At 42.1% G+C, this 122,015-nt stretch overlaps 3 protein-coding genes and 1 long non-coding RNA gene across 9 annotated transcripts; 1 reads left to right on the top strand and 3 right to left on the bottom strand.

The window, feature by feature from the left end:
- Positions 1–10,842: 10,842 nt before the first annotated feature.
- SDR16C5 (short chain dehydrogenase/reductase family 16C member 5) lies at positions 10,843–50,513 on the bottom strand. 6 transcript variants are annotated; one of them, XM_083518039.1, is made up of 7 exons: positions 50,491–50,513; positions 26,008–26,356; positions 24,069–24,200; positions 18,511–18,610; positions 16,934–17,078; positions 14,812–14,937; positions 10,843–11,333 (listed from the first exon to the last, which is right to left on the bottom strand). In XM_083518039.1, exons 2-7 carry the CDS (start codon positions 26,326–26,328, stop codon positions 11,222–11,224), a joined length of 936 nt encoding a protein of 311 aa, XP_083374165.1. In that variant the 5' UTR covers positions 26,329–26,356; positions 50,491–50,513; the 3' UTR covers positions 10,843–11,221. The 6 variants fall into 6 exon arrangements, with proteins under 6 accessions (XP_083374165.1, XP_083374163.1, XP_083374162.1 ...); XM_083518037.1 differs by lacking the exon at positions 50,491–50,513 and adding an exon at positions 29,465–29,593 and having other exon boundaries at positions 26,008–26,360; XM_083518036.1 differs by lacking the exon at positions 50,491–50,513 and adding an exon at positions 29,465–29,593.
- LOC310713627 lies at positions 19,142–23,930 on the bottom strand. The gene is made up of 3 exons (XR_014529360.1): positions 22,154–23,930; positions 19,980–22,098; positions 19,142–19,588 (listed from the first exon to the last, which is right to left on the bottom strand). It is a non-coding gene; the product is annotated as an uncharacterized lncRNA (long non-coding RNA).
- Positions 35,485–94,573, top strand: LOC310713619 (uncharacterized protein). The gene is made up of 5 exons (XM_083518083.1): positions 35,485–37,645; positions 38,222–38,292; positions 38,482–38,706; positions 89,116–89,263; positions 94,478–94,573. The coding sequence occupies exons 1-5, from the start codon at positions 37,615–37,617 to the stop codon at positions 94,510–94,512; spliced, it is 510 nt and encodes a 169-aa protein (XP_083374209.1). The 5' UTR covers positions 35,485–37,614; the 3' UTR covers positions 94,513–94,573.
- Positions 59,351–67,276, bottom strand: PENK (proenkephalin). The gene is made up of 4 exons (XM_083518215.1): positions 67,145–67,276; positions 66,918–67,034; positions 65,723–65,863; positions 59,351–60,305 (listed from the first exon to the last, which is right to left on the bottom strand). Exons 3-4 carry the CDS (start codon positions 65,858–65,860, stop codon positions 59,643–59,645), a joined length of 801 nt encoding a protein of 266 aa, XP_083374341.1. The 5' UTR covers positions 65,861–65,863; positions 66,918–67,034; positions 67,145–67,276; the 3' UTR covers positions 59,351–59,642.
- Positions 94,574–122,015: the final 27,442 nt, after the last annotated feature.

Genomic DNA, 122,015 nt, shown 5'->3' with positions numbered 1-122,015 from the left:
CTCTCATCGACCCTGACAACTGGCTAGGGTTGATGATAGTTGTAGTTCAACAATATCTGGAGGGCTGGAGGTTAGCCATTCGGACTCTAAACAGTGCAGAAACCAGAATGTTATGAAGTTACTGCAACACATTGTAAGAAAACAAAGAGACATTTTCAGCTGCCAAAGACTGAACTGACACAAAATCTTTGGAGTGCAACATTGCAACAAGTTCAAAGAAAACCTGATACAACATGGCCTAGCTACTTCTACACTTTTACAATTCCTAATATGCCTACTTTTGCCTGCCTGTACATGTTGCATCCTACAGTACTTCTGTTTCTGTTCAGCTGCTAGCTTTATTTTTCATTTCATTTCTCTATTGCTTTATATTTTTAGGGGGGAGCGGGCGGAATCTCAAAAGTGGTTTACAACCTACATTAAAATATCAAATACAGCAATCAAGAATAAAACATCACTAACTAAAATCAAGTGTACATTCCAAGCAACATAATGAACAGGAAACTAAGATATTATCTTAAACGATTTCAAAATATTACAAAGGAGGTCAACTATAGAATGCGCATTTAATGCAGCAAAGTGAACCAAAAATATATCTTAAACATTTCAAAAAGAACATTACTAAAGGAAGTCAAATATAAAATGCACATTTAAAACAGCACATTTAAATTAGCAATAAAATAAAAACATAATGCTGCAAATGCTGCCAGTAGTGGATGGTGGCTGTGGAAGCTCTGGTTGGGTCTCTACTGAAAGAGAGGCAAGGTGTTCTCTGGCCTATTCAGCTGCTTCTGCTTTTGTAGCTGAAATAGCTGAAGTGAATCGGGGCCCCACCTTCGTATGCTAGGGGGAAAAGGCCTTGTAACAATGGGGAAACGTAACCTGGAGGTCCAATGTATAAGGGTAATTAGGAATGCATAAGGGAATTCCCCAATGTATAAGGGGATTAGGAAAGGAAGAATCCAGTGTGTTAGACCTAATATGTCAGAGTAGTAAACCTCCCTTCAGGGAATGTTGTGAGTTCCAAATTCCTCCATAGGTGACTTACTCACAAATAGTCTGGCTTCCTCCTAGTGTTCCTTTAGCTGCTAAGCTAAGCATGATTTGATTTGAGTGCCTTTATTTCTTGAATGCTTGTTAACTGATTTGGTCTACATCAATGGGCACAGATTTCATACAATGTTTTTGTGCAAAAATAAATATTTCCTCTGGAAACATCAGCTGAGTTAATAATAATTCGTTGCTTGTGAACAGTGGAACATAGAAAGTAAAGGATAACATTAGGAATCAGCAGATTTATGAGACATATTAGTCATTTGTTGCACAGAGGTCTTCAAACAACTTACAACGTATTTAAAAAAGCACATTGTACGCGTATTATACAAATATATGAATATTTATATATCACATACAAAAACAGGTGCAAGTCATAAAAATATATAACACCCTCCATAACAGCCTCAGGAAGCTTTGGAGCACAAAAGCAGCAAAAACATCTTAGTCCATCCAAAACTTGGTGGGAAAGGTAAGTTTTTACCGGATACCAAAAAGAAATTTGTGAATGCAGCAGGTGGAGAGCGTTTCACACATGAGAGCCATAATGGAAAAGACCCTTTCCCTTGTCATCAACTTCAAATAAGGAACCTGAAAAACATATGTACTGTGGGTGGTACATTTCCACTGAGGCTTTTTGCCTTCATTCTTGGGATGAACTGCTGCATTTTCTAACTTTGCTGGGAATCATTAGTGCAATGGTGTGACTAGTCAGCTCTGGCAGTGTGTAGGCTGTTTGCTGACCGCTGTGACTGGTTGTATTTTTTTTAATAGTGTTTAATTAGCCTTCCTCCAGCTTTATCCCTAACACAGCCACTCTTTGTGCCAGAAGCCACAACCCACCAGAAAACCTTTACCTGTAACTGAGCATCCAGGGGTTCTGTTTCTTAATTATTCAGTAGGCTGGTCCATGCTCTGCTTTTTCTTAAGCCTGCTTGACCTTCTCATGTCTGCAGGAGCAATTCTCTTTAGCCTTGGCTAGATCCCATCTGCTTGCCTCCCGTATAACCTTGCCCCTTAGCAATAATTTTTCTATGGTTAGCCAGGAGCCCTCCATCTATTTCTGTCTCTATCGTACAAACAAACTAAGTGTGAATCTATAGGTAAATTCAGCAATATATGTTTGAGTAGCCAGGTTATTGTTACAACTGATTACCTTGTAACAACTAGCCAACTTGCTATTCTGTATCGCTGCAACTGCTGCTAATATATTTTACTCACTGTCTCCCATTTGGGCAAAAATTTAGAAATTTATTGACTTTTCTAATTCCTCCAAGTATGCAATAATATTTTGACTTTGGTAAACTGGTATGGACAATAGTAGCTGCTTTGTGCGGTGAAATGGAACATAACCAGAACTGCTTCCATGAGCACACAAGAAACAAACAAGTTCATATATAAGTATAAACTGAGAAAACTGGAAGCCTGGGAGGCACTGAGCAAACAATAAAGGGCAAAATCATGGTCTTCATGTTAATTAGGCGACACACGATAGAAAACCTCAATAGGAGTCAAACTCTGTAGCATTATCGGATGGCTGGAAGGCATATAACACTCTCGCCTCAAATATTGCTTCTTCACATGGTGGTCTGCCATTTTCCTCTCGTTTCAGGATCTCCCCTGTATGATTAAAGTTAGTATTCTCCAACACACACAGACACACACACACAAGAGGGAGAGAGAAAGTATAGGCCCATGAAAGGGGAAAATACTGAGTGGGGAATTTATATAAAATATAGGAGTGATATAGAATATGAATCACAATATTAAAATAGTTAAAACAAATTACAATTGGAAGAATGGTGTGGAATATAGGGTACTCATGCTATATGCACCTGTCTGGGGAAGGGATTCCACAGAAAAAGACATGTCCCAGGCCACCATTCCTTGTACAGTGGTACCTCGGGTTAAGTACTTAATTCGTTCTGGAGGTCCGTACTTAACCTGAAACTGTTCTTAACCTGAAGCACCTCTTTAGCTAATGGGACCTCCTGCTGCCACTGTGCCACCGGAGCATGATTTCTGTTCTCATCCTGAAGCAAAGTTCTTAACCTGAAGCACTATTTCTGGGTTAGCAGAATCTGTAACCTGAAGCGTATGTAACCTGAGGTACCACTGTACTTCTGATTATACTGGAACTACCAAAAGGCGCCCTCTCTGTTTATCTTAACAGCTGAAAGGGCATGTAGGTTTCAGCTGTTTGTGGCCTGTTTATGGCTTTAAACACCAACAGGAGCACCTTTAATTGGATAGGTTAACAGGTTATTTGAGTCCTAAATGGAACCCTGGCCAGCAACCTGAACACTGTATGTTGGAATGGTTTAAGTTTCAGTAGCCTTCAAGGGCAGTCCCATACAGAGCGCAAGGCAATCCAGATGTTGCATGGAATACAGTGGCCAAGCCATCTCTGTGTAATAGGGTCTGAAGCTGGAAACAGGCACTCCAAAGCCACCAAGGCCAACATTGGCTCCAGGAATATACCCATGACGCAGACTTTTTTCTTGCAGAAGAGTGCAAGGCTGTTCAGAACAGCCTCTCGACTCACTTATCAGACAAACAAAAATGTCACAAAATGGTATTTTCTATAACATCTTGCCTGATGGGGGAATTCTGCAAAACTCAAAAGCTTGTTCACTATTTCATGACATTTTAATTGGTCTTAATATTTCCTTAATATGGCTTATAATTGTCACTTTCTGAATCCACAATGGTACCTCGGTTTATGAACTTAATCCATTCCGGGAGTCCGCTCTTAAACTGAAACCATTCTTAAACTGAGGTGTGCTTTCCCTAATGAGGCTTCCCGCCGCCGGTGCCCTTCCACCATTCGGTTTCCGTTCATAGACTGAGGTAAAGTTCGCTAACCGGAACACTACTTCCAGTTTTGTGGTGTTCGTATACTGCATAGTTCGTAAACAGGGCTGTTCTTAAACCAAGGTACCACTGTACCTTGTACAGTGGTACCTTGGGTTACAGACGCCTTAGGTTACAGATGCTTCAGGTTACAGATTCTGCTAACCCAGAAGTAGTACCTTGGGTTAAGAACTTTGCTTCAGGATGAGAACATAAATCGTGCTCTGGCGGCCCAGCCACAGCGGGAAGCCCCATTAGCTAAAGTGGTACCTCAGGTTAAGAACAGTTTCAGGTTAAGAACGGACCTCTGGAACGAATTAAGTACAGTACTTAACCCGAGGTACCACTGTACAGGTTTTCCTAAGATGCACATTGGTCTATGCAATTCATCCAAATATACACATAGTGGCAAAGCATTCCCCCCTAATATATTGTATTTTTTTGTATTGTACTTTCTTTAATATATGCATTTATATTCACATTTATATGCATTTTTTTACACTTTACACATTACTTGGCTGGAGAACTGCATTGCAAAATTCAGAGAAGTGTGAATGTCAAAGGGTGGCTTTGGTTTCAGGAATGCTTTGAAATGCGAACTGAATAAAATTTTCTCTTCCTGCAATGGAAGCTCATGTGTCACACCAGTATAGAGTGGCTTTGAACCCAGGACATGCAAGTATGCAGGAAGCGCACTTGCCTTTTTTGGGTACTGTATTTGTAATATCTGATTTGAAACTTGAAGTTTAAAGTGTAAGCTTTCTCCACCTTTTGGAGCTTGTAAATCTTGTATATGTTCCATGTGAAACCTCTAGAGGGCTCTGGCTTACCTGAGCGATCATAACGCTGCACCACTGTGCATCCATCCCAGTTTTACCACCAGTATTAAGTACGGATTCTGGCAACAGACACTGACGCAGCTCCGAGGAAACTGGCCGCTTGGCAGGCAGACATGTTGCTTGCTTAGAAGGATTGAGCAAGTTATTTAGGAAAGCAAACTGGTGCCCTCTAGAGGCTTGTCTTAAAACGTACAAAACACTTCTCCACAGAGAAAGATGAGCTGTACAAGTTCAGCATCGCATGTCAAAGAGAACAAGCCTACGAGCCAGACTGGCACCATCATCTCAATCTTGACAAAATGTGAAGCAGCCTGTATTCCAAATAAGCTTCTCATTGAATTCAACCAACCTTTGCTAACCTGGTGTCTTTTGATCTATTTGTTTAGGAAAAACACACCCTATAAACCACTACATAAAAGAATAAGCAGTGTACGAAAAATAATGATCAGCAATGCACAGCTAAGACCAGCAAGATATAAATGACAAGTAAATCATATATACACTTGCTGGGGAAAAAAAAGTTTTTTTAGGAGAAGTCTAAAACAGTGGGACTGGGGAATCTGCAGCTCATAGAACAAATTTGTCCCATCAGGGCTTCCCCATGAGGCCATTTCCCCCAAACCCCATATAACTGCCTATAAAAAATGGTAAAGGACCCCTGACAGTTAAGACCAGTCGCAAACGACTCTGGGGTTGCAGCGCTCATCTCACTTTACTGGCCGAGGGAGCCGACGTTTGTCCGTAGACAGTTTTTCCAGTCATGTGGCCAGCATGACTAAGCTGCTGCTGGCGAAACCAGAACTGCGCACGGAAACGCCGTTTACCTTCCCACCGGAGTGGTACCTATTTATCTACTTGCATTTTGACGTGCTTTTGAACTGCTAGGTTGGCAGGAGCTGGGACTGAGCAATGGGAGCTCATCATGCCGTGGGGATTCAAACCGCCGATCTTCTGATCGGCACGCCCAAGGCTCAGTGGTTTATATATAAACCACTGAGGACACCACCCGTGTCCTATACCTGGCATTATATGTGGCATCAGGTGTGCAGCAAGGGGAGATGCAGCTGCCAATCCCTGCAGAAAGCAGGAGTGAACCCTCTGTACACTAGCTGATGTGCTTGGGGTTTCACTGCAAACCCCTTTGTGATCAGAAAGGGGTTTTGCATTAAATCCCTTGCTAAAGTGAAGGTGTTCCCTCTATTTGAGCAAAAGTGAAGGTGTTCCCTCTATTTGAGCAAGAGTTTCAACTGCTCCTCCAAGAACCACACACGTCCCCTCACCGTCTGCCTTCTGCCAGGAAAGGGAAGAGGTTTTCCTTGAAACTGTCATTAACATGGAAGAAGAAAACTGCTCCACGCTCTTGGAGAAAACCCCCTATCAGAAAACAGGCTTGTGTTCTCCCACCCCTTGGTTGATGGTGGGAGAGCCAAGCCTGCTTTCTGATAGGTGGTGAGCCTTGCTGTGTGTGAGGTGCTTTGAAATCTTGACTTTCAGACTTCAAAGCACCAAAGCACCTGACACTATTGTGACATCAAGTGATTGGTTGGAGGACGCCCCTACCCACCTGTCAAACTGGGCCTTCAAAGCCAAGCCTACTAAGAATCTGGCCCATGGAGCCAAAAAGGTCCCCGCAGTGCAGTATGGATGCCTGCCTAATATGGAAAGACAAGGATTTCCAAAGTGTAGGTGATGCTACAATTCTCACCACCACCCCAGCCAGCATGGCAGCATACCAATCAGCTTGGCAAAGGCTGGCTTAAATCTTCATGAACTTAGGGAGCAAATCCTCAGTTCCCACACAGCCTGGCAGGGCTACCACCCCATTTGCAGCCCTGCCACACACAGCAGCCTGGAGTTTGTGCAGCAGTTGAGTTTCATGGCATCAAGCGATGGCAGTAGGGCTAAGTTGGGATTCAATGGGTCCTAGGCTGACTCAGCCCCATCCTGAACCTTCCTGCCAATGGGACTTCCACCCCTGCACATTTGGTGGGTGGAAGGGGAATCCACCGCAGAAATGGAGTGATGGACATAGCTTGACAGACAGCAGACATTGGGAAAAAACACAACACACAGAGTGCACAAAGAGGGCCAGGATTGCTCTGCTAGATGATTCATAGCTGAAGCAAACATATCACAAAGCACAACTTGCCACACATGTTCAAGACAAGTAAATACGCAATGTTCATGTGCAAGTCTAGCGCCAAACAAGATCTGGGGCCACCCGATACTAAGAAATAACTCAAATGTATATCCTTGCTAACTGTCTGGGATTGATTGGAAAGATAACTTTCCTATTTTCATTGTTTCTTCGAGTAGTGTCTTTCGGTGAACTGTTTTAGATAAAAATAGAAAACACTGTTCAAAAGACGGTTTTGCTACAGCACCGTCTGCTAAACATTTAGCCCTGTCTTCAGATATTACCATATCAAGATGAAGAGACCAGCTTTTATATAAAACACAAACCAGACTTCCCCACAATGAAAATAAAGAAGCAACTCCTATTTTGGAAGTAAATCTCTGTAACTAATATGTGGCAAACAGGGGCGGGAGGGTGGAGGCTGAAAGGTTCGCACAGTCTCTGGATAAATATAAAACAAATGTATACATCAGACAGCACATATGATAATACGGGGCGCCATGTGGTGCTTGTTTCTCAGTGGGAAGCCATACTTGCGCATTGGCACACAACATGGATCTAGGGATCTTTCTCTCTGCTTTAACACATCAACAGTCATAAGAAACAGCCTGAGAAAATTTCCTAACTCCCCTGTCAAGCTACAGCCATCACATAGTGATATGTGTTTGAAAACAAGACACGTTTTGTCTTTTTTACTGAAAAAATAATGGATCATATCCATCTAAATCCTACTCAGAGTAGAAACATTAAAATCCATGGGCATTGAGTTCACTGGCTCTACTCCAAGCGGGACTAGCATGGGATGCAGCCCAATGTTTTGCATAAGGAGCAGAAATTAATTTTAGCAACTAGATCCTATGCTTTCTTACTTAGAAGCAAGTCCCACTTAAATTTAACGGTGCCTAAATTTAAGTGTGCTCAGGGTTTTAGCTTTTTAGGGGAATATCTTGTGCTTGAATTACAGCTCCCTTCATCCCTGGACACTGGGCATGAACATTGAGGCTGATGGGAGTTAGTTCCCCATCTTTGCAGAAAGCAGAGAGAGAGAATATTCTCCAGACTGGTCAAATTTTTAAACTAGCCCAGAAAGCCCAACTGAAAAGGGCAATATCAGGCATGCTGCTGCCCATTTACTAAACCATCTTACCGGTGCTTAAGCAAAACTAGTGAGCCTTTCATAGCCAATGCAGGTGAGTGTTGTAAAATGATACTTCACACCTCACAAAAAATTGGTTACAGGCAAGTGAAGTTAACTTAATTTTCTTATCCTAGCTATCATCACCCTAGCACACTAATTGGAGGTAACTCAAAAAAGCTTGAGGTTTCCATATGGAAACACAGACATATGCATTCATCTGCCAGAGTTGCCTGACAGTAGTTGCTGTCTTTGGATTAAGTGGTTTGGGATTTTGACTCAAACATTCAGTGTGGATTTAACCATCTATATTTGCCATTCACATGAGGCAATTCAGTGTGAGATTTTGATACATCAGCACCTTGTAAGCGATTCCTTCCTTAGTAGCACTCTATGAAGTTTACCTCGTCTCTCCTGACCTTTTGTGTGCACTCCTCGTATTAAGACCCTATAAAAAAGGGCTTTGAGATTTTCGCTCAAAAAACATTGCTTCCCAAACCTTCTCCCCCATGAACTTAGGATTTTTCTTCTTCCTGTTACAGCAATTGTAACACACTGTGCTGGATGCTGTATGATTTTTTAATCATCATTTCTTATATTGTATTTTAGGACAATGGCAATTCTGTGCAAGTGTTCTTCACAGACATGCCACGGACCACCTCAACAAAACTTGTGGACCAGTTTGGGAATACCTGCTCTGTAAGAAACTGACTTTAAAAATACATTACTTCTAAAAGTGACTCATCTGCAGCAAATCAAAGTTTGTATTGATGGGTTCCCCAGCAGAAAAAACCAACCCCCTGTACATAGGTAGAGCACAATGGTGTTTCTGTACTGATTGTATCATCTGCCACAGCCATAGGTGGGGCTTGAATGAAAAAAGAAAAGAAAAAAGAAAAAAAGGAGGAGGAATAGAAGATGTACTCCCTTTAATAAACCGTTTAGCCTAACTTTTATTTAGACTCTGGCCCATTTACAAGATCAATTTGCAAACACTACCATCAGCTACTATTAAGAACTCATATAAAGATGAACTAGGCAGCACCAGCGCTGTGTACTGTTTTTCCACAGAGAGGGATGTGAACACATCATTCGCTCAGAGACTGTTTTCGAGTTCGTAGTGCAGTTCATTGTCTTTAAACGGCATGAGACTTGCCAGGGCCTCACCCCACACAATCCTGACATTTTGATCTAGGCAGTCGTGCTTATAAATACCAGTTGCTGGAAACCACAGGAGGAGGGGAGATTGCTCTTGGGCCCAGGGCTCCCTGCTTGTGGGTTCACTGCAGGCAACTGGCCAGCCACTGTGAGAACAGGATGCTGGACTAGATGGGTCATTGGCCTGATCCAGCTGGCTCTTCTTATGCCTTATCCAGTGCTCCCTTGCCCAAGTGCAGGGTTGGGTGTGGAGCAGCGTCTTGTTACAGGATGCACAGCTGGCCCTGACATTTAGATGCTCGGTGAAAAATGGTACCATTGTGTCACACATTCAGGATGGATCTCTTGATTCCTTGCCCAGTTTTGCTATAGTTGCTATTGAGGCAGTTTTACAATAAGGGCAACCAAGGCACGGCTTTGAAAGAATTGTGTGTCCCATCTTCTGTCCTCCACATTGCACCACTTTCCATTTGGATTGTGAGGAGTGGCAGGATGCTTTGTATAGTAACTGCATTCTGTTTTACTTTGCTTTTTCCACAGATGATTATACTGAGTAAGGATCTTTGGAATACATTTTTAACAGATTTCTGCTGTTGCTACTTGGAAGTAATCAATTCAGTATTAAAAGACTTTTAGCTGACCAAGTTTTACAGAAATCAAGGATATAGTAGATATCCTAGTCTAACCATATCCTCAACTTTGCTGTCCATCTTCACCAATTAGAATGATCTTACTTGTAAACCTCATATAATTTATTTGCTTGATGCCACACTATTAACCATTGCCCAGGATGGAGGACAAACTCTTTCCCCCTTGACACCTTGTTTAAGGTGGTCTTATCACAATATCCCAAAAACTCACTCATTCTATGCAGCTACATGGTGGTCATTCACAGCTTATGTCAAAAGACAAAATTAAGGCTTTAAAGTTTCTGCAAAGTATAATTTTATCTGGATTATATTATATTCCAGGACTTACTATTGATCATTCTGTTGTGCTTCCACAGAATCGTGATCTTATTATTCACAGCATTGTTTTTAACTCTCTGCAATAACAATTCTGCATCATTTTTTTCCCCTTAAGCTGTGGAACAGATGATGTCAAACAGGCAAGTCATTGTTATTTTTGTATCTCTGAAACATTTGCATTGTTAAATGTAAGAAAGTAAATTAATTAAAAAGAAAAATAATTGTAGCTGTTACTTGTACATAAACAATGTAAAGTAAAAACATACCATCAACTCTTAATATTAGATAGTACAGACAGCAACCATTTTGCACAGGTGTTTTGTTCCTGATTCCTGCACGTGTTGGTGGAGTGTGCATAAGCTTGCCCCACCCCCCGTTCTGCCCTCTCTGAGGTCCAAAAGGACCCACACATTGGTGGTCACATGTCACTTGGACGTGTGCTAAATGGTCTCTGCCTGTATGTAATGGGCAGAGAGGAGAGTTGGTTCACAGAAGGCTCAAGATAAAGTTCTTCTTCATCACGAAGCTCACTAAGTGGCTCCTGCCAACTGAACCTCACAAAGCTGGAAGACAAAATTCGATACACAAATGGGTACATCAATATTACACTATTCTGTTACCAAAATTACTGTTCTTCCCATTTCACCCATATTAAAAGTGGTAGGCCAGACACACAAAAATACACAGGATAAATATGACTTCAGGAGTTAGAGAAATCATTTATTAAGAAAAACAGTTTTTAAAATTATTGCTGCTGTTTAATTTGTACGTGAAAAAGTAAAGCTCAAAAGCCTTAATATATACAAATTTGTTCCAAGGTTTAATATTTTATTGCAATAAAAATCACTTAATTCACAAGCTACATACAACGACATAGCAGCAGTTCTAAAAAGAGTTGTAATTAAAAATCATTCATATTCCACCATCAGTGAAATTTAGTTCAAAAATAATTTTATTTCTTACTAACAAGTCATGCTATCTTTGATGTTTCAGGCACACACATTAAGTAATGGCATTATAGGAGTTCCACATGTCTGACACTCAGGAGGTAAGTCAAAGTTGGAATTTTTGTTGCTGTTTACTGAGATTTATTGTCTTCAATCTTATTTGCACGACCTGTGAATGTCTCCATAAAATGGAAATACCCCATATAGTCTCCGAGAAGCATACCAATTTTTGTAGGTATTAAACTGGGGAAAAAGAAAGAAAGAACACAGGCATGATGAGTGTCAAACTTTGAGATTCTCTTCTGCTTTGGCACCATTGTTTTATTTCCTTTCCCACCTTTCCACTTGCACATAATGCTCAAGGTGTCCAACAAAAAGTTCATTAAAGCAAACTAAAAACACACAGACATGCCACAGAACTGGAAAATCAAAAGGTAGGTGATTAAAAAGGCAAGCATCCATACATAACCTGGACAGGTTAATAATAACAACACAAAACCATCTGGAACCAGATGAGCCAAAATAAGTTGAGGGAGCAGAGGGCCTTCCTGTGGAAGAGCTCCACAACTAAGACATGCCCTCAGCCTTTTATGTGTGTACCAGCCTGTGCAGGGCCTGAGGAACTTTCCCAACAGAGCACAGGCAGGGTGGCATGGCAGTCTCTTAAGTATCCTGGACCCCTGCCATGTAGGGATTAATAACCAGCACATCCGAATGCTCCTTGGAAACTTAACAGTAATCAGTGCAGGTGTTCAGGAAGGGCAACAATATGCTCTGAAAACCCTGGCTGCTGCATTCTCAACACTTTCTGGAGATGCTTCAAAGGCATCACTGTCATGTTAATCCAATCCTGATGTAACCAAGACACATGTTACTGGGGCTAAGTAAGATCGTCCCAGACTAAGGTGCAGAGAAATCACCAACCAGAGTGAGCCAAAGGCTTTCTTGGCTACAGCTGCCCTGGGCGTCCAGAAGCAGGAAAAAGAAAGAAAGCTGTACCTGTCACACATTTCTCTTCCACAACCACACCCTCCACAAACCATAAGAACTACCTAGCTCATGGGTAGGCAAACTAAGGCCCAGGGGCCAGATCCAGCCCAAACGCCTTCTAAATCCGGCCCGTGGATGAGTGGAATGTGTCCTTTTATTTAAAATGCATCTATGGGTTATTTGTGGGGCATAGGAATTCATTCATTTTTTCCCTTCAAAATATAGTCTGTCCCCACAAGGTCTGAGGAACAGTGGACCAGCCCTCTGCGGAAAAATTTGCTAACCCCTGACCTAACTTCTCCCTCTGCTGTTCATTTTATACAGCCCTTATTTATCATGTCTCCCTTTTTTTGCACCTCAGGACCAAAACACATGTGGCATAGAAGATTAGAGCTCCTGAAATAGTATATTTTACTCAAATGCCATGCATTTAGCTCATCACCTCCACACAACTCCCTTGATCCAGCTCCTGCCCATACATCGAAAGGTCCTGTTACACTTTGTGGGAAAAGTAATAATACAGACATCTATTTCTCTCTTCCAGGGATATAAAGCAGCTATTATGAGAAGCATAACTGTCAAAAATTAAGGACAGAAGCATATTTATTCTGTCTGCAGAGTGAGTTAATTATAATAGGGCAAAGTAATTGTATCAGGATATTTATTCAACAGATAATTTCCTCTGCTTATGTATTTGTTTATTAATGAAATCCTGTTTTTTATGTCATAGCTCTGTTTCTAGGAGTCTTATCATTTTTATGTTGGTATTTTTGTGTACCACTCAGGCATTTAAAAATACTGAGTAGTTTAGAAATGCTTCTAAACAAATAAATAAAAAGAAATAAAGGCTGCTTCTCCTGCTCATTTCTAAAAGTTGTGTGATTTTGAAGAGACAGGAATCCTACAGGAAAGCAGGCATTCAGACATATGTAAAAATAATGCAATAATAATAATAATAATAATAATAATAATAATAATAATAATAATAATAATACTTTTCTATTCCTTACATTTATCTCATGTCAGTACCTGCATATTTTCTTCCCCTCCCACAAAAGGCACTTGAATCTTTTCCAGATAATAAATTCAGTGCAACATTTCACAATCCAGAGGTATTCACTTGCAGCAGGAAGCTGCCAGACCATGTGGTCTATCTAGCATGCTTCTCCCCATCCTGCTTTTCTAGAACTTAAGGTCCTCCTCAACTCAAGTTGCTTGCATTCTCACAAGGGGGGTGGGGGAAGGATTCAGACACCTATGCATCATCCCACCCCCTTCAAGGTCACACAGCATTGTTAGGAAAGACAGAGGATTTAGAGACTGATGTGGCGCTGTGGGTTAAACCACAGAGCCTAGGACTCTGGTTGGCGGTTCGAATCCCCGTGACGGGGTGAACTCCCGTTGCTCGGTCCCTGCTCCTGCCCGTCTAGCAGTTCAAAAGCACGTCGAAGTGCAAATAGATAAATAGGTACCACTCCGGCGGGGAGGTAAACGGCGTTTCCGTGCACTGATCTGGTTCGCCAGAAGCAGCTTAGTCATGCCGGCCACATGACCAGGAAGCTGTATGCTGGCTCCCTCAGCCAATAAAGCAAGATGAGTGCTGCAACCCCAGAGTCGGCCACGACTGGACCTAATGGTTCCCTTTACCTAGCAAAGAATGGGGAATGCGGGTTGCGTCAACTGTCCCTGCAGCTTTGCCCAAGCAAACTGACGTCTTCCACATCTACTGAGTAAAGTGTTTGGAGTCCTAATCATTTTTATATAGCTTGGTCCTGAAGTCACTCCTCCTGCCTTCTTTGGGGCCTGTGGACAAGGCCAGGGAAGGTAGTTTGTCACACCAAGATTTTAAGAGTATAAATTGCCAGACGAGTTTTTGCCTTAACACCTGCCTTTCTTTTAGATTTCTACTGACACTTGTTCAAAACTCCTGTTTTGAAACCAAATTCTTGTGAAAGTAAGTCATTTCCACCCATATCTGTCCCAAGTCACCTTGCTGTCCGAAGCAGCTGCATCATACTGTTACAAAACTGGGGGAGGGCGGGGTTCCCCTTAAACACTGAAATTAATAAGTGTTAGGATTTTGGGTTATTTGTAATACAAGGGGAGAATATAAACTGTGAAAGGAATTCCTGGGTAGCCTGGCCAAACTAGGGCCCTTAATGTTAAGTTGTGGGTGAACATATCAGATGACACAGTGATTCTTCAAACAGCTCTTGTTTATTCACAGGCCAGAACAGGACTGAACTGAAGGGTTCAGCCAGCCTGCTTATATAGAGCTCCACTAGAACGCAACAGTAACCATTTTCTGTAACTATCCAATCACTGAACGTCACTTTCAATCCCTTATTTGCATATGTGGACCTGAACTATCTACAGTATCCCCCTGCTGGCCCAGGGTGAGAACTTTAGTACATAACACCTAAGAAAGCCATTGTGGGTTGTTAACAAGACAATAGAACTTATTGCCCCAGGTGTGACCAGAGATTGGAGATTTGGAACAATAGAGAAATGAATATACCAAAAACTCTCTGAAAGAATTGGGAGATCCTGGCACTCATTTGCCTCTAAACACAATGCTTAGATTTCCCCATATCACTGAGAAGACACCCTTTTCAATCTGCTAATATTTTAAATATTTTTATGCCCTAACAGTTCTCTTGCCTGCTGCCAGGCTTCAGAGCAAGAAAGAAATGTACAAAAAATAGATGCAAAAGGAAAATGACATTCTTACCCTTTCAGTGCAACCAAAAGGGTTATGCTACGTGGGATGTAGACATACACCTGATTTCGCAGAATACCAGAGATAATTCTTTCAGCTGCATAGTCTGGATCCATAACAGGCAGGAACCGTGGCCACCTGAAGAGATAAAGCAGGTAAGAGAACTTCTCAATGGTCAGGAGTTCCCCACAGTTACCACCTGTGCCAATGAGTTTCAGATATGAAGACTGCTGCCTAGTACAGCACCATTCCGAACAGGGGGAAAATAATTTATTCTTTCTTCAATATGATTTCCCCTCATTACTTTCAAAGGGCATTTTTTTCAGGGCAAATATTTGAGAAGACCTGTCATCTGAATAAATAATAATAATAATAATAATAATAATAATAATAATAATAATAAATTTTATTTATATCCCGCCCTCCCCAGCCGAAGCCGGGCTCTGGGCGGCTAACAACAATAAAATAATCAAACAATCAAATAATCCAACATTCTAAAAACATTTCAATTATAAAAATTAATTAAAATCAAATTGATGGCAACCGTTAAGTAAAATTCTGTGCATTTCTCTATCATTAGGAGTGAGGGTTGAGACTGAATACAGGTGGAGAAAAACCATATCCTCATAGAAGAGAGTGGGAGACTCGACGTATATAGCCCCTTCTTAAACACTCCCCAGTAGCCAAGTTGATCTGTCCTATCTGATGGTATTGTTTTGAAACATCGGGTCAGCCCACAAAAACTCCACAACTTGGCCAGGAGGCCAGTCCTTCTGGGATCTGGGTTTGTACATGATGTTGGGCTACCGAGGCAGGACAGGGATCTTGTGGGTGCTCCCATCCACCCCACTGCCCAACCATCTTCAGGACCGAGCTGGTGGAGACAGTATGGTGTTAAAGAATCCCAGCCCACGAGTCTTGGGTCTCTTCAATATCCATGCTGAGTACCCTTTGCTTGGGTCCACTCAGGACTTCATGGCTGCCATGACCATCAGGTCAACACTTTGAACAGCTGACACACATTGCAGGTCATACCCTGGATCTGGTATTTGCTACAGAGGATACTGGGAAAGAACTAGTGATTGTGTGACAGACGGGGGGGGGGGGGAGAGATTGAGATCATCACGCTGCCGTCATGAACAGATCATTCTGTGGTGAAGTCTGGATTGCCTGTGATTGATCCTTACTGTAGAGGAGGGGGGAACAGTTAGATTTGTCCAACTCCGGAGACAGGAGGATCTTCTAGGCTGCACATTTTTAGATATAGAACCACAGGAGTGTAAAGTTGGAAGGGACCACAAGCGTCATCTAATTCAACCCCCTGCAATGAAGGATTTTTTTTGCCCACTATGGGGCTTAAACTCATGACCCTGAGATTAAGAGTCTCATGCTCTATCAACAGAGCTATCCCTCTCGTTTAAATGTTTAAAAGTTGTTTAATAGTTTAAATAGTTTAAATGGTTTTAAATACAGTCCTACCTTGGTTTTTGAAGAGTTTAGTTCTTGAACGTTTTGGCTCCCTAACGCTGCAAACCTGTTCTGGTTTGCGAACTATTTTTGGAAGCCGAATGTCCGATGGGGCTACCGTGGCTTCTGATTGGCTGCAGGAGCTTCCTGCAGCCAATCAGAAGCCGCACTTTGGTTTCTGAATGTTTTGGAAGTCGAACAGACTTCCGGAATGGATTCCGTTCAACTTCCAAGGTACGACTGTAGTATACTTTTATACTGCATATTGTTTATATTATTTTATTGTTTTGCTGTGTGCTGCCCTGGAAGGTAGGGTTGGATAGAAACTTAATAAATAAAATGCCATCCTCAACAGTTATCCGTCAAATGCAGAGTGACACAATAGGCACAAATTCAAGAAGTGCCACTTCTCTCAGCGCATATATGTTACTGTGGCAAACCTGCTGTTTAATTTATGTATATCATGCAGATTTGAGCATACAGGAACCCAGGAAGCAGCCTTATAATAGGGCAGATTATTTTTGGGGGCCCCTTGTTGTCTACTCTAAATGACAGCGGCTCTCCAAGGCCTTAGGTTATGTTTCAATCAATCTTCACCATTTCAGCATTTCTCTTATACAATTATTTTAACATTATATGGACACAAATATATAAACAGTTAACTCACTTGGTTTGACAGCCATCAAACATTCCCGTGTTTATGAAAAATGGACAGACAATTGTGGATTTAACACCAGTCTTTCCCAATGCCAACATCTCTATAGCTAGAGACTCAGCGAAGCCAACTACTGCAAATTTACTTGCACAGTAATCTGTGAAACGAGAGGAAAGATCTAGAAACATTGCAGCAGAACAATATCTGGGTAAAGCAGTGTATTAAAGATGGGACCTTTTGTGACATGGCCCACATGCAAAATAGTCGGCAATCCTGGTTTAATGGTTTCAACAGTCTCATGCAATTATAGGTGGCATTTAAAAAAACCAACTGATTACAGAGTAATGTCAAATGAACTCAGAACAACTCTATGAGGATGGTTACATCAACAGAGATTGACTAGCCCAGTGACACATGATCAGCTTCATGGCTAAGTAAGGATATGAATTCAGGGCTCCCTGGTTTAAGTCTGATTTTCTACAGACCTTTCTACAAAACTAGGACTAACACACAGATTACTGAGAGTGAGTTTGAAAATTATGAACACATTGAAAGCCACCTGTGCCATTGATTGGCTCTTTGCTTGCATGTACAGTGGATGCTCGGGTTCAAACGTGATCCGTGCGGGATGCACGTTCGCAACCCACAGCGTCCGCAACCCGCAGCTGTGTGTCTGCGCAAATGCGGGTTGCGATTTGGCGCTTCTGCGCATGTGTGACCGCCGAAACCCGGAAGTAACCTGTTCCGCTACTTCCAGGTTTCGGCAGTCTGTAACCTGAAAAAATGCAACCTGAAGCATCTGTAACCTGAGGTATGACTGTACACCATTTTCTCTATGCAAGATCCTTTCCTGCACAAGCATCTATGGCCCAATGCACAAGTGACAACACAGGTGCTGGCAATGCTTATTTGTTATGTTCTAACATTTCTCCACAATCATCATTCAAAAGCTTCTAGCTTTCTTCAGACTGAAAGCACATTCCTCAGTTATTTACTGCAGCCTTGTCAGTGCATGCATTTAGGGGATAGGGGAACCTGTGGTCCGACAGATGTTGCTGGACTGCAGCTCCCCATCATTCTTGACCATTAGCTATGCTGGGTGGAGCAGATGGGAGTTAACATCAGGGGAGCAACATGTTCCCCATCCTCTGAGTTACACTCTTCCTTGTCCTTTTTTGGTAAAGTATTTCCTTTGTTGGTTCCCACCTCCCAGTTAACTACTATTCCTGCCAAAGCTACCCATCGTAGCTTAACGCTAACATACGACAATTAATCTGAAGACTCAGTGTTCAGAGGCCTATCTGCACCTATAACCTGGCATGCTAGCCTTAGCAGGAATGTTTAATGAAACTGCTTCTGCTACCAACTTCTCTGCACCTACAATCTAATCTATCATTACTGGTGTCTTCTACAAGAGCAGCTCATTCTTGGCTCTCCCCAGCTGCTTCCATATAGCTGTGTGAGACTTCTATTTCTACATCAGAGAAGCCCCTGTTTATCCACCTGTTGGACCACACGTCTAAAATAGATGAAAGGATCTGTGGTTTGTGTCTTTTGTTTGTTCATCAGTGCATCTGATGTGTACTAACCTGCCAGTCCTGTAACGCCAACTAAGCCAGCTGCACTTGAAATAGTTACCACATGTCCATGATTAGAAGCTACCATGGCTGGAACAAATGCTTTGACAGTCTAGAGAACAAACAAACAACGATAACCGATCATACAATAACAAATAAATATACAAGGATGCATGTGCTAGCGTGGTGAACAAACTCCCTCTAGCAATTTCACCCCAGCCAGGACCTTCCTGGGCGATCTTGGGCACAGGACTTCTGCTGTTGCTACTTTAGAATCAGTTAGTACTACTTGTTATTTACCTGAGACATCTACAACCAGCTTTTCAGTCAAGAGTCCCAGGGTGATAAAATTAACAAATTTTGAAACAGGTAGCAAAAGCAATAAATTATCCATGCAGTGAGTTTTTATCAGCCATCTTATTGAAAATTATCAAGAGGCATGTTGCATGCCGGAGGGGAGGCTATTCCTGTAGGCCGTACAGGGTCAATGTTTATAGAAATAGCATTTATGTGGGAAAAGGCAAGATGTTCTACTCTTTTCTTCTTCTTCTTCTTCTTCATCATCATCATCGTAGTAGTAGTTTACATTTCATAGTACAGTCATACCTTGGGTTACAGACGCTTCTGGTTGCTCGTTTTTGGGTTGCGCACTGAACCCGGAAATACCGGAACAGGTTACTTCTGGGTTTTGGCGCTCACGCATGCGCAGAAACACTAAATCGTGCTTTGTGCATGTGCGGAAGTGCCAAATCGCAACCCACACATGTGCAGATGCGGCACTGTGGGTTGTGAACGCTGCAGGTTGCGAACGTGCCTCCCACACAGATCACGTTCGCAACCAGAGCGTTCACTGTAATACATTACAAAAACCAAGCACAAGTAAGTACAGTGGTATCTTGGGTTAAGAACTTAATTTGTTCCAGAGATCCATTCTTAACCCGAGGCACGCTTTCACTAATGGGGCCTCCTGCTGCCGCTGCGGCACTGGTGCGCGATTTCCGTTCTTATCCTGGGGCAAAGTTCTTAACCTGGAGCAACCACTTCTTGGTTAGCGGAGTTTGTAACCCAAAGTGTCTGTAACCCAAAGTGTCTGTAACCCGAAGTAAAGGTAAAGGTAAAGGTACCCCTGCCCGTACGGGCCAGTCTTGCCCGACTCTAGGGTTGTGCGCCCATCTCACTCAAGAGGCCGGGGGCCAGCGCTGTCCGGAGACACTTCCGGGTCACATGGCCAGCGTGACATCGCTGCTCTGGTGAGCCAGAGCCGCACACGGAAACGCCGTTTGCCTTCCCGCTTGTAAGCGGTCCCTATTTATCTACTTGCACCCGGGGGTGCTTTCGAACTGCTAGGTTGGCAGGCGCTGGGACCGAACGACGGGAGCGCACCCCGCCGCAGGGATTCGAACCGCCGACCTTTCGATCGGCAAGCCCTAGGCGCTGAGGCTTTTACCCACAGCGCCACCTGCGTCCCTAACCCGAAGTACCGTACAGTAAACTTATGCTACTTTCCTACATCCACAGCTTCGCAAGGGTAGGGAATAATTTAAAAAAAGGAGAATGCGGGAAACTCGCCATTCCCCACTATCCATTTATTTATTTCCCCCACCCAGTGGATTTTCCTTGCTTACTGGGCTTTCAGAAGGTAGCACAAGGGCTCTGGCAGTGTGACACCTCATCCCCAAAGCCTGGTAAGTGAGGCACCAGTGTACGGAGAATGAGGCGCGAGGGCCCCAGGATGCTGCCAAAGTCCTCACACCTCTTACAACAATATCAGGCCTCCATCTTGTGGGGTGGTGGCGGTGGTTCCAGAGATTGCTGATTATGTGGTTTTGGCTTTGCACCCCTGGAACATAACCCTTACTTAACCTTGGCAGGCCCACTATCTTATTTCAACACTGTAACTCATCTTCTAATGCTCATAGAAGACTACCATAGAATTGGAAGCTTACCTTCCTTATCGCCAACCCTGCTGACATTTGAACAACATGCCATACATTTTGTAATCCAACCTTTAAAATGTGGAGTTTTAGTAGTTCATTAGTTTCTGGCAGTGACAGTCTTTGCTGCTGTTCAGTTTCATTACCTTTATTAGATTAAATATTTCTATTTTTTCTAATCTAAGAAGCTAAATACTGCAAGTTTATTTGTTATTTCATGCTCAGAAATACCATAGTTTAGTCTATGGATTTCACACCTGCAAGAAATTCTTCTTCTTCAAAAGTTTCACATCTAAACTACAGACTTACCATTTAATCAAAACAAAAAAAAACTTGCTAGTAGTACTAGATGCCTGATTTTTATTTTTTTTTACAAACAGATTGTTCTGCTGAAAAACTTACCACAGTTTAGTCCCATTTCCAATTATAGCAAGTAGATACATAAATACAGATTTTATACAGAACTCTTTTAATTTCTACTATTGCAAACACAAAACACTTTTCAGACAACATCATGTTGAAGTGCACCACTCCTCTACATGCATATTACATCCATTTTCCATTGCTCACCAATCCTACTGGGCCTTTTAAGCACTTGTTTGCACCACTGAAATCAGAACTTCTTCCAGTTTCTAGTAAAAAATCGATAGCATCATACCCCCAGAACAAATTCCAACTTCTGATTTCTTCTGTAGTTAAGAAGACAGAAGCAAAGTGTGAAAATGGGGTGACATTCCCAGCATGGTGTACATGGTTTGAAAACTGATGTTAAAAGTTACAGTAAAAATACAACACCAAAACAACACTCTCTAAATTGTTGTGCTAGAGGGAGCCAGTGCAAGGATCTCTGCTAGCAACCTAGGCCTTCTCCTCCCCCTGTGTGTACCCCGCATCCCTTCCCATATCTGCTCCAGAGGGTTGGGAGAACCCTCAGAACAGCACACAGAGAGAGGGCATTATACCGTTGAGCAAGCAGAAATGGAACCATCTCTTTAGTGCAATGCTGAATATAGCCCTCTGTCCTGAAAAACAAATGCCCCACGGTGCAGGGAATATAAGTTCCACCATACTTTTGAATGTGTGTCTGTCTTCACCCTGACATTCAAAAGTCACCCTGTCTGATCAGGCTTGAGGTCTACAGGTGCTCCCAGGTCTCAATGATATGCAACAGCCCCATTGGTTATACCTTTATTCAGTATTTTAAAATAAATGTTTAAAAGGGTGGGGTGAGGGTGGGGAATGCTGGATTCAAATTATAACACTTCCAAACGTCCAACTAATTATACAAACTAGGATTGCAAAACTGTGCACACACTTGCATGGGACAAAGTTCCATTGAACTTAGTGTGGCCTATCAGTATGAACAATCAGGCTTAGCGGGAACAATCATGGCTGCAGCACACCTTGAGCATGTTCATGCTCTCCTGCCAATAATGTAAATGTTACATGTCTGATGGCAAGCTAGATGACCTTACTCTCAGTTTCAAAATGCTTGCTCATTCTGCAAGAGGTTTTACACAGTACTAGAAATCCTATCAAGGAGAAAGAGAGATTTAATACAACCTGGCTCTGATTCAAGTCTTAAATTTACTCACTCTGTTTTAGCTTGCATCTCACAGGCAACAGTTTCAAATCCAAGGATTAAAAAGGCTTGGCTAAGTCTGACCTGTGACTCACAGATCAAAAAAATAAAATCTAATGTTGCCTGCACAAGCCTGAACACCCGGCTCTCCTTTTGGTTTTAGTTATATAAAGGGGACACACACACACACACAAAAAGCATGCTTAACGCTGTCACTTTTGAGGGAAAAGGCACGCTACGAAAGAGCAAAAAGCAAATCACTGTTTCCTTTTCCCAGAAGAGTTGGAGAAGGAGGGCTGTCCCCTGAAACACCCTACCTCCTCATCAGCCCCATCTCCACTGAGCTCTGCCACTTCCAGGGAGGGAGCCATGCAAGTAAGAAGGGGGCCATGGTGCTGCCCAGAGAAAAATAACAAGCAGCTGCCTTCACCTGCTCTCTAATCCTTCCTCTTTCAGTGTCAAGGCATAGGGAGTCAGCGCTGGAAAGATCAGGCACACCCTCCTCTTACTTGCTCACCTGAGCACAGCAGACAGGGCCCCACTCCACTGCCCAGTAAGGGGGCATGTGGGAAGATGGGGGTGGATACTCCTTGCTTCTCTCTCAGCTGCAAAGAACAGGGAAGTAAATGATCGCCACTGCCTTTTGCCCTCTTTCTCTGAAAGGCTCCACCCATCCCCTTTCCCCTTCTTGGGCCAGTATAGTGATAAGCCCACTGGGACCACCCAGAGGGTGAGAGCAAGTAAAAGGCAGCCTTGGCTGCTCTTCTAAGGAATTTCTACTTGTCCACTTGGCTACTTTTCCTTCAAAGTTCTTTCAAATTACACAGAGCAGCATTAAGCATGCTTTTATAGAACGTGCACTTTGATCCTGAGTCCCTGCTTGGTAAAGATTTGCACACTCCCAAGTGTGCTTGGCTACCTGCATCTCCAGACCTTTAGACTCTGTGCCAATAATTAAAAGCCTGTGCAAGCAAGCCTTATCAGTTCATCCACTTGTCTGAGGAAGAAGTGGATGCTTGCCAGGGCAAAGAGGGGCTATTGCTATGGCATCCTTCTCGAGTGCTTCTGTGGATAACTGCAGTTTATACTGACACCCAATCATGTTTTATTTCCTTTCCACCTAGTTCTTCATTGCCGTGAACAACTGTTTCATGTGTAAGCATGACCACCTTACTGCTCATTCCCTAATCTAGATTATTAAGCAATAAGCTAAATAGTACTGGTCTGCTCTATATCTTGAGGTGCCCTCACTGCTTAGCTCCTTCCACTGAGAAAAAGAAACTGTCCATTTATTCCTATTCTCAGCTACCTGTTCTTTAAACTCAGTTTTCAATCCAAAATGATTATATCTATGGTGCTCAGTGACCAGGAGAGCATGACGAGTGCTAGACAAAAACAACAAAATATTTAACTGACATAACTGGGTTTTCTATTAAAACTGTGACTAAATTTACTCCAGAGCCTTGGTCAAGGGACTTAGTCATTTGGGTTTTATTGAAATCTAAATACTTTTAAAAAAAAAGTGAGGCAGAACTTCCCTTTGCCAAGGCCATGTTTATCCTCATGTAAGATGTGTTTAAACATTACTAACCTTAATCATATTTACTACCAGTTACTTGGGACAGAAGTTAGGATGTCAGGTGTGCACTTTCCCAAATCCCCTGGATCCCATCGATGCGGCTACTCTCCGATCCTTTGTAAGGAGATGGGATTTAATCAGGGTGCTTTTCCTCCCTCTGAACTCACAGATTTCATTTACAGAGAAAATGACTTCTAGTCCAGGTGATTTGTTAAACTAGATGGACTACAGCTCATGCCAAGCTTGCAGGCATCTTGTTGGCCACTGAGAAAAGGATGCTGGACTAGAGGGGCCCTGGGCCTGATCCACCAGGCCTGTATGACGTAGGAGAGCGCTCATTTTACATTCTGATAAACGTAGATGGAGCATCTGTTAACACAACTGCAAGCCTGCATTTTACTAATCAAAGCCCAATCCAAGTGCAAATATACTTTCATAGTTAAAATCACAAATCTTAAATCACAAATGCTATTACCCAGAAGTGTGCCATTGTGTTCACTTCCATAGACTTCTGTATCATTGCGTCTGGAGAGTCCAAGAATTTCTTTCCCGTCACAATGCCAGCATTGTTAATCAGGATGCTAACATCACCGACTTCTTTTTTCACCTAGGACAACAACATCTTATCAGAGGATGTTTCAAACTATGACAAATTTTAATAGTTAAAAAGAGAAAACCAATGTCTGTACATGACTCTGCATATAAAGGGATTTGCATGATTCTTCATATTGTCAAGATGTTGTTCTCTTGGTTTAACAGTTTTTGTAACAAAGCCTCAGTGTTCTCAGGCTGGTTTTTCTAAACCATTTTTGCATGCCAGTTCTTTTAACATATTGTTTAAAAAAAGAAGCCAGAATCAAATGCTTCTTACAATTAAAAACTCCTACCCCTTCAGAATTAGAAGCACTATAGTTCCTTTATGTTAAGGTATAAAACTGTCTTACCATTTTTCAAGTAAATATTTTGCAAAATGAAGCTAGATTTTGGGTCACTGTAAGAACTGGTATTGGGCAGTGGTTTGAACTAGAGGTGGATGTTGAAACCCCACCCCCTTCCTCTTTCCCCTAGCAGGGCATCCTCTGACTTCACAGATCCCAAGAAAGAGAAAGCAGGGGATTGAGAGAGGAAAGAAGGGTCCACTGAAAACACATTCACAGCTACCATTTCTCCACTTTAAATTGTACCCTCAAACCACTTTGGTAGATTTTCAGAGTGACAATGGATTCTACATCTATAAGGATTCTTTCACAGTTAACATAAGCAAAGCAAAGAAAACCATTTTCATGACTGCAGTTTCAAGAGACATCACTTAGGGAGGGCATGGGCTTTGCATGCAGAAGTTCCCACACATTTATTTATTGCACAATGTCTAGACTGCCTTCCTGGGCACAATCCCTTTGTCTAGGCCATGTACAAGGTTCAACTCTAAACAGTCAACACAATTTTTATCTCCCCTTTAAATATTGGCAAATGGAATAGGGCCCCATATAGTTTGTGCCTATGTATATAGAACTGCACTGTAAAATTGCCAGTCCTTGATGCCTCCACTGAGAGGTTCAGGTAGCTAATGAAGCAACATACTTCTACTGGAGATTAAAAAGCTGCTCTCAGATTAGACACCAGGATACGAGACTTTCTGGCCCTGTGCATACATATCCAAACCAGAGAAATTGATGTGGGCAACTTCTCACTTTTGATTATTCATCAGGGTGTGTGAAATAAAAAACAATCCCATTAGTACTCTTGAAAAAGCAACAAGCCAATCTCTCCCACACATTCCTTGAAGAGCTCTCTCTCTCTCTTCACTTGTAAATGCCTGTTTATGTGTTTCTATGTAATCCCCAGGTGGGGCAAGGACCTCCCAATGGAATGATGCTAATCAGTGTGGTTCTAAATATGAAGCAGTCATGGAATTGGAAAAACAGTAATTCACCCTATGGATGTAGAATATCCACAACAAATGTAACAGAAGCCTTGAGTTGCCTGTGGTGAGAGAAGGTGTCTAATAGCAGCAACTCCTATACCACACGGGTGATTATTACACCCAAGAGATCAAAACATTGGTTGCATTATGATGTATTAAAAAAACCAACAACAGCCAAACATAATTATGAATGAAGGTACGTTTGTTCTGGTTTGCCTCATTACTGTTTACCTTCAGGGTCACTATTAAGCTGCTCCAACTCTTTCAAAGGACTGAAGAAGTGAATAGTTGGAGCAGCTATGAAGAATAAACCAAAGGGTTGGTAGTATCAGGTTGATATGGTGGCTTCCTACAAATGCAGCTAAGCACAGTGAAGCTGTGTTTATGGTTGTATCTTGCAACACATGAACATGCTGTAAGAACATATGTGAAACTGAGGACTAGATAAAACGTTATGCAAAATAAAACTCCACTTGCAAAACAAAGTTACCTGATCTGCTACTTGATAGACCTCCTGCCTTTTGCTACAGTCACAAGTGTAGTTGTGCACTCTCGCAGCTCCATTTTTCCTTGCCAGTCTGGCTGTCTCTTTGTTGCCTTCTACACTGATATCCCAGAGTACCAATGTAGCTCCAAGACGAGCAAACTTCAGAGCCATCAGCCTTCCGATTCCGCTTCCAGCTCCCGTGATAAGCACTATTTCACCAGTCACATTCTTCTTCCGCACAGGGATGAATAATAAGACGAAACTCTCCAGTGTAAAATATACTGACAGTCCAATGACTCTGAGTGTTTCCATGAAGAAGTTCATCTTGGACAATATATATGTATATTTCAAACTAGCTGTTCAGTGATTAAAAAGATGAGTTAGATTCAACTGCTGTGAATAAATGTCAAGTTTTTGAGTGTGTGCTGTCTAGGGAAGCTGGAAAAGAAGTAAATTGAAACATTCATGATCATCAGGAATACAAATGTAGGAAAAGAGTCCATAAAGAAAACAAGGACCTAAGGAAAAGAGAGGAAACTGAGGAAATCAGCACACTGTGCAATGGGGTGGTGTGGGGTGGGCTCACACAGAACCACAGGAGCAGAAGTTGTTGTTGGCAGGAACAGCAAAAGGCAGGACAGAAGTGTGATGGACTTGAAGATACTGCTTGAAGAGGTAGCAATGTCAGCAACCAATACTTTTCCCAGCATAGAAAAGTAGAGAAAAGCTGAAGCTGCTGTTTTCCTGACTGTCATGCAGTTTTTAAAAGCTTGGGAAAAGAGAGGTGGTAGCCCTAGGTTCCAGGAACACACAAGGATTGTGATCTGCTCTTCTTAATAAGAACTGCATTGCAAACTGCACAAACACAAGATCTAATAAACTAAGTGGCAGAAAGCCTGTGCCTTCAGTTTTTAACAGTAAATTTTTAGCCCTTATGACTGAAGGGGGCCACATAAGGATTTGAGCAACACAGATCAAAGAACCCAAAAAGGATTCAAGCATGGGCGTAGCGCCAAGGGGGCGCAGCTTCCCCCCTAGATCAAGTAAAACAATAGAAATACTTAACTAACTTACCAATCACTTTGGTTCTGCACCCCCCGAAACAAAAGCCCTGCCCTTTCCAATAAAAATCCTGGCTATGCCCATGGATCCAGGTGAAACTTCCCACCACAAAGCATCTCCAAAAGGTCAACAGAATTATGTCCATTAATATATCTTTTGATAACTGACTATGAACAGATTAGCAACTCAGCAGCTCTAGTTTTTGATCCAGTCTTCTTTCATTACAGTGGACTCTCGGGTTACGTACCTCTCTGGAGACATAACCTTCGGGTTGCGAAAGCGGCAAACCTGGAAGTATTTTTCCGGGTTTCACTGCTTTCTCATGGGCAGAAGTGCTCCGCGTGCTGCTTACAGATTTTTTGGACCCCCGGAACGAATGAAATCCATATCCAGAGGGTCTACTGTATATTCTTTCATTCTTTCACTTAATTATATTTTGATTAGCTTGCGAGATATGGCCAACCAGAGGCTCATGCATCTTGGCCTCAGTTCAATGTGTGCTCATGTAGCCCTGAATACACCTACTAACCACAAATTAAAATGTCCTAGGTTTCAGCAGTAAGTGCTTCCAAGCTGTCTAAATGTTTACTGATATACTGCCTGCTGTCTCAATTATTACAAGAACCTTCTCACTTTTCCTCAGACTGCAAAACGGCTTTTCAAGTTCTGCTACTTTTAGAGACACAGTAGAGTGACAAAGACGTGGGTGTGTTTTACAGAAATCCATTTGAATCTTTGCAATCTACCACCATGTATAAATTATGGGTGTTATTTGGTTTACTACTCATGCTTTCTGGAGGGACCAACTTGGTTCAATCCAGTCAAAATTATGCACTTTTGATCAACTCAAGAAACTTGAGCAAGTGCAATCGTACACACAGTTTTTTGGATGTGAGGTCTTAGTAGACTGTTTTGGTCATTGTTGATGTCTACAATATGCCAAAAGCTGAGAAACTGACACTACATGATATAGCTTCCAGCTACCCACAGCCTGCTTCCCTTTCAGGACATACATGCGTACCACCATCTGCGTAAGTAATCCACCCCCCCCCCGCATTAAAAGAAGAAATTGCTACACAACTGAAGTCAAAGGAACCAACAAAGTATTTCACTTTAACTGTATCCCAGCCAAGAATCCTTGGTTTGTCAAATAAAGCCTACTTTTGCGCAAAGACCTCTTTGGACTGAGCCTGGAATAGATAAGCTCTACCTCATAAAAAGCGATTTCCCAAGGGTTGAACAATCCCTTGCTAGAAGCATCTTAACATTAAGTTTGTGAAACATGGATCACTTATAAATGCCATCTCCAACTCCTCGAAAGATTCCATCAATGGGGGTCTCCAAAAATGTTTACATAACACTTGGGAAGACAGGCGAACTAATACTAGTGTATTGGAAGAAGCAAAGATCACCAGTGTTGAAGCAATGATTCTTCAACATCAACTTCGTAGGACTGGTCATGTTGTGCAGATGCCTGATGACTGTCTTCCAAAGCAACTACTCTATTCCGAACTTAAAAATGGAAAGTAATGCTGGTGATCAACATAAGAAGTTTAAAGACTGTCTTAGGCAAGTTTTTAAAAATGTAGTATAAACACCAACAACTGGGAAACACTTGCCTGCGAGCTCTCCAGTTGGAGAACAGCCTTTATTAAAGGTGTCATGGGCTTGAAGACACTCGAACTCAGGACGCAAGGGAGAAACGTGCTAGGAGGAAGGCACGCTTGGCAAATCCACACGTGATCTACTCCCACCCAGAAACCAATGTCCCCACTGTGGAAGGACGTGTGAATCCAGAATTGGCCTCCACAGTCACTTACGGACTCATTGTTAAAACTGTGTTTATGGAAGACAATTTTACTCAGCTACGAGTGATCGCCAAAGAAGAAGAAAGAAGATGATAGCGACGTTACGAAACGCCCACCTTGACGTCTGCTCTAGAATTCGGCCTCACGGAGGTGCTCGCGACTAGCTGTCACGCAAGTCGGTTTGCATCCTACGGAGAGGAGTTCCCCCGCTGCCACCCTTTCCGGAACCGCGGCAACGCCAGGACCCGTTTTGCCACCATTTCGGCCGAGCGCAGCTGCGCTTCGGCGACGAGGAAGCGGTGACGTCAAGGGAGCCGGCGCTTCCAAGAGCTGCCCGACGGCCGTGCAAGTCCCCGGCCTATAGCGCGCGCTGCAGCCCAGCAGGGGACCCTCGTCCGAGCGTCGCATTTCCCCAGCCACCCCTCCGCGGCCCCGGTCAGCCAGAAGGACCCCCGAGGCGGCGCTCCTCCCTATGCTGCTTGCGGCCAAATGCGTCAAGGGCCAAGTTCTGCCCGTGTTCTCTCTCTCTCTCTCTCTCTCTCCGAGTCGCCCGAGCCGCGCGCGCGCCTGCATGAAGCCTCTCGCCTTACCGCAGGCGACGCTCCTCCGGCTGCGCAGACGACCTCGCCCCACAACAAGCTGCAGTCCCGCGCTATAAAGCACTTGGCCAGCGCACGCGCCCCGGGAAGGTCCCACCCACTCCCCCGCCGCTGCTCCCGTCTCCTCCCCTCCGGCCAAGGACCGCGGTTGTTAAAGAGGCAACGATTTCCTGGGCTGTGTGCAGCCTCCGCCTCCGCCCTCCTTAGTCGGCTACCGGCCAATCTCAGCTGCCTCCGAGGCGGCCAGGAGAGCCGGCGCTGCTACTGTGCCGCCTCCCTACACATTGGCTACATCTTCTCCCGTATTTTGTCGCTTGTGAAGAAGAAACCTCAGACTCTACACATGCAAACGTAGGAGCAGAGGGTCGGCTGGGTTGCAGCAGTGCGCTCTATGTGGGGCTTCCCTTGCCCTTGGTCTGGATGCTGCAGCTAGTCTGGAAAGCCGTAATGCTGCAGCACAGTTGCTGACAGGAGTGAGGCTTTGCCAGCATGCATTGAGCCCAGGCTCATAGAGCTAAATTGCTGGGGTGGTATTCGAAGTTTTGCAGTTACATTTTGAGCTAAGTAAGTGAATCCAAAGGGACACGGGTGATGCTGTTGGTTAAACCACAGAGCCTAGGACTTGCCAATCAGAAGGTCGCCAGTTCAAATCCCTGCGACAGGGTGAGCTCCCGTTACTCGGTCCCTGCTCCTGCCAACCTAGCAGTTCGAAAGCACGTCAAAGTGCAAGTAGATAAATAGGTACCACTCCGGCGGGAAGGTAGACGGCGTTTCCGTGCGCTGCTCTGGTTCGCCAGAAGCGGCTTAATCCTGCTGGCCACATGACCTGGAAGCTGTATGCTGGCTCCTTCGGCCAGTAAAGCGAGATGAGTGCCGCAAACCCCTGTTCTCACAGTGGCCACCCAGATGCCTGTGGGACAGGGCTGGCCCACCCATGAGGTAAGGTGAGGATTCACAGGGGCAACAGATCTAGCCTCCAAAGAATGCATTGGCTGATGCTGCTGTGCCACGATGGCAGTGACAGCTGCAGTGCTGGAAAAAACTGGGCATAATTTGAAAAGAAAATAGCCAGGAGCCAATGCAACTAGTTTCATGTGGTTTCATGTGCTCAAGATGATATGTATTCCCTGATATGTATCTGTGTGCGCAACAGAAGCGTCAGCAAAGTAATTAAGATCACCAACATGAAACAATTGTTTTTAAGCAGAGGTGTTTTACTTGGCATGCACAAAACACTCTGTATTTACACATGATAATACAGGTTACATGAAGGCTTTTCTCTCTTTGGTTCTTGTTGAACAAAGTCCACATGCAAGTTCTAAGTCTGTTTGCATAGAGCCCTGCAACAGATTGGAGCTCTCTTGTCCTGAAGTCTGTCAGTTCTCCAAGCAGGGTGGATAAAAATCAATGATTTTTAAAAATAATAATTAAAAAATTGGATCTTTAAATTTTAAATTGGATTTTTAAAATAAAATGCTTTTGGAGGAAAAATCTTTCTAAAGATAGCTTTCTATTTAAGTTACATTAGAGTCCAAAGGCTATTCATCAGGAAATAAGGATTTGTTTTAAGTTTTTCATGTGTGCTAAAACTCAGTCTAAGTTGTTTTTTTTAAAACCATTTAACCACATCAGTTAACAAACATGGATACATATGCTATAATGTTATTGTTTTAATTAAATAAATTGTTTAAATTGTTATTAAGGAAATGATTATTTTTCTCCTTCCAATAAAGTATAACAGAAAAGTTGTCCAAATATAAACAGTTAACTTATTAAACCTCACAATAATTTCATAATTATCTCTCTATGTATTTCTAATAGTATAATCAAATCAGTAATTTTTGATGTAACTGTAAAAACTACTCTGAAAATTTATTATTCCAAAAATGAAACCTTCATCTGGTTGTAAAATATTAAGATTATACCAGCAAGAATGAGTCTTTCTGTAAAAATGATTTAAATCAAGTCTTACTGACTAGTGATTTAAAATCAAGTCTTACTGACTAGTAATTTAAATCAAGTCTTACTGAGTAGTGATTTAAATCAAATCCACCCTGTCTTCAAGTTTTCTTCTCAGACAAGCTCTTTGCATCAGATAACTCCACAGTTCTGCTATGGTCCACCACCATAATCTGAGCCAAATTATACACAGATATACATGGAAACACTGATAAGGAAGTCAGGAGATTCCAGCAGGAGCATCTCAAAAATGACTCAGAAGGAGCCAACTCTTTCCTTACCCATTCACATTCCTTAATACTAACATTAACATTCCTTAACATTCTCATGCCATGTGGTGAATCATTTCTGAAATTAAGGAGAGTTTCAAAAACAGGTTCAAAGAAAAAAGAAATCCCAGTAGATTTGCCCCTGACCATCCCTTTGGATCTTGAGTTGTGGACACAATCTTGAGATCGCCTACCATAAGTGGAAAAGAGAGAGGTCAGTGGCAGTGATAGATAAATAGATATGCTTATGTGACATGGAATTTATTTATTTTTTTAGGGGGGAAAAGCAGTTTGGCTGTTTGAAAAATGTGATATCCCTATGACAAACTGATTTGGGGTTTTATTACAATCAAAGATCTTGTGAAATAATATTGAAAGATTATTGAGCTGCATTAAAAATCTCTACACAAATAGCAAAAGGAAACAAGACCTCTGATGTTAGATTGGAACTCACTTTCCCCTTCTATCTATCTATTGATTTGATTTAATTTATATACTGGCCTATACCTCGAGGTCTCAGGGCGGTTCACGGAACAATTTTTAAAAAGCATTTCAAATGACATATGAAAAGTTGCTATTGAATATTCATTTGAAAATGGCTTCCTATCGAGGCAATCCCCCATTTATGCTGGGATTATATTCCGAGGTACCACATGCATCAATAAAATTGCATATATTTGAAATATCATTGGAAAATCCTGCAAACATCCTGTTCTGTCCCTGCCACACCTGCCCCTTTTATGACGGTTCTGTGACATTTTGGGGCCCTTGCCAGGTTCGGTTTGATGCACATATATGTGGTTGTGCACATATTGAATGCGTGTAAATGGGAGTGTGTGGCCTGTACTTAAGTAAGGGTCAACCTAGATGTTGCAAATAATGCTTCATTAGCAACTGTGTCAGCGTCTTAGAAAGTACAGTGGTGCCTCAGGTTACAGACACTTCAGGTTACAGACTCAGCTAACCCAGAAATATTACCTCGGGTTAAGAACTTTGCTTCAGGATGAGAACAGAAATCGTGCTCCGCTGGCACAGCGGCAGCAGGAGGCCCCATTGGCTAAAGTGGTGCTTCAGGTTAAGAACAGTTTCAGGTTAAGAACAGACCTCCAGAACGAATTAAGTTCTTAACCCGAGGTACCACTGTAATACCAAAAGAAACAGGGCCATTTTTGACAAGACTGTAGTGCATGGGAAGGTTTACATTTTGTTCCCCTGGCCACCATGTCAACAAAAACCATCCTTTTTAGCCGCAGGCAGAGAAGTTCCCATAGCAGAAAAGCCATGGGAGCCTTTCGCTAAGGCTAAAGCAGTGTGGAGATGATTTTTGTTTGGATCACAGCAGGGGACTGGGGATTGATTCCCATCAAAAGATTATCCAGCCAGTTCAGTCATTCTCAGAAAAGCCCTTGCAAGGGGGGAATTTGGGATGTATCTGCATTAGTTTGTGTGGAAGGGCATGTAGATTACATGGAGTTGTCTTGCGGTACAGGGCTATATAGATATTGGAAGTATGTATTCTGCATTTCTTTTTCTATCCAATATTAAGAATGATTCTCTTCTAAAGTTTAGGATTTAAATAGAGCTCATTTCCGAATCAGAATCCCTTAGTACAGCTTTCCAGCATTGCTGGGGCTGATAGGAATTGTAGTTCAAAACAGCTGCATGGCACCACGTTGGTGAAGGCTGCCTTAGTAACAGGATGCTTAAACACACACACACACATTTTGACAAATTATGCTTCGCCTCAACAAATTATTATACTGCCATAATCCATTGGAGGGTGCTAGAAGCCAGTTTATACAGAAAATGCTTTTGTTTAGCTATTTCTGCAGTTATAATATTAGGTTATAAACCATGGAATTGTTAATCCTTCATATCTTCAGGACAATTAAATGTTTCTGAATATGATTTTAACTGATAACAAAGATTCATACTGGAAAGCCTCACTAGAGGATCAAATCTTTTATTGTAAGTATATGATGTCCCAGTTTTCAATAGGCTGAAATAAGCCACAATCTTTTTCCATCTTCACAGCAACTTGGTGTAATAAAATTACAGAAAAAGAAAAGCATTGCCAACCCCCTCCCTTTGAAAAAAATCTATAAGCGAGCTTTCTAGAACTAACAATATACCGTATTTTTCATCCTGTAGGGCACACCGGCCCATAGGACGCACCTCGTTTTTTTGAGGGGGAAATGAATAAAACAAATTATTCCCCCCCCCAGCCACGGCTGCCGCCCCAAGCCTTGTCCACACCTCCGGAGGGCTCCCTGTGCTTCGGGCTGCAGGCTGCCGCCCCAAGCCTCGCGCGCCCGGCGGGACCTCCTGCCGGGCGCGCAAGTCTTGCGGACACTCTCCCGAAGCATGGGACATGTGTCAACGGGAATGAGCCCGTTCATAGCCAATTATGGGTGTCACCCCAGGGCCTTCCCGGGGAGTGGGGAGGAAGGTTGGAGTGTACCGGCAGCAGAGCAGTTTGTGGAAGAAATGGAAGCCCTGCACCAGCAACTTAAGATGAACTTGGAGTGGGCCAAGGAAATTTACAAGAGGCAGGCAGACAAGCGCTGTAGGGAAGGGGAGACCATACGGGTGGGAGATCGGGTGTGGTTGTCAACCCAAGGGTTACCTTTTAAGGGGGGGGGTGCAAGAAGTTGCAACCCAGGCGGCTGGGACCGTTTGAGGTAACACAGCAGGTGAACCCCGTGGCATTCAAGCTCAAATTGCCAGACAGCATGAAGATACACCCGGTGTTCCATAGGTCCCTACTCTCACCGTACAGGGAAGTAAGGGGATTCCCGGGGCGAGAGGGAGAAGTCACCACACACCCGCAGGTAGAAGAGAGGGAGCACCACAACTTGGTCACGGAAATACTTGATTCAAGGTGGCGAGGGCGCCAGGTGGAGTACTTGGTGGCTTGGGAGGGAGAACCTGGGTCGGAAATTCCACCGCCTGTTCCCGGACAAACCCAAACCACTAGTGAGATTCTGGGAGCAGCAATTTGGAACCACAGACGATGAAGAGGATTTTGTGGGGGTTTTTGTCTCCGAAGGGGAGGGAGAAGAGGTTTCGGAGGAAGAAGAATCAGACTGGGAGGCCCACCCCGTGGGAAGGGATCAGAGCGGGTGGGAAGCAGGTTTTGAATCCTCAGAGGATGGCGACAGCTCCTTCCGGGGGTTCCCCGCATCGTCGGCCGAAGAAAGGGACAAAGTTGGGTCAACAGGTCGGGCCAGGGGTGGAGGGGGTCCTGGGGGGGGGGAGGTGGATGTCAGGGAACTGACATCGGAGCTAGAGGCGGAGGGAAGGCTCTCAAATGATGCTGGAGAAGGGCCCAGCAGGGGGAGAGGCAGCTCCGCAGATGGGGAAGCAAATCAGCGCAACACCAGGGATATAGAGGGGCTGATGGGGGAATCGGCGAGAGGGCTCCAGGACTCTTCACCGGACACAAGCGGGGAGAGCACGGTTCCTCCGCTACCCACGCCCACCCTGCGCAGAAGACTTCCGTGCAGAGAGAGTAGGAGGAGACTGGGTGTCAAACAACTTTTATGTTGGAAAAGATTTAAGAAACGCCCACTGACGGCTACTGCTAGCGACTGAGGCAGCCACAAAGTGAAGGGCTGCCCAGACTGAAAGGTTTAGCAAGGCAACAAAGCCTGGAGAGGCGGCAACTTACGCACAAGCAACCCATACACATTACAGTGACGGATGTCAGAAATCAAGCCTTTATCAGGAGAAACTGGCAACTCTCCCCGGCACCCGGCTTGGTTTCCTGTTGACCTCCCTGTCTGCTTTCCCGGCAAGATCCAGGCAGAGGTCGCGATAGGCGATCCTTCTCAGTGTGAGAAGAACACACCCCTCTTTCCTGCCCCCCCCCCGGCAGGGGAAAGAGATAGACAGAAAACGTATTTTCATGCCTTTATTTCTGTCTTTGCAGTGTTACAAAAAACATGACTGCTCTCTTCAAACTCCAGCAGTAGAGAGACACAAACACTTCCTGTACAGCTCATATTACACTCTGAGCTAATTCCGGTGCCCTCTGTTTCCCATGGACAGTCCCAACATCATGTGATGTTTTCAAGCTAGCAGCAGCTTGCAGCTGCATTGCTTCTATATCGTAACAGGTTGGTCTTGATTTATATCATGGGTCCCTTGTAGGGTTGTTTAGAAAATAGTAGGAGAGACTTCTGAATCAGCCAAACCATTTCCTTTGTTAAGCCAATGGCCTTGGTTGGCCAGTTAAGCACTGCTGGAAGCTGGAGACACAGAGACATGTCTTGCTCTGTGCTAGATCTTTGCTGTGGCATCCCTGGAAATGTAACGGGAAGCAAGATCTGCTGGGGTGTTAGTGCTGTGAGCCATTCCATCCTATGCTCAGGTTGTATGTTTGTGGGGGGGGGGGAACCCTATAGTATCCTAAAGACGCCACATTCTCCATTGCCCTTTATTCCAAAGAAACTAAACTCTAGACAAGACACCCCTTTCGTCTTTCACCACTTGGAGATTGGGTTGCATGCCATAATATTTTAACTCATCTGCAGTGAAGATTTTATTTTTCAGGGACCCTGCTATAATCAAGTAATAAACTCTCTAGGCAACTTATAAATGATTAAACAACTAGTTACATCAGGTTACATATGCTTCAGGTTACAGACTCCGCTAACCCAGAAATAGTGCTTCAGGTTAAGAACTTTGCTTCAGGATGAGAACAGAAATCGTGCTCCGGCGGCGCGGCAGCAGTGGGAGGCCTCATTAGCTAAAGTGGTGCTTCAGGTTAAGAACAGTTTCAGGTTAAGAATGGACCTCTGGAACGAATTAAGTACTTAACCCAAGGTACCACTGTATACAGCAAAAACAAGAAACACGCTAGAAAGAAAGAAAAGCCACCAGAAACAATCCTTAAGACAAGTCTAAACCATCAGCCATAGCAAAACTGGTTTGAAATAGCTACCTCAACATTAGCAACAGCAAAATTCACAAGCTTTCTGAATAGAATGAAAACCCACCCTGGTGGTGTTCCTCAGGAATTGAATAACACAGAGGAAGTGTTTATGATCATTACAGATGAATGTATTTAAAACAGAGTCTCTTCTGGCATTTAATTGGCATTTAACAACAACACCTACCTTGAAAACATAAAGGCAACCAAGTACAACAAAGCATAAAAACAATACAAAATAATTAAAATGCCTGGCTAATCAAGAAAATCTAAACAGTAACTTCTTATGCACCTTCGCCAGGAATATTTATGGCTGGGAGGGAATTATAATTACTGTATTCTTCTGTGTATAAGACGACCCCTATTTTGGGGGACTCAAAATAAAAAAAAATGCACTATGCACTATCCGTGTATAAGACGACCCCTTATTTTAAACTTCAAAAATTTAGGAAAAATTATAGTCTTATACATGGAAAAATATGTTATACCCTGGGTCCAGAAAGCACCACCTCTTTCAAGGTAACCAGCACCTTCCCTTTCTATAAGGAAGCATTCACCACCTCCTGATACCATCCGGTCAACTCCCATCAACTAGCTCTCACCTAATATTCCTGATTTATTTCAGCATTCATATTAGTGATCCTATTGTCTCACTATCCTCTAATTGCTACCTTACACCTGTCACATACAGTATTGCCTTTGGCATTTCCTTGAAATGCCATCCCTTTACAGGTGTGGTTGGCACTCTATACATTTGGGCGCTATGCCAATGGAAAGCCAGAAAGCAGGATTTGAGCACACTCCTTAGGTTTCCAGTAACTGGTATTATTCAGAAGCATGCTGACTCTGATCAGGGAGGCACAGCATAGCAATCATGCACACACACATCACCACAACCTTGAATTGGCTGGACAAGGTGTGAGCAGAGGCGTAATGGGGCAGAGGTGGCTTACACACACTGATGAGTGTGGGGGTCAGGAATGCAACCCCCATGCAAAACAGTCATTGCCTGTAAGTTAGGTATTTTTGTGTTTTTATATTGTAAACTGCCTTGTGATCCTTGGATGAAGGGTGGTATAGAAACTATTATCATTATCATTATTATCATTATTATTTAGCCAGTATCTATTGATAGCCTTGTCCACCATGAATTTCTCTAATACTCTTTTAAAGTCATGCATGTTAGTGGCCTTCACTGCCACTTGTGGGCATGATTTAATGCACTTTGTGAATTAGTAATTTCTTTTGTCCCTTTGAAACTTGCAACATTCAGTGTCATTGGATGTCCACAAGTTCTTATTTCTCTGCCCACATCCTTTTAGACCATGCACAATTGCCTACACTTGTATGCTTTGGGTTACAATACAAAGTGCTAGCCATAACTTTGAAATTCCTGAGATCTTCTCTTCCTGTACTAACCTGCCTGAACTCTAAGATCACAATGAGAAACTTTTGTCTGCATTCCATCTAGAGTGGAGGCACGGCTGATGACAACTAATAGTGTGGGACATCTTGCTATGTGAGATGTGGGTGGCTTACTCTATGGCTGTCTTTCACTGTGTAATGAATACATGTTTATTTCAACAGTTTTGCCTGCTAAGTACCTGACATCAATACCTGCTGAGTCAGGGCTTTCCCCCCAGCAGGAGCTCTCTCAGGTGGGTGCCATTGCCATTTCAAGACAAGAAGCGAGAAGTTTGTGCTGAGTTCCGGCACCTTTTTTTCTAGAAAAATAACACTGTGCTAAGTACACCTGCAGGGCCATAGGTCCCCCACCCCTGTATTACAAGGTCTGTAAATGGAGAGGGAAGGTAGGTTGCAATAATATTGCCTTGTTTCCATCCTAGGCATTCCCTGCAAAAACCTGCTCTTTAAAGCTGAAGCACAACAAATGGCAATTGGGGTTTTCTGTGGATTGCCATTTACTCCGATTCAGCTTTAAAGTGCAATTTTTTGTGGGGAAAGCTCTGGAGAAGAAAGAAAGAAAGAAAGAAAGAAAGAAAGAAAGAAAGAAAGAAAGAAGGCACTTGGACATGGAATGCAGACCACGCCTAGAAAATGTAGAGGAAAAGGTAAGTGTGGATAAGCCCTCAGTTGGCTGAAGAAAATGGAAGTCCTGGGTATATGTGTCTTCAAATGTAGTATGAACTATAGGGATGAGGTTTCTACAGTGGCAGGTCAGGTAACACTCATCACTATGGTTACATGCTATTGGCTATGATTGGTAATTTTAATATAATAGATTTGTGTGAAGAAGCGAGCATTTGGAACTGGTACATTCAGGCAAATGCGATCAAATTACTCCAATCTGATGAAAAGCTACTGAAATGTGCTCTGAAATATCTGGGTTTATAATAGTTGCTGAGGCTACATGTACACTATTTTTAAAGAACATCCAAAGTGCATTCTCTCCCTCAAAGAATTCTGGGTACTGTAGTTTGTTAAGGGTTGCTGGAAATGGTAAATCTGTGAAGGGTAAATTATTCTTTGAGGGGAATTATGTGCTTTAAAAGGGACGCGGGTGGCGCTGTGGGTAAAACCTCAGCACCTAGGGCTTGCCGATCGCATGGTCGGCGGTTTGAATCCCTGCGGCGGGGTGAGCTCCCGTCTTTCGGTCCCAGCTCCTGCCCACCTAGCAGTTTGAAAGCACCCCTAAGTGCAAGTAGATAAATAGGTACCGCTTTCTAGCGGGAAGGTAAACAGCGTTTCCGTGTGCTGCGCTGGTGCTGGCTCGCCAGAGCAGCTTCGTCAAGCTGGCCACGTAACCCAGAAGTGTCTCCGTACAGCGCTGGCCCCTGGCCTCTTAAGTGAGATGGGTGCACAACCCTAGAGTTGGACACGACTGGCCTGAATGGGCAGGGGTACCTTTAGAAGAAGAAGAAGAAGAGTTTGGATTTGATATCCTGCCTTTCACTCCCTTTAAGGAGTCTCAAAGCGGCTAACATTCTCCTTTCCCTTCCTCCCCCACAACAAACACTCTGTGAGGTGAGTGGGGCTGAGAGACTTCAGAGAAGTGTGACTGGCCCAAGGTCACCCAGCAGCTGCATGTGGAGGAGTGAAGACGCGAACCCGGTTCCCCAGATTACGAGACTACCGCTCTTAACCACTACACCACACTGGCTCCTTTACCTTTACCTTTTATGTGCTTTAAAGGTATAGTATAGTATAGCTTGAGTACTGTCAGTTTTCCTGGACATGAGTATAGCAACTTCACACCAGATGGATGGTAAACACGTTGTTGCATGCCCCCCTCCAAAAATCTCCGAGTGGTGCGAGATTCCAGGGGTTCCAGGTGCTTAGGTGCTGAGCCTGTGCTGGATATGCACACAATATGGAACTGTTTAGATGTATCATTTACTTTTTTTGGTTATGTTTTAAAGAGAGTTCTGCAAGTAAAAGTTTGAACAATATCTAATGGGTCTGGACTATGCTTCATCCCAAAAGGACTCAGTTTTTATGTACCCAGCCACATCAAACTGAGCAATATTAATAGTTGCAATAAACCATGTTAGGTTAGCCTGAGAGACAGCGACTGGCCCAGGGTCACCCAGTGAGCTTCATGGCTGCATCAGGATTTGAACCCTGGTCTCCCAGGACCTATTCCAACACTCTAACCCAGAGGTTTTCAAACTTTTTGAGTCCATGGCTCCCTTGACGAATCACTGCACATTCTTTCTACAGCACCCTTGTGGGGCTCAGGAGCCCAGTTATGTCACCCCTTGCTTGCAGAGCCTTTGGGAAGCAGAGATGAAGAGGGCATCAGAGGACAGAGGGAAGGAATAGGCACAGAGGCCAGAGTTGTCCCCAGGATGCTATGGCACACTGGTTGAAAACCACTGTTCTAACCACTCGACCACTGGTTAGAAAGACCTGCACATAATTAAGAGCAAAGGAGAAAGGAGAACATTGTAATCTCTACATAGTTAACATTATTGTTCAGTCTAAATCCTTAACTAAGAACGTTTGAGCTAGCTGCAGTATACTTTTTCAGCCAGGGGAAACAGCAACTTCTATAGGCAGGAAAGTGAAAAAGCCCAGTACTAAGTAAAGGTAAAGGACCCCTGGACAGTTAAGGCCAGTCAAATTATACTATGGGGTGTGGTGCTTATCTCCGGTTTCAGCTGAGGGAGCTGACGTTTGTCCACAGACAGCTTTCTGGGTCATGAGGCCAGCACGACCAAACTGCTTCTGGCACAACGGAACACCGTGATGGAAGTCAGAGCGCATGGAAATGCTGTTTACCTTCCCACCACAGTGGTACCTATTTATCTACTCATGCTGGTATGCTTTTGAACTGCTAGGTTGGCAGGAGCTGGGACAAAGCGACAGGAGCTCACCTCGTTGTGTGGATTTGAACTGCTGGCATTACAAACTCAAGAGGCTTGATGGTTTAGGCCACAGCACCACCCATCTCTCTCTCTCTCTCTCTCTCTCTCTCTCTCTCTCTCTCTCTCTCTTTCTCTCTCTCTCTGTCTGTCTCTCTCTCTCTCTCGGTGTGTGTGTGTGTAACAAAATCAAAAGAAAGCCACAACTTCCACACTGGAAAAAACAAAACCCAATTGAAAAGAAATAGATAGCTAAAGCCATTGGCCAAAATCTACATGACAGGGGGAAATGAAATGTTAAGCAAGGCAGAAGTAAAGTTAATTTTTTTTACTAAAAAGGTAATAATTCAACCAAGTATAACAAAGAGAGCTGGGCTAAAGAAGAAGCCAGATGGACAACTCTTGCAGATGCCTTTGGAAGAGCTTTGACCTTTAAAGGATTCTGTGTTCTTGAAGGTGGCTTACAGGGCAGCAGAACTCATAGGTCAAGATTTGAATTTGAATGATATTCCAGGCCTTTCCTTTGTTAGCGATTAGATCACAATCTGGAGATTAAAAAAGTGAAATTAATAATATTGAATATTTTGCTAACATATGGTGCTAACATATGTAAATTTTAAAAGTTTCCTACAATTGTGTTGTTATGAAATGGCATAGTACAACTTTCAACCCTGTACCAGACACCCCCCCCCTATATAATCACACAAACAAAAATAATGCTAAGCACTCTGGACAACTGAAGACAAATATGACCAAAGGAACATTTGCTTGCTTTAATAGGGATATCTAAATGACTAATTATTTGTCTATATTAAGTGAAAGGTATAGAAAACTTGATCCAAAAGAATTAAGAAAAAGAAGAAGCTATTGATGCAGCAAACCTAAAATAATTATCTAGTAGGACATGGTATGCTAGTCATAGGTTTTCTCCCTTCTTCTAATTTGACTTTTGAAGTAATCTAGGTTATTGCTGGATCAGGCCAAAGGCCCATCTAGTTGAGCATCCTGTTATCACCATGGCCAACCAGATGAGACCCATGAGAAGCCTTTAAGCAGAGTCTGAGTGCAACATCACTCTCCATACATGTGATGACCAGCAACTTGTATGCAGCCTTTGACACTGGAGGTTGAACCACCATGGCTAGTAGCCATTCGGTAGTGACACACAATATATGGAATTCCCTGTCTTGGGAAACCAGCTTGTCCCCTTTGTGTTCTGTCATTGTTTGAAAGCCTTTCTTTTCCAGAAGTCTTTGATTTCCCTGCTGTCTGATTATCATATTAGTTTTTGTTTCTGCTGGTTATTCAGGAATGAGTGCTTGATTTTTCAGATTATCTAACTACTGCCTGAGAAAGTAAACTATTATCTGGTCTAAGCACCATATAAGCATTTTACAAGTCTGAGTGTAATTGAATAGCCATTTCAAACGTTTAGGCTAAGGATTCAATAGATTGGAATAATGTAACATGCCATTTTAAAAGTTTTAACATAATTGCTGCTGTTCTGGGGTATATTTAAGTTAATCTTTAGTAGTACATGACAGTGTCTATCTATCTATCTATCATCTATCTATCTATCATCTATCTATCTATCTATCATCTATCTATCTATCTATCTATCTATCTATCTATCTATCTATCATCTACCTACCTATCATCTTCATCTATCTATTTCTACAGTCAAACCTCAGTTCTCAAACGTAATCTGTTCTGGAAGACCGATTGACTTCTGAAATGTTCGACAACCGAGGCGTGGAGTGGAAGCCATGTCGGACATTCAGGTTCCAAAAAACGTTTGAAAACCGGAGCATTTACTTCCAGGTTTTTGGCATTCAGGAGCCAAAATGTACAATAATGGAGGCATTCGGGAACTGAGGTTTGACTCTATCTATCTATCATCTATCTCCAAAGACTTTCTTTTCACAGTTATGATGGCTGCAGTTGTGGGAGATGAATTCAAACATCTGTTTCTCACCCCTGCCTTAGTCAAATTAGAAGACAAGAAGATAAGAAGTCTGGTTGGCCAAAGACAGCCATGAGTTGATGTTCTTCTTGCAAACGTTCCTTGCCCTGACTGTCATATTACCTTGACAAACTGGAATTTGGGAACTGCTTTGAGAATTTTTAAAAACAGCAGTGAACAGAAATAATAATTATTATAACCAACGTTTGCTGACAAAAATATCTTGCCTTTTGACTGTAACTTCAGTCACATTGTACAAAAATATATTCTATGGTAATCAATTAACATTGCTTCTACAGAATCAATTCACAATGTTGTTGTTAAGCAGTTTGAACTCACTAGTTTACACATAGGTCTAGCCAGAGTATAAATGACTGAAGCAGAAGCAGAAAGCCAGTTTTGTCCAAACCAATTTTTATCACAGTTCCTGCACTGTGAAATTCTGGGTCTCTGGAGTTTTGAACCGACTATATTTTGAACTCTGTGGCACTTTCCCCTTGTTTCTGAGTGTATTACTTGACAGGTTTCATTTATTTCAATGGGAATGTACTTCTACATAGACATGATTGTAGTCACCTCTGGCCTGCCAGTATTTTGCAGGTGTAATTCAGTTGCATGCTGGAAATGTAGGTTGCAATTATATGTGGATTTAAATTGGAGTAAAGTAATTGTGTAAGGCGGGTCTTTTGTGGTGAGGAAAGTGATGACAAAATGCACAGAGAGGTGTGGGATAATCAGTTGATTAATGGGTAGACCAAATCAGGAGGAATGCTTGTTGTGTAACTGCCCTGTAAACAAAGCCTAATAAAGACCAGATTTAATCCAACTTCTGCATAAGCTTTGCGCAAGCTAAACAGGATAAATGCGTAATAAACAGGTCACCATAAGGAGTCCAAAGATTGTAGCTGGACTGCTTTCAGCATTATACAGTATAGTATTAAAAAGAGGCATGCAACTATGCCCTCGTTTAAAAAGCTTAATCTGTTTAAAAGTGTATCATTATAGCCTGTCCAATATGCTTCATACCACAGAGGTGTTTTACAGATATTAGTTCCAGATAGCCAACAAAAATATGAGCCTTGTTCATGGGGTGAATTTTTTTTCTGATATGCACATAAACACATAGTTGCCTGGCAACATGCCCAGTTGCTGGGTTTCCCCAGCCACACTGGGCAGCTTCCAATAAAATATTAAAATACAATAGTCTGTCAAACATTAAAAGCTTCCCTAAACAGAGCTGCCTTCAGAGGTCTTCTAAAAGTCTGGTAGTTGTTTTTCTCTTTGACATCTGGTAGGAGGGCATTCCACAGGGTGGGTGCTACTACCGAGAAGGCCCTCTGCCTGGTTTCCTGTAACTTGGCTTCTCACAGCGAGAGAACCACCAGAAGGCCCTCGGCGCTGGACCTCAGTGTCCGGACAGAACGATGGGGGTGGAGACGATCCTTCAGGTATACTGGACCGAGGCTGTTTTAGGCTTTCAAGGTCAGCACCAACACCTTGAATTGTGCTTGGAAACATACTGGGAGCCAATGTAGGTCTTTCAAGACCAGTGTTATGTGGACTTGACAGCCACTCCCAGTCACCAGTCTAGTTGCTGCATTCTGGATTAGTTGTAGTTTCCAGGTCACCTTCAAAGGTAGCCCCACATAGAGCGCATTGCAGTAGTCCAAGTGAGAGATAACTAGAGCATGCACCACTCTGGTGAGACAGTCCATGGGCAGATAGGTTCCCAGCCTGCGTATACCAGATGGAGCTGGTAAACAGCTGCCCTGGACACAGAATTGACCTGTGCCTCCATGGACAGCTGCGAGTCCAAAATGACTCCCAGGCTGCACACCTGGTCCTTCAGGACCAGGGAGTCCTCCACACCTGCTCACCTCCTGTCCCCCCAAAACAGTACTTCTGTCTTGTCAGGATTCAACCTCAATCTGTTAGCCGTCATCCATCCTCCAACTGCCTCCAGACACTCACAAGATAATGAGATGTTCATTTTTGTAAATGTGCTTCACCTGGATTAGAAGAAACAATGACCTGTAATTTAGTAATCCGTCATAGGTTTCTATGCTTCCTTGTCAAGTATGGTATAGAAAAAGGTGCTCTGTGCTATATAGCGACAAATGGGCTGTAGCTCAGTGGCAGAGCAGCTGGCTTCATGCAGAAGAGCCCAGGTTCATTCCCCAGAATCTCTAGGTAGGGCTGGAGACCAACTTTCCTCAAACCCTGAAGAAGCCACTACCAATCATTATAGCCTAGCCTTTCTTAACCGTGGCTCCCCAGATGTTGTTGAGCTACAGCTTCCATCATCTGACCACTGGGGACCCAAGGCTGAGAAAGGCTGGTATAGACAATACAATATAGTATAGTCAATATGCCCATTCTCCTCAACTTAGTTATAATTTACATAAATTTAACCAATTTACAGACCAAAGGAGAATTCATCACACAATAAGGGTTGAAAGTATGTGTAGGTACCAAGGTGATAGGTTGAAGAGATAAGCGTTTAGCAACATCATGATTCCAATTACAGAAAGTAAAATAAATATAATTCATAAGAGTATCTGAATACATTTGTAAAGATGGAATTGTGTTTCTAAAAGCGAACACTGCTGTTGCCAAGAGGCAACAACTGTTTCCTGCCAGGCAGCCCAATCCTCAGCCCAGTTAATATGTCAGAAAACTGACATAAGAGAGAAACTTTGACATCACTTCCTGAAGAAGAAGAAGAAGAAGAAGAAGAAGAAGAAGAAGAAGAAGAGGAGGAGGAGTTTGGATTTGATATCCCGCTTTATCACTACCCGAAGGAGTCTCTAACGGCTAACATTCTCCTTTCCCTTCCTCCCCCACAACAAACACTTTGTGAGGTGAGTGAGGCTGAGAGACTTCAGAGAAGTGTGACTAGCCCAAGGTCACCCAGCAGCTGCATGTGGAGGAGCGGGGAAGCGAACCCGGTTCACCAGATTACGACTCCACCGCTCTTAACCACTACACCATGCTGGCCTCCTGGTGTTCCTAGAGTGCTTGGTGTGTTTTTTAAAAAAATAAAAAGGTACCAAAATGCATTAAAATGTGTATTTTTAAAAATGTATACATAAAAAGAAAAAGACATGTATGCATTGTGATAAAATATGTACGGTATTTGTGACAAAACCTATTTCAATATGAAATTTTGCATAGTTTTTTAAAAAAGCAGATTGATGTAGAAATGGGACAGAATGGACTTATAAATGAAAATGTGAAATTAACATAAACTAGATTTATCTATCCACTCTCATGGGTTGGATAAGGGTTGACTAACCCAAGGCTGCAGACTATATACTGTCAGCCAAGAGGTACTGGGTAACCTGAAGAAATCCCAAAGGATTCTATGGAAATTCTGTGGCTTGATTCTTTTTGTAAAGAAATCAGTTTTACTGAGATGTATATAGTGTATAAGTAGCAATTAATTAGCTGCTACTATGAGATAAATGATAGGCAGTATAACTGGAGAAGCTCCACCTCCAGTTTATACATTAGTAAGCTGTTGGCATTTCTGCTGTGCATGTGTTTAGCTTTTGCATGTTAGAAATAATCATATTTATAATAAAGTAGTGACCTGTCATTAGAAGCTTATTATACACAACCAAGATTGAAATCATTATGGGCATTTTGAAATCAAGAACTGAACTTACAACAGGTATAAAATGTTGGCAGACATTTAAAGCAATATAAATGGGTACTTGTTTTCTTACTCAGGGAGTAAACAATGCCTCTGATTATGTAGTAGGCTGGCTTGCAATGCAGGTTAGAAAGAAGTTTTTAAATATATATATATTAGGTTGCAGCAGCACATTTATTGTGTTGCCCATGTTCTTTTTTTTAGAACCAGGAAATATATTTATTGTAATTACTAAGGATATTAAGAATAAAATATTGCAAAGTACTAATTACCAAATGCTACATGTGAACACCCACCCCCATTATAAAAACATTTTAATGCAGTAAACGAATTACAGTTTTACATTTTTTATGACTTCTGCATTTTCCACTGCTGGATAATCATTAAAGCGGAGGAAAAAGAAGAGGAAAAAGACAATTGTAACAACAAAAAGGGAAGGGACCTCAAAATGAGACACATCAAAATAACATTGCCAGTTAAACAATACCCTCTTCCTCTATCTCTGTGCTACCTTTCCAAACCAAGGATGATACAAAAAATTCCCTTATAACATTACAGCTATAAACCACTTAGTTTCTATCCAACATAATTCTAACATTCATTAATTTTACAATATTTCTGTAAATAGTCTTTAAACTTTTTCCAATCTTCTTCCACCAACTCTTCTCCCTGGTCTCGGATTCTGCCCGTCATTTCTGCCAGTTCCATGTAGTCCATCACCTTCATCTGCCATTCTTCCAAGGTGGGTAGATCTTGTGTCTTCCAATACTTTGCGATAAGTATTCTTGCTGCTGTTGTGGCATACATAAAGAAAGTTCTATCCTTCTTTGGCACCAATTGGCCGACCATGCCCAGGAGAAAGGCCTCTGGTTTCTTCAAGAAGGTATATTTAAATACCTTTTCCATTTCATTATATATCATCTCCCAGAAAGCCTTAATCCTTGGGCACGTCCACCAAAGGTGAAAGAATGTACCTTCAGTTTCTTTACATTTCCAACATTTATTATCGGGCAAGTGATAGATTTTTGCAAGCTTGACTGGTGTCATGTACCACCTGTATATCATTTTCATAATATTCTCTCTTAGGGCATTACATGCCGTAAATTTCATACCTGTGGTCCACAACTGTTCCCAGTCAGCAAACATAATGTTATGTCCAACGTCTTGTGCCCATTTAATCATAGCAGATTTCACCGTTTCATCCTGAGTATTCCATTTCAACAGCAAGCTATACATCTTTGACAAAATCTTAGTTTTAGGTTCTAACAGTTCTGTTTCTAATTTTGATTTTTCCACCTGGAAGCCAATTTTCTTATCCAAATTATATGCCTCCATTATCTGATAATAATGAAGCCAGTCTCGCACTTTATCTTTTAATTTCTCAAAACTCTGCAGTTTCAATTTGTCTCCTTCTTGTTCCAAAATTTACCAATATTTCGGCCATTTGGCCTCCATATTGAGCTTTTTCTGAGCCTTTGCTTCCATCGGTGACAACCACCTTGGGGTTTTATTTTCAAGTAAGTCTTTATCTCTTGTCCAGACATTAAACAATGCTCTTCTGACAATATGGTTTTTAAATGCTTTATGTGCTTTAACCTTGTCATACCACAAATATGCATGCCACCCAAAAACGTTATAAAAACCTTCTAAATCCAAAATGTCTGTGTTCTCAAGAAGCAGCCATTCTTTCAGCCAGCAAAATGCCGCTGATTCATAATAGAGTTTAAGGTCTGGCAGGGCAAATCCACCTCTGTCCTTTGCATCAGTTAATATTTTAAATTTTATTCTGGGCTTCTTGCCCTGCCAGACAAATCTAGAAATGTCTCTCTGCCACTTCTTGAAACAGTCCATTTTGTCCAAGATTTGCAATGATTGAAACAAAAATAACATTCTTGGCAATGCATTCATCTTTATAACAGCAATTCGACCTAACAAGGAAAGCTTCAAGTTTGACCATATCTCTAGGTCCTTTTTCACTTCTGACCAACATTTCTCATAATTGTCTTTAAATAGGTTTAAGTTCTTAGCGGTCATATTAACCCCCAGGTATTTTACTTTCTTAACCAATGTTAAACCTGTCTCCTTCTGAAACCTCTCTTTCTCAATCGGTGTCAAATTTTTCTCAAGCACCTTAGTTTTTAACTTGTTCAACTTAAATCCTGCCACATGACCAAATTCCTGAATCAATTCTAATACTCTTTTAGTACTAGATTCTGGCTCCTGTAACATCAATACTAAATCATCTGCAAAAGCTTTCAATTTGTACTGTTTGGCTCTGACCTGTTAACCTGAAACTGTTCTTAACCTGAGGCACCACTTTAGCTAATGGGGCCTCCCGCTGCTGCGCACCACTGGAGCACAATTTCTATTCTCATCCTGAAGCAAAGTTCTTAACCCGAGGTACTATTTCTGGGTTAGCGGAGTCTGTAACCTGAAGCGTATGTAACCTGAAGCGTATGTAACCCGAGGTACTACTGTATATTGTTGTGCATAGAAAATGTAATACAATATACTGTATATACTTGAGTATAAGCCGGTTCACCACACCATAAACCTCCTGGTGGGCCAGAGTGTGTGTGTGCACGCATGCGCACACGGCAAAGGGGGCTTCTCTCTCCCCCTCAGCCCCTCCCGTCCCCCTGCCTACCTAGGGTGCTAGGTAGAGGCTGGTGGCAGCAGTGGCGGAGGAAGAATACACAGCCCGAAAGGGCTCGTTCCTCCTCTGCTGCCACCGACAGTGGCAAAGAGGACCCTCACTTGAGTATAAGCCGAGGGAGGTTTTTTCAGAATTAAAAAATGTGCTGAAAAAGTTAGCTTATACACGAGTATATACGGTAATAAATGAAATATAGTTAGAAATCAATATGAATATTTAATGGGAGGGATGTGCCATCTCCTGTCTTCAACCACGAATCCACAGACACTGCAGACCACATGACTAAAGCTCATCTGCGGACCACAGTTTGAGAACCCCTGAGATAAACCAGATGTCAGGGAATGGTCTGGATCTGAAAATGGGGGAATGCAGTTGCAGGCAGATCAGCTTCTCTCAGAAGAGGGGCGGGGGAAGTATTTGCCCCCCCCCTGCCTCCAGCATTTTCAGAAGCAGAGAGACAGGCAGACACAGACACAGAAGCTGAACAGATTAGAGAGGAGCTACCCAGCTACAAGGTAATGTCACGGGGACCAGAAGGGAGGGGACAGCTAGGAGAGATGTCAATCAAGAGTATGGGGGACCTCCCCTTCTCCCCAGACTCGGAGGTCTGAACGTATCAGGGAGCAAAGGAGGCAGAGGGAGGGAGGAACTTCCCATTGGTGCGTTTCTTGCTGCGGAAGTCGGAAGTAGGGGTTAGAGTAGGCAACTGCCCTCCTTGCCAGGAGCTGCGTATTTTGTGACCGCAACATGAAGCTGTAATAAAATCCACCGACTGCTTGTTAATTCTTATCTGTGAAGTTATGAAAGGAAGGGGAGGACTCTCCAAGCTTGACACCAATAAGGAGTGGGAGACGTTGCACCATAGCATTCCTTGCCTTATATTGCAAGAACTCCCTAATGGCTCCCATTCCTACTCTCATTGTTGCTTTCCTTCCACTGAGTCAATAGTACATCACTTAGGACTGCCAGTTCCCATAATTTAATAAGCCACTATTTAAAGCAAGGGGCTTATTTTCTTTCCCGTTTATATATCAAAAAGCAAAAATGGCACTATATAACAAAATTATTTCTCCATTTCTCCCACCCCCCAAATGCTGCATCTTTTAAATAAGTTAATAAATAACTTTTGGGATTTAAAGCAGGGGTTTTCAGCTCTAGGGTTGCATATCTTCATGGGCAACCTTAATGGGAAGCCATATGTCTGGGCTGGGCAGGTTCAGAAGCAAAAGTGGATGGAGTAGCAGGTGGGACACTTACCTTTTGACAGTCAGAGTAAGAAGTTTTCAAACACACCCCTCTCTGGTTCTAAGAAAGCAAGAGGCATGATTAGTGATCAAGGACTCATCCCAGACAGGGCACAGTAGACAAAGAGAGGGCAGGGCAGGGCCATTGTGGAATGTATTCTCGGAGTGTAGCCTGGGAGTGTGGCTTGGCAAGGCATGTGACCCGGCTTCTCTTTCCACACTTCCAGGAATGATCATTACAATTTCTCTAGGTATTTGGCAGTCTTAAGTGGAGTCACGTACCATAGTCTCACTAATTTAGAGTTCCATATTTCAAGAGGTAAAAATCCAGACACAGTTGCTGAGCTTTCTTGGGGCGACCATCCAAAAAGTTACAGTGGTACCTCGGGTTACATACGCTTCAGGTTACATATGCTTCAGGTTACACACTCCCCTAACCCAGAAATACTGCTTCAGGTTAAGAACTTTGCTTCAGGATAAGAACAGAAATTGGGCTCTGGCGGTGTGGCAGCAGCGGGAGGCCCCATTAGCTAAAGTGGTGCTTCAGGTTAAGAACAGTTTCAGGTTAAGAATGGACCTCCGGAACGAATTAATTACTTAACCTGAGGTACCACTGTATTGAGCTTTCTTGGAGAGATCGTCCAAAGTTGTTGAGCTTTTTGTGGGCGACCGGCAGCAGTGGATAGCAGGGTGGCAGGCAGGTCTTCTGGGAGGCAACAACAAAGTGACCTCTTCTCAGTGCTTCTGCTTCTGTGGGGGAACAGAAAAAAATCCCAGACATAAATTAGAAAATCCCCCCAGGTGGCCATGTTAGCTACCGCCCCCTGGGCACCACCAGAAGTTTCTGGTTTATATGGGAACCCTATGCATTATGAGTGTGTAATTTTTTGCTGTTACATATATTAATTTGGTGTTATCTATAATACGATAAAGCGGCTTTACTTGGTTGCCAGATCAAGGGAAGTAATAGTGCCACTGTATTCTGCTCTGGTCAGACCTCACCTGGAGTCCTGTGTCCAGTTCTGGGCACCACAGTTCAAGAAGGACACTGACAAACTGGAACGTGTCCAGAGGAGGGCAACCAAAATGGTCAAAGGTCTGGAAACGATGCCTTATGAGGAACGGCTAAAAGAGCTGGGCATGTTTAGCCTGGAGAAGAGGAGGTTAAGGGGTGATATGATAGCCATGTTCAAATATATAAAAGGATGTCATATAGAGGAGGGAGAAAGGTTGTTTTCTGCTGCTCCAGAGAAGCGGACACGGAGCAGTGGATCCAAACTGCAAGAAAGAAGATTCCACCTAAACATTAGGAAGAACTTCCTTACAGTAAGAGCTGTTTGACAGTGGAATTTGCTGCCAAGGAGTGTGGTGGAGTCTCCTTCTTTGGAGGTCTTTAAGCAGAGGCTTGACAACCATATGTCAGGAGTGCTCTATGATTCTATGATTCTGACATGTTAAGAATTATGATGAGTGGGCAATTATTTGCTGTTATATATATTAATTTGGTGTTATGTGTAATAAGATAAAGCGGCTTTACTTGGTTGCCAGCTCTGACATGTTAAGAATAATTAAACTGATCCTTAAAATGGCAAGAGGCCAGTTGTGTGGCGTAGCAGATGTTTAACTCAAGCAGAGGTAGAAACAGTAAATTGTGTTAACATGCAATAAATAAATTATCTTGAAACACTATAAATGTATCTGGCTGTGCTGGGCCTGGGGGTTAACCCGACCAACATGGTCCAGGTCCGGTCCCGAATCCAAGGATTCCACGAGGAGTCAGTCCAACAGGGCCAAGGCAGGAAACCAGGCTAGGTCAGGCACAGGGTAACAGGCAGGTTCCAGTAAGCAGCAATGTTGCTCCCGCAACCTGGGGCAGGGTCCAGCAGCCTTTTATCTCTGTCAGGGTAATGGCCGGTCCTGATCCCCTGGTGACTTGCATCCCTGTCTTGCCCAAGGGTGCGCACTCCTCTTGTGAATACTCAGGTCTCTCCTTCTCTCAGTCCTCAGTCTCTGCAGCTCAGGATATGTTGGTGGGTTACTATACCCAGAGGCTGCCTCAGCCTCTCCTGACCCAACTGGTAATGGAGCAGCTGCACGTGATTGCCCAGCAGAGGGCAACGAGGTAATCCCCGCATCTGGAGCCTGGTCAGGCTCAGGCCTCTGACTCAGCTCAGCTGGTGCTTGTTGCAGGGGAACCTGTGCAGACTGGGGCTCTTCAGAATCAGGCCCCATACTCGGTTCAGATGCCGCCTGAGGCAGAGGATCCGGTGCAGACCGAGACTACTCTGGTTCCGAGTCCGAGCCCAAATCCCAGGCCATCACACTGGCACTGCCTTAGTGGTTGTTTAAGCTTCATCAAGTACTGCTTAATACAGTGTGGTGCAGTGGCCAGAGTGCTGGATTAGGACCTAGGAGACTGGGATTCAGATCTCGACGCAGTCAAAAAAACTCACTGGACGGCCTCAACCAAGTCAGCATCCCTCAGTCTAGTCTACCTCATAGGGTTGAGCAACTTTGAGAAAAGGGGAGATTTCACAAATGAAATTTAATAGACCACCTTCAACCTAAGCTGTTGAAATGATCTGCGGAAAGTCATTAGAATTTGAAAAGAAAAATAGAAAAAAGCAGGGGGGCAGAATTCCATTTCAGCTTCACCTGGGTGCATTGCACAAACTTTGTATTTCCAGAATTGTAGAACTTTTCTTTGTATAAGAGAGAGAGAATATGAGTCTATGATTCTATTCCAGGATATATTTATGAATTTGGCTGAGCAGCTGTTCTGATCATGCAGAGCCTCTAAATGTGAGCAGATGATGATGATGATGATGATGATGATGATTATACCGCACTATACCCAGGGGTCTCAGGGTGGTTCACAGACCAAAATCAAGATATAAAACCACAAAATACCTAATAAAAATAAAAACAACAACCCAGTAGTCCCCCCCCAACACCCCCCCCATTTTAAAAGAGCATAGGATGTAAATTGGATCAATCAAAAGCCTGGTTAAAAAGGAATGTTAAAAAGGTGTATAATGAAGGCGCCAGGTGAACTCCCCACAGACGGGGAGCCACTGCAGAGAATGCTCATTCTCGTGTTGCCACCCTCCAAACCTCTCAAGGAGGGGGCACATGAATGAGGGCATCAGAAGATGATCTCAAGGTCTGGGTAGGTTCATATGAAAAGAGGCAGTCCTTGTTACTATTTCTCTGTTGTTGCAAAAAGATGAGCAGGGGTGGGCCTAAAAGTGAAGCTCTGCCTTGCATGTTTGGGTATGCTTCACAGGTGAGCAAGGTGTGAATAGGGCCAAGGTAATAGAAACACATGCAGCCATGGCTCACAAGGGGGTGCTTGTGTACTGGACTTCACTTCCTATAGAGAAGCCCTACTTGTGCCTCACTAAAGTCATGACTTTGGAATAGACTCAGGCTTTTAGGTCCATCTTAGCATTGGGTCCCACTGCACTTTGCCAGCAGTCATCTGACGTGAATCCAGTAGGTGAGCAGGGCACCTGGCTGAGCATATACCACGATTGCCCAGAACCTGTATACATGAGCAGGCCTAGGAGCTCGTGTGTTTGACTTCTGTCTGGCAGCCTTGGGAAATTCATGATTCTCTAAGGAAGGTGATGCAATATTGGAGGTGAAGCTAAATTAATAGTGTGACTCCTGCTTTATGTAAGCTCTGTAACACCGTCCATGGGAATTACTTGTGAGGATGACTAGATGCCAGCTGCGTTGGGGCTTAAAGGTTAAACAGGTATGAAGGAGGAATACACAGGCACACCCTACTATTGAGAGCTTAGAATGCTTGAAGGAAACTTTTAAGCACTTTCCACTAAATGAGTTTAGAAACTCGCCCAGATTTTGTAAACCTTGTTTCACCAGGATTTCAGCGGGATGACAAAATGCTGAGGATGTGCCCAAGAGCTTAAAATGCTATTCGTGTCCAATCCCGGGAAGATATGATGAGCCTCACTCTGATGGCAAGAAAGAATGTTAAAAAGAGAAAGGGAAAGAAACACGATTCCGCTCCATTCTGCACTCCCTACGTGTTTTTGATGAGCTGTATTTCTCTTTGTTCTGGGGATTTGAAGAATTCACATTGTGTACATTGTGGGGGCTGTATTCCAAAATCACAGCACGAAAATGTCTTTTATAAAGTTACTTATTTCTAGTTATTATACACATAATTTCCCCCATCTATGGAGAAGTCATCAAACTGCTCGATTGGAAGAACAACAACACAAACTCTCTTCGGGTGAGTTATTTTGTTCTTTGTTCTGGAGCTGAGTAACAGGCCATGTCTGATGATTTCTGGTGTTTGGTAAAAGAATTCAATAAACATATCCATTAAGACTAAACTAATGTTTCTTAAAAATTGTATCCCCTTCATTTAGTACTATTATTTATTGAATTCATTAGTCATTTGTGGGTTGGTTTGTTTTTAAAGAAAAGGTAACTCAGAGTGACTTATGAAAAAATCACGTACTCCTCCAGGAAGGAATGGAGCCACAAACCCACCACAAAAAAGAAAGCTTAGTATAGTTGCCAATGCACTTGGGTGCTAGTCCTACTCAGAGTAGACCCATTAAAGTTAGGTTCATTCATTTCAATTGGTCTAGTCATGGTGAGTAACACAGTCTGGAGCGTCATATGTAGAATCCTTACAATGTCATCCTACACATGTCTATTCAAAAATAAGTCCCACTGGAGTCAGTTGGGCTTATTCCCATAGGATTGCAGCTTAACCATATTAAAATTTGTTCCAAACAAAGTAGACTTTTTTGTATCTAAGTTTCCTAAAGAGAATGCTCTGATTTTCCATGACTACTCTCTTCAAACTCTTCTTTGACATCCTCATAGCAACTGCAAATTGTCTAATGTAAAACGGACTGGGGTATTTTCAAGAGCATATGAGTATAGGAAAACACACGAGAATGGTACACAGCAGCTTTTTTCCTTTTCCTTTTTATAATTATAGTGACCAGAAACATTTTACTACAATGCCTGCTTGCCATTATAGTTGTATCTGTATGTAGCCTTTTAAAAATGGAAATTTAGAACTTTCCAGTGGTATGTGATCCTAATTCACAACCCAAAAGCACACAGCTGCCACACATTTGTGCATTTTTCTAATATGTTTTTTCTTGCTTCGAAAGCCTTTATACAAGGATGGCCCATCCTGTTTTGCCTTCTGAGGCGAAGTGGGAAGATGCTGCTCTGTGTGCAAGGTTTCCACCCCCTTGCCAAAGAGGTTCCCTCTTGTGAGATCTCACTAGAACCAGGAAGCCACCACAGCCCCTTGGATTCCACCACCTGAGGCGGCTGTCTCAGTCTGCCTCATGGTTAGGCTGGCCCTATCTTTATAGAATCGGAGTTGCTCAGGGAACTGAATGTTCCTCCAATTGTCTGCAAGGGAAACATTCAAGAATACCATCAAGAGTGTGGATATCCTACTACTGTCCCGGTAACTACATAAAAATCCATTTTATTGCTGCTAGCATGGGATGGAATGCTGGGCACTGGCTTAAATTTAAGTGTGATTTTGGTTTCATTTTATCCTTGGAGAAAACAACAGGAAGTGCTCATTAAATGATCATCATCTGTTTATTTGTATGCCGTTTTTCCATGATAAGCCATGCTGCAAACGGCTCACAATATCAGAAAAGTTTACATTAAATAGCAACGCTTCCAGATAATTCGCTAACAAATACAAGACATAGCAAAAATGGAAGTTCTCATACTAATATTTAAAGGCTACTCACATCTCATATTAACAAATATACGCTACAATCAAACAATTCACTAGTAATTCATACGGAGGCCTAACCATAGAAATACAAGAAGAGAATCCAAATAGGAGCAAAAACAATACATTTCCTCCACAACTAAAAGTTGCTTCCAGGAGTAACCCCTAAACAAGACACCACCCTGATTGCTCTCTAGGCACTGTGAGCAGCAGGAGCAGTCGGAATCCTTCCCTTTCAGGCCAGGTGAAAATGAGCAGAACCGGGATGAGTCTTGCAGAACTCACAGCAAGCTTGTCTCATAATTCCCTCCTATGCATTCTGATTGAGAGCAGAGGTCTTTGGGAGAAAGGACACCTTCAGTTTAGAAAAGGAGGTGGGGAACATGCAGCCCTCCAGGTGTTGCTGGACCACAGCTGTCAACTTTTCCCTTTTCTGGTGAGGAATCCTATTCGGAATAAGGGAATTTCCCTTTAAAAAAGGGAAACGTTGACAGCTATGTGCTGGACTGGAATGACTCTCACCACCACTGGCCTTTGCCATGCTGGCTGTAGCTGTTGATAGTTGAAGCCCAACAATTCCAGAGGGCCACAAGTTCCCTAGCCCTTCATTAGAATCCTAACTGCCCCAGACCTCGTAACTGCCAATGTTATCATCATGATCACGATCATCTTATTTGTATGCTATTTGGCAAAGATGTGGTTGTGCCAGGAAGCGCTGATAATCAGCAACCCATCCATAATCAGCGACCTTGTTCCAGCAGATGTGGAGGTTTTATTGATTGCTGTTTCAATGTGGATATTATTGTTCTACTGATTCTTTTATGCTGTGTTTAATTCTGTAATGTCAGCTACCTTGAGTTTTCTTCTAAAACAAAGATGCATTTTTTTAAAAAAAGTTAAAAATATGAGGAGAGGAAAAATTGATTGTTTTCTAACCCTTTAAAGTAGTAGTAGTAGTAGTAGTAGTAGCAGTAGCAGTAGTAGTAGTAGTAGTAGTAGTAGTAATAATAATAATAATAATAATAATAATAATAATAATAATAATAATTTATTATACCCCGCCCATCTGGCTGGGTTTCCCCAGCCACTCTGGGTGGCTTCCAGCAAAATATTAAAATACAATAATTCATCAAATATTAAAAGCTTCCCTAAAATAACTATGATTTATACACTTTAAATATTTTTCCTAATGTCTTCAAATGAATATAGACTACATGCAACCTTTCCACAACTGCTGCCACATTCACTTAGAGATGCCTCCTTTTGTCTGACACCATGTTAATCCTCTATTACAAGATGTTCCCCTTAAAATATTATAAACTGTATTGTCAAACATATGGAAAAAGCTGTGATTTTTGCCCTTTGTGAAAGGAAGAAACGAGATAAGATCTGACAGTTCAAAGGGCTGGGTAGGGAAAAGAGAGATGCACAAAAAGTTTATGCAGCAGATGCCCTGCAGCTGGAGAAAAGCTTGAAAAGAAACTGGAGGAAAACAACTAAGCAAGAGAAGTCTTCATTGTGTAGGAAAAGAGGGAGCTTGGGATGCTGTAAGGCAGGCAAGAGGAATCCAGATTTTCCTAGGCTGCAACTCCCATCATCCATGGCTTTTGGCTGATGGTAGCTGAGGCTGATGGGAGTTGGAGCCCAACACCTGCAGGGTCACAGGATCCTCATCCCTGCTGAAAGCGAATGGAGTCTATGTAGTGGAATGATCTGAGTGTTGGGCTTAGGCTGGGAAGACCCAGGTTCAAATTCTTTGATCAGTGAGGCTCACCCAGTGATTCTCCACTCATCACAGTCTCTCAGTCAAGTCTACCTGACCCGATTGTGAGGATAAAATTAGGGGTAGCTACACCTTGTGCTTGGGCCAATCTCATAAGGAATCATAGTGTAAATTACACCATTTGCTGTGCACTACAGAGACCCTGAACTACTACTTTCCGAAACAAATTCTAATATGTTTTACTGCTATTTGATTGCCATGCGGGTGTATGAAACAAAATTAGGATGGCAACAATGACAGTCCTTTAGTGAGTGACCAGGTTAGCTTGACCTTCATCCTTACAGAATTTAGTCCATTGTTTGAAGCAACATAATCCTGTGAGATAGACTCACAGATATTTATATATGAGGTGAACATGTATGGAGAAAGTAGTTAGAAAACCAAAGAAAACCAAAGAGAAGCAAATCTTGAAATGCCAGTGCAAAGTGTAGATCCATTTTGGGATTGTTCTTGAGAGATATTGAGCTTCCTATGAGTTCCTATAATTCTGACAAAAGGCTAATTCAGCTCCAAGAAGGTGAAACAATGTTCCGTTTTAACCAGGCCTCGAGCTGATTAACATCCTATACCTTTTTAAATTTGTGTGAGAGCAGGTGGGAGAGACGAGGTATTGGTTAGTTTTGTTCTTGGTCTTATTTTTATTATGTGTTTTGTGTTTTTATCTTGTATTTTTATGCTGTGAACTGCCCTGAGATCTATGGATGAAGGGCAGTATACAAATTTAATAAATAGTAATAGTAATCAGCTGCAACCTGAGCTCAACATCCAGCAGAGCCATTTCTGTACATATACAATATGGGAAGATCCCAAACTAATGCAGTTTGGTGTCATTTTTATTAATTTAAACACTATTGAATTATACAGTTTGGAATTCTGTTAAAAGTTGTTAAATTTGAGAAATAGCAAGTCCTCAGAAATTCTGAGACTATAATTTCTTTCTTAAAATGGGGATGTGTACTGTTAATTCAGTTTGCAAACAAGGTGTACAAATTATTATATACTGACCATCCTCTAGAGCTTTAATGTGTATGTGTGGCATAGATGGTTGTAGTGCAGGCATAGGCAACCTTCAGCCCTCCAGATGTTTTGGCCTACAACTCCCATGATCCCTAGCTAACAGGACCAGTGGTCAGGGATGACGGGAATTGTAGTCCAAAACATCTGGAGGGCCAAAGGTTGCCTATGCCTGTTGTAGTGACTATTCACTTCAAGTTTCCTAAAATAAATTTGAAAAATTAAAATGAAAGAGAAAGGAGAGGGAAATAAATTCAATTTCACATGTGCAGAAAGAAATGAATTGTAGTGATTGCTGGGGAAAAAATACTTCAGGATATAGTATGCAGTTAGGATGAACAATTTATTGTATATACAACTAAGCAGTTGCACTGTTTTAAAGAAATGGCTGTGGTAATTAAAATAGTTTTAGCATGAAAAGTACAACAGACAAATTAGAAGTCGTTACAGAAGTTATTTGTTGACTTAAAAGAGCACAGAACTTGAAATAACAGACAGCAGGTTGCATTATAAACTAGGACAGTAAAAAACTGTACAGTACAAGCAACACATGACAATAAATTATGATCAATGAGGCAGTCTTTGATTTGGGACAAAAAGGACAAATGGAAGGTAATTAAAATCTCATAAATCCACCATATCTTTTTTCCATCTCTGGAACCTCTTTGGAATAACTTTCTCCATCTTCATCTGAAGGAAGGAGAGAATCGGCAAAACGCTTAAGAAATCCACCATATCGTTTCTGGTAGTCCAGCCACCACTCTGGCCTCCCCACTCTTCTCATGAAGCCACCATATCTCTTTTGCAGCTCTTTGGCATCATCTTCTGATTCAGGACTGCGCTTGATGCTCCTCATGAAGCCACCGTACCTCTTGATGATTTCACCATCATTCAGATCCTGATAATGCCCAGTTTCAGCATTTTCCCCTGTTCCAAGAAGCTCCTTCAGCAGATCAGAAGAATTAGCCAAGGCATCATCTTCAGCATCCTTCTTCATAAAGCCTCCATACCTTTTAGCAAGGATTTCTCCTCCATTAGGTTCCTCCTCTGGTTCTATATGGTAGAGCTCATCCATCTTCTTCATGAAGCCACCATATCTTTTCATGAAGCCACCATATTTTTTGGCTAGCAAATGACTCTCATCCTGTTCTTTTGGGTTGTCCCCTAGGGCACCAATGCCTTCCTGGGAAAGATCCAGTTTACTCAGTTGCAGAAGGTCTTTGCAGGTTTCCCAGGCCTTGGCAGAAGGCAACTTTCCTTCACATTCTAGTGTACATGCCTGAAAAATAGTTTGATTTACAAAGTAAGAACATATTTGTGACTTCTTTTTGCCTTGTTAAAAGCAGCAATACTAGAAATCCATATGTTAGAATATAAAACCAAGTTCTTTATAATTGGGTGATGGGGGGGGGGCAATGTCACAACGATCTATTTTTATCTTTCTCTGAAATACTTAGCTCACTGGGAACCATTAACCTGTGTTGGCTTAGCATTGCTTTGAGATTTGTGGTGGGATTTACATTGACAAGAAGAGATGCATCATCACATTTTCCCCAAAATGCATTTCTTTATTAAAGATGAAATGTATTACACGGCACAGAGCCAGAAGGGAAGCCCGGCAAACCTAATGAGAGCAGATAGCAAATGTGAGTGGACTACATGCAGTCTAAGTCCTTAACCCTTTTCTTACATTTGTTGATGGAACTACAGCTGTCTGTGGGCTGCACACACAGAGACTGGCTATCTGCATCTTAATGTATGGGAGGGCGTTCCACAGGGCAGATGCCACTACCGAGAAGGCCCTCTTTCTGGTTCCCTGTAACCTCACTTCTTGCAATGAGGGAACCACCAGAAGGCCCCCACGCTGGATCTCAGTGTCTGGGCTGAATGATGGAGGTGGAGATACTCCTTCAGGTATACAGGACTAAGGCCGTTTAGGGATTTAAAGGTCAGCACGAACACTTTGAATTGTGCTCGGAAACATACTGGGAGCCAATGCAGATCTCTCAGGACCGGTGTTATATGGTCCCGGCGGCCACTCCCAGTCACCAGTCTAGCTGCCGCATTCAGGATTAATTGCAGTTTCCGGGTCACCTTCAAAGGTAGCCCCACGTAGAGCGCATTGCAGTAGTCCAAGCAGGAGATAACTAGAGCATGCACCACTCTGGTAAGAAAGTCTGCGGGCAGGTACAGTCTCAACCAACATCTGCCAACAACAAAGCAGGTAACACATGACCTTGGGGGTGGGGGCTGCTGAGCATGTGGCCGGCTCAAGGCACTGATGTGAAGGGATTGGCTTTTGAAGCAGCACTTCCACACAGCGGCCCTACACCACTTCATTTGCTGAAATTTAAGTTGCTGTAAATGCACGCATCATTGTGCTGGCATGCATGGCCCTCCCTGGGCAATTCTGGCTGTCTGCTCACATAGGATGGGGATCACAGGGTTGCTGTACCAGCTAGTTAATACAACCCTATTGGAAGCAAGCATCTTTTCAACAGAACCATAGATTATTCATTCAAAGGAAGGATTATTTTTTGTTTTATTTTGCATATTTAGACCACACAGTTTAGTATAACTTCCTCACAGAAGGCCTTCCAAAATTTTAAACAGGGATACATCATAGAAAGAAATAAAATCATTGTAGCACAAAAATAAATAGCCCAATACACCAAAAAGTCTTCTTAAAAACCATGCCAGCACATCCATATTAAAGTTAAACAACAACAAAAATGTCTAATACTGATAACAAATTTCAGAATCCCCATTTATTATATCTAACATGATGGTTGGAACACCTAGCTCATTGCTTGAGAAGTGACAGCAGTGGTTTGCAAAATGTTGTTTGAAATGTTAGTCAATATATGCTTGTGGTGTAAATTATCCAATGTATTGTCTATAGTATGACAATTTGGATAGTTTGTGCTGGTAATGAATATCTCAGAGGGTTCTGATTAAAATTGTTGGTTGGATTGAAAATGGAATCCAGAGGAAAGGAGGACCCCAGACTGAGGTTTTACACCCTTCCAAAAAAAATTATAGCAGGCACTGTGTAAGGGCTGCCTGTGGCTCAGTTCTGATACAGGGGTAGTTAATATTCAGCCGCCGCCCACCCCCCCCCATCTGCAAAATAGAAGCTGTTCATGCTTGAATAGGAATATCTGGAATAAAGTAGGTGTCCTAACAGTGACTGTAAACATCTCTTTCAGTGGGTGGGAGGATGGGGTGGGTAGGTTAGTGGTTTGTTTTGGTTTTGATTATGTATTTTGTGTTTTTTTAACTGGATTTTTATGTGATGAACTGTCTTGAGATCTATGGATGAAGGATGGTATGCAAATGTTAATCATTATGAACACGATCTTCATCTACTATTGTTCCCAATAGAGCTGTCATTTGCATGTATAAATGAACAATCTGGAAAACAGATAGCCACTACAAAATCTATTCCCTTTCAAAGAGTTACAGTGGTACCTTGGGTTAAGTACTTAATTCGTTCTGGAGGTCCGTTCTTAACCTGAAACTGTTCTTAACCTGAAGCACCACTTTAGCTAATGGGGCCTCCTGCTGCTGCCGCACCGCTGGAGCACGATTTCTGTTCTCATCCTGAAGCAAAGTTCTTAACCTGAAGCACTATTTCTGGGTTAGCGGAGTCTGTAACCTGAAGCGTATGTTACCTGAAGCATATGTAACCCGAGGTACCGCTGTGCAACATATTTATATGTAGTAATTCTAGGTACCTTTTTACCTTATGCTGTCTAACTTCCTTGGGTCCCCCCCCTCTTTTTTTTCTTTCAGGCAAGACAGAACAGTTATACAATGGTTATAAACAACATAGGTTCAAATACACACTAAAATAAAGAGCCACTTAACTTCCTCCCAAATTCAAGCACATCCCATTAATTTCGACGTGAAAATTAAACACAAGGAATATATCATTCCGTATTAACGTTTCTATTTCCTTAGTCTAGTCTTAATGAAGGTGATTTATAGTGGATTATATAATAAGGGTGATGGTATCAAACACTATAGCAGAAAGAAATGTTAAAACCAATTCTATTCATGTACAAAGTACTTCATCTAATGCCAGCTCAAACATTTTGTCAAAATATGTCATCTGTTAACAGCTTAAAATGGAAACAAATTTAGAACATGGCGTATTTAATTTGCAGTACAGCCCACCAGTTTATGGATAATGTGCTCTGAAACATTGTTAAGAGTTGCCAGTGAGTACTAAAACAAGTGATCTGATGTGACCATACCTTTTTTACATGGATCTTTAATGTTCTAGTATGCAGTCTAGTATGTTCTAGTACTCAGTCAGAAGTAAATCGCACTGTATGCAATGGGACTTATTCCCGGGGTACAGGATTTCAACTTTATATAGTCAAAATAACAAGAGTCCTGAACTTAAATAAACACTTTTAGTTGCAAGTTCCTATGTTTCTGGACCCTTGTTACAATCCTGCAATATATGCAGTTATGAAGAAAATAATAAAGCACAACAATAAAAGCCTAACAAAATTACAGGAACCCTCTTGAACCTCTTGAATTGCATGTCTGACTGAAAATTTGAACAACCTCCATTCCCTTTGATGTACATGGAGATGAAGCAACATGGTACTTCATATTTTTTCCCCATGGGGTTGTTAAAGGTCAGTTCCCTGGTGATGCCTAATTTCCACATTCAAAAACAGTTCTGCATCTCCACTGTCTCTAGCACCCTCAGCAAAAAGATGGTGAAGGAAATTTTGGACAGGTGTGGAATATGGGTATTATAAACAAATGTCTGCTATTCTTTTGCCCCAGGCTTGCAAATGCCAGCAAGACCGAGTGCAGAGGCAGAAGCATGTTTCCCTCTATGACTCTCCCACAGATTCCCATCTAGCAGATTTGGCTAGAAAGCAAGAGTTCACTTAGGGGAGTTGAAGGACTTTTGTGAACCCCATGGGACTTCTAAAAATATTACTTTTGAAGACCAGAACCTCTGAAACATGCCAGATCAAAAGCTCCCTTTGAAGCTCATCTCATTTTGGGCTGTTGCAAGGCTTGGAAACCAGGTTCAAATTTTCAATCAGTCATGCAATTCACTCAATGACCCTTTACTACCTAACCTATCCTAACCTAACCTAACCTAACCCAACCCAACCCAGCTCAACCCAACCCCCAGGGCTGTTGTGGGGTAAAATTGAGATGGGATGAAAAAGTTATGCATGCCACCTTAGGCTACTTGGAGAAAAGGTGGGGTGTACATTTAATACCTAATTAAATAATACATTTCAAAACTGGCTTGCCATTTGGCATGGATTGCAGTTTGAGCCACCGAAGTTCAAATGCCTCATGAGCAAATGGAACTAGTTGTGCATTATTATGGATCTGAGCATTAGAGTTGGAAGAGCCAAATGCCAATATGAGTTCACATGAACCCATGCAGACTGATTACGCCAAACAATCTGTACCACTGAGGATCTCAAGCAGACAACACATAAACCTTCGGATATTCAGGCAAGCAATATTTGATAGAGAAGGCATACATTCTCCAGCAAAATCAAAGGCAAAGTTGAAATGGGCTCAAAAAGGAAACCATCCATTTTTGAACTGTGCCTGCTGTATTTTCCTGAATCATGTTTATATGCACCTTGGCCAATTAGTTCATTGATGGTGCCTAAAGACTTACAGCAGATCAAAATAACCAGCTCCAGGAACAGGCTACAAAACCCAAGAATAGTATTAATTATGCCACCACCATAACTCTGGGATAAGTATTGTACAGGGAAACAGTAATGAACAATGGAATTGAAGTCTTCAGAGTTCATGAAACAATAGGTTTCATATATAATTTTAGGGATGCAAACACCCAATTTACATACTTTACGTAAGCAAAAATAATCCTATTCCTTCTGCCTCATTTCCTATGCTCATCAGTTCCATGATTACATAACCAAGCTAGATCTAGTATTTGAACAGTGAGAAATGTGGGAGTTCTCCAAGGTGCTGAACTAGCTGAACTAGCTGGTAGTGAAGTACAGAAGTGTAGCATAAGCCAATATGACAAGTTTTGTGATTATTTATTATTAATTTATCAAAGAAGCATAGATAATTTAACTCTAAATATTAAGTATTCAATATGATCTTCAGTTACACTAAGATCAGGTTTCAGGCAATCTTCTGCTAGTGGGTGAAGAAGCACATATTTAAGTTCCTTGGAGGAAAGGTATATGTCTCTGAGGGCATATAGAATTACATGCTGGTATTGTGCATTGTTAATCCAGAATAACTCATTCTCTCTGATGCTGTACTCAGGTTCATTTATACATATTGGAAGCAACACATTATACACAAACATATGTAAAAAACAACATTGCAATATTATTTAACAGCCCTTCAAGAATGGCTAAAGTGCATTAGGGGGTGGCTAATCTGTGTTAGAGACACACAATTTTGAGTTTTGTAATCTGATTGCACTAGCAGAGCTTTTCATGGTAATTCATCATTTCTATTTTATATTGGTTTTTCAAAATTCATATACTGTTTTTTGTGTTGTTTTAAAGTATTTTAAAGTTGTTGTTATTTATTACATATTGTACATTATTGTAACCACCTTGCGATAGGTAGAGATGGAATGTGAGTAATAATAGGCTTCTTAAATGGCTAATAAATTAACTGGGTTCTTCAGAAACAAGCCTAAATTCTGCTTACCAGGGGGTTGATGTCTGCATGATATGCCAATCGGTGGGTGCAAGATGCACAGTCTTTGCTGCATTCTGCCTGAACTGTAAGGATGAGGCATGTGTTAAGAGCGAAGAGCAAGAAATAACATCTCAGAAGAAATGTCATGGTCTGCAAAAAGAAAAAAAATATAATTGAACTTAATCACTTGCTTCCTTGTTCAAGGCACATACATTGCGTTCCAAATTGATATGCACAAGGAAGTTTGGTGAAAGAGCACTAACCATCATACACCAATGACACCCTCTACAACCATGGATTTGAACAAATTTGCTCATAATCAAGCAGATGCTTCAAAGAAAGAACACTGAAGACCAAAGCATTAAAATCTATCCAAGCTCTTATAAATCTAATGTGTTAATGTTGCACATCAGAAAGTTAGAGTGCCTATCTCTCATTCCTTAGTCCAGAGACCACGTTCCTGATTTATAATTGTGCTGCTTCATTTGAACATGTAGGGTCCTGAAAGTTACCAATGAACAAAGAAGCATTTAAAAGAACTATGAGTTGAATCCCTTCATTTTTGCCTTCCTCCAAAAATTAATTAACCTGGAATAATTACCACTCATTGGTTCTGTATACATGGTTCCTCATGCTGTTTAGAATGACATTTGACATACCTTGGTTGGGAGGGCAAATGTTGATCCTCTCTGCTACTCTTTAATCACACTGATGGCTATATCACAAGAGCACAAGTAAAGTGGGTTTATTAAATAGGTATCTAAACTGAGACACCTTGTCTAGGAGTTTGGAAGAACAGATATTGACTAGCATTGGTCTTGGCCACCAGGTCAAGAGAAGGCAAGAAGACGGTGGTGTTAGTCCCATAAGGAAAGGGAGCACATCACTGGTGACAGGACAGAGTTTGATCCACGTTCATGGCAAAGCTTGCAGCACCAGCAAAAACATGCAACCCATTCCCATGGATTTACATAGGAAGCTGCCTCATACTGTTCCATCCAGCTCAGTGTTGCCAACCTGGCTGGTAGAAGCTAGCCAGGATTTCATGCAGGAGCCCTTTCCAGCCCTACCTGGAAACACCGGGGGTGGAAACCTGAGACCTTCTGCACTAAGTAGAAACGAGAGTGTCCATTGGGCTGCTGGAAAGAGGCTGAGGAGGAATCCCCTCCCGTCCCTCGACGCCCATCTCCCTCCGTCCCCTTACCTCTTCTCGAGCCGTTCTTCTGAAGTGAGCAGCTGCTCCGTTGAAGTTTAGAGTATCTCGCTCGGTGGTTTTTCCTTCTTCTTTTAAAAGAAGAGCGCAGGTGCGGCTGTCGAGGAGCTGCGGGGAGAAAGAGAGAAAACAAAACAAGCGAGTCAAGGCATGGACGAGAGTTTAACGCCGCGCTGCGGACAGCTCCCTCGAGGCTGGCCGGCTCCAGCAGAGCTTACATGGTCGAGAAGCGAACTTCGAGGACGAGCCGCTCCTTGCCTGCCTCCTTTCCCTTTCCCGAGGCTGGTCTGTTCCGTGGGCTCGGGAGCTCTCCAGCAAAGTCAGCACCCGGGGAAGTGGAGCGAGCGACTTTATAATTAGTCAAAAAAGAGAAACGCCGAGCCTTCCCCAATCGCTTCCAGCCTCCATGTGACGCAGCACCGACGACATCCAGTAGGAGCTCCTGGCACTCTGGGGAGGGGGAGGAAGGGGGCTCTCGCACGCTGCCCGAGGCCAACAGACGACGCACGACTCTCTTGTTCCCCGGCGTGGGTGGGCAGATGCACTACTCACCGGCCGTCCCCCCATCTCCCCACCCCACTCAGGGATCCATTTCACCCCGAGGTAGCTTTCCCCCCGTAAAAAATGGATGGCGCTGGGAAGGGACAGGACACGAGTACTTCCAGTCTGCCACTTGGGACGGGTGCACCCTTCCCCCGTGTTGAGGTCATATTTTTCTCCCCTCTAGCTGTGAGGAGTGGATGTTGGCAGGATAGATCTCTTCCCGCTTTCGAAGGCTCTGACCCTGAGTCGTCCAGCGTCGAGGGAGGATGTTGGACGTGAATCAGTTCCTCAGATCATAGTGAAGGGATGCCATTGGGAACGTCACTCTGGTGCTCAACAGTTTGCCAAGCCATATTTATATGTTCATTAAAGTTATATAGCTGCCCGTCAATTAGTTCATCAGTTATGTCCTAGTTATACAGCTGCTCATCGATAGCTATGAATAAATATTCCCTGGGTTAAGCTTAGAAGCAAAGCCAAGCTTACAGAGGAAGCAATATTAAAAATACAACACGCAGGGATTGAAACCAACAAGGAACAGTAAAAGACAGGAGCACGATCCACCAAAAAACCACCCAGAGAGACAACATAAAACAATTGACATAAAAGCATAAAGCAATATACAGCCTGAATTTAAAACACAATTTTAAATCCTGGGTGATGCAGAAGGATTTGGGGTGCAAGGTGAGTCTGTATGGGGAGACCACTACATAGCTGAGGTGCCACTCTGAAAAAGACCCCGCTAAAAAGCTTGTATCCGATATATATTTCCACCACCTGTCCTCAAAGTTCTGTGAGTGACTCCACCCTGCATCTTGCCACCTGTGCTGTGGGAGAAGAGGGCTGGATGGCCTCAGGCTTTCAGCATTGTTTCCCAGCTGCTGCCACCTATGTGGCATGCCCTCCCCATACATATCCACCCCTCTTTCCCTCGGAGAGTGATTTGGGCTTTGCCTCCCAAATTCAGAGCTTTTGAACATACCTGCCACTCACAATGTACTTGAGGACCAGAACAACCCCTGTGTGGATCCGAGATAGTCCAAACTACAGCAGAGGCACTTGTCCAAAAGGCTGTCAAGTATTTGCCTGCGACATACTTGAGAACTATCCCACCCTGCTTCTGATTTAGCACTCTGGTGTAAAAACAGCCATGGTGGGGACCATCCCAATTTCACAGCTGCTTCTTGAATGGTGCATGGACACTAAAACCATCTAGTATGACACAGCTTTGCATCCCCTTCAGTCCTAGCATAAATGCTTATGCCAGGCACCCATTTTATGCCAGAGCTGTGTGTATAATTTTTACATTCTCAGGGTGAGGGTGTATGGGTGAGGAGGATGCCCAGTTCCCTATGTGAGCCCCATCCATACATTTACTGCACCTCCAAGAAACACAGGAACTGTAGTTTGTTAAGGGTGCTGGGAATTGTAGCTCTGTGAGGGGCAAACTAGAGTACTCAAAATTCTATGGGAGGGGTGTGCATGCTTTAAATGTGCTGTAAAAGGTATGGTTTGTACACAGCCTTAGGAAAAGACACAAACGTTTTCTGCTACAGAGAGACAAAATTGTTTGATGGGTGGGGGGTGGGGAGGGGTTTCCAAACAAGGGAGCATCAGGAGGACAGTTGACTGGCTTTGAACAATTTGGTGAGTTAATTAACAGCGACGTGTGTGTGTGTGTGTGTGTGTGTGTGTGTGTGTGTGTAGGGCATAGAATATATCAGATTTTCATGTGGCCCAGCATCTTCCAAAATTCTCTCTGTCTGGGTTAACAAATTTTATGTGGATTTTTGTATGCTACAAGGTGAGAGAATAGGATCAAGGTCCAAGAATAGGACTTTCAACCAAGGTGAAAACATTTGCAGGTAAGGAGTAACTGATTTTAATAAACTTCTAACACACCTGGCTTTTCACTGTTAGAAGACAGGTTTTGTTGTTATTTAAACAGACTCCTAGGAATATGAACAACTCCCAGAGCACTTGCAGAGGCCCTTAAAAAGACAACCTGAAAAGCAAGCAAGCAAGCCAACCAACCAACCAACCAACCAACCAACCAACCAACCAACCACCATCATAAATATAAAGTGTTTGAGAGCTATGAGATGTGAGCTGATCCATGGACTGAAAGACGTTTCACACATTACAGAGTAACAAAACAAAGCAAAGGTGTTATTCTCTGTATGAAACAGATTTGCACATTACATTTTTAGGAGTACACCTAAAAAGGTATGTTGTTAAAAGATCCTGAAACAATTTTCAGATCAGTTATTAGTGGGAAGCAAATAAACTCAGTGCTCAGGCCGAAGCAGGATAATCCCATGAAAATATTCTTTTCAATGTTTGTAGCAATGCAATCCCCAACAAGCAGAAGAGGTGCTTAGGGAAGACAGCATGCCCTCTCTCTTGTGTTTTAGACCACAGGTGCTTATTATTCACCATGGGTTGTCTAATATCCCAGCCAGCTCAGAATTTCTATAACCTGAGTGTTATAAACAATTAAATGGATCTTTGCACATGGCATAGTTGCTGAAAGTACAAATCCATTTGCTTAAAATAAAGCCTGTGAACATCACTATAGTTCTTATGAAGTCTTTTAAAAGATAAGGAAATGGTCTTTAGAAAAGAGAGACAATGAGATATAATTGTTGGAGTGTCAGTCTTGGTCCTAAAGGTCTCAGGTTCACATCCTCAATGCAGCCATGGAGCTCACCTGGGGACCTTGAGAAAGTCACTTTCTCTCATCTTACCTATCTCACAGGGTTCTTGTGAGGATGAAATGAGGGAGTGCAGAAGAGAACCAACCATGGATGCTGCCTTGAGTCCCCTGGAGGAAAGGCAGGAAATAAGTGTAATGAACAATCAAACAAATGAATAACTAAACAGAAACACACCAATTTCTTGCAATTTACTTTGGAATGTCTTTGACAGCATCATTTTGGTCTTTGTCCCCTCTCCTGCACTGAAATGCCTTGTCCTAGACTTCTGAAATGACTCAATGTCAACAAATCTGTTAAAAGTGGCAGGACAGATATGCTAGGTCAGCTGAAAATGGGCTCCAATATTGTTATAACACCACTGTAATGACTTTTATTGTGAATGGTCATTATCTCATATATTTCTGAGCTTTGCATAGACAAACCAGAGACTTGAAGTATCGTGGCCTTTTGGCCTCACTGTTTTCATCCCACCCACCATCCATATTCATGTATCAACCAACCCGAGACCACATTTCACACCTCTGATGAAGTGGGCTTCAGTTGCAAGAAAGCTTATGCCACAATAAATCTCTTAACTTTTCAAGTCCTCTGTATACATTATGTTCAGGCTGTGTCTGAAAAGGTGCCACCCAAAGGACCATAGTCACTGCCTCTGATGGCTTTGATGTGTCTTTATTAGAATCCAAGCAAATACTATGAGGAACAGATGGCTGCTGAGCCTGCTCCACAGCCGAGGAGGGGGAAAAGTGAATGTCAAGGATACAGGCAGCAGTACTGAAACAAACAAACACACACGCAGCCAAAAGAAAATGGTTACTGGAGCATTGTGGCTAGACATTTTAGCAGAAAAAGAGAGCAATGCCATGCACTAGGAAGGAGGGTGACCAGATGCAAAAGAGAACAGGGCCCCTGCAGCTTTGATAGTTGGGTGGAAGAGGGAAGATCAGCAGTGATCTTCTAGTCACTTGCTAGTGACACTTGCTTTAAATTCCATCTGAACAACCTGCAAGGGGAGGGGGGTGGAAGTAAAAAGAACAAAACCAAATCATTAATGGTGTCAAGTTATAGGAAACATTGACATCAACTATGAAAGTCTAGCTGCATTATGATATTATACTCAGGCGCATAAGAAGATCCCTGCTAGATCAGGCCAAAAGGCCTGTCGACTCCAGGATCCTGTTCTCACGGTTGCTAATTTATTTATATGCCACATAATTGCCCAGGTGGCTTCTAAGTGGATCCCAAATGGCTATGAGAAGTGGGACCTGGACACAACAGTCCCCTCCCCATTTGTGGATCCCAGCACTTTTGACTGTGGAGCTACAACACAGCTACCATGGCTAGCCTTATACTCCATGAATTTATCCAGTCCTCTTTAAAGGGTTATACCTTTCTCAGGGACAAAGGAATGTTGTTTGTGATACTCAAAACACAAAGCTTTTGGGCTATCATGCCCTACTGAGTTAGCTCAAGTTATATTCTGTTGCTCCTAAGAAAAGTATATACATATGCTGAAGCACACTGAGCATTTCTTAAAGTTTCCTGTTACGATGCTTTCTCTTTCCCACCTTTCCTCCCTGTCAGAACAGAGATGAAAAGAAAAGTCTCACTTCATTTTGTCCTCACTGCCATAGTCACCTCTTGACTGTACTGTATACCTTGCATCCGATCTGCATTATTCTCAGCCAGACTCGCTCACTAGAGGGCACTCACTTCCTTGCAGGAGCTTTTGAGAACCCTGTTCTTAAGAGCAAAGAGCTTTGTTTATTAAGCGCTGGCACTGGTTCAGAACGATGCAGTAAGGAACAAGTTTGGGTCATTGTTAATATCTGTAGGTGCAAGGGCATGTATACTTCAAGGAGCAAGGCCTTAAGTCAATAGTACAGCACATGATTTAGAGGTCCCAGGTTTTATCATCATAATGGCATTAAATGATCCCAGATAGCAGGACCTGTCTAAGACATAGGAGAATCACAACACTGAATATATTGAGGCAGGTAGACCAATGGTCTTCTGGTACTGAAGATAGATGGACCAAGGATGTGACTCTCTCTATACAAGGCAGTTTCAAGTGTTCATAGAAACACATGTACAGTATGTATTTCTATACAGAAAACTGTTTTATACCAAGTCAAGCTATTGGTTCATCTAGCCCAATAGAGCCTACTCCAATTGTCTGTAGCACTATCATTCCACTTTCCCAATAATTTAAAATCTGATTGAATTGGCCTTTCAAATTACAGGCTCAGTTTAGAATGGAATATATTGAGGGGGCTTCTGTAGAACTTCCCAGAGTACCATAGCCAAACATCTCTTCTTATGAATTCTTCTTGTTTAAAATAGACATTGTTATTGATAAAATGTAATGTATATGTTACATAAGATTATTAAAATGGGGGGAAGGGGGAATGTAGTTCAAAAATTCTGTATGGCAATATCAGGGGCAAGAGAAAAGCTACTTTTCCCAGCCAATTCAATATACATATAATAGATGATACATAACCGTACTTCAAATATATTTTCTTCAGGCAATAAAGCAGCATTCTTTTATTTCCATTTCATGAAAATAGTTGCATAGAAAAATGAGCCTCAGCTTGTAAATGCTTTTTGCAAAGGAATGAATATTGCAGATAACAAAAAAATATATCCACATTGTGTATGCTTTCCTTGGTAAAAACAATATTTGCCATCATGATAAATTGCATTTTGGGTTTTATACACAGGAGGAGAAATACTGAAAACAACTGTGGGAAAACCTGACAACGTGTTTTCTTTCTTATTTGGATTCCAATGACTGAGGAGATGGCACCCTTATAAAATGAAGGCATGCCTAACATCAATATTCCCATTACGCCCATGAGATGCTGTATTATATTAACAAACAGAAGATGTGACAGGCTTATATATTACATATTCTTTCAGGCTGCAATCCTATACACACTTATCTGGAAATAAGTTCCATTGAACTCAGCGAGTTGACATGTACAGGACTGCACTGTTTGTATGTTGTATGTAAAACATATTGAATGTAAAACATTAGTTTCATATATTCAAAAATATTTTTAAAAGGAAGATAGTGGTTAAGTACCTTGGGTTAAGTACTCAATTCGTTCTGGAGGTCCATACTTAACCTGAAACTGTTCTTAACCTGAAGCACCACTTTAGCTAATGGGGCCTCCTGCTGCTGCCGCGCTGCCGGAGCACAATTTCTGTTCTCATTCTGAAGCTAAGTTCTTAACCTGAAGCACTATTTCTGGGTTAGTGGAGTCTGTAACCTGAAGCGTATGTAACCCAAGGTACCACTGTATTCTGTTGAGATGATTAGGGAGTCCAGATCTAAAGATACACTGGGCACTCTCATTGTCTGAGGAGCCATGATGTCTATGTTGGAGGCAGTATGTCTCTGAATCCCAGTTACTGGGAATTAGAAGTTAGGAGAGCAGGGATGGATCTACTAGGAAACTAATGGAGATGAAACTTCAGGGCTCCTAATTCCAGAGGGGCCCCATAAGCAATTTTAGCCCACATTGTTTTTTTTAAAAATAAGTCTAGTAGACCAAATTTGTTTCGAACGACTCAAATTGATTATTATTTGGCTGTATATATTTCAACAATCACAAAGCTTGACACACAGTGGCACGGTTGTGGTGATTTGTTATGGAACAACCCCCCCCCCCGAATAATATAACAGTCGTTAGCCAGATCTCGTTGCTGGTTGTGAAAGGGCCCTCATGACAGCTCAAGCTTTGGGACCCCCAAAATGTAGGTCCACCACTGGGGGAGAGCACTCTTGAGCTCAGGTCCTGCTTGTAAACTTCCCATAGGCATCTGGCTGGCCCCCCTGAGAATAGTGAGCTGGACTAGATGGGCTACATAGTCTAAACCCCTGCTTGACACAGGGAATCTAGAGCTAGGGCACTCCCAATGGATGCCCAGCCTCACCCAGTTGTGCAGCCCAAATCCTAATCCCAGCAGTTCCATTGTCAAACTGCTGTTGTTCCTAATGCTCAACCATAATCTGCCCTCCTGTAATTTAAGACCACGAGAACTTGGGACAGCAGAGGGCGGGATTATTCTATGTAACACCCCTTCAGGTATTTGAAGAGAACACCAGTATAAGTGTGTAGGGATAATACACGCCTTGGATAGTTCAGTCAGTAGAGCATGAAGCTCTTAAACACAGGGTTGTGGGTTTGAGCCCCACTTTGGGCAAAAGATTCCTGCATTGCAGGAGGTTGGGCTAGATGACCCTCAGGGTCCATTCCAATGCTACACTTTTATGATTCTAAGCAGCTAGATGTCTGTTCTGAGACAAAAATGATACTCACTCCCCAAACACTGGGGAGGCTAGACAGGATAACGGAATAAGCAGTAGATTGTAAACTTGCAGGGAACCTAAGCTCCTTTCCCATTTGGATTCTCTTTCTTTGCTAAGACCAGAACAATAGTTAGTAATCCTACCTAAAATGTATATTGAGTACAATGCAACATGCTTCCAATGATTATTGATCAAAATTTGGCAACTGACCTGCTAGTATGTATGTTTCTGCTCTGGAACTTTCCATACTCTGACAATGGGTCCTTTGTCTTCACTCTAGATACCTTATATAAACAGGCACACCATTATATAAACACATACAAAGGGTTTCAATATAAATATTGAGAGCCGAATTAAAAATCAGTGATTAAGTTTACATTGCAGCTCAATTTATTGGTGAACATATTTCCAGTTAACAAAGAGCACTTGGGTTTTAATGGTCAGAATACAGTTTGAGTTTGCATACAGAAACATTAATTATTTAAAACCCAAAGGCATTTATTCCTTTTAATATATATATATATATCTAAGCATACTAAAAGCTATAATTCCGAGAAGGGAAAAGGATTAAAGACCATGTGATATATGAAATGTATTACTTTGTATAATGCAGGAGTCAAAGGATTAGTGGGAAATTAAGGATAAGATTGTGGTTGTGAGTGAAAAAGCACTATTGAATAGCATAAACAATGGGATTAGAGTGTCAACTGGGATATTTACCCAGCTTCACACAAAATGCTCTTTCATGCTGCTACACATACCTACACAGTGCATGAAGAGAACATCATGCATCCTCTTAAATATGTTTGTGGGTGGTGGGCTTATTGGTTTGTTTGCTCTTCTTGTTTGCTCTTTTATTTTTATGCCGTGAACAACCTTGAGATCTTCATATGAAGGGTGGTATAATAACTAACTAACTAGCTAACTAGCTAACTAGCTAACTAGCTAACTAACTAACTAACTAACTAACTAACTAACTAACTAACTAGTGACCTATTTTCTGGAGATAAACCTTAAAATCAGCTACGTTCACTTCAGTTCCTTGGATGTTGATTCACGCCATGCTACCCATTAAAGTGAAGAAACAGACTGATAAAACTAGACTGCATTTTGATTCAATACAACCTTAACAGATTGTGCACTTAGGGAGGAAGAACCAGAACCAGCTATAGGACAGTGGAATTGACTCCCTCAGGAGGTTGTGGACTCTAATTCACTGGAAGTTTTTAAGCAGAGGCTGGAAGGCCATCTGTCTTGGATGCTCTAGTTGAGATTCCTGCATAGCAAGGGTTTGGACTAGATTACACTTGAGATCCCTCCCAACTCTACAATTCTATGATACCCAGACCACGTTGTTTGCTACAGAACTGGCCCAGCAGAGAAAGTGATGGAGTACAGCTTGTCATCTACATATCATAACTGTAATCACAGCAGATTATCATCAAGGATCTATAGCTCATCTTGGACAATTGATACACCAAGTTAATCTTAGATAGTAGGGTTGTGCATTTACTTTGGATGATGACCAGATACTGAATTGCTTTGGATGTATTTGGAATGGTTCATGTCTGAAGCAGTCCAAAGCAAATAAGGCTGGTCCTAAAGCTTCAGGCTGGTTTCAGAGGGTTGTTAGTTTCAGTTTTGCACGAGCCCCAAACTGATACAACATTGAACCTCTAACAGGTGAGCTTCTTAGACAGTTGAATTGCTCATTTCCCATTAGCTACAGCAAGCATGACTAGGGATGGTGGGAGCCATTGGTGCCAACTCCCTGGAGCCCTGCATGCCCAAGCATCCACAAAATTCCCCATGAAGGGGCCAAGCACCCACAAATTTCAGTGCCAGGGCCATGGTTGCAGGACCAAATTGGCACTCCACCAACAACTGGAGAGAAAAAGGTTTCCCACACTTGTCTTGGACAAACAATCCTCACCTAGTTGTCTGAAACCTGGGAGACTTCTTCACCTCAGTATGCCTAAAAATTCCATCCAGTCTTTAATTTATTTAAAGGTATATTCTTTCTTTAAAGCAACCTGAAACTTAAAACAAAACTATTGCATTGCACTCCCCCTCCATCCTTATTAGCCTGAAATTTGGTAGATTTCATCTCCTCAGAAGTTTAATTATAGCAGAGGGTTGGCAGAAAATGCAATAGGGGATGCAGTTAAGTGTGTGGAAAGGACTGCAGCCTAAATATTTACAGCCTCCTGACAAAAATATTGTAAACATAATTTAAAAGAAAAGACAAGTAAAACACAGTTCATCAACTGTATCTTGGTTTTAACAAAGTTCTTGACATTCTACAAAGACTTGAAAGGTGTGAATTAAAAGACTTTGTTGTACAAGGTAGAGATGTTTAATTACATTTACGTTAAAAACCCCCACATCATTTCAAAAATAGCATGGCAACATTGAATAAGTAGATCAATGATGGTTTTAGGATTGAGGGTACCTTTTTCCAGTGTTGAATTTTTAAATGGCAGAAGTTTCTTTCAGCAATACAGATTTCATTTTTTCCCAGCAAAGTTCACTGATCGCCTACGCTATTCACTGTTATCAAGAGAAATGTACTCAAGTTGGCACAGTATACGTGCATAGGTTACATGTTGCTGTACTGTTGATCACTAGACCTGCTCAGCTCATGATATATGACAGTTCAACACTTATTGTTTACCGCTTATGAAAAGACAAAACACGAACAGTGTGACAGCCTGGGTATGCTATGAAACACCCTTAACTCAATGTTCTTCCCTATGTACTGCTGCGTAAGAAACCACTTGGGGATTAATGTTCTCATGGTAACGCTCAGGTGACAGAGGCTGAAAACAAAGTCACTGAGAAATTCCCAGTTATCACTGAAAGTGGCTCTGCAAGTACTCAGATAGGTTGCTGGAGGATTGTATCATAAGGTTTATTATGTTCATCAAATTGCATATATGTCCATGACTCCCTAGAAAGAAAAAGAAACTCTTGCCACTGGGACTGAAGGCTATCAGATGGCTCCCTTCAACACCCATGTCAGTACTGGTTGAGTGGGTTCTGAGGGATCATAATGGAGCTTGGCAAGTGGGGAGAAAGCTTCATCTCCCTGTGATCTGGTCTGGCACATTATGTACTCACCTCAAAAAAATGCAATTACATTACTTGAAGTGAGTCACTAATGTGTTGGCAGCAACGATAATTCCAGCTCTTCCTTCAAACCCAAACGGCTGAATGGCAGCAAGGAAAGTACAATCTGCTAGCTAAGAAGCAGATTGTTCTGGAGCAATGTTTAGCATGCACTGGATTACAGGCAATTTCCTTGCCTGTAGGAATGACACGGTCACAACATAGAAAGTGGAGCTGAAAGCAGTTTGATAGGCAAAAAAGAAGAAAATAGTTCTTTTGATATTTCAAATATTGCAGTATAGTCCCCGTGACAGACTTCCAGAGGGAAGTCATTACATAAGGCATTCCATATGTCAGCTGGACTTTGCCCATTTGCTGTCATGCCACTTGGTTTTAATAGCAGTCCAGTCAAAGGTTAATGGGGTTTGTGCTGAAAGCTCTCAGGGTTTCAAAGCAGTTTACCTTGCTGATAGCATTGCGTATAGTGCAGGGATATGGCACCCAGGAAAGGTTTCAGTAAATATCCCCATAGAAATCCACAGCGTGCAAAACACTACTTTTTCTTCCTGTTCAGTCTCTGTTTGCACTAATTCACCCTCTCCTACACTGAACATACCCCACTGAAATGCACACATTCCCTTGGATGCCAGGATAGGACACCCTCCTTCTCACCTTCCTTTCTGGTGGTGCAGAGTTTTTTTCTCTGTAAGAAGCAGTGGCTGATGTAGGTGACTTTCCCCCATTGATGGGAATGTTTGATTGGGGGCATGCCTGCACCATTTTGTGGTCCTGTCTCATTTGCTACTTTCTTTAGACATGTTAACCTTTTTGTGATCAATGCCTGAAGAATCTCTGATGCCCATTTGGAATTTCTTAACATTCCAAATGTACCCAATGGCCCCAAAGGATGGCAACCTCTGGTGTAGTGCAACATCCAAATAACATCTAAGATGGTGGGCCAAAATGGATGTTATTTTCTCTGTAATCCAGACAATCGTGCAGATGGGAGGGTTGGCATGCCAGCCTAGCACATGCACAGTCTCAACTTTTGACTTCCATGGCCATTCATGTAGAGAGAACATCTCCAAATATGACCCAAATGCATAAAATTCAATGCACTAAGTCCAAAACGACATGGTTAATTACTGGATGTTTCCCTTGAGAACTGCACAAGGAGGAATCAGAAGTGGTGGGGCTTTGGAAGATGCCTGCCCATGCTGGCTGCTGATGGCCCTGCTGTGGATTGCTGCATACACGTTTATAAGAGGCACATTGCAGGCTTGTTCTTTAAAATATCAACCAGTCAATTACATTTCTTTGATCACTGCAATCTACAGGAGAGGTTTTCCTGCAAGTTCCAAAGATCTTAGAAACCCCCTTTGGAGTAACTTGTGGCAGGGATTTTAGTGTGGCAGGCCCTGTTCTGTGAAAGATGACAGGTGCCCACTGTCTGCACTTTCTGGAAACAGTTGAAGACATGCCTGTTCTGACAGGCTTTCCCAGCTGGATACAAGAGCCCTTACCACAAGTGTCCATTTGTTATGGCTTTAGTGTTGTTATAAATTTACTAGCTGTTTTGTGTTTTTAACGGTTTTTAACCATCTTTAGTGTAAATCACCTTGAGACAGTGGTATAGGAGGCGATAAATAAATCAGTGGTGATGATGATGTGCCAAGGACTTGACCTGATGGGTAAAAAAAGGCTGATCTCTATGTGTCAATTGGGGTAAGCAACATCTACAGTGCTATCTGTGTGGTCGTCATTTTAATCTTCAAGCAGATCATAATGCTTTAAAATGGATGGCACAAACGAAAGACTCGAGTTCTTGAATTACTCACTGATGTCTCTCATTGCAGCTGTATGATTTTACTATAACTCACAGGCCAGCAAAATGAATTTTTTGGCTGGTTTCCCTTTTCAGTTCCAGAAGGCATTTCTGATGATACTTTAGTGAAGAATTAATGTATTGTTTTGACAGAATTCCGAAATGTATTCGCTGAGAATGATTGTATTTGTAATTTGTACGCACTTGTTTAGTGGCTTTTAATATTGTATAATGTAGTGTGTTTAATGGGTTCTCTGATGAATGCCTTGGATACTGGCACACTCTGAAAGGAGAGCTAGTGTTAACGAGGGGCATGAATGATGTGGCACAGCAGAGCTAGCCCAGGACTCAACAGGAAGAAGAGCCGCTTGGGGGCTAGCTGCTGCTGAGTCAGTTATGTAGATTAAAATATTACAGCATGGAGTGTTCTTGTTTCAGCCGGGGCCAACGCAAGACATTTTGCTGCCTGTGGTGAAGGACAAGATTACCCCTCCCACACACATTTCATGTACAGCAACTGACTGGACTAGCAGTTGAATTTCATTTCAATGTTGGCAACAGAATAGCATCCTCCATCATACCAGAAGGAAGCAGGCTAGTTATGGAGTGTGGGACAGGCCTCTTGTCCAATAGAAGTATGCAGCCAAGAGGCGAAGAAGAAGAAAAAGAAGGGCTGAAGGGACTCGCCCCTCTGCCTTCTGAATCCCCAGCACTTCTTGCCTGAGATATTTGCCTCACCCTTTCTACTGAAAGGGTCAGCCCTGGTTGTAGCTGCCCATGCCATCTTCCAGGCGATTCCATTTCCCCTTCCCCTTTCAACAGGCAACATTCTGAGCATACCTTAGCCCCCACTGGGCTGTTTTAGCCTTCCCCTTTATGTTATTTTTCTTTTTGTACTTCTGCAAACCATGGTTGGTGCCCTCTTTGATTGTATAACAACCCACAGACAAATAATGCATTTGCTACTATATGGGATAATGTGATAAGTTAAAGGCACGGAGCCTGTTATCTCTGCGAAGGGCAAAGCTGTAGTGAAGTACAGACCTGCTGCCTGCAAGGAGATGCATCGCTGCACTGAGAAAGGCGTGCCGAGCGGATTGTCAGTGACGATTGGCAAAAGCTGTGTCAGAGCATTCAACTCACTTCTGACAGTGGCAACACTCACGCAACATATGAAGGCCATGAAGAATGTCCTTGCACTAATGGTCAGGAAAACTGCACCACTGAAAACCTTGTCGAGAGAGAGACAATACAAAGACACAATTCATTCTTCTTCTTCTTCTTTTAAAAAAGTTAAAACAATAAAAAGAAACTACAGTGGTACCTCTGGTTAAGAACTTAATTTGTACCAGAGGTCCATTCTTAACCTGAAACTGTTCTTAACCTGAGGTTCCACTTTAGCTAATGGGGCCTCCTGCTGCCACCGCACCGTCGGAGCATGATTTCTGTTCTTATCCTGAAGCAAAGTTCTTAACCAGAGGTACTATTTCTGGGTTAGCGGAGTCTGTAACCTGAAGCGTCTGTGACCTGAGGTACCACTGTACATATGCAGGGTAAATACAACTGAGGATAAATAGACCTTTAAAGGTTTCTAGGATTTTAGCAAAGGAAATGATAACAGATGTCCAATATGAACACACTGTACAAATCTATTAGACCATTATCTTGAAGAAAAACAAACAGAAAAACAAACAGATAACCAAGATGAAAAGATGCAAGTAATTTAATAAGTGGGATCCACAATCCCCCCCCTGTAGTTCATGTATTTTGTGTCTATTTTCTCTTTTGTTACATCTGAGAGATGGTGAATAGGTTTTACCTCCACCAATGAGTGGGTTTAGCCTCACTACTGGGGTGAAGCTAAATACAGTGGTGCCTCGCAAGACGAAAAGAATCCGTTCCGCGAGTCTCTTTGTCTTGTGGTTTTTTCGTCTTGCGAAGCAAGCCCATTAGCGGCTTAGCGGATTAGCGCTATTTGCGGCTTAGCGGGCTTAGCGGATCAGCTGATAAGCGGCGTAGCGGCTTAGCGGATCAGCTGATAAGCGGCTTAGCGGCTTAGCGGATCAGCTGTTAAGTGGCTTAGCGGATCAGCTGATAAATGGCTTAGCGGCTTGGGAAAAAGGGGGGGAAAAGGAAAAAAACCCCGCAGGAACTCGCAAGACATTTTCATCTTGCGAAGCAAGCCCATAGGAAATTCGTTTTGTGAAGCTCCTCTAAAACGGAAAACCCTTTCGTCTAGCGGGTTTTCCGTCTTGCGAGGCATTCGTCTTGCGGGGCACCACTGTACGTATGCTTCCCACATTAAGTTTAATACTTCAATGCTGATCCAGGAAATGTTCTGTTGTGCCCTTATAAAAAGCTACCCTGGCAGCTGGGGTGTCAGACTGAGCAGATGAATGCCTGGGAAGAGCACCAATTCATAAGCATGACTTGCCATGTCTCTGTATGACAATTTTCAAGCATTTGCCATTGACTCAACGTAAGTGCTTGTGTCCTGGGAAAGATGCAACTTGAGCATCAGGACTCATCTTTTCTGATCTACTAAATGACACAAGAATTGGTAGAATATAATGTATCCCTAGAGCTTCTCCCTCCCCCATTGACTACTGGCAGAAAGAGACTTAAATAATCCAGGTCACACTTTTTAAAATCGCTGACACCCTCAGATGTCCAAGTAGCTGCTCATGCCTCTCTCTTCCACAAGTATTCCATCCAGTCCCTGAAAATCCAAAACAGTACTGTGATCCATCTGTTTAGTTAGAGACCAGTAGTTGCCATCTGTGATCTTGGAGATGTGGGTGGTCCCTACAGTATTTTCTTGTTGTCCTTGGAGACCTGCCTATTCATCTGGCTTCTCTTTAGTTCTAGTTGCCCGGCTGCATTGAAATATAAACAGTGTACAAAACCAAAAGCAACCTCAGGAATATGGCTCAATGTAGCATAAGCATAGTCATTTTTACAGCTCTGGAGAAGGAGAAAAATGGTATGACTGAACACATTCAGAAAGCCAGATATCAGTCAGTTCAAGAACACAAGGTGAAAATGTTTTGTTTTGTTTTTAAAAAAAGAGTTAACAGAGAAAGTAATTAGAAAGAATGAGAAAAAAATCCAAAATCTGCAGTTGGGAAATATTTCTAATAGGGTCATCTGAAATGTTACAAAATGAGTAAGATTTCAGTGTCTCAGAGATCTTCATCAGGCTTGATGTTAAGCAAAATGGAGGGTGTGGGAAGAGAAAAGGATTGCTTGCTGTGGAAGTTTGCTGTACTCTTGTGTGCAACCATGTATGCTGGCTCCATCTGTATTGTCCCATCCCTTGGGGATGTGGAGGGAGCAACAGTCAAATTGGGTAGCATTATTTAGTAGTTGCAGGGACTGTAACTCTAAAAAAACAAAATTCCATTTTTAGGTGGTTGAAGGCCATCGTCCTCCCACTTTTAGGATTCTGCTACTGCACAACTAATTTTAAATTCTTGAAGGCAACGAAAAGGCAGAAGAAGCTGTCTTGGTCTGTTCAGAAAAATTCCACACGGACTGGGTGGGAAAAAATTTATTATTATTTTTTTTAAAAAAAAGAATGTGCAAACTGCTGTGAGTCTCTGGGCTCCACTATTTTCCAAACCATAGCAAGTGGGCTTGGATACATATCTAATAATTAAAACAGAAATCCTGGATCAAAAAGAAGCCGTGCATTTTCATACTAAAGGGATAGTGTGCAATGCATCTCTGTGCAATCCCCAGAGGTCCCTTCCTTATACAGTCTCTTTCTCCTCCATAAACACCCTATATTTACAAACATAGTTACAAACATTTTGCAAGTTTCTTATATTTACATCTTGTTTTAGCATGCACTGGTCACCAAGGAACCATTACCATCCACCAGAAACTTTTGGAAAAATTCGTTTTAGGAAGTTATCACTGTGGACTCTCATAATCTCATGTAAAAGATCAGCATACCCGATAATGACTTTAAGAAACATTCCAGAACGCTGTTTCTACAAGTGTTCTACAGCAGATGTGAAACTGTTATAAACTGAACATTTTTTTTAAAAAAAGCATACACAAAAAGGAAAAATGTTCCCATTAACTGTTGCTAAATTATAATGGAACAAAATTTGCTTTCCAGTCCCATGAATACTAAGCAAGTTTGTTATGATTAGAGCTACAGTATTACAATGAGTTCTAAATGTTATTCATAATAATAGGCCACAAAGGAAAGTGCTTATCACTTGTGCATTGCTTTAATTGTATATGGCAGCCATGGTTAAATATGAATGCATATATAAGCAGCCTTTCCTGGTGGTGAAAATAATAATGTATAGCAAAATTATAGGCAACGTCATAGACCTAAATAACATGACACTTCCATTCCTTAATGTACTATAATTTTAAAGATATTCTCCAGCAACTTTTGCTGATGTGCATTGCACACAAAACTGAAGTCCAATAGGAGAAATAAATACATTTTTAAACAAATCATTAAAAATATATATAGTTGTTTTGTAGGAGAAAAGAAGGTCTTATTGGTTGTGCTGTATTCTTCCAATGAGATTGCATTAGATAACAGCCGGTTTATTGTGGTCTGGCATGCGAATGGTATTATATTTCCAAAGCATCTTGCAGTCCAATCTCATTATTTCAGATCTTATTTCTGAATTGCTCCCAGGATAAATAAGGTAAGGCTGGCCCAATACATTTTGTTGCATGAGGGGAAGGACAAAATGGCACCTCCACCACTCCTTTTCCATGTACAGAAGCTGACTGGGCAGGCAATTGCTTGCCTGTATTACTTCAACACTGGTGATGGAGTAACACCTGCCACTTCATCCAAGGTAGGAGGCTTGCTTAGGGGACCCTCATGGGTTGTGTAGCACCTGTCCTTCAACAGAGGGAATGACTAGGAGGCTTAGGAGGAACAGCCAAACATCCACCTACCCCCTGAGGCAGTTGCCCCACTTTACCTATTGGTAGAGCTGGCCTTGTATCTGGGATCAAGTACACTAGTGTATCTGAACAAGCAACAGAAAATCATGTACAGCTGAAGGAGCCCATTTTCTTCAGCATTAGTTCTTCTGATTGCCCAGTTTATATAATGTGTCTAAAGAGGGAAAACCACAGCAATCAAAGTATTTATGCAGGAAGTATCCTGTCCTCCCCATTCAATTTTGAGAGTCTTGAACATCTTGTAAAATAAGTTGCTCAGCACTCTGCTTTTTGAGTACTTCATTTCCCCTGGGCTGGGGAACTAGAGTTCCCACCAGCCTCAGCTAGCAAATGCAATAGTCAGGGATAATGGGAGCTATGGTCCAGCGTATCTGGAGAGTCACAGGTCCCCCAACCCCTGTTCTAAACATACCTTAAGCAAGCAGGTTCTCTATGGTTATCAGCACTAAGCAAAAGGTGATATAAAAATCCAGGGTCACACAAAAACACAATTGAAACCAAAGACCTGTTTTACTGCAAGGATATTAAGTTCTCCTCTTTCATCATGTTCATTTAATACATGTGGTTTGATGTTGAGATAACACTGAGGAATAGGGAGGAACAGGCTGTTGGTTTACTGGAAATATCCCACAGTTGCGAAAACCTGATCCTGTTTTCCAGTTTCTATCATTCTCCCATCCTTTTTCCTTCAAAACCCATGAAGTTCCATATCTCTGCTTTCCTGTTGCTCATTTTCAGTCATTGTGTGCAATGCACCACATGCCACTATGCCTTTATGAATTTCCGTGTTACTGAAGCATCTCTGCACATGGTTAATTTTAAGAGTTCAGTGGGCCACAACAGCATTGCCAGTCCCTACAGGCCACCCTGATCCCTCATCTAATCACATGACTGATGGGGGAAGCAACAAAACAGCATGGGCTGTGCATTCCTGCACCATCTGGGAATTCTTAAAATTAACGTGATTCTAGCCAATATGGGCAGTTGCCAGTATTTTCTTATTTCTCAGCTAAGAGAGCACTCTAATCCTCCTATGGATTGTATACTATGCTATTGCCAAGAGAGTCAATGCAATGTAGTGGTTAGAGTGTCGGCCTAGCAGTCAGGAGACCAGGGTTGAGATCAAATCCCCACTCAGCCATGAAGCTTGCTGGGTGACCTTGGGCCAACCACTCTTTCTTAGCCTAGCCTAGCTCACAAGATTATTGTAAGGATAAAATGGAGGGAGGAGAAAGGAGACTGAAGTAGGCACAATGCTTTGAGCTTCTTATAGGGAAGATAAAAATGTAAATAAATAGTGGGATAAAAATGCTCAGCACTGTAATCATGTATTGAAATTATACCACCACAATGGAAGTCACTTGGTTATTAACAACTCTTTGTATGTTGTCTGGTTCTCATGCACATGTTGCTCATTAATTTAGTAATGAGTTGCATACATGAATGAGTCATCACTGTTCCAAATGACACAAATAGTCAGACATAACACATCAGACGCATGAGATTCAGGGGAACAGTTTGGGCTCCTCTAGATGACTTGTTAAGGGACGCGGGTGGCACTGTGGGTTAAACCACAGAGCCTAGGACTTGCTGATCAGAAGGTCAGTGGTTCAAATCCCCGCGACGGGGTGAGCTTCCGTTGCTCAGTCCCAGCTCCTGCCAACCTAGCAGTTCGAAAGCATGTCAAAGTGCAAGTAGATAAATAGGTACCGCTCCGACAGGAAGGTAAACAGCAGTTCCGTGCGCTGCTCTGGTTCGCCAGAAGCGGCTTAGTCATGCTGGCCACATGACCCGGAAGCTGAACGCCTGCTCCCTTGGCTAATAAAGTGAGATGAGCGCCGCAACCCCAGAGTGGGCCACAACTGGACCTAATGGTCAGGGGTCCCTTTACCTTTCCCTTTAGATGACTTGTTTATTGAACAATCACCCTGATTGGTTTGCACAAAGCTTAGATGCAGGTTGGACCATGTCTGAGCATTTGTTCTGAATTGTTTTCAGATAAGTTATATGACAATGAGCATTCAACTTGAATTGTTCCGATATGTTTACGTGGTGGTTATACATTGCTGCAGCAATGAAACTGCTAGCACATTCGCAAAGTTAAGCAGGGTCTGGTATGGTTTCATTCCATATTTTTCAGCGCATTTCTCCATCACTTTCTAAACTGGAAAAAGCCGCATAAAAAGTTGATTTGTTTTTCCAAGACAACAGTGCCATTTAATCCAATTTCTGGTATGTATTTCAATCTCTCCCACAAAACAGTGACAGTCTGGAGGTGACTTATACTACAGTCAAGAAAATGGCAAGCCCACTTCCACTTATATCCGTTATATAATTAGAGCAGCTACTTAGGGCTGGTTCGTGTAATAATGTGAGATGTCAAGAAATTCCTGAAATGACAGGCATTATCTGAAGGCAACAAAGAAGATGGTAACCCCAGCAACATTTACAAAGCAATTAGATCAATTGCGTACATGGAATAGTCATACTGTGCTTGAAGCCAACATATTTTTAGCTGACCTTAGTGCATCTTAGCCGGTGGAGAAACCAGAGCAAAGCCATTTTGACATAAGCAATTGGCTCCCCCTGAACCAGCAAGAGCATGTATTCTCCAGAGCCATGGATTGAGTGCAGTCGCTTTGGCTTGTACTTCATATACAAAGATTTGCAACTGTAATAACCACAGGTCTAGGGAATGGCGATGACTCAGTGGTAGAGAGCATGCATTGCATGCAAAGGCCATAGATTCAATCCTCAGCATCTCCATATAGGGCTGGGAAAGACTTCTCTGAAACATTGTTGAGCTCAGCCTTCTGGATTCCCCCATGCTAGATGGATCCATGGTTTGACTTTGTATAGGGAAGTTTCCTATGTTAATGTAGAACTGGTATTATAAGAAAATAGGCATTAATAAATGGCATTTCTTGCATTGCTAAATTAGGCCAAAGGCCCATGTAGTCCAGTATTCTGTCCCCACAGTGACCAACCAGATATCTGTGGGAAGCCCACAAACAGGACGTGAGCACAATAGTATTCAGAGGCATACTGGCACTGATACTGGCCACAGTGTGTAATCATCATGACCAGAAGACATTAATTGTTTTATCCTTTTTTAAAATTTGGGTTATGGTCCAGAAGTCTTGATCCCTCCTCTTACTTCACATTGAAATCACTCATAGAGAGTTCCTTTCTCAGTAACTCAATGCACCACATTAATATCCCTAGCATTTTAACGTGTTATTTCTGGATTAATGTAATAGTTGTGTTTTTAAAAATGCTATTATTCTTGGCTGTTGCTGCAGAGTATATGGTGATGTGCATTCACATAATATCTGTGCTTCAAGCCCATTATATTTTCATTTACTGTGATTTGCCAATTTCGGCAGGTCACCGATGCAGCAATTTGTAGTCATTTTACTACCAACATCATAGAATATAAGAGCCCTATTAGATAGCTTGAGGAGCCATCTAATCAAACATCTTGCTTTCCACAGTAGCCATTCTGATGCTTCCCAGTAGCCCACCAACATAGCTTGAAGGCAATAGTATGGCAAAATGGTTCACTCAGCTATGAAACTCACTGGGGGACCTTGGGCCAGTTACCATCTCTTAGCCTAACCTACCTCACAGGGATGTTGTGATGATGAAATGGGGAGGAGGAGAACACTACCTTGAGATCCTTGTAAGATGAAGGTGGTACAGAAATGAAACAAACAAACAAACAAACAAACAAACAAACATACTCCTTGGTAATCAAAGGCTAATACATATTGCCCTTGTTGTATCTCCTTGTCATAGCTGTGAGGGATGTGCTGAGAGTGCTAGCTGAGATAAGAAACTCCGGGAATACAGCCATCCGTACAGTGATTTATTCACAGCTTCAAAGTATTTACAAGAGTTCAAAAGTAACACTCCATCACAATGAGTCAGTTGCTTCGACTGGCCCCTTCCGCTTTTCCCCCCAGCAGACCCACCTCCTAAGCCCAGCCCCCCTCCTTCCTCTGCTCTGAGAGTGGCTGGGCCCCGGAAATGGCTCCCCCCTCCCTGTTTCATTCATTGTCTCCCAACAGTCCTTTCTCTTCTACCTCATCCGAGGAAGAGCAACTGCTGATTAAAGGCACAGGATCTCTCTAAGTGCCCCTTCTCTCCCCCTTCTCCTCCTTCTCTGCCTCCAATTCCCTGACAATAGCCATCTTCAAACTGTGATCTGATTTAAGTTGTGGGGAATCTGTGGCCATCCAGATGTGGCTGGACTTCACTGCCATTATCCCTGGATATTGGTGATGCTGGCTGGGGCTGATGGGAATTGGGGTCCAATAAAACCTAGAAGACCAGAGATTCTCCATCTCTAGTTTAAATCCTATTCATAGGAAAAGCTGAAAAATTAACTGGTTGCATTCTGTATTCCGCTATTAGTAAATAATTCCTTACTGCTGCCTTTATGTTTTGCTTCTTTGGGATCAATTACAGCTAAAATTCCTGCCTGGAGTCTTGGAGCCAAATATTTCCTTGAACATGTTTCCTTTTGGGTACCCAATTTGAAAAGTTTGATCCATGTTTCAAAACACAATTCAAAAACCTGCGCTTTTATTTGAGGGATATTTATTTCCCTTTTGTAAAAAGGTACTATTTCCAGTGGTACTGCATTTTTCATGAGAAAGGGAAATCATAGACTTAAGCCATATAATTTTAAAATGTTTTCTCAGTTCTTTGTTTTATTCTCCTCCCTTTTAGATCATGATCTCTTGTGGGTCCTTTCACTGGATTGATGCTCTGGGCAAGAATCAATGGGCCTCCAAGCACAGCAGACTCCTTTGTTCGTTCTTCATGGGTAAGAAGACAGCACAAGACAAGAGGATAGATCCAAAAATATGCCAGGCAGGTAAAAAGCTTCAAACAAACTGAATGCTGTTCAGAAGTTGCCCAAAGCATTGATTCTATCTGGGGCCCATAGATAACCAAAAGTTTAAAGAAGGAAAGATTAAAAGTATGTTTTAAAGTTTGTCTTTCTTTTTTCATGTAATGCTGTGAGGCAAGATACGCGATGGTGGAAGGGAATAACAAACCATCACTGATTACTGCACATCACTTTTGCCTTAATGAACATACAAAAAATAATACATATTTTTTTCTATGTTGGCCTTTACATTTGCCAACAAATCAGGTATGGCAATTATTTTATTGTATGTTCAAGTGGACCACTACGACCAATTAATCAATCATCTTCTTCTTCATCATCACCAGTGTGGTGCCAGTGTGGAGCCAGTGTGGTGTAGTGGCTAAGAGCGGTAGACTTGTAATCTGGGGAACCGGGTTCGCATCTCCGCTCCTCCACATGCAGCTGCTGGGTGACCTTGGGCCAGTCACACTTCTTTGAAGTCTCTCAGCCCCACTCACCTCACAGAGTGTTTGTTGTAGGGGAGGAAGGGAAAGGAGAATGTCAGCCGCTTTGAGATTCCTTAAAGGGAGTGAAAGGCGGGATATCAAATCCAAACTCTTCTTCTTCTTCTCTTTTCTAAAAAAATGTTTAGGGCTACTCTCATTTTGACTCAAGAAAATCACCATTTTATAGTACAAATTGGGAAAAATAAATACAGTAAATGGACAAAAGTACAAGGAACATGCATTACCTCCTATTACACAGCTGACAGCTCACAGTAACATCCACACTGGCATGAGGTTGTGTACACTAGCATCTTCCCGATTTCTCTGCTTGCTGTTGGTGTCCGTTGGAGGTGGTAAATACAAAACTGACCAATAACCGTGCTAGATTCCAACTCCTACTTCACACATTAAACGCTCGCTTCTGCCTGAGACTCAGGAAACACTGTGACAGGAAATGAGGCCACCATCGGGGGTAGCAATGGAACTGACGATTCACTGTGCTATTCAACAGAACTGACGATTCACAATGCTAGAGAAGAAACTAAAATTTTTAGTTTCTTCTCCCTTTAGATTCACAAAATGTTTAGGGGTATGCATACCCCTGTGTCCCCCCCAGAAAAAAGCACTGATAATAATAATGTTGCACACCACCTCAATCTCCGAGCTGTGCAAAATTCTAGGGGTACCAGGTGCTTATCCAGGGTTCGGTTTCTTTGGAATGATGGACAGCGGAGACTATTGTGTCTTTAGGATATCTGGTTTATTCACACACATATGCAACCTATCTAGGGTGGTCGTCCTCTTCCACCAAGCACAGAGCTTTGGGAGGGACACACATGGAATGGTGAGGGAGGAAGCGGACACCTGCCTAGCCAGCCAGAATAGTCAAATCAACCCTGGCAATCAATGGGATGACAGATGCCGCAGCCAGAATGCTCAGCAGCTCTTTCTGGTATTCTGAATTATTGTGATTTTACTGAATTGTAGTATTTTGATGAATTTATTGTTATTTGCTTTAGTCATATGTTATGGTGCTTAATATCATAGTAAGGCAGACGAGAGATCTGTGACCAGATCCTAGAATGTCTCCGCTAGCTTATGCAGCAACATAGAAAGCTGCCATTTACCAAAGTAGATCAATGATACTATCAACACTCATTGGCAGCAGCTCTCTGGCAACAACACTGACTGATAGGGAGGGATTCAGATGGGAGTCTTTTCCAGCTCTCTGACAACACTTGGAACTGTCTGAATGCAAAGTGCATGCTCCATCATTGAGCCACAGCTCTTCCGCTTTGGACATGACTAGCGCTGCTCCTCCAGAGGTCTTCATTACTCTCTCTTCCAAAGCCTGCTCTGATTTATCACCCACTTGGGGAAAGGTAGACCTGAATGAAGCCAACGAGGTCTGAATTAAATATTTACCCAAGATACAGTAACCTCTTTAAATCCTCCCTGAATGTTTTAGAAGATCTGCTTTAGCCATCATGGGTTGTTAGAAATATCAGCCTTAATCAATGCTTTTTTCCCTTAAAAAATGTTTAGGGGGACTCTCAATTTCCTACTCATACTGAAATACTGCCCCTCAATGAGGCCAAACGTAGATTCACAAAATGTTTAGGGGTATGTGTCCCCCCTGTGTACCCCCAGAAAAAAAAGCACTGGCCTTAATACATTTGGATTATTAGACCAAGCCTAAAAGTCCCCAGTGTGGATGTGCCACTGAAATCTGACAAATAAATAGGCACAAAGAAGGCAGAGTACCATATGTCTCATAACAAATCACATAAGGAAAGAAATCTGGAAGCCTTTAGATTGTAACAGCATCTTCCCTGCTGAGAAGTTAATAATCAGTTCCCTGTGTTTGCTCCATCTGAACATTAGTTTGAAGAACATCCATTATTTTTGCTACTAGCAGAGTAGGAAACAAAATCTTTTCATCTGCTGTTATGAAAAGCAAAAACAAATTCATCTGCCATTGTAGTCCTGGAGCAAACAATGCAAGCTTTTGAAGGATCAAGACTTTATCATGTCACACATAATAAACTGCCATCATTTGACGGTACATACTACTCTGATTCTAAACAACCTTTCTGAGTCATGATAATACTGAAGAGTTCAAGTAGTGCTCTTATTAAGCTTCCTCTTCTACGAAATGTTAGGGCATGGTTTTGTCAGCCCCAGAAATACAGAATACAATATATTGCTTTAGTCCTCATTAGAACAGCAGCTGCTTTTTCTCATATAAGATCAGCATATATGTGATCCTCAAATTTGACCCCTTTCAGCTTCAAATATTTGTGCAAGCAAGCTCATGCTCAATTGAGATTTGTGAATTTGAAAATGGACTCTTCATTGACATGGGTTGTGCTTTTTTTCTGTGGGGGGCTACTAAAAGTACTTCCACAGATCTGTTTGGAGCATGCAGGATAAGATGGTTCCTATGGGAAAGCAAAACATTGCAGCGTCCAATGACACTATAGAGAAAGTCCAGTACCAAAAAGAGGTAAAGGAAATGAAACATCATTTTTTTTAAATGTGAAGCAAAGCTTACAGCATCTTACTGAAATTTTGTTGGCTTTTCTACATAATTTTTTACATGAGCAACAACAACAACGCTGAGATTTAGCAAAGAAGACTGTATGGCTGGCTTGTTGTTGCTAATGTGAGAGATCCTCTTGAGAAGTATATGTAATTCAAATGATGTTTCTAGCATTCCCTTGTTGGATATCGTAGCACCCAGCCAGGACTTCACAGCTGCTACTGGGATGAACCCTCAGTTATTTCTTAGAATGTTTTGCCCATAGAAACTACATCCCAAAATGCAGTGTGTTAACTTAAAATTGATGTACCTGCTTGCTCAAGAGTGAAAATCTCCATGTATGTTTGCTGTGAATGAATTCCAGTTCAAGCCATACTCAGACAGTGCAGATAAAAGCCAGTTTAAATCCAAGTAATCCAGATTAATCGTTTAATGGATTATAGTTTTCAGGCTTTTATACAAACGCACATCTATTTATTGATGTTTTGTTACCTGTGTTCACAATACAGAAGCTTTTTAAAATCCAAAATGGAGAGCATTGTACCCCAATATTTTGGGGTTTGAAGATCTGTAATATAACATATCAGTTCTTCAATCTTTAAACTTGTAAACATAAACAGTGTTAGCACATTGATCTCTTCTCTAGATGCATACAACCTCAATAATTGTTGGGTATTATTTACAGTGGAGTCCCCTTAAGCAACAACACAATGAAATGAGGCCATGGTGAAGTCAGATTGCTCCAGAACAGATGGCTAGAAAAGTATTCAAGCTCTTTATTAGGGAGTCTGCTTTGCATTCTCAGCTGAAGCTGCCTGTCATAATCATTGCAAAGAGAACTCTTTTTCAGAGAAACTGACTGCATAAATATGCAAAAATGTAAGATAATATTTTGAGGAAATTGGAAAAGTAAATAGATTCCTCATGTAACTGCGATGCAGTGGAATAGCTTCACCATTAAAAACAGTTATTGGCAGCACCCAGCTGCCTGTTTACAGAATCCTAATTTCTTATTAGCAGAAATGTCCATGAAGCTGCAAAATGAAATGGTGCTTTCTCTCTCTGCTCATTAAAGAATTCCTGCGATCAGTGCTGTTTAATTACTCAGCAAGTATTGTAAATTTTATGAGAGTCTAGCACATTATATTAGAGTCACTATTCGAATACCTTCTTCAGCAGTAATCCTTTTACTCTGAAAGGAATTAATGCCCTCAATACTTGCACACACTAACTGGGAGTTCTTCAATCAAATTCAACAGAGAATCATGCTAGGTTGGGAAAGCAAACTACCAGAGCCTCCTGGGCACCACAGCTCTGTTTTTTGGCTACTTTCTGTCCTTCTCCGCCATAGCTATGTTTTCCTGCTTCCAGTTCTAAGCACAGCGGTGCTTTTAGCTAGAGCCAGCCCACAACATATTGCAGCCTAAGGCAGAACATAAAATCACCCATCAATTCTAAGTCATAGGGCATAATAAACAAGGAGAGTTTTAAAATTCTACAAGCACCTCTCCCCTTCCTTGGTAGTAAAAACACAAATACATGACTCAATTAGCAATTTGCTGCCCACAGAAAACCAGCTGTCTGAGGTGGTTGCTTCCCTATGCCTCATGGTAGGGCCGGACTGTTCTCATGCTTCTTTATGATCTAATCAGGCCATACTTTCTATATCAGAACAACATCATGTGGGGTGTAAAGATGCATCAAATTTTGGTGCCCCCACTCTTGTCTGGGACTCAGTGCAGACCTCTGGGTATAGGGCAGTATATAAACTCAATCAATCAATCAATCAATCAATCAATCAATGAATGCCCACTCAGCCATGAAGCTCATTGGGAGACCTTGGACTCTTCGCCTAACTCATATTACAGGAATGTTGTGGGGATTAAATGATGAGGGAGAGAAAGAGAAAAAAGTTGGTTGCCACTGCTACCAGTAGTAACCCCAGCCCCCATGATAAAAAATGGCCTCCAGTTTCAGTTACCTATTTTCCCCTTCCCTCCCTCATTCTTAACTGAGGCTTAGCTCATAGCTACAAACAACTTATTATAACATAGCCATGTGTTTCAATCAATTTTGTTATTTGCATACTTCCCAACCTTTACTAAATAACTGTACTTTACTAAAACATTTAAGTAATATCTTGGTCGCATGTGACTTTTTGTGTTCCAGAAGAGGATCCCTTTTGTGTTGGTGTTCCATCATGATCTAGAGCAGGAGCCTACAGGACACACCAGGTCAACTCAAGGAGCTACAGTTACAGATAGGTAGCCGTGTTGGTCTGCCATAGTCAAAATAAAAAAATTCCTTCCAGTAGCACCTTAAAGACCAACTAAGTTAGTTCTTGGAGCTACAGATAAAGATGGGACTCCGGGACCATGGAAAAAGCCAAGTAAGCAACTTGCTCCAACAAAGCTTGAAGTTCAAGTGAAGCCTTTTCTAGATCTTGATCTGGGAAACCCCTCTCAGGAAGGACCTCACATCTCTTGGAGAATGCTGAACTTAAAGGGCACTCCATCTGCTCTTGGCTCCTGACTTGTGATGGTGATCAGTGAGGGGCCGCCAGGTGAGGATGTTTTCATCCTTTGAGGAGCTCAGTGGGTGCAGTCTCTGGGACCTCTGTTCAAGGATCTTTTAGTGGACAGGCTTTTACAAGGCCTTTGCTGGCCTTTTCTCATCATGATTGGAGCCCAAGTTTCTGCCTGCTATGGGGCTCATGACAGCTTGGTACTTTGGATATTTTCTACACAAAAACGAAATAATAATAATCTTGAACTCCAACAGGAAAGGGCTTAATTCCCTAAAGATTCCCAACTCTAGATCTTTATGTTTTGCCAAAAGGTTTCCCTTTAATTCCCTGCAGTGTGCTTTCCATATTCATAGCTCTAATAATTACACTGTAACTAAAATATTCTAATCTTTCGGTGAGCTAATTAAAACGTATTTGTGTTATGTTCATTTGCTAATAATGGATTATGATGCTATGCATTCATTTAGTAATTTAATGAGGATGGGTCCAATCAAAGCGAAAATGATGCCACATAACTGCTCCTAGGCACAGACTAACTGTTCTGAACATATTTGTTTCTTCATAATCCTGATATCTGATCCTGAAGTCATGAGTAGCAGCCACATTACATAAATCTGTTGGAAGTTGTGTTTTGTTTTTCATTTTTATAAAATTTTCAGTGCTGTTTACAGGCTAGTGGAGGGCAAACAATATATCTCACCCCCTACATAGTCCCTGGGAGACCAGTATTATAATTCTACCAGTGGGACCTGTAACAAAATGTTAGTGTATTCCTATGCCCTAAAAGGCGTCAGGCTGTGCATGGCTCCAGGCAGTCTGGAACAGAGTCTCTTGGGGAGGGGGTGAGTTTCAGGAATGGGGAAGAGATAAAGACCACATTTCCCCTCTCCTCTTGAGATCTTCTGCTGTGTATATAATGCTAAAGGACTGCCACCCCAGACATACATGTTTTAGCTATATAGAGGAGGGAAGTATTTTAACTAAGAGTTCTAGAGATGGAAAATGTACCATAATCCCCTCCAAAATGTTTCTGTGAGGTGTTTAAGACTTGAGCAGATGAATTTCCTTTGACCTCAATTTCCCTCTACTCCCAACTGGCATACAAATATTTATTGTCTCAATCTGCTTTGATTGATAGCCTCATTTTAGCCTGCTTCACATTTGCGCCAAGGGGCAACAAGTGTGCAAATGTGCAGTGGGATTATGCACAGTTTTGCCCAGCCCCAACCTACATATTCTGTTTTTGCAAAGCAGGACCACAGGTGGGTCAGGAGGGTACAAATCCAGAAAGCAGTCTGGAGCACAAAGAGAGGACAAGCAGGAAAGACACAAGCCATGAAGTCATGGGAGACTACTAGCAGGTTATCCAGGACCCTGGACAGAGCCTAACAAGCAGACAGTTTGTTGCAACAATAACTTCTTTCCAACTGAGCCCTTTATGATCTCTGAACTTGACTACACTTCTCAGGCTTACACAGGATTTTGGGGCAGTTAAAGGGGCAGCTATGTGGCTGCTCATGCCAGGCATGTGGCCTGTGTTGGTGCACTGGGATGATGGAGCGAAAGGTTCTTGGAGATGAATATGTTGTTGGACCTGATATCTTTGGGTCAGGGACTTCAGGCTTGGGGATGGCTCTCAAGCATTTCAGGATCAAGCATTTGGGGGTCAGTCATGGTGTTTGGGGCTGGTACTTCCTTTGGCCCTTCATTCTCTGTGTGTCTGGGTCACTGCTGCACTCCAGGGTTATGTTAGGCATTGTCATCTGCTCTGAAAAAGCCTGGGCACATGTTCCTCAGCTTAAATGCCAAGACTTAACCTGTAGTTATCAGGGCCAAAGCTGAGGGAAGCCATGCATTGCTAGGGGTGGGTGCCTCTTTGTACACGTGAATAAATGCAGTCTGCCTAACATCAGGTTTCTTTAGAGCAGCGGTTCTCAATCTGTGAGTCCCCAGATGTTGTTGGAGTACAACTCCCATCATCCTTGAGCTCTGGCCTCGCTAGCTAGGGGTGATGGGAGTCAACAACATCTGGGGACCCACAGGTTGAGAAAGGCTGCTTTAGACCCTTTTGTCACCCTATCCCCTTTCTGTAGGTGCAAGTACTATCAACATTCTTTAAGCATTTTTTTAAAAAAATGTCATTTATTTCCCAGATGTACTATGTACTAGGATACCTAGGACTTCTGCATACCATTAAAACAGCATTTTCTTTTAATTCACCAGGTTATGTATTTATGTACAGCCTATCTAGGATGTCTGCATACCTAAGATAGATTTTTCTTTAAATTCAGAACCTTATATACTTCTGCACACCTAGAATGTCTCCAGAGTAGACACTACTTTATCTTTATCTTTTTCTAATTTGGGACTGTGCCAAAGTCATATTCATTATACTTGAAAATTAATCATTTTTTAAAATCCAAAAATTGTTTTATTTCAATAGCATAAAGAACAAAGCTAAATATTGCAAATATTTCTTTTTCCTTGTTATGAAAGAGAGGATGAACTTTAAATCACCATAGACAAAGATAACTTCAACATTTTGAAATCTTTATATTTCCCTTTAGCATAAAGTATGTGTTATAAAATGGAATCCTTTTCTTCTGTAGCACAAAGGTTACACAGGAAGCAGGCCATACATTATCACCATTTTATTTTATACATGCTCCTATGAAAGTTTTTGGTTGGTAAGGTGCAAAAATGGATTTTTGTCAGTCACATTTTGCATCTTAAGAACCTTTAGCAGGATCACCTGCATTTTAACAATGGAGTGCATGGCTACTTTTGAGTAAAAATTGAGTCCTAAACTTAACAGACCCACCACCACCCACCCACCCACCCACCTACTTTTCCAAATATCACTTCTCTTTCTCATGTTTCAGGATTTCTTTGATTATAACTTTCAGCCTTCATGTTTCCCTTAGGGAAATGTCCTTCCTATAGCCAAAAAACAATGGTTTCAGCAGTAGGGTAGAACCAATATCAACAGTCATTTGTGAGAACATGAAAAAACAAAACAAAATATCTGACTCTGCACACCTCCTTGAGGTAAAAACAGTTACAGCAATGCTCCACTGGGATTTAACATGGATATTACATAACTAGGGTCTAGTTTATTGACCAACTGCTAGCAGTCTAATACTGTGGAAAGAATCCCCCTTGGCCAAGATCGCAAGTCACTAAGAATACAATTTTGGGAGGAGGAGCAATAAAATGACAGTATTTTTCTTGAAGGTCAGAAAGTAATGAAATAGATCAGTAATGTAATTTCAGCTATTTATTATCAGTAGTGTAAAGAATCAGATATACCAGGGATGGGAAACCTGTGGCCCTCCAAGTATTGCTAGGCTACAATGCCCATCATACTTGACCAATAGTCATGCTTGCAAAACTGATGAGAGTTGGAGTCCTACAACACCTGGAAGGTCATAGCTTTTCCTCCCCTGAAATACACAGTCTATATATATATTTATATATCTCTGTGTGTGTGTGTGTGTGTGTATTCCTCCCACATTTATTTTTAAAAACTTTTTCTAATTTTTTTAAATCTTTCCTGTAGCGAAACGTAAAGCAACTTTGCTTTCTTTACTCTTGAAATGTCAGATTCCAAACACTATTACAAAATGAAAAACAAAAAGAACAGAGCTGTGTGTATTTTAAGTATGTTGGGATGAAAATATGGTTAAATCCTTAAAGCTTAAAGCTCCTGAACTTTAACACAAGTTCTAAATCCATGAGAAGTCAATTATGCTTTCAAGATATATTTTTAATGAAAAATGATATTATTAGTATTTTTACATCAAAATGGAACTTAAAGTTAATAGAATACTTTTTAACTGGACTTGGATACAAAACAGATCAAAGTGTCATCACCCCCACAAAAGCCCCACTCATCCATTTTTAATTTCTTCCTTCATCAAATACATTATAAGTATAAAAGAATAATGTATGTGCCTCACTAATTATCTGGAACATGTTTGATCTTGAATCACACTGTCAGAAGTCTTCCTGGGTCTGTTAGCTTGATTACATAATCATAATCTGGCAAAGAAAGAATAAAAAGTTTGGGCCTTTTGAAATGTAGTTTTTAGTCTTATCAAAAGGGCTGAATATCTCTTGATACCTTTTGGAATTAATTTCTTTAACTTCAGAAATGCCTTAGTTCCATTGTCTCCTATCACTTTCCTTCCTCAGAGTTGACTTTTCTTCAGAGTTGACTTTTCTTCTCATGACATTTCCTTGTAGGCAGAGGGAGAGTGTGTGTACACGTGCACTAACAACACACTCCTCATTCCCTGGTATATTCTTCTGAGTTTGACTTATCTGATTACTGTGAAGGAGCAGTCAAAGCCTTAACAAAATAATATTAAGTTTTCTTCATGGTTGTGGATAATTGGTGCTTCATCTGCAAAGCTAGGGCCTCAGCCTTCAAAATACACAAATAGAAAGCCAGAATGTGCATTTTGAGAAGGAGGGGAGAGGCACTAATAGTTGCTAGCTGTAGTTGACTGGAATTGGCAGTTCCACCATAAGAGAAAGTGATGCTCAGGTTGCTCTCCAAGGATCTGCCGCTTGTTGCTGGAGTGCCTAATGTGTGCTGTATGTGTGTAACAAAAACACATCTCCCAGAGGTACCAACACTTTGTTACCCAAAGGAGACTAAACCAAAGGACTGCCCTTTGAAATTGTCACAGCTCAAAAATGTCTTTGTCGGGGTGTGTGGGGGTATATAATACTAACTAGGAGATTTCAATTGTATTTTTAGATGGCTAATTTAAACCTTTAAAAAAACATCTTTATGCATTTGTGATTCTGAAAAGCTTCACTTGATGTGCGTGTTGAATAACACATGAGCTGACATTTCTTCATTTACTTAAACATTACACAAGGTCTGCCCATGCATCCTTTGTGAGTTAATCACCCTGTATCATTGCTGAAGTGAAAAGGCTGCCATTTAGGGGCAAACCACACATGGAACAAGGAACTGTTGAGTCAGGGCAGAATATAGGCATCAAACTGCAATGCAACCTTACTTCTTCTCTTTTGCAGAAATTATTTTTCCTTTCCTCCATCCACCTAAGACTGGCATCTAAATAGGATCTCTCTGCTTCTCTTCAAAAACACTGCATGCAGATGAAAGCTGAGGTTCTGTAGACTTATGTTTTAATTTATCAGTCAAGTTCTGTGTAAATACTTCAAAACCATGGTTGGTTGTCCATTTCCCCCCAAGGATCTTGGTTCTACCTAGAAGTCCCCAAAGCTGAAAATATCAGAAGCATACTATGTTTGTGTCTTTTGAATTTCCTGTCCAACCTTCATTGTATTTTCCTTCATAGAGACTTACTGGCTGCACATAACTGGCTACTGCCCACTGGGGATTCGGCTGTTGTGGAGAACAAACATATTTTGACAAAGACTTGACAGACACAGTTCTGGCTGCAAACAGGAAATGCTGGGAACACATGGGGATGTGCAGAGGAGGGATTTCAAAGCCAGGAAACTGCATGCCATCTCTTGTGAGAAAGCACAACACTAATAACTTAAATCAAGCCAGAGTCAAATGAAACTTTTCTTACAAATGTGCCCCAAGTTGGACTGAGTGTATTTAAAAATTAAGGAGCTGTAGTTCCACAGTTTGGTGTACAACACTAACATTTCGTTAGTGTCAATCTGTACATTCAATATTAATCATTGGCTGCTTGTTGCTAAAAGCTCTGCAATTGCTGGCATCCAGTGACTAAAAAGATACGTGCCTGAAAACATACAATAGGAAGGCAATATATAACAAGCATCAAACAACTTCATTGAAGATGACCCATGTTTATACAATTCTGGAATGAGTAACAGGTGAACTTATTCACTTAGAACTTATTCACATTAATTTAAACTTCAGTCACAATGCATTATTCCCACCTATTATTTCATTAAAAAACCTCAAAGGGTTTTTCTTTGTCACTCATAGCACTTAGTTTTTGCTTCCATGTGAGATTTGGGAAGCTAATTTTATTTTATTTCCTTCTGAGAACTGAACTTCCTGATGTTACAAGTCATTTCAGAGAAGTCTTTAAATTGACTTGCAGTATTAGGGAATCAATTTACAGCAGTTCTCTCATTTTTAGAACAATATTGTACATACCTTACAATAGTATCATCTGAATATTTCTGAATACTGTTGTGTACTGTGCTATTATTCTTCCAACTAAAGCTGCCAAATAGGGCAAAATGACCTGAAATGGAGGTGGGAAACACAACAAAAGAAGACCCAAAGAATCTTTCTCAAAGGACAAAACATGTATCATCATGGTGATGTAGCTATCTCATCAGTTCTGCGGCAATGGCCATGGGGAAGTAATCCCCTAATAACAAGGGGGCGGCTACTGGGAATATGGGTAGGAAACCCTGCACATATAAGGAACTCTCCTTGCAATACTTTTAGAAGCAAACACTTTTGTGCACATAACTATATTGTCCAATACTTAATTAAACCCATGGATTACTCAGGTCTATTAATTTCTGTACCAGCTGTAACAATGAAAGCATTCAGCTTGCACTTTCTGATAAGACTCAACACTCGTGCTTCAATGTGGCTTCATAATTACACTCTTTAATGGTAAAGCTCTGTACCTGTGTATCTGGGAGTAGATATGACTAGGACTGGGCTGCAAATTAATTACTCTATGGCTGTGCTCTGGTGTAATATGAAATAATGTTTCAGCTTTATAGAAATACAATTTGGCAAGTGCATGGCTCTCTCTGCCTTCTCCATTTAGTACGTCACCCTAATTCTAAACCCAGGTTTGCCAATATGGTGCTCATGGGTGAGATAGTGCCCTTATGGAGTTCCCCTAGTACCCACAAGGTTCTCGGGAATGGTGGAAGGAGAAAGAATTTGCCCATGTGAAGACCATCAGGTGGAAACTCTTACACATATGGTTCTTAAATGTAAATTATATGTTGATCTCTGCCAGCAGTTCCTAGATCAACTCTGCATCCCCAAATGGAAACCAGAGTTAGAGGTCATACATTTTCTATTATTGGGGAATAATCAGGAGCTCACCTAGTTAGTGGCTAAATATCTTTATCTGGTTTTTTGTCGTCAAAACACATTGCAGACATCTGATCTCCCTGAAGACATAGAGATGTAATGTTAGACTGCTTGGCCTCTTTCATTTGACAAATGTTTTGTGTCACTGGGAAGGCGGGAATTCTGTATTGATTTGCTATGGATGTTTGTATGTGATGCCAATAAAAGGTTTGATGATGATGAGTACCCACAAACCTCCTGAATCCTCCCCCCATTCACTGTCTCTTTTTTCATGAGGTGGCAAGAGTGGTCATGCTTTCCACCCCTCACGCCCTGAAAGCATGTTAGCGTTTCTTGTTAATGTTGACAACAGTAAAACTGAGTTGAGGTGTCGACACTAACCTGCAATTAATCTAAGATGGAATCAAAAGCTTCCAAACTCCTTGCCGTTGTGCTGGAGGATGGAGAAGGGGGCAAATGAGCCCGAGGCTCTGTGCAGTTTGTTCTTGCAAAGCTAAGTCTTGGTTTAATATTATACCAAAATGAAGCCATTGCCCAATGCTTTTCTCAGTTGCAGTTTCATTTTCCTTGCACCTTCTTTACATGCATTCTATCAGCACATCTCAATAGAAATTCAACAAAATAGAATGGTCCAGCAGAATGCTGTGCCGAGATTGTGGCAAATACGTCAACAGAATTGGTTACAATGGGGACATTACTACCCTGTAGGCAGTGGCGGAGGAAGGGTGCAAGGGGTGCGGTCCGCCCCCAGGTGTCATCATTGAGGGGGTGGGTGACAAAATGTGGTGTGTTTTTTTTAAAAAAACCAAAATTGGGCACACAAAACTTTTTAGGAGTGACGTGGTGGCTTAGGCGTCTGCAGGTTTCGCACTGCCTGAAACGGCAGCGTGGGACTTGCGTCTGCCTACTGCCTCTCCCTCAGCCACCCTAGAGCTGAGGGGGAGGCAGCGGAGAGGCTCCAAGCATCAGAAAGGCTCGCCCTGCCTCCACAGGCAGATCACCCTGCCCCCATGGGCATGGATCACCCCACCCCCATGGGTGTCTCGCCCCACCCCACACCAGGCACCCAAGTGGCTAGCTATGCCGCTGCCTGTAGGTACACAATGTTTTGTGCAATGACAACAATATTTATTATATTTGTGAATTGCATTCCTAGGGGTAAGCCTTTATAACTTTGGGCAGTTGCATAAACATAAAATCTTGCAAACAATATCAAAAGCAAATAGTACAACTGCTGAACCCTTGAAGAAAAGCTCCAAACCATTTAAAGAAGACATTGTTTCTGGCAGAAACAACAAAGCTTTTTCTAAATAATGAGGCAAAATTGGGAGTTCAATGGAAACGGAAATCCAGAAAGCACTGGGTACAAGGAGAAAGGAGGAAGACACTTCTCAGAGCATGGAGGAATGCTTCAAGTCTTCCCCTAAAGATCTCAAGAAATGTGGAGGTTCATCTGTTGAGAGATGCTCCCTTTGCAATTTTCGTTTTGTTTTAACAACTTCTGATTTGAAGCACTTTAATATCTGAGGATTTAGAATGCAATCCTATACAAGCCAACTTGGAAGTAAGGCATTTTGAGTTCTATAGAACGTTCAACCAGGTATAGAATTGTGGCCTTTATTTTAGGTGGGGAGATAGGGAACCTGGGGCCCTTTCACATTGCCCCAGCCAGCATGGCCAAACCAAAACCATCTGAAGGGTCAACAACATCTCAGCCCTGGTTTAAGATACCATTATCATGCTTTTGAATTTGTTAAGATGGGTTGATTATCTGCCACAGCCATTTGCTACTGCTCAGGTATCAGGCCCCATTTGGATCAAATCATGCTAAGAAACAATTGTTTAACAACATCTCTTACTTTGTATATTTTGTTGTTTTATGGTGCTCCTTTCAGTAGATTTCTCTCATTGTTTTCTTACTTTGTGATCATCTGTCTGAAAATAGAGAAAGAAAAGCAATTTAGAGCTTGTAGCTGAAAGCACATTATAGCAGAACTAGAAGAAAATAAAAAACTCACTTTCATTCCCAGCTGTCAGCCACATGAAATGACTGGTGTTAGTTTAAAAACAAACTGAAGCATGTAAAAATTGATGCCCACATACTTAAAGGTAACATTTAATAAGAAGGCATATGTTCTGCTTAGTTGTTACAACTCTGGACCAACTGATTGTGCATTGCCATTGTGTGTGTAGAAAGCTTATAAACCTCTTGGGGTCCCCTCATCAATAAACCCCTTGGGTCCCTTCATGCAGTTGCAGTCTCTCAGCCTTTATTGATCATCTGTAAACTGTCCTATCTCACAAGTTTGCTTTGGAAAAAGTGTAGGGACATGACCTTCTGTAGTGGTTGGCATGCCAACAAAGACTGGGGAAGCCAAGATTCAAATCTCCTCTCAGAGATGAAGCTGGGTGACCTTGAGCCCAGCCTAACCTACCTCACCAGGCTGTTGGAAGGATAAAATGGGAGGGGCAATATATATTTGCTGCCTTGAGCTCCTTGGAGAAAAAGTGGGATATAAACACAATGAATAAATGAATGAAGTTGCCTTCCTCTTCAGCTTCCGAAACCACCACCTCCCAGTCTGCTTTCTCTTCTCCCTCTGGTCCCTCATCTCCACCCCTCCACCAATTCCCCGACTCTGAGCCGCCTTCCCCTGAAAGCCTCCCACCCCTCCTCTGCATCCAGCCACTCCAGGGCATGGGTGTTGCTTTGCATGCACCTTCCCTGTGGGAGAGGCGCTTGGAAAGGCGTGCCCTGCAGCCAGCAGGCTTGTACCCTCCACTCACCAGCAGGGAATTCAATCCTGCTGAGGTGAGGCATTCATATGCAACTTAATGCTTGGCACCTCTAAACATCTTTCTCTTTTTTTGGCCCCCTTGCAGGATTGCTTCTATAATTCTGTGTTTCTTGTTGACTCAGAACAAATACATAATGAGTCATTTACCCTAACCCTCCATTGACTCTGTTTTTATCGGCAGTGTCTGGAGCACAAAGTCTGTGGCGTCATCACTGTCCCTATCCTCTGAACTGCATCTAGGAATAAATGTAGCGCCTGCCATTTTTTACTTGAGCTTTTACTGTACTGCGCAATTTTTCAAAACTTTTATATAGATTTGTGTTTCTTTTTCTGATAATCACATCCCTGTCATACTGATTTCTAACGCTAAGGGGATCAAAAGTAATTTTAAGGAATTTTCTTCTTTTTAATTTGAAAGTGCATACTCATTATTTCTGCCTTCCTTTTCTTAATTCTGAACCCCGCATTTGACCCTATTATGTCAGTTCTGTTTTGAATGCTTTAATCAGATTTAATGGATCCATTATAATCAGAGCACTGTAGTCTACATAAAGACTCAGTTTGAACACTTCTTTTATTTTTTTCTCCCTTTATCTCTGTTTGAGGTCTTATCAATACAGCAGGAGGCTCTGGACCCTCTACAAACCACAGTGCTGATAAGGGATATCCATATGCCTTGCATTTGTTGGTGATTACCTGATTTCTGCTCTGTCACTGAAATGGATGTTTTTGGTGTCATAGGAATTGCATAGATCCCTACAAGAAACTTCTCACCAGAACGATGGATGTTGATTGATTTAGGCATTGGGAAAACGTGTAAGCTATCACCCAAGCCCCACCTTTCCTGTACATTTTGGAATTGTGATTTCCCAGGGTTCCAAAATGTATGGTGAGCCTCCACAGATAGATACAAGCGGCTTTCTGCTACAGAGATTTGCCTTCTACCTTTTGAAAAGCAATGAAAGTGGACAAGGAGGGGTGGAAGCATCACCTGTCCCTCATCCCTGAGGACCTCCTCACATGATAGCTTGCATGCTTTCATAACGCCTCAGTAGGGCTAAAGGGTTGAAATGTGACAGAACTCAGGTGGTGAAAAATTCCCAAACCTCTCTCTGAGAGGATTGAACCTGGCATCTTCTGCATGCAGCTCAGGGTCTTTACCACTGAGCTATGGCCCTCACCCTGACCCAGCAATGTCTCATTAGATTTGTAAATTCTTACGTACTTAATCTCTAAACTATAAAAGGCCAAGGCTTTGTAGACCAGTCAAAACTAGTATTTTCACAATCCTGATCTGTATGAACACATGAACTGCTTTAAAGAAGATACAAACTTCCATTTGCGGCAACAATCTCTGGTCAATGTAATATCAACAGCTAATGAAAGGAGGTCAGTATCTGAAGTTTTAATATATGGCTCCATAACCTGGAATGTATGTGAGAAAGTGACAAAATGCCATTATCACACCCTGACAGGATAATCACAGTCCACCACATTTTCAAATTCATGGTGTGAGTAATTGGACACAAGCAACAGCTTTTTCAGTAATCAGGGCTTGAGCGCTTTTGAAATACTAGTCTGTTTGCTAATATTATAGGAAGCTTGATATTAATAAACAGCGAGTTTATTACATGCAACCCCAGACTTCAAGTGGTGTGAGATTCAAGGGGTTCTAGCTGTGCTTACCCAGGGTCAATGTTTCCTTTTGGAAATGACATACAGTGGAAACTGTGGTATCTTTATGATGTATGGTTTATTTACACAGATATACAACCTGAGCTTATGATGGAGGGGTTTCCAGCATTACACTCCAAGAGGGTCTTGCCTCCTACATAGGCACAGCTCTGGATTCAAAGCTTTTGATACCCCAAGCCTTAATTAAATTCTAGCATCTACTGGACCCTGGAATTTAGGGGAGTCTAACAAACTCAAAACAATATACTTAGTTCAGAGTGCAAAATATTTTTTTCTTCTTTGCCTGCATTTAATCATTTTAAGAAGCCCCTTGACTATGAACTGACATCTTGTTACTATTAATTTGATATCACTCTCCACAGAGTTGCTTGATTTTATGTGTTGACTGGTTTTGGCTGAGTTTGAAATACAGTTGGGGTTTTTTTATATATATCATCTGTCTTGAGAGACGATGTGTTGCGGATGCCTGATAGTGGGTCTGTTTCCATGAGCATGTAGGCAAGTTTCCAATTCTCCAAAGAAATTGCTAGCTTTGGACATAAGGACTCTACAGCACAGCTGCAATAATTACTGAGATGTATGCAAAGCACTCTGAACACTTGAAAAATGAACTATATAAATGTTAAGTATTAAACTCATGTCTGTGGACTCCCAAGATGGCTGTTCTATCTTTGCTGCAGTGACTTATTTAAATCCTTAGCCAAATGCACTTCAAGCTCGGGCCTTTTTAGAAAACTCCATCCTGATTGCTTTGAGCCTGGACTATTGTAACAGTCCTTTGAGAATAAAATATGGGTAAGACTGGGTTACACAGTATAGTTTATTGTTTCTGCATTTATACTTATTTTATCTATCTTATTTATATCTCACCTTTCTTCCAAAGAGTGCCCAGGGTTCTCTTCTTCCCTCATAAAAAACTCTATGAGGTAGGTTAGGCCTACGACTGGCCTAAGGTCACTCACTGAGTTTCATAGCTGAGCAGATATTTGAACCTCAGTCTCCGGGTTTTGGTCCAGCACCATACTGTCTCTCTTCGGCCACACTCATTTCACATTTTCAATAATCATTTCTTGGTGTGCGCAGTCCTGTCACTCCTCTGGCCTAAGCCTCTCTCTTGAAACCAACGAGACTGAAATGTTTTTACTTTGGCTGGATAGTGCCCTATGCTTTTCATTGAGATCATGGTGATTTTTGGATTTTGATTTGTGCCATCCATGGTGCCTTCAATTCCACAGTATTAACAAAAACAAAAAAAAGAAAAAAAAGAAAGAAAGAAAGAAAGAAAGAAAGAAAAGAAAAAAGAAAAAAAAAAGAATATAAGTGTAACAGAATATTCATGGCACATTGCATACCTGTTTTGATGCAGGCTGCATGATAAAGAAACTCAGCAGGACTGTACAGACCATATAGAATATAATCCTATGTAATCCCCAGAGGTAAATTTCAATCAGTTCAATGGGACCTACTTCTAGATAAATATGCATAGGATTGCAGCCAGTATAAGTAAAAAGAAAAACACCCTACAGACATCTTTCAAGTGGTGAACGGTCCCAATCAAACAGGATTCTTTAAAGACCTGAACTATTGAGTATCTGATTAGAGTCATAAGGAGGTCTGACATAATGAAGTGGTGTGTGTGGGGAAATCTTCTGATATGCTGCACTATATAATTAGATAATAAAATATCACTGGTTCAACTTGGAATGGAGAATCCAATCAGTTCAAAGTTACTCAGAAATGAAGGTCCACTGAAAGTCATCTCAAAAGGAAAAGAGAGGGAAATTGAACAAAAAATATATTCTGATTGAAATGTATGCAGTGCCCTTTCAGTAATTGCTTCTCAGAAAAAGGGCATTCCACTATCTTGCCAAACTCAACCCTGCCCCTTTCTGTAACATAGGAAGAATATTTGCCTACCTGATAGGGCTGTTATAAGGGTTACTGGGATAACATACGTGAAACAATTTGAGCACTTAAATTCAATATATAAATGCCAGGCATAAAATATATGTAGGTGCTTGAAAGAGTCGGATGCATCATTAATTAAAGTTTATTTTCATTTGATAAATACTCAGCAGGTTCCTCTGCTTCAAGTCTTTTTCGATAAGTGAATATGCCACTTTTTGTTTCTCTCAGTTTCAATTCTTTCCAAGCAAATTTATTTCTTTGTATTTCCACATCAGTTTGCAAGTTCTGTTTTCAAAAGTACTCAAGAAATTAGCAATTTAGTGCAAATTTATCCTAAAAGACACATTATTGCAAATAATGTATTTAAAACAATGAATTTTTGTATTTAATTCTCACCAATATATGCATTTTTGTGCATATTACTTGAGTGGAGAAATCTACTGCAAAATTCAGTGTAAATTTCAAATGTTGTCCATGGCGCTCTTTCAATAAATATCTTGATCAATCAATTCTGTGATATGGTCTGAGTTATGTTACTACAAAGGGCTTTCTGGGTACCACAGACTATGTAATTGACTGTGTTGTAGGGCTTCTCAGAGATCAGGAACTTGGTTTATTCAGAGTTCAACCATTTCTTTCTGGGATTTATCACTAGACCATACACTTAGGCATACATCTAGGTGTCTGCTGGGACTTGTAATGCTTATCAGGCAGTGCCTCTCCATCTTAACTGAGGACCTAAAGTTACCAGATGGGGAGTTTGTTAGAGTGTCATGACCATAAATTTTGAAGTGCAGGAATTCCTCATGACAGTCCCCCAATTTTTGTCACTTTCTCACATACATTCCAGGTTATGGAAACATATATTAAAGTGCCAGATGTTGACCACCAAAATGGTGGAACACCATTCCCTGTGTGGCACTATTAGTCTTTATCATTGGTTGGTTAAGGCATTTTTATTTTGATAGGTTTTTGCCTGTTCTCTGTCTGCTGTGAAAACCAGTTTATCTCTTATGCCTGCTGTATTTTTAATGTCGTATTTTTACTGTACTTTAATATATATTTTATCGCATTCTGATTTTATGATTTTAAATTGTTGTGGGCCTCCCTGAGTGGCACTAGAAAAGTGGGATAGGGATGTCTTTATTAATACATAAAAACATAAAGATTTTTTTAGTGATTTTGCTGTAAATTTTGTAGGCATTCAACAGATCCATGAATATTGGGGAAGCTAGATAAAGGGGGATGCTTATTAATTCAGTGATGCTGCCAGCTTTTTCAATTTTAGGTCAGGACTTCCTAGAACACGATTTTGATTTAAAGATGTGTGTCATATAATGCATGAAGGAATAAGAACAACAAGCTGTTTTTGTGTGATTTGAGTGTGAATCCTAATAAGTTTCAAATACAATGAATTTGCGAAGACATCCTCTTTTTTTGCTATCCTTGAGCACAGCAGAGATAAATGTCAGCCTGAAATATCTCTCAAATTGGCCACTTCCTCTTCACACCTCCATCTGACTGCATTATATGATGTGCGTCTCTTGCCTCGAGTCCTGTAACCTTTTTATTTCCAGCTCCTCTAGTTTCTTCTCTTCTCCCCCCTCTTTCCTTCTAATACTTATCCTAATACGTAATGGCACATCACAAGTGTGTATAGGATATAATTTTCAAAGCTAATAAAACAAAAGAAAAAACAGGTAGAAATGGCTTTTTCATGCTTGTCAAAATTTACACAATGCGCTGTCAAATTTTCTTCATGCCGGAATCATGCACAAAAGACATATGAATTCAGAGTTTAGTTCAGCTAATTATTATTTCTTCCATGTCAGTGCATCCAGAGAATTAGTTATAATATCTGCACACACAAAAAACTCTTACCATAATTTATTTTTCCATGTGCAAGTTAATCAGATACATCATTGGAAATACTAAAAGGCTTTCACATTTCTTCTCTTTGAACAAATCTGGGGGAATAAAATTCTTTAAATTTTTGTCAGCATTGGATTTAGGGGTATGTGGGTGGTTCCCCTGCACAGGGTGCCGAACCGAGAGGGCGCAAAATTGAGAAGACCCATAATTGAGAAGATCCATTTGGGAGTGCCAAATTTTGGGCTCGCACAGGGCACCATATTATGGAAGATTACCAAAGTCTGCCCCTGCTACTATGTGTCTTTCATTCTTGTACTAGCTCATTGCCACTCACTTGGCTTGACCAGGAAGAATTTGCAGTGGCTGCTTTGGCTCTGGCCCCAGATGGGAGCAGGGCACTTAGGCATACATGCACTCATGCAATGTACACAAGTGCAGGCTGGAAGCAGCATAGCCTCTCTGCCCTCGGCTGGTTATCTTTTGTCGGCAGACTTGACACCATCCACCCATTAAGTCCCAATGTAGAAGCAGCTAGTTATGTAAGTGCTGAGTAAGATTTTTCACCTACTCTTAGGGACTGGGGTGTGTGTGTGTGTGAATTTGTTGTCTACATTTTAATGCAAACATACCTAATTTGCAATCCTCAGACCAATACATGTAACAAAATGTGGTTTCTTCTGAAATTTTGCACTTCTCTGAATATTGTGATAATATGCAGTTCTCCCATAAAAAGTTGGAAACAAAAAACCATACAGTTCATATATTTGTGAAAATAATGGACAAAAATGCTGTGTATAAGGGGAAATTGCATGCAAAAAGGCAGATAATAAAAACTGATTGAAAATGCAAGCTGATTTTCATGTGGTCTACATTAAAAAAAGTCCACAAACTGATGCAGAAACAGGGCAGGTTGAATTTGAGACTGAGGAAACATAATCTGAGAAACTGAAATGGACATATCTGTCTATCCCTACATCTTCCATACTCCTTACTCAGACACTTAGTGACAGGTGGAGGGATCTTAAACCTGGATGGATGGATGTCTTAGGTTGGTCTCAGCAGCAGGATTGCATTGCAAAGGGAGAAATGCACGTAAGCTGTTTGGTGAGCACTTAAGAGGCACCAAGACAGTGAAGGGAGATTCCCTTAACCTACTCCTTACGGCTGTAGGACTCATGGGTTGGGCAAGAACCACCCCCGGCTAATCTGGCTCATATGTCCAACACATGGGGCTTGGGGTTTTCCCTGAACCCTCTAGAGAAGATTTATGGGGCAGATTGGGGAGAGAAGAGAGTCCCAGCAGATCCTATTCTGTACATGTAAAGGTAAAGGTACCCCTGCCCGTAGGGGCCAGTCGTGTCCGACTCTAGGGTTGCGTGCTCATCTCGCTCAAGAGGCCGTGAGCCGGCACCGTCCGAAGACACTTCCGGGTCACATGGCCAGCGTGATGAAGCTGCAGCTGGCGAGCCAGCACCAGCGCAGCACACGGAAACGCATGGCAAAAACAACATGGCAAAATACCACCCAAGGCATTTGCATTTATTATAGTTTTATCCTGCCTTCCTCCAATGAGGAAGCATGCATGCTCACCACTTGATCCTCAAAACGATCCTGTGAGGTAGGCTAGAAGATAGTAAATACCACAAGGCCACCATTCAGCTTGGTAGCTGAGCAGGGATTTAAACCTGGGTTCCCTAGTCCTAACCCCCTGTTCCACCCATGAGACCCCTCTAGCTTTCCAAGACAATTGGGGTGGGGGAGTCCCCATATACCACCAGTCAAATGTTTAGGGAAAGCATGGAAAAACAGATTCCAGGCATTTCAAATGTCTGCAAAGCTTGTGATTTTTTAAAGCGCTCTGGTCCTTGGAAGCAAGGTGTCTGATAGTAGCCGGGATAGCAATGGACTGTCCCGCTCAAGCACATTGTAATAAATGACCCTAGAAGTGCCTGTTTAGTTTGCATTTATTTTCCTCCACAATCATAGGTTCTGTCTAAAGAGTCAGAAATGACCTAGTTGAAAACTCACGAACAATCACGGAAAGTGCTGCCTGGGGTGGGCTGTGTGTGGGAAGCGGCTCATCACATGTGACTCATCGCATGAAGGCCACCAGAGCCTCTGTTGCTGCTGCCAAAGTCTACTCAGACTAATGTTTTGTGTATCCACAATTGGCACTTCTGCAGAGTATATGAAGCCAACTGAATATGAAGCACCAAAAAGTAAGCTCAGGCTCACCAGTCTGGGGACAATTTCTACACAAATCTCACCGAGGCAGATACTTAGGACCTAATTACATAGAATCCTAAAATTGTAGAGTTGTAGAAGGGATTCTGAGGATCATCTAGTCCACCCCCCTGAAATGCAGGAAGATGCAGCAGTCCCAGATAGGGATTGAACCTACAACCTTGGTATTAGTAGCACAACACTGTAACCAATTGAGCTATCCAGGCATTAAATATGTAGCACCCAGGTTTGTTTTTTCAATAAAAAATAATTAGTACTGAATGTGGTATAAAGAGGTGTCTGATTTTCATTAGAACTGCATGGGGTGGGGAGGCTTAATGATTCCATCCTTAGGTGTACTCTCCATGAACCCCCCTCCCTCGTGGCAATTGCCCCTTAGGGAGGAAAAGCTTCAATTGGATGATGCTGGAAGTTCCCCATGGAAGCTGTTTTCCCTAAGGGCCTTCAGGTGAGCTCTTTAGATAAGGACTTCCTAAGAGCCTTTGGTGGCACTGAGGATGAACTCCCATGCCTTCTCCTTGGTAGGCATGGCATGTGCAGCACCACTGGTCCACCAGGGATTCTGGGAATGGTAGTCCTAGTCCACATTGGCAAAGATACCCCCTATTGCACTGCCTTCATCTGTCCTTGTAGCATGGAAAGGGAAGGAAGGACTTGGGTGGTTTGTAGGATCAGGGCAAACAAAACCCTACTTGCAGATTGGGATTGGGAGAGGAATGCTTTTGGTCTCCTTTTTGCAGTGGGTTGACCCAATGTTCTCGAGGTTTCTTATGCCTTGGGCAGCAACTCCCACCAGAATCTGTACTTTTCTGGCTTTTGCAGTAAAGTTTTGGTGTGGAAAAAGTGAGTGCAAAATGCATATTTTATGCAAAAGAGGCACATAATTTTTCATTTTATGGATGTGTACACTGAAAGCATTGAGAAGTGCAAATCTTATGCTAAAAGTACATACGGTACTTTACGTATAAAGTGAGTACAATTTAAATGTGTGGCTTTCATGCATTCTTTTAGAAAATCTGCATAAAACAGGATGGAGCAGACCTTTGAGTTCCAAAGAGGCCGAAATGGGACAGAATTAGCTGCTCAGTCCTAGTAGCAGCTTACACCCAGGAAAGTTTTGATGTCTTTGATTCGGCTCATGAGTCTTTGAGGAGAATGAGTTGTTTGTGGGTTGATAGTGAATTGATGATGTAATAGTCTCCTTTCTGTTGCTTGCTAAGCCTGAAGACATATAGACCACCTCCATTCTCAGACTGAGGACTGTTGCTTGTCCCCAGTGCATCCTGTATCTTGTGTGATGATGGAATTATGGGACTAAAGTGATCACTGGAATTATAACTTGCTGTATCCACAGGCTATTTTGGAAATGGGATAGAGAACTGTATCTTGCTTACCATGATTATGGAATGAATGAAGTTATGAGAGCAATGATATCTTTGTGTCAGAGGGCAAATGATCTCACTGAGGCTTGCAAACTGAGTGCCTAGATGCACTGCCTGAACATTCCCAGATAACTTGGCAATTCTTTCTGCTTCTGCCTACCCCCCCCCACCACAGTGGTTCCATATTTCTTTCTTTTTTCATTCTTTTGTTTTGAAAAAAGCAAAATGAATTTCAGAGGTTGTCAGCAAAGATCAAGCTGACCGACTTTCTTTAAATGTGCCTGGCAAAAGCTGTCCAATGGGCTGTGCAGACCCATTTGCTCCAAAGAGACAAAGAACACAATTTCCATCTCAGTAAAGATGGATTGGCTTCTTCACTGCTCTCTCCAAACCTTTCAATGTAGGTTTGTCTGCTGAGAACATCTCCTGCTTTGTATCAGGAATTAGCAAGTTCCATTAGCATTGTACTGTTGTGCTGAATTGTTTCTAGTTCCACAGGATAAAAAGGTTTCTCGATTAGGATTCCTTAGATCAATGACATATAAGTTAATCATGACAGAGTGTACCTACATGCAGCCTCTGAAGAAATAGAAGCATTTGAGGGGTGAGACCTCTTAGGAATCAAAATATGTTTAACACATGTAAAGTTTAGTGTTTTTCCTTTCTGCGCACAGGCGCTGGGAGACAATTCTTTTCTAGAATCACTCTTGTTCTTCCAGTTAATGGCATTCTAAAAACACTGTTTCAGATCAAGGAATCAGTTTGTCAGGACACTGTTCATAAGAGGGGGGAAACTGAAAGGGGCAGGGAAAGCTCAAAAAGAGCTTAAGGAGGACTGAACATGCTCAGTGGCCACATAATGTCTACAGATTGTTATGGGCAAGTGGAATGGAATGGAATGTGAAGTGCCTTGTGTGAAGCACTCGATGAATCCCAAGGGTTTATTATTGCATTATAGTCATTATTGCACATGGGCTCCTATAAAGACATTGGGAGTGGGGTGGTTGAGTGAAGTGGCAGATCTGATTTCCTCCACTTCAATTGAACCTGTGAAGAGGGCATTTGGCTCCCAAATATTGAACATTACATGGTGTTCTGAGCACACCCAGCCCAAGGAGGACAAATGGCCAGGAGATTAATTCCTTATTGACAAAGCACTCACTTGACAGTAGCTTCTAAGGTGCATAAAACTCACACACACACCTCTGGCAACTAAATAGCTGGTATCCCCGCCCCAGGCTCACATTCCAAGCTGGACCATTTGAGGAACAGCATGACCAAGCCTCTGGCCAAACTTCAGACAACTGAAGGCGGCCCTGATTAGGGAAGTTTTTAATGTTTGGCGCTGTATTGTTTTTAATATTTGGTTGGAAGCTGCCCCAAAAGGCTGGAGAAACCCAGCCAGATGGGTGGGGTATAAATAAGTTGTTGTTGTTGTTACCCTTGTCTGACAGGGCACATGTAAGCAACCACCAACTACTACACAAAAGTTGTCACTGTGCCTGCCTCTTCAAGCCCCTCTTGGTCCTGGGGTCAATGGGGAAGGGGACAGAAGGGATTCTACCACCCCTGTCTCGGGCACTGTCTCCTCCTCTGCTCCTGGCATGTCCTGCCCTTCCACCAGCCCTGGCTTCTACCCCATCTCCAACTGCTCAAACTCTCCCCCTTCCTCTAGCCCTGGCTGCTGCCTTGTGAGAGGCACAAACCCCATAAATCACTACCCCCTTCTCCTGGATCAGCCTCTGGCCCCACTACCTCTGCCACACACTCCTTGAAGCCCTGCCAATCCCTGACACATAGTACACCTGCAAGCAAATTACTGTGAATGATCCATAGCCGAAGGAGTATAAAAAATGCATGCAAAAGTTTATTTAGTGATTGCTTCCAAACATTGCAGCTCAGTTTCTTCCCATCCCCACAGTCTGGGGAATGTATACTTTGAATAGGCTCCTTGATAAGGGAGCAAAATTCTTACAGTAATTATTTGGAGTTTTTATTTGGTGGGGAAATTAGTGTATGGTATTACATGATGCTTCTAGGATATGGGCATGCCTGCATTCCACTGATAAAGCTTTAGGCTGGCATCTGTGTCTCTCTGGCTTTTTAATGAGAATGCAAATATACAATATTACTGCTAATGATGTCAAACGAAATGGCTAACCTGAGTGTCCAAAGGATGAAGTACAGTACTTTGTACAAACAGTAATTATTTCAGTAGCAAAAGGAATCTGCAAAGTAGCTCACAACATGAGTTATTAAATTATTCCTGTAACATGAAAGGAAGTACAGTAAATAGGGGACCTTATTCTGCTTGAGGATGGAAAATGCTTTAATCGCTAGAGAGAGAGGAGGTTTGCAGTGTGTGAAATTCTGGCAGGCATTCTTTTAGAAGGGAGCATGGTCCCTTGGGTTATGTTTAGGTACTTATTGATTCTTGAGTGCATGTACACACACACACACACACACACACACACACACACACACACACACTCTTATTTGGGATTGTTGTATTTGGTAGTTTTCTGCTGCTGTCAATGTATCCTCTTTGATTCTTCCCTGTGACTGTCCTCAGCATCGTTCTAGATCATAATTCGGAAGTTAATTGTTTGGGTAAGATTCCAGCATGAAACCCTCAGGCCCTTCACTTGTTCAATCCAGCCAACACATGCTGCCTGGGAGAGAAGGAAACCCTAGCCAGAAATACCCCATGATATTTCAGTTCCAGGGCACACAGCTTCCACTGCCCGAAAATTGCCCCTCTGTGCCTCTTTGCTTGGTTATTCTTCAGGGTGTGATGTTCATTTCAAGACACATGACTGTTTAGTTATCTTCTTTTTTCAAACTAAAAAGCCCAGACACTTTGGTATTTCAAGGCATAAGACATTTCCTGCACTTCTGCTCTTGTTCACTGATTATGTAATAAATGAAGTGCTTTCAAAGTGGGCCAGTTAACTGGAATGGACACCCAAGCATCCCACTTACCGAGCCAGAAGAGAAGAACAAGAACATACCATTCATTTTTAATGTCAGCTGAGCCAATGAATATAAATGAAAAGAAAGCAGGAAGCGGGAGATAGTTGGCTTTTAGGCGAATGGTTCGTCGCTTGAGGTAGAGCACGTGTGTGGCATGCAGAAGATTCTGGCTTCAATCTCTAGGTTGCAATCCAGACTCAAATCCTGAAGAGCTGCTGTCAATCAGTTCCAAGAGTGCTAGGCTAGATGGACCAAGAGTCTGTCTCAGCATAAAGCATCTTACTGCATATTTAAGGATTTTATATTATTAAGACTCTTTTCAGTCAATACGATTTTAGGGTGTTTGTAATATGGACACGTACTAGTTTGATTCAGCCTCCCTTGCTGTATGTTTCTAGCGTGAGCCTGTATCTTACATGCATGCTCACTGAGTTGTGAATTTGGAGGTCTTTACTGAAGGCAACTGTGTGCCATAGAAAAGCTCCCCCACCCCCAATAACACTACAACTCAGGGATCTCCAATGAAGCTGAATGCTGCAGGATTTGGGACAGATAAAATGCAATGCATAGTTAAACTGGGGTACTCATTCCCACAGGAGGTCACCAACTTGGATGGATTTACAAGAGGATCAGACAATTCATGGAGGATAAGGCTGTACTGAAGGCTACCAGCCATGTTGGCTATGCTCTACCTCCACAGCTGCCTCCATGGGAGACCACTATATTTTCTGCATATGTAGTTCAAAACACCATTTAAAATGATCAGGAGATTGCTCATTGCAGGGTTTTTTTTAGAATTACTGCTGTTCTTCCTTTTTATTTAACACTGTCCATGGTCTATTACATACCATAATAAGAGTGCTGGATAAAACATTACAAAGTACAAAAATTATTCAAAGATTGCAGCAAACAGAATTCAGGTAGAGAGAGCAAGAGCAAAACAATTTACTCAAGATGTTTTTGGCCATTCAAGTTTCGCAACTCTGCAGCCATGCACCCTCTCATTCTGATTTTCTTCTTGTCTCTGATATGAACACTTATTGTCCTTTTGTGCTTCTGATAAATCTTTGCAGCCCTCAGCCATTGCTGCTGCTAAGGAAGGCAACACCCCCCCTTCTGCCATTGCAGGAAACCAGACATTGCCGCTGCTCTCTGAGCCCTCCCTGGAGAGAAAGAACAACAGGAGCCACCCCAAGCAATTGATCAAATGTTCATCTTTGTGGTTCTCAGACTCCAGAAGCAGTTTTCTGGGTGGGGTGGAGTCCCTATGCTAGTATCCAGGCAGGTGAGTTGCTGTTGCTTACCAGGAGGACGAGGGGGACAAAGGAGATGCCAGGAAGGTTGGCGCTGTGCACTTGCCCCAGTGGAGCCAGTGTGATACTAATGCCAGTGGTCTGCACTGTACCAGCCTCCCCATCTCCTCACCCTCCTGGCAAGCCACAGACATCTGCATGCCAGGACGTTAGTGTAACAGTAAAGGAAAATTGGTTGGTCGCAGTTATTTCCAAGCTCCTTTGCTGCCCTGTGGATGCATTTATGAGACTTGTCTGCTTGCTGTCTTGCTCTTCTTCCTCTTTCTCAATTCCTCCTTACCCTCAAGGCAGCCCCACCAGTCAGAAAGCCAGCCCCGAGCTGCTCTCCATTCCAGCAAGGGGGGGACGACGACTTTATCCACAGCCATGCAGTACCCAGACATCAAAAGAAAAAAGGGTGTGAGAAAGAGGACATTCTTGTAGAAGAGAAGACAGATGACCACTCTACAGAGTATGCAGTATAAAGGACCAGGGTCAGCGTCCCTATTGGCCTGCTGGCACAATTGTATCACATCAGGGACAATAGCTGCAGCAACAGCAGTACCTAGGGAGATTGCATAATCTTTCCTTTGGCTAGTCCCATGAAAAAAGTAAACATTGTGCCACTCTTTGAGCATCTCTAGGAGCTGAAGCTCAGTGCTCACATTCTCAGCTAAAATCTCAAGAGTACAATTCTCCTTCTGTTAAAACCAATGAGGGAAACCCCCATTAGCTGCAATGAACCAGGATTGCACCTTGGAATGGCAGGCAGTGAAAGTGCAAGAAAAGGTTTAAGGTCCTGACAACGATTTCATGATAGACTGTCTCATCTGTAGTGGATGTTTAGTCAAAGCTATCTGACCTTCGCAAAGATTGACTGTTTTCAACCACTGCACAATTCAGTTTTGTTGATAATTGTGTTAAAAGATCAATACATTAGAATGCTCTAACATCGATAATTCCAGTTCATCATTCTAAAAGGGATTATCTTTGTCTGGAGCAGTCACTAAATCTGAATTGCATGTTTGCTGAAGTGCGGCAAATCATGTCGGAAGACAACAGGCCCTGACCCAGCACTGACTCTGTCTATTGTGATGAATATAAAAGCCAATGACATTGTGGAGCCAATTTTCTTCCCACTCAAGAATAATGTAGCACCACGTGTGTATTTAGTAATGCCTGCTGCGGAGCTGTGTGGGTCAGACTTCATTTTATGTGTAAGGCCAGCCAGAAAGATCTTGTACAGCATTTCAAGAGTTTGATTTCAACTCACGCTACAACCTAATGCAACTTTCTGGTGGCAGCAGCGAGGGAGCTCACTAAGCATAACAGGGCTTGCTTTCAAGTCATAGCATTGCTATATCAGACAGTTCGGTTATAAAAGTGAATAACTAATCCTGTGATTAATAATATCCATTTTTCCCCACACCATTCTTAGTTCCACGTACTCACCCCAAGATATTTGCAATGCCCTCTACAATTCCACTGAATTGTTTAGTTACCTTTAAAGCATGGGTCTTCTGTTATGCAGCTGCAGAGGCTAGTACAAGTATAAATAATATATACACTGCGTGCTGCACTTATATACAGTTGCTTTTACCACTAAAAGTTATGCCAGAACAACTGAGACAGCATAGCTGTTGTGGGGTTACAAAACGATCTACTCTCACCTGGCATTATTGGTGCTCTGGAAGTGTATGAAGAATCACAGATCAGGGGGAGTAAAAAGTCATTGCGTTCTCCCATCCCAAATAATCTGCAAACATTGCATTGTATGCTGATTTTTTCCTGTCACTAGAGATTGTACACATATTCCAAATGTTCTAGATGTAAGTTCTGAGTATCTCTGACTGGAAAAAAAAGATTTTAGTTAGCAGAGCCAGGAAAGCTTGGCCGGTTTGAGACTCTGGAGAGGTCTTAATTGATCCTTAAAATGACTGACAATGGCTTGTGCCTCTTCCCTTTGAACAAAAACAGGCAGGCGAAAAAAGCTTACCAATGTGTGTGAGGGGGGCACAGCAACTGGATGGAACAGTACGTCTTATGAGCAAGGAGACTCTGTCAATCCAGTTGTTAAAGTGAAAAAGTTAGTTCTGAGCTTCTTATGTTTTCGCAGTAAAATTCATATGGACTGTATATATTAATCTAGAACTGATGGAATATTCTTATTGCTAATGTTAGCTGGCAATATTTTTATTGCCCTGAGATATATGGATGAAGAGTGGTATGCAAATTTAATAAATAAGAATCAAACAAAAAAATAACATTAAATCAAATGTGCATCTTACATGTGAATTCTTATACTCAAACTTTGAAATGTGAATGCTGTAGATGTTTCACATATTGTGATTGTTTTCATTTTGGGATGCTTCCAACATGAACTCCATGAGTTGTCAAGTGCTAATTACCACCACAAGTTATATCAAGTGCTGTAAGATACATTTACCAGAACGTGCTAACTATAAAATGCTATCTGATAGGGCTATGTAACCAATTTTTCCAAAGCATCAGCTGCATTGGGCCGATTTGTATTGTGCTAAATCCAAATTGGGTCAAGGCAGCCACAAATTGCGGCAGAGCAAGTAGTGTGGATGCAAAGCAATTTGTAGCACATTTGTGCTGATTCAGAAAAAAAACCCCAGTCTATCTAAAGCCAGACAGACTGTCCCCGAAGTTATTATTAATTGCAGCACCAGATATGGAGAATTCCAGGATGGAACAGGGAGAGGAGGGGAGCTGGGCATCACTCAGTGATAGCTCTAACTTCCAATCCAGGGTTCAAATCTCACCCAAAACTCTACAGTCACAATGCTTGGGGTGGGATGAGGGATGGTGATGTCTCACACTGCCTTCACTCTTTTGTAAGTGTTTAGTGGAGTTTAGTTTAGTGGCATTTGTTCAGCTTGTGTTTCGTTATCTTCACAGTACTCAACCTAGCCTTATACCTATTTGCTTTCCATCCATCCCAGTCCCATCCTTAGACCAAAAATGTGTACTAGCTCCTTAAGCAGTGTCACTTTCCTTACCTCACCCCCAATTATTTTGTCCCTAGTTTTTAAGGTTAGGTTTGCATTTTATTTACAGCTGTGTGCTGTTTTCTGTCTGTAATATTACTACTCTCTCTCTCTCTCTCTCTCTCTGTCTGTCTGTCTGTGTGTGTGTCAGAGAGAGAGAGAGAGAGAGAGAGAGCGCACTCAGAGATAGTGGAAGTGGAAACTGTTCATCCCAGTGAAGCTCTCCCAAAGAAAATAAATAAGGCTTCTGATTTCTTGAACACCACTATTCTATACAGATAAAAACAGATAACCCTGAGCACATCCAAGGTGTTCCAGGCCTATTCCTTAGAAGATTTTGGGTGAGGGCATAAATGAAGTAATACTGAGCCCTATGGAACCAGGAATTAATCTTTGGGACAAAGTTCGGATCCAGTCTAAGTACCACCTTGTCTTGGTGGAAAATATACATGTATGTGACTCAGAGGACAGGATTCCCAACTCCAATACATTGGTACCTCCAGTTGCGGACAGGATCTGTTCCAGAGCTCCAGTCAGACCCCAAGGTTTCTGCAACTGGAGGTGCCTGTTCTGCGCATGTGTGTGGCGCGTAGAGCGCCTCTGCGCATGTGCAAGCAGCGAAACCCATACAAATACTTCCGGGTTTGCCGCTTTCGCAACCCGAAGTTGACGTTACCCAAGGGTAATGTAAGCCGAGGTTCTACTATACTCATCAAACATAAGGTTTCTCTTAATTCAGGAAAGATATCTTGAAAGAATGAAAGAGATAAGATGAACAAATTAAGGAAGGGGGAAAGAAATTAATTGCAACAAGCTCTCTTGCAAGGCCCTTTTTGACTCTTCCCGATCTTTGTTGCAAAGGAAATTGCTGCTAATCTTCACTGTACTTTGCATGACACTGATTTCAGAAAAGGTCATTTCTCAATAGTCACTTTTAAACAGACACACAGATGAAAA

Source organism: Podarcis liolepis (genome assembly GCF_965112155.1).
Source record: "Podarcis liolepis genome assembly, chromosome: 8".
NCBI lineage: Eukaryota > Metazoa > Chordata > Lepidosauria > Squamata > Lacertidae > Podarcis > Podarcis liolepis.
Note: the sequence above shows the minus strand (reverse complement) of the source record. Positions and strands in the feature narration are given on the sequence as shown.

Excerpts from the sequence above, each read along its gene's own strand:
- PENK (XM_083518215.1), bottom strand. The coding sequence starts at position 65,860 with ATGACATTTCTTCTGAGATGTTATTTCTTGCTCTTCGCTCTTAACACA. Across the intron at positions 60,306-65,722 it reads ATGCAGACATCAACCCCCTG|GCATGTACACTAGAATGTGA; the intron begins GTAAGCAGAATT and ends ACTATTTTTCAG.
- SDR16C5 (XM_083518039.1), bottom strand. The coding sequence starts at position 26,328 with ATGAACTTCTTCATGGAAACACTCAGAGTCATTGGACTGTCAGTATAT. Across the intron at positions 24,201-26,007 it reads TCTATCAAGTAGCAGATCAG|GTGAAAAAAGAAGTCGGTGA; the intron begins GTAACTTTGTTT and ends TTGTTGTCCTAG. Across the intron at positions 11,334-14,811 it reads CTTTTGGTTGCACTGAAAGG|TTTAATACCTACAAAAATTG; the intron begins GTAAGAATGTCA and ends CTTTTTCCCCAG.
- LOC310713619 (XM_083518083.1), top strand. The coding sequence starts at position 37,615 with ATGCAACCCCCATGCAAAACAGTCATTGCCT. Across the intron at positions 37,646-38,221 it reads ATGCAAAACAGTCATTGCCT|TTTTGCCTGCTAAGTACCTG; the intron begins GTAAGTTAGGTA and ends TTATTTCAACAG. Across the intron at positions 38,293-38,481 it reads CCCAGCAGGAGCTCTCTCAG|GCATTCCCTGCAAAAACCTG; the intron begins GTGGGTGCCATT and ends TTTCCATCCTAG.